This window comes from Dermacentor silvarum, unplaced genomic scaffold, assembly GCF_013339745.2.
Source record: "Dermacentor silvarum isolate Dsil-2018 unplaced genomic scaffold, BIME_Dsil_1.4 Seq368, whole genome shotgun sequence".
NCBI classification, from domain to species: Eukaryota; Metazoa; Arthropoda; class Arachnida; order Ixodida; family Ixodidae; genus Dermacentor; species Dermacentor silvarum.
The window spans coordinates 135,706-279,884 of NW_023606123.1; the positions used below are offsets into that span (position 1 = coordinate 135,706).

A 144,179-nucleotide genomic window follows, 5' to 3' on the forward strand; every position below is an offset into this window, starting at 1 on the left:
TTCAAGGTCATGCCGTTTGGTCTTTGCTCGGCACCTGCGACTTTCCAACGCGTCATGGATACAGTACTGGCAGGCTTGAAGTGGCAGACTTGCCTCGTGTATTTGGACGACGTCGTTGTGTTTGCCTCAAGCTTCGAAGAACACCTGCGGCGCCTTGAAACAGTTCTTCAAGCTATCAAGACCTCCGGACTCACGTTGAAGCCAGAAAAGTGCCGCTTCGCATACGAGGAGCTCTTGTTTTTGGGCCATGTCATCAACAAGTCTGGAGTGTGCCCTGACCCACAGAAAACGGCGGCCATCTCCAACTTTCCTCCGCCCGCTGACAAGAAGGCAGTGCGTAGATTTCTTGGCCTGTGCGCCTATTACAGGCGCTTCGTCAAGGATTTTTCACGGATCGCCAAGCCACTGACGTACCTCACGAAGGCCGACGTCGAGTTCAAGTGGGAGACGCCGCAAATCGAAGCATTTGAAGAACTGAAGCGACGCCTACAATCGCCGCCCATCCTTGCGCATTTCGACGAAAACGCCGATACCGAAGTCCACACCGACGCAAGCAGCGTAGGACTCGGCGCCGTGCTTGTGCAGAGGACTGACGGACTAGAAAGGGTTGTAAGTTACGCTAGCCGGTCGCTATCGAAGGCGGAATCAAATTATTCCACAACAGAAAAGGAGTGCCTCGCCATCATCTGGGCTACATCAAAGTTTCGCCCCTACCTCTATGGCAGGCCCTTCAAAGTTGTGAGCGACCACCACGCCTTGTGTTGGCTAGCTAACTTGAAGGATCCTTCAGGTCGCCTCGCACGATGGAGTCTGAGACTTCAAGCATTCGACATCACCGTCGTTTACAAGTCCGGGCGAAAGCACTCTGACGCCGACTGCTTGTCTCGCGCCCCCGTCGAACCGCCGCCACAGGATGACCAGGATGACGACACTTTCTTGGGACCCATCAGTGCCGACGAATTCGCCGAACAACAGCGAGCCGACCCGGAACTAAGGAACCTTGTAGACTACCTGGAAGGCAACACCGTCACTGTGCCGAAGGTGTTCAGGCGAGGATTGGCGTCGTTTTTCTTGCAAAACGACATTCTCCTAAAGAAGAACTTCTCGCCTCTCCGAGCGAACTACCTCCTCGTGGTACCCTCAGCATTGCGTCCAGAGGTTCTGCAAGCTCTCCATGACGACCCAACGGCTGGACACCTCGGTTTTTCCCGCACGCTCGCGAGGATACAAGAAAAATACTACTGGCCTCGCCTCTCTGCTGACGTCGCCCATTACGTAAGGACATGCCGAGACTGTCAGCGACGCAAAACACCGCCGACAAGGCCAGCTGGACTTCTACAGCCGATCGAGCCACCTCGCTGACCGTTCCAGCAGATTGGGATGGACTTACTGGGGCCTTTTCCGACGTCGACGTCCGGGAATAAATGGATCGTCGTAGCTACGGACTACCTCACCCGCTACGCCGAAACAAAAGCCTTGGCCAAAGGCAGTGCTGCCGAGGTAGCCCGATTCTTCGTTGAGAACATCCTCCTGCGTCACGGTGCCCCAGAAGTCCTCATCACCGACAGAGGTACTGCCTTTACGGCAGAACTAACTCAAGCCATCCTGCGATACAGCCACACAAGCCATCGCCGGACCACCGCCTACCACCCGCAGACGAATGGCCTCACCGAGCGCCTAAATAAGACCATCGCCGACATGCTGGCAATGTACGTCGACGTCGAACACAAGACGTGGGATGCCATCCTTCCGTACGTGACCTTCGCATACAACACGGCCGTGCAAGAAACGACGCACATGGCGCCGTTCAACCTGGTCTACGGAAGGAACCCGGCAACGACGCTTGACGCCATGCTACCGGACGTCACCGACGAAGAAAATCTCGACGTTGCCACCTATTTGCAGCGTGCCGAAGAAGGTCGACAGCTCGCCCGACTGCGCATCAAGAACCAGCAGAGGACCGACAGCCGACGCTACAACCTTCGACGACGCTACGTCGAGTACCAGCCCGGTGACCGTGTTTGGGTCTGGACTCCAATACGCCGACGAGGACTTAGCGAGAAGCTGTTACGTCGCTTTTTCGGACCATATAAGATCACCCGACGTATTGGCGCACTGGACTATGAGGTCGTGCCAGACGGCATTTCGCAATCACAGCGGCGCCGGGCACGACCTGAAGTCATCCACGAGGTGCGTCTTAAGCCTTTCTACGCCCGCTGACAAACTTAGGTACTTTGTTACTTTGTTATTGCTTTTTTTGTTATTTTGTTTATTACGCATGGTTTTGTTTTCACTTTCGTGTTTGTTTGTAGCATCGGGACGATGCTTTTTAAGGGGAGGGTATTGACACGTACACATGTTTATCTTTCACCGGTGGCCGCTTTCAACACCGGCTGACAAATGTTAAACGTTATCGCTCCGCGCAGGACGCGCCTGCATTGGAAGCTTCTCGGACGTTATCAATGCTTCTATCCGTCGTCTGTGGTCACCGACGCCCATGTAATCTGATTGTATGAGCAACGCGAATTGTCTAGAACTTTCTGGAAGACACGCGGGCATCAGGGATTAATCTGGAACCTTCGATGACTCAGGTATAAAAGCCGACGCGTTTCGCCGCTGATCAGATTTTCGACGATCGCCGACTGTGTTCGCCGCTATCGTTGTGCTTCAAGTGTAACTTGCTTTTGTGGGCACAGGTTCGCCCAATAAAGAATCAGTTTCGTCATTCACAGTTTTACGACTGTTTGCTTCATCGTCACTGCTACGTGACAATATGGTGTAGCGCTATAGGCGACTGCACGCGACTACAGTGGCGTGCGACGTGGCCTGCGTAGCCGCACGCAAAAGTACGCCACCGAGTCGCTGCGGCAGGTCCCATCCATGTGGGAGGACGCGCTGGACGTGGCGGCTGGTGAAGTGCTTGCACGGCAGGCTGTTGTCTGGGCATAGCGAGGACTTCGGCGTACGTGAGAGGTCCCCGTTGAGGGAGTTGTTGAGGCTGGGTGATCACAATGTAATCAATGAGAACCAGGCTGGCCAGCCTTCTTAGAAAAAAAAGAAAAGAGCCAATGACAATTCATTACTCACAAACAGCGAGCTGTTTTGCTGGTTAAACAGTACATGTGACAATCACGAAGATAGGCTATCAATTTGAAAAATGCCCATACATCTGTGAGAAATGTTCAATAATGAAAAAAATATGTATGTGGTGTATGTAAATGCAGAAAGTTGTCTAAAAAATCAAATGCACTCGCATATGTGGGAAAGGGCCCAATGCGTGCCTTGATTTGCGATGGTACAAGTGGAAGCACCCCGTTTTGTGTCTATTGCTGACATCAGCTCGAAAGTCCTTCTCTTTATGTACATTATCGCAAAACCTGACTGCGCGGGCCGATGTAATCACACAGTTCTGTCGGTAAGTGCTAGATATACCATTTCTATAAAGCGCACGCTGCGCTTACCGGGAAAGAAAAGGCCGCATAGTGTTATCACAAGATTTTTTCATGTGCTGCAGTATGACGTAACGACGTTCTGTAGCTTATTTCTGTGTGCCTCTAAGGCAAAATACAGCCGAGCACTTCCCTTTTGTCGGCTATGTAAGCGTCCGGCACAAACGACGCTACGCGCGGCGCACTTCTCGTCCAACATGCATTTGTGCAGTAAACTGCAGAGAAATGGAAACGAAATGCAAACGAACAGCCACACTTATCCAGCCATTTCCGCTTGCCTATCACCAGCTTCCTACGCGCCGATTGGCGTAATGCTTTCAGTCGCTACGACCTGATCGCGGTCAGTGGCCATTCCGCCGCCCTACTCCTCTGCCGTCACGACAGATATGCTACTGCTGCGCCGCTTCAGAGGGGTGTTTCTCCGTTTTGTAGACGACACCAAGAAAACTATTGACATGGCTACGCCACCTTGAACGCGATGAGGTTCCTATATCATGCTGCTCTGATGAACCTCGTTGTCATCGGTCTCCGCCTCCAAGCAATATTCTCTCGCACGACCACGCGCCTTGCCTCCTCGCCACTCCGTTTATCGACCCGCATCCGAGCACGAAAAAAATAAGTAATCAGTGCTGTTTTTAGAGGGAAAGCTGCAACTTCCCGACTTGTTACAATTCCTTCTCAACGCGGCCCATCATACACGTTACCGCTGTCTGTCAAAATTTCATGACTGCTGGATTTGTTGACACACGAGTTAATATTGTGATTATGCATGCTCACGTGCAGTCTCGCTGGAGAAACGCCTCACCTTCAGCAATCTTGTGCAGGTTTCGTCGTTCACCCATCCCCCCAGTACATGCGTTCATTGCGGTATTTGCCAGAACACCGATAGTTAGCGACTCCGTGCCTCAGAAACTCATTTTAAGCAAGGACGTCCTCTCGTCTGTGTTCTTGCGATGAATGTTGTGTTGCATGTCTGAAACTTATTCTGCTGTTGCCGGGTACTGCGTTTGATCACGGCTGCGGTTCCCAGCGAACAGCAGCAGTGATTGGTTTATCGCTCTTTACCAAATGGCTTTGCGAGGTTGTCTCTCTTTTTAGTTTCGCTTCGTTTGGAGAACCAGGATTTGCTATCAAATCGCTGCATAGATAGTTATTGTTACACCACGCTCCTCTCTGCACTACCTTCGAGCCCTGCAACACCCTCGGGGTTCGAGTTGGACAGCTCGTCCTCAGCTGTGGTGTGGCGTTGGTGGTCCGAGCCCCCACTCCCACACCACGTGGCGCATGGTGTTGAGGACGTCGCAGAACTTGCAGGTGTATGGGTGTTGCGTGGGCGAGATCCTGCGCTGTAATGTGTCGCTTACGTAGGAATTTGTTCGTATTCTTCTGAAAGTTACCGCTTCTTCCCTGTTGAGTCGGAGGTGTGCTGGGGGATAGGCTTTTCTGTTTAGTCCGTAGTGCTGCAGAATATCTGCGTATTTCTTGGGAAAGCCAGCCTTCCACTGTGGTCCTCTTGCAGGGATGTCCGGCTAGTATGATCTCGGGCTGTGCCGCCTGCCATCGGGAGCTAGGGATTCGTGCCCCGGGGTCCAAACGACGTATGTTTCTGCGACTATCTGAAATAAATAAACAAGTGGTTGCGCGCTCAATGGTTCAATATATGGTTCTGCATCAATGGTACCGATTCAGATTGGTTGTTTCTCCACACAGCAAGCAACAATGATGCCCTAAAATGGAATATCTTCTCGGTGATCATACTCATCATAAGTTGTGGTTATTAGGTTTGGAATTAAATTTTGTAGTAGACCACTTGTGGTGGCGTTATGAACCCCAGTCATGCAAAATTCTCCTATATTTAACGTTAGCTGATTCAAAACTCGTAAAATGAGTTACCTACCCTGTCTACCCTGTCTTGGATAGCATTTACCTAATGCTACCGTGTCTTGGGTAGCATTAAACAGGACATGCCATCATCAGATGAAAAGTACTTCTGGACGCAAAGTGCAAAGGCTGCAGCAAACAGGCTTTCGGATCCCACTGCTGACTTCTATAGCAGAACGGCTATTATCTGCTATGAGACGGCGCAACGGAGAAGAAAGAATAACAGAAATTATCAAACTATCCTCATTCCTGTACGGCAAGCATTATTGAATACATCCATGAGGTTCCACCCATGGTAAAGGAGATAGAAAAATAAATAGGAGGAAGGGGGTTGTTTAGTACACCTGATAAGCTTTCTGCTCGCTGTTGAAAAGCAAAAAAAAAAATGGTTAAAAGCTAAATAAAAACGTGAATCTGAGAAGAAACACATGCGAAGCTTTCTAAAATACACGTTCTCCGTTGTTTAAGAGATCCTGTTCCTGCGGGCGCTGTTACATCGGACAAACAGGCTGATGTATTAATGGTCAATGAAGCACGTTGCTAGGCAAGTTGGTGCATGATTTTTTATGAGAATTGGCAAAAGCAATGCACCTCTCCGCGTTTTGTTCCGTTGTCCTTGGTCTGGTGCTGCGCCAAAACTATGGTAATACTGATCGTGGTAATGACGTCCCAATTCGCGTTTCTCTCACTTAAGCCCGTCTAATGCCCATGTAGAACCCAACAATCGGCATGTCGTCAATCTGCCGGACAGAAGACCTTAGGCGTACCGCACCCGACACTGGACACCAGAGCGACACAAGGCACACACACATACATGGCACTAGTGCGGGTGCGCTACGCCGAAGGCCTTCCGCCGGGAGGTTTAGAATAGGGGTCTAGAGCTTGAGCTGCCTCAACAAGCGACTGCTTTGCGTTCGCGGTCGGCGCCGCCGGGAAGGTGTTTTATTATTTATTTATTAAAGACGATAGTCTTTCTTGGGGAACTTAAACGCTGAAAATTTGGTCTGTCTGTCTGTCTGTCTGTCTGTCTCTGTCTGTCTGTCTGTCAACCGATTCAGCCACCCGGCCAAAGTTGGACCACTTGCTTACCGCCCACACTACTTAAACTGGTACGGCTGTTCATACTTGTGAACGTTATCGATCAAAAAGTAATATTCGCATATCTGAGGCGCAACATCACTAGGTAAGTATTAGGAGATGTGTTCCTTTAATAGAAAATACATGATACGTAACTCTAAAGACCCTAGTTTTCTTAAGCTGCGCTGAAAATGCCATGCTATGCGCGCCGACGAACGACGTCTGCCACGAAGGGAGGGAACCCTCTGCACAAGCTCGTGTTTCCCCGACTGCGCGCCGACGAGCGCCCTCTGCCATGGAGGAAGGACACCCTCTGCACAAGCTCATGTTTCCCGATGTATTGCCAGATTGCGTCCATGTCTCACGCAGCGCCTCCTCAATTTTATCAATGCCACCATATGCGGCCGATTCCGCCTCCTCAATTTTATCAATGCCAGCCAGATGCGGCTTATTCAACATAAGGAAGCGCTGTCTGAGGGCAGGGCAAAACATAAATGGCCGCTTGATGAAATACAACCCACTCTACACGACATGCCCAGACAACGCAGGGAAAAGACCGACGACCAATTGCAGCGGAGAAGCGCCGGCGTGCCGACGCTCGTTCTCTCAAGCGTGCCCAGGAAACGTCTGAGCAACGAGCCGAGCGGCTAGCGCAAGATCGAGTCGAGGCGCACCCGGAGGCAACAGGACACAGACCAGGTGCGTGACGCGCGAATCGTCAGCGACCGAGAGCTAAGCGAGCGTACCGGGCGGCAGAATAGACGCCCGAAGCTCGTGCCGAACGGGTAATCAGGGCCGCCAGGCACAACGGAAACGCCGGGAAACAAAACTCCAGAAGATGACGCCCAAAGGCGTGGAAAAGACCGTGAAGCCACGAGCCCGCCGTGAGACAAAGGAAACGCCAACGCATGCCGCGAGAACCACCAAAGACCGCGAGCCCGCACGCGTACCGGCTACTCAAGAGACGCCAGAAGCGCATCCGCGAGAACCACCAAAGACCGCGAGGCCAAGCAAGCGTACCGGGCTACTCAAGAGACGCCAGAAGCGCATGCCGCGAGAACCACCAAAGACCGCGAGGCCAACGCAGACATTGCTGACATATCGTGGAGGTACGAACACATGGCATGCCAGCAGTGATAATGCGGTAAAATGAAATCTGTTCAAACAAACCTCCATTGCATTTATCATGCCAGGACGGAAATGGTACGAGAACAGCATCACGGTGGCCGCGATCAGACCAGCACTCATGTAGTACGGCCGCAGAAGACTATCGTCTTTCGACGACATTTGCAGCGAAGCACGCAGATACGCGGCCATTTTTTACTTACTTACTTGTTTATTACAATAGCCGCAGGACCAGTGGAGGTGTTAAAGAGGGAGAGGGTTAACAAATAATATAACACAGACATAATTGAAGTGTTTACAGGGTGGGAAAAGCCCGTGCACAAAAAACAATGGCAAGTTTGCACTCGGTCGTGCAAAGCTTAGGCACAGCGAAACTGTCGATCCTCGAGTCTTACTGGCTGCTACTGCTAGGTTTTAACTTGGTTTAACTTAACTACACATGTAGGGGAGGTATTCTCGAGCGATCATTTTCGCAGGTAGCTTCCCTTTCGCGATATTTCGCGCGACTAGCGCTGGACGCTTCTGCGCCTACAAGCGACAGCGTTCCTGGCATGCCACAAACGCACGCAGGCTAGCCAAGGTTGGCACAGTGCCAAGAATGCTGTTGCTTGCCGGCGCCATGGCTTTCATGGCTGTTGTTAAATGCGTCAAAAACGATGCGTCATGTCAGTTTCTACATTATTAGCAAATATGAATTGTAATAAAACTTCACTTCGTAGCTGCGCAACACAGACTCCATTTTGTTCTATATCACACTTCTTCTTTATTCTCGTCCCATACCCTGCCCCCTTGTCTTGTTTCAACTTATTCTATTTGCAGGCCGCCATAGGATTGCTGCATTCCCCCCAGCATGTTTGCATCCCTCCTGGGATGATACTTGAATATATTTCCAATAGCAGCGGATTCCATGGTGTCATTGGGGCCAATGTGCCATATGGTCTTTAAGTGTCCTTGTTCACTTGCCGTCTTCATCACACGAAATGGCCCGTTATAGGACGCGTTCAGGTTTGGCCCTCTTTTTACCAGCACGAAGCCACCGACGTCGAGTGTTGGCAACGTTGTATTTTGCCTCTGTCGAAGTTTCTCTTCATTCTTTCACGATACCTTGATGTACTATCTTCAGTTCTGGCTGCTTCTGTGAGCTTTATGTTCTTGTCAATCCCAAGGCTGAAATCCGCAGGCAGATAAGGTGGTTTCCCAGTTGCAGCGAATAGAGGAGTGCATCCCAGGCCGGTTGTATACGAGCGGTTGTGGTGAGCTACTGTCGCGTCCAGAAAGCATTTCCAACCACCAGGGAACTAAGGATACATGCTAATGTATTGTTTAATGTCTCTGATAGCCCTTTCAGCTAGCCCATTTGCTGCAGGACGATAGGGTGCAGTGAACCATAACTTAATGTTACGTTTTTCAGGCCATTCCTGTAGCCGACGGCTTCGGAAGGCAGGTCCATTGTCGGAGACAATTCCTTTTGTGTTGTCAAACAAAAAAAAAAGAAAGTACGCTGTTGGCATCTTCTTTACCAGGTCTTGCAGCAGTCATCCTGGTGCACTCATCGATACACAACAGGAAGGCTTGTGTCTTCTTAACTATTTCAGACTTTTTTCGTAGTTCAGCGAAGTCTAGATGAATAACCTCAAATGGTGTGGTAGAATACTGTGGTATAACCATTTTTTGCGTTGGTTGCCTAAATTTTACTTTGTTAATCTGGCATTTATGACATGATAGTACATATTCTTTTGTTTCTTGTTTCATACGGCGCCATGAGAACCTTTTGTCAATTTCATGTAGGTTCTCCAAAAGCCATCATGGCCTCCTGATTCGGGGCTATCATGATACAGTTCCAATATTTCTGGAACCAATGATGTAGGAACTGCAACTCGTCCATTTTTAGTGTGTTGCAATACCTCGGTTCCTGCCCATATTTTTGCAACATTTGCCTCTTCATGACTGTCGGGAAGCATAATGGCTAATCGCGACATTGCATCTGCATCCTTCATAGAAGTTCCCGGCGATGAGCCACTTCAAATCAAACTGCTGAAGTTCACCCACCCCAACGGGATGTCTTTCCCTTCAGTTCGGCCATCTTCAATATGTACGTTAGTACTTCGTGATCTGTGTATAGCTTGAACTTTGCGCCTTCCAAATATGAACGGAAGTAGCGGACGGCTTTAATACGGCGAGAGCTTCTTTTTCTGTTGTGGTATAGTTCAATTCAGTTTTGTTGAATGTGTAGCTGTAGTATCCAACTACACGGAGCTGTTGGTTTGGTGGTCGTGATGAGTCTCTCTGATATAAGACTGCTCCCGTTCCATAGTGCGATGCATCGGTGTTCAATTCGAAGGGCAGCGCAAAGTCAGGTAAGCACAAGATAGGATCAGAAGAAATGATTCGGACCAGTTCTCGGTAAGCGTCATCACATTCTTCGGTCCAATAAAAGGGGACATCCTTCTGCGTCAATCTTGTCAGGCAGCGACTTTTCAGAGCATAATCTTGAATGAACGCTCTGAAATGGCCTGGCAAGCCTAGAAACACACGAAGTGATTGCACATCGTACGGCTTTGCGAGTTTTCGATGCGAGCTACCGATTATTCTTTTGTTTCTTCGTTGTTCCGTCCAAAACTCTACCAAGAAATGTCACCTTAGTTTTGAAGAACTCGCTTTCTTGAAATTAACTTTCAGCTTAGCATCAGATAACGCTGCCAGAATATGAGCCAGGTGTTCTTCATGCACGTTTCACTTTTAGAGTTATATAATGTCATCTACGTAAACATTGCAGAAGAGTCCAATATAGGGATTCAAAACTGTGTTCATCATCTTTTGAAACCATTAGGTGAGTTTTTCCATCCAGAAGGAAGGCGATTGTATTCGTATAGCCCAAATGAATCGTAAATGCGGTGTATGGCTTGGTGTCTTCTTGTAGTGGCACCTGCCAGAAGCCCTTACACAGGTGTATGCGAGAAAGCAGGTACAGCCTCCGGTTTCATCGATGATGTCGTCTATCCTCGGCATTGGAAAAGGAATCAACAGGGTTTGGTTATTTACTCTGTAATCCGTACATAGCCGCCAGCTGCCGTCTTCTTTTGGAGTAATGGTGATGGGTGAAGCAAAGGAAACACCGATGGGCGAATTACATTGGCATCTAACATCTTTTGACGTTCTTCTTTTAGCCACGCCTTCTTTCTCTCGTCAAGTTGTATGGGTTTTTTTCTTACAACTGTTTCGTCGGACAGGTGAAATGTTTCACCGGACAGGTGAAAAGTTTTAGCAAGTGCCTCTGTTATGCAGTTCAGTTTTTGTTGTTCTTTTTTTTTCTCCTCTCCTGTGTCGGGCGCCATTGTACTCCCTCGGGCACCTGACATGGGAGTGGCTCTGAGCTTTGCTTTTCTTTATGACCAATATTGATTTTGCTTTTGTTTTGTTATTATGCCAACAAGTGTTGCCGCATATGCTACGTTGCTAATGTATGATTGATTTACTTTTCATTTTGTTTGTAACCCCTCCGAGTGCAACATGCCTACAATGGGGAGAAGGCCCTCGTCAGGCATTGTGCCTTTTGGCCTCCTTCTGGAGTTTATTCACTTCAAATAAAGAATATTACAATATTACAACTTCGAACTGGTTGTCGCCGGTGGATATCCTCCCAAGCAGACCAGTTCGGGGTAGAGTTGAGGTATTGCGCTTTCTTCAGCATCCGTAGGTTGTCTTCTTTTGTTCAGACTCTGTTTGGTCAGCCTCTTGATCAACAGACACCGTATCGTCCCAATATATATTCAGTCTCAACAACTTCATGTCTGGACTAGATAGGAGGAAGTCGTACTCCACAGAATCTAAAACTAATGCGACCACCTCTGCCTCTTTAGATTGGTACTTTAATTTCAGGCGTGCCCCTCACATACTCTCTCTTGCTTCCATCATACCCACGCACAAGAACCGACCTTCCTGGGAACACCTCTTGTGGGTTAGCCTTGCTTTTCTTAAAGATGGACACAGAAGCTCCGCTGTCTATAAGGGCTCTACGTTGTCCATTAACCTCAAGTTCGACGTGTAACAGACTCGTAAAAAACAAACAGTCTCGTTTTTGTCATAGGGTCAGACTGATAACCCTCATTTATTATTTTTTTTATGGCTGGGCAAAATGCGTTCCTCGGGCAATGATTCTTTTTCTACGGTATGCCACGACGTTTGATGACTTCCCTGTGCGAAGGCTTTGGTAATCGTTCAGGAAACTCTCTGTTCCTCCATGCTTCTGCCCCTTGAACTTCCCGATGCGGCTTTGTCGTCCTCTCCGTCCAATGGCAGGCAATCTTGAAGTGACTCCAACAAAGCCTCCATATTTCCTAGGTGAACTTGTCTGTGGCGCGAAATGCATTTTGTGAAAAGGGGACAGAAGAGAAGAGACGTGAAGCGCCAACTGTCGTTTGGCGCTTCACTGTCTCTTCTCTTCTGTCCCCTTTCACAAAATGCATTTCGCGCCACAGACAAGTTCACCTAGGAAATATCAGCACCAACTTGCCCAAGAAGAAGTTCTTTGAAAGCCTCCATAGTTTTTGGTGCTGCAGCTTGAAGTTGTCGTTGCAATTCGCGAGGTAGGCCATGTATTATCAGCGTTATAGCAGACTTCAGTGGAAGTTCCGGCTCTGCAAGTTGAAGTAGTAGACGTTTTTCGAAGAAATACTCAAGCACTGCTCCAGACCTGTAGCGATAAAATATCGCTTGATCCCATCGCTCAAGCGGGCTGCCACGAAATGACGAGATGAAGCTCTCCTTCCATGTGCTCCACGCACCACAATGATCTCCCGTGATACGCAGCTCGTACCATTTTCTTGCTACGCCATTTAGAAAAGGGAGCATATGCTTCACTCTTGTTTCATCTGTGTCCCAGCCGTTTGTTGACAGGCGTATTCAAAGAACGCAATCCAAGCTTCTGAATTTCTCGATAAACCATCGAACGGTTCATGTTGCACTACCTCTGTAGGAACGCTTTCCTTGAGACTGAGAGCTGTCTGAATCATTTCATTTGCTGGGAAACTTGCTTTTCTTGAAGCTGAATCGCCTGAAGCACAACGGATAGATCTGAATGGTAAGTTGCCTCCGATGCGGCTGGCTTCTCTACTTGCGATAGCACAAGGCGGTTGAAAAGGGAGACTTGAAGATTTATCTTCACGGACCCTTTTCTAAGAGTTCGTCCAGAGACATAGATGGCTTCTTCAGAACGACAGATACAACCTCACCTGTCGGCACGTCGACGGGAAGATCGACTGGCGGGTCTCCAGGGAGCGCGTACTTCGTGAAGACGAGGCTGTCTTTGTCTGGCTGAACGAAGAAGGTTACCCACATCATGGATCGTGTAAAGACGACTGCGCCAAAATATGTAATAAAAGTGCACTTCGTAGCTGCGCAACACAGACTCCTTTCTTCTGTATCACACTTTTCTTTATTCTCTTCCTACCCTGCCCCCTTGTCTTGTTTCAACTTTTATTGCGATACCAATATATGGATCTCCAAAGCAGATTTCTGCCGTCGGCGTCGCCGTCGTCGTCGCCGTCGCCGTGAGGTCCGTATGACGTCATTGGAGATGAAATCGTCGCCGCGCGCCGCCGAACGCTGTATGTGAAAGTGAAAGGGCGCGAGGGACGCGCGCTTTCACGGGGGAGTGAACCCACGGCGGAGAACAACGCGCGTTCTGCGCCGTGCTCCCTTAAGGGCTGCAGAAGTAGGCGTCTCTTTCCTTCTTTACAATCACCATATATGTAGAGCAAACGCGCCTTCTTCCGACGCGCGAAAGGCCGTGGGGGGGGGGGGAGGGAAGGGAGGCGACGTTAGCTGCGGCACCAAGTGCCTATTGATATCAGAGGCTCCGGCAACAGTCACCAACGCCGCACGCATTTTGTGCGAACGCGGAAAAAACGCCGATGGCGTCGACAACAGTAGACAGTTTTAGTTACACGTACGTGGAGACTTCACGTACGCAAACTTGAACAGTCTACGTACCTTACGTGCACACCATCTGAAACACTTTTAGCTACACGTACGCGACGCACCACGTAGCTACTTCTATCGGGAAATATGAACACTGCGGTAGCCAATTCAATTCAAGATGAGTATTTCAGCCAAGCCAGTGATGTGCATTGATGCGTGCCGGTCATCGTCTCCGCATTGCCCGGAAGTGTTATGCAAGCGTATCTGCTGTCATCGTTGACATGGAATGAAATAGATGACCAGTCATCCTGTCGCCGTGTTTCCATGCAAGCCATCTGCGCGTGCTCAGCACGCTATCGCTTGTTCGTGGATCTCGTGAACCCCCGCGCGAATCTGTCTACGTGCGCAAGAAACGCACGCAAAAAATCGAATCTCACGTACGTCCGTGAGACAGCGCGCGGCCGCTACGTTCTGCGCATGCGCACTGCTTACAGTAGAAGCTCTACGTACGCAAAGCTCTACGTGCGTGTAACTAAAGCTGTCTAGTTCTGTGTTGCGGTGCTGCTGCATGTCCAAGTTTATACAGCTGATAAAGCTATATCATACTCCGTATAGCTCTCTACAAATTTGCTATCGCAATTGATGCTTCGCCTTTCAGTGAAACTGCGGCAACTTTTTTCTATTTGCAGGCCGCCATAGGATTGCTTCATGAATTATCTGTAGGGACAGCGTTATTAGAGTAGACTGAAGATTCGAACTACCCGGTTTTGAGGGACTCAAGAATATTTTGAATTTCGTGACAATTTGCATGCCGTTATGATGTTCTCGTTACAGAATGCTTCCATATCGACGGAATTTCAATTTATGCACCAGTGGAACGAGCAGACGCGAAAAGAGAAGCAGCACTCAGCAGCGTCGAGAAGTGATTGGCGGCGCTGCGGGCGGCGCAGCAATCGATATGGGCCGCAATGGCCGCCGCCGCGCTGGCCGCCTGCCTGTGGCGGCTGGCGCGGGCCGAATGCCCGGCCGAGTGCCACGACGAGGTGAGCGTGGCGCTGCCCATCATCGGGTGCTGCTGGGATGCGCCCTGTCGCTGGGCTTCTGCCACCTGGCCATCCGGCTGTGGATGCGGCGCCGTGAGAGCGCCTTCCTGCGCGCCACCGCACCGCCCGTGGCCGCCCCGCTTCGGCCACAGCCTCCCCGGCTATGCGACGCGGACCCCGTGCTGTCGGGCGCCATGCCCGGCGCTCCGCCGCCGCCGCGCTACTGCGACGCCTGAACGGAGCACCGCGCTCGACCTGCCCGAGGACTGCGTCGTACAGTGTTCCAAGAGTACCGCAGTTGTGCGCGCACTCCGTGTATGTGAAAGACTATGACGATAATCAATTCCGCAATCCCGAGGTTGGTGTAGACATTCCTTGCATCGTGGACAGGTTTCCTCTTTCTCGGGTTATTGCTATTGGGACAACGTGGTCAGTGACTCATTAGCCAGTGGTTGCGCGTCTGCCATCGCCAATGGTGGCAATTATCGACAACCATGCACAAGGTGCGAGATCGAAAGCGCCTTCTTTCACAAATATCACGCAAGGCCATGAATTCGTGCGGCAAATGTTTTTATGCGCCTAGCCACCCACATGAAGGTGAAAGGCACTGTTTCCGGGGTATATGTTCGAGTCAAAACGCTTGTTTGAACAATGGCAGCTTATTAAATAGCGATATCTTATGCAAAACGTGCAGCTTCCACCGAAAGGGGTTTTACACCGTGGAATCCCGGAGTATTTACGGGGGTTTTACGTGCTTTCACTTCTTTAAAACCATGCCTCTCTAACTGCCCTTAAGGCGATTTTTTTTAACATGAATTCGGCAAGAAAACGCCATGACACATTTATGTGGCCTAAAGCTGAAATCTAGAACCAAACCCATGCGCCTACTGGAGTCCTGAATGATGCATCGTTATATTCACTGGAAGCGATGAAAATTATGGCATGTTTGCTTCACATTGACGTTCATTTGTGCACAGTTCGATGTTTGAAATATTGGAAAAGTTTTCGAAATGTACACCGGTCTGTATAGCGCTATTCGACATAATCAAATCGTACGATATTTGATTTTTGAAAGGTTTTAATTTTCGCGCACCCTTCTATCTACTTTACCCCTGATTGCACTATGGCAAATTTGCATGTAGTCTCGTTCGCGCTCTTTCCTGCTGCCGGCTTCCTTCCACATTCCATGCTTTCCGGCTCCTTGTCTCTTTATATTGCTTCCTAATATAACTGCTGGAAGCTGGCTGCGAAACAGGGGTGTGCTTTGCAGTAGGTGTACAGCTGGCGAATTTGATTTCGGCTGTGCCTAGCGTCCTTGGTTCGTTCTTCCCAAAAAATGCAATAAAGCAGAAGGTAGAAATGAGGCACTTATTCTCAATCGATGAGGGCAGTACGCCCTCAGCTGAATGCGTGGTGCTCGCCTTCATCCGTGCGCTTTCTTTTCTTTCGCTTCCTTCATTATTTGGCATTCCATACGAAAAAGAAATGCAGGGTACATATATACGAAACAGCTTCTCCTAGGATACTTTGACATAAATGAACTTTCAGAGGTTAAAGAGCGCAAGAAACAAATACGACACGGCACGTAAGAAAGGGTACACATGGGAAAAACGCTACTGTCAACTGTTTATTCACAACGTCGTCATGATATATGTGAAACGCGCATGTTCAGATGCGTTGATTGAAACAGAAAAAAACTGTTTTGGCAGTGTGATATGCACCTCGAGGAATCTCATTCTTCCGCGTGCAAAGAAACTGATGTCTCACTGACGCAGCCCATTGATGCTCATTGCAGCTATTTCGAAGAATATTTGCATCTCAAAACAATGTCTTACAAACGTTCAAGTGCTCCGCCAAATGCGTCCGTTCATTCATTCTTGTGCTCAAGGCGTGCTCTCGGATTCGTTCGTGTGCGGACTTCCGGTTTGACGAATTCAACTCTTCCCACGGCACATGATTTGTCGTATACCACTCTGTAATAGTCTGAGAAAGGTCGAATTTTTTTTCAACCTCCTTCTTCTCACCTGCTGTGGTATACGAGGCCAAAGACGGGTGAGCTCGTTGGCAGCAGAAAATACGTACCACGGCACTGTTGTGCTACTTGAATTTGTGCGAGATTTTGTGCATATACTCGTAAGTCCAGCCGGCGCTCCTTTCTCGTGAACTCGTGAGCGTTCTTGCTGTGACGACGTTGTGGAATAAACAGCTGACAGTAGCGCTTGTCTAGTGTCGACCCTTTTTTCCCTGCCGCATCTGCGTTTTCACTTTGCGCTCTTTAATTGCGTTACGTTTGACGTGGTCCGCGTACCTGGCAGTTATTAGCAGTGTGTAAAGAAGCTCACATTGATAACAAAAATTGTGAGACATAATACCCGTAAATAAAATGACGGTGACATTGTAATTAATGATCACAACAGAAGTTTCACAGAACACAATAATCACCATAGCGCACAATAATACAAATCGAAACGCATTGTTCAAAAATATTTATGGAAATGCGATTCGATATTTCATTCGGCAAAAGAAGGTTCATTTATAAAGTGTGAAGATGTTAATAACCAATACTTATTCCGTTTGCAATACCATTCCAACCATGATTTGTTCTAGACCGGGGCATAGCCAAGTGGTGGCTCGAACCCTGTTGGGCCGGCGCCTTCGTTCCTGAGCGCTGCAGAGGAGGACAGCACCTCTCAAAATTTCTATTGACCGGCATCGAGCAGACTTGCCTCCTGGAAAACACTGGCTGAACCACGCAGAGTGTGCAAGGCCTCTGAGGGGCTGGGATGCCTTATCTCGGACGGCATGACTGTGGATGCGTATCGCTCGCGTGTATGGGCCCTTGAAAAAACGCACAGATACACGCCGGGGATAGCGCGTCGCGTCGTCTGCTAGCGTACGGCGTGCACATCTCAAGAGGGTCGATTTCGGGGTTTAGCGCAGTCATAAATGCTGGTATGCATTTTTTGACGATGACTGAGGCATCGGCCTTGCATTGTAGTCTTTGCGCTGTCACAAGATGGTGACTGCTTTTGTAGAGAGCGTGATGGATCGTGCACCTTGCGGTAGTATTATTAATGAAAAATTACTTGTCACTGAGTTGAAGCATATCAGAAAATATAACGTGCGTCGTTCTAGCCAAATGAAGCCATCGCAACAAGCCGTGATTGCAACGCTTTAGCGACTTCACCTGAATGTGTCGGTAATTCCGCAATCTTTCCGATATCACGAAACAAGATGGGCGTGATGATCAGTGAGCCGTACAGCAAAAGTTGAAGCACTCGCCGATCGCAGGATTCACTTTATCTTAGGTTATAATTGGATGGCCTTCACTTAGGGGTTACATTACGAGCCTTATCTGTCCCTCAGGCGTTGTTCTCTGGTATATGAATCTCACCCGACTACGAAGAATAATGTTGCTTCGCAAGTGGATTGTGCCACTTGTGAAATTTGATTATTTGTTAGAAAAGCAAAGTGACTAGGCTAATGGTGTATTGTTGCGCTGCAAATATCGGACACATGAACAAAAACAAGAAACTAATGCTGAACTTGCGTGTCATTTCTCATTTTCGTGTCAACTTATGTTGTGCCACCTTTCCAGCACAGCAACAAACCATCTTTCATGCCTACCAACAAGCCCCCGACGACGCTCTTCGGAGCGAAAATAAAGATTTAAAATTAGGATTACGTGTACCATGACACTTGCTAGACGCAGGACGTTGTTAGCTTGACGGAAGGCAGAGGCTCACTTGCTTCAATAAAAAACGACTATTTTGGCATAAAAATATTTTTTAAAGTTTGCATCATTGTCGAGCCTAAAACCATATCAAAGAAGTTTGTGCCTAAATGCGATTTTTTGCTATTACTGCCAAGAAATAACAATGTGTGAAGCAATCTATGGTAATGTCTCACTGTGACATAGCTTGTTTACTAAACATCCCATTAGACCACAGACCTCCTATGAACGTTCGAAGGATATCCTACAACGGATACTTTGACGTCCACTGGATATATCCTATGGAAAATGTCGAGTGGATGTCCTAAGGACTATTTTTTCATTTGCAGGATCTCCCTGGACGTTTCGTAACAAACATTTTTCTAAACAAAATGCCCCCTAGATATTTTAAACAGTGTATTCGTAAGTGCAGGATGTCCACAGGGGCATTACTTCAAGCCCTTAGTGAATCTTTGTGCAAGCTACATTTGCAATTTATGAATATCCTTGACATAAGTACAGAGCCAAAATAATGCGAGTAGTTTGGCTTTATTACCATGTGCACAAACAACTGAAAAGCAAGAATGTTTGTCCTCAGCCTGTTGTTCCTAAACAGCAAGGCACGCCACCGGAACTGAAACCATGGCTCGGCAATGGACCAGATCTAGTGCACTGCAGTTGCGCTGTAACTTTTGCCAAAGGACACAAGGCAGTACAAAAGAAGTAAAGTTGGCATATCGGTGCCTATGTATTTTGGAAAAATTACTTCACAGAAATAACCCATTGAGGCAGCCGTGCAAAAAATCCCATATGTAGAATAAAATCAAGTACCTCACTAATCACAGCAAGTGGTTTGTTTGTGCCTTGGGCATGAACAAATCTCCATGCATTATCAACAAGATAGGTCTTGTTAAATTACTTTATTGCAACAAAAATCATAGTGTTTCATCAAAGTAGACTAACAGTAGTAATACACGTTTGCAAATATGCTACAAAAGCTATATAAAGTAACTAAAAATGCTGGTTTGAGCTGTCACACCTACAACCTGATGGGAAACATAAAAAGCTACAGTTCAAACATCAGAAGTAGCTTAGCCAACTCAATCTATTAAACACTGTCATTTCTTACATAAAACAGCATCAACGTGAAAACTGCACACGAAATTACCAACAAGAACAAAACTAGACAGCACCAAACAATTTGCAGGCTAACAAGAACTATACAGGCAAAAGCAACTGAAAGAATACTAAAATACCTGAGACAGCACATATCAATAGTGTTAGTGCTGAGCAAAATACAATTGAAAATGTCCAACAGCCCACAAAATGGCAATTTAAGCACAAAAAAACATTTGATCCTACAGACCAATTTTAAAAAATAAACACTCACCGCACGCCAATCCACATGTATGATTAAAGTGTGTGTTGAAAAACTGCTGAAGGAAGTACTAAACATCAATGACCGTAAAGACAAAGCGTACGAATCAACTAAGCTGAATGACCCAATGATTGAATCCATATTGTAACGGGAGCTCGGGGACTTGAACGCGTTGCAGGCGGCACACGACACATTCAATATCATAGCGTTCCTAAACCAACTATTCCCCTGACCCACTGCGCTCGTAGTGTTTGTGTATTCCTTCCGCTTGTCCTCGTTTTTTTTTTTTCACGCAGTTTAACCTTCCTTCAAGTATGAACCAACTAGCCAGCAAGAACGTTCCACTGCTACTCATCCTGCTGTTTGCCCTTCTCTTCTTCACTTGCGGCGTTCTTCGTTACCGTTACACTCGCCGCCCCCTCTCCCCTCGACTTCACACATGAGTAAGAAAGGAGTCCCAGACAGGAGTTCAGTAGCGGTTTCACGAGGGACGGAAAGCTTCATCTGGCTGGCATGTGCAGCGAAAGTGCGTTTGCGACGGTTGTCATCAAGTTCAGCAATCATGGATAAAAGAAGTCACAGGAGCCGGAGCTACCACAACTCGGAAGGGGCCAGAAAACCGGGGTAACAATGTTTCGCAGCGCCGAGATAAACGCAGTGCCCGTCGTACCATCACTAAATCGCCCGGTTGGAAAGAGTGAGTTGGACTTCGCTGAGAAGATGTATTGAGCTGCGCTTGGTGGTGAAAGTATTGCTAGCTGAGCTCGGAGGTGAGCCTGGCGTAGAAGTCCACTCTTGCGGGGTGTTCTTGCAGAGACATGTCGAAGCCAAGGTGTTCTTGCGGTAACCTTGGCGTCCTCCCTTAGAGCAGCTGAAACGGCGTGGCGCGAGTGACTTCCTGTGGGACGTGTTAAGAGCGAAAACCGCAGCAGCGACGTGGTCATCCCAGTCGTCGTGTGCGGAACAGACGTAGAAATAAATGACTTTTTTGGCGAGGTTGGTGCGCTCAACCTGTCCATTTGTTTGTGGATGTTGAGGGCACGCTACAGCCTGTCGTATTCCATGTTTAGACAAGAAAGTTTTGAAGGCACGCGACATAAATTCTGTGCCACGGTCGGAAATCATCAACTTCGGCGTGCATGCCAGAATATGAGGCACTCGTTAATAAAGGTCACGACATGAGGGGCTGCAGAATCAGGTACGGCTCGAACTCCTACCCACTTAGTCGGTAGTCCGTGGCCAGAATGAGAAATTTGTTTCCACGCTTGCTGCAAGGAAACGGGCCCGTGTGATCAATGCCCACGATATCGAACGGTTCGTTAGAAGGGCTGGTTGGGCGGTTAGAAGGGCACAGGTTGTGGATTCGTGACGACCTAACGAACTTGACAAATGGTGCAGGATGACACGTACAGGTAGACATTGGCGCGTATGCCAGACCACCAAAACCTTTCCTTGACGCGAGCCAGAGTTTTCCGCTGACCCAGGTGGCCAGCAGAAACCGCTGCCACGAAAATGTAACGGGAACCCGGCACCTTGAACGCGTTCCAAGCGGCCCACGACACATCGAAATCTTAGCCATCCCAAAACCAACTATTCCTCTGACCCACTGCCAATCTATCCTTCTCTTCCTCTTCGTTTACTTGCGGCGTTATTCGTTACCGTTACGATATGAAGAGAATGAATACGCTTCTTGAATAATAAGCAATGAGTGGACACATTGCATATAAAACGAGAAACACCCAAATGATACCTCCATTTACCTGGTACAGACTACTAGAGCTTTATTAGCATAACCGAAACAAACATGTGGTATGACTAGAATAGTATGACGGGCCTGGACTCACGCTTGTGACAACATTTATGCAATGTGTCCTTTCACCTCGTTCCTCCCATTATCATCCCCCATTGTGACCCTCTTTCTTCCCCTCTTCCCGTTTCCTTACGTAGAAATAATTTTATTTTGAATTTGGAAATAATAATTATTTTGACACAGTAGCAGGCCAAATGCTCCATTTTCCGGCCGACCTCTGTACATTTCAAATCAAAACTACTTCTTGTCACAGGTGAAAAACGAAGCTGAAAGCACCAAGAAATGATCATATTGTCAAAAACTTGAGTGTTTCCTGAATACTGACCCGCCGTGGTTGCTCAGTGGTTATGGTGTTGGGCTGCTGAGCACGAGGTCACGGGATCGAATCCCGGCCACGGCGGCCGCATTTCGATGGAAGCGAAATGCGAAAACACTCGTGTACTTAGATTTAGGTGCACGTTAAAGAACCCAGGTGGTACAAATTTCCGGAGTCTCCCACTACGGCGTGCCTCATAATCAGATTGTGGTTTTGGCACGTAAAACCCATAATTAATCGTGAATACTGACCACTGATTGGACCTATTGCATTGCTTAACACACAAAAAAGAAACAAAATTAGTATCTTAATTTGCCCACTCTAAAATGATAGAGCTTTGTAGCACGAAGAAGATCGCCTTTTGACTACACTGATGTGAACCTGCCATAAGTAAAAACTGAAGCTGAAAGTCCAAATGGATGGATGAATGTAAAACTTTAATGAACGTCCTGAGGTACGCGACTCAGCGCGCAGCGGGCCGTTCCCACGTTGGGACAGTCAGGCCATGCCCGACCGCCGCATCGTGGGCCCTCTGGACAGCCCATAGTTGCGCCCCGGCATCGGGGCTCTGATAGCGGAGAGCCACTTGTCCTCATTTATTTGTTCCGTGCCTCGTAACGAGGGGCAACGCCAGAGCATATGGTCAAAGCTAGCGAAGTCATTGCAGTGCCTGCAAGAACTACTGGCATAAGTGTCGGGATAAAGCTTGTGTAATAAAGCCGGGCTGGGATACGAGCCTGTTTGCAATAATCTCAGGGTCAATGCCTGCGCTCTATTTAACTTCTTGTGAGGAAGGGGAAAGTCTCTCCTGCCGAGATAAAAGTACTGCGTAATTTCATTGTATGTTGTCGGTTGATCTCTGTTCTCCACCACTCCTGGCTGGCCGGGGAGTTCTCCATGGTCGCGGAAAGCGAGACCTCGCGCCTTGGAGTGGGCCAGCTCGTTGAGGTTTGTGGGGCCTCCCATGATGGATCCCATGTGAGCGGGGAACCACGTGAGAGTGTGGGTGGCAATGCTTTTACCGTCGTGGATGCGACAGGCTCTTTACACACGGCGCCAACGCTGAAGGCGCGGATGGCTGCCTGGAGTCGCTGAAGATATTGGCATGTTTCTCGTCCAGGAGGGCAAAGACAATGGCCACTTGCTCGACCGCACATGACGACGTGCTTCGTACCGAAGCTGCGTTAATGGTCGAACCCTTGTGGTTGATGGACACTACTGCGAAATTTTTGCCGTTGCCATATTGGGGCCGCGTCAACGAAGCAGCTGCCGCCAGGGAGTTCTGTCGCCCGGCGTAGGAGCGCCACGGCCCTGGCCTTCCTTCTTTACACGTTGCGCTGGGGGTGCATATTGCGTGGGGTGGGGGATATGATGATGTGGTCTTTCTGCTCTTTCGGAAGGCCCTGGTAGGAGTCTGACTTTAGCCGGGGGGGACGCCCATCTCTGGGTCGTCTGCCCGCCGTGGTGCCGGAGAGTCTGAGAATCTGAAAGTCCAAAGAAATGAATCTTATCAAGGACATGAAAGTACCTGCTGGATAATAAACATTGATCAGACACATTGCTTAACACTATAAAAAGAGAACCATACAAATTCGTACCTCAGTATTTAACTTTGTAGAATAAACAAGATCTGTTATGACTGGCTAGAGCTTGTAACAGGAGAAAAAAGAAGCTAAAAGCTCCAAGAAATGAATTCAGTGTCAAAAACATGAATGTGTTTCCTGGATAATGAACAGTGACTGGACACATTGTTTAACATGTAGAAAAGCAAGCACGCAAATCAGTACCTAAACTTGTCTGCTACTGACCACTAGAGCTCTGAAGCAGCAAAAGGACAGTCATCTGTTGTGATCAGAACCACTAGTCACTCGCACATGAAAGGTCTGCACTAAAAGTAAGCTGCACAGTGATAGTAATGAAGTTGAGCTTCCTACGTAGGAATGATTGGCAGAATAAAAACACAAATAAAAGCACTGAATCGACTGCATGAACAGCACAAGTGAAGCAGTGCCGAGATCATTAGCGCCAATTCACGGGAATACACCAATCAAAGCCCAAGTTTCTCCCATTTCTTTTTATTAAAAATGAATATTACTAGGTTAAAAGAAAAGAAATGGAATGGAATACCGAAGTATTTTAGGTAAAATAAATTTTTGACATGGGGGGGCAGGCATTTAAATTTCATTGAATGGCGCAAACCCAGCCAAAATTTCAGTCTTTTGTGCATTGCTGTAAGATATGCTAATGTATTAAATGGACATTCTGCTTTCATTGAAGAGGCTTGCATAAAATAATTTCTTTCCCTCCTTTAATTCAAAGTTAAAAATGGCCAAATATATTTGTGAAGTTAACAAAGTATGGTACTCTAAAAAAACGTGAGACTACACATTTAAAGCTGCCTCTAAAGCATATGATCTGTTGAAAATTTATTTGCATTTCATATTGTACACTTGCTCTAACCCAAACTTGAAGTCATAAAAAAACATATTTTGAGACGTGAAACTTATGTGGCCTTACATTGCCAATATTTTCCCTTAAACGATTTTGATAGTTCATCTCTTATAGCTAGCAAAGGCGATTTTTTCATCAAAAGATCAAAAACGGTTGAGGTCTCATATGCGTTTGACGTAGAATAATGTTCCAGTAACAGCATCAGGTGAAAAAATTAGAAAAAGACAAGGAACTAAATGGAACTAAATTAAGAGAGCACAAGGGGGAACTCAACGCTGCTGTCAAAGCATTCAGATACTTGGTAGCCGCTGTGACCAGGCATACTACTGTCATTTTCACCAACTGGCGCAGGATTGGAGTGCAGCTGGCATGTAGGGTACACATTCGGCAACTGAAAGGAACAGAGGGAAAAAAAAGTTGTCGCAGTTTCCCTGAAAGGCGAAGCATCAATTGCGATAGCAAACTTGTAGAGAGCTATACGGAGTAATGATATTAGCTTTATCAGCTGTATAAACTTGGACATGCAGCAGCATCGGCAACACGCAGAACTGTTGTCGACGCCATCCGCGTTTTGCCCGCGTTCGCTCAAAATGCGTGCGGCGTTGGTGACTGTTGCCGGAGCCTCTGATATAAATAGGCACTGCGTGCCGCAGCTAAACGTCGCCTCCCTTCCCTCCCCCCCACGGCCTCTCGCTCGTCGGAAGAAGGCGCGTTTGCTCTACATACATGGTGATTGTGAAGGAGAACAGAGACGCCTACTTCTGCAGCCCTTAAGCGAGCACGGCGCAGAACGCGCGTTTGTTCTCCGCCGTGCGTTCCACCCCGTGAAAGACGCGCCCCTCGCGCCCTTTCACTCGCACATACAGCGTTCGGCGCGCGGCGACGATTTCTTCTCCAAATGACGTCATACGGAACCTCACGGCGACGGCGACGGCGACGGCGACGCCGACGGCAGAAATCTGCTTTTGAGTGTCCATATAATTGCTATCGCAATAAAACATTTTGCTTCTTGCCAGTTACAACATTCAATGAAGCAATTGCACTTATCACATGTTATTCTTTTGCTCTCGTTTTGTTGCATCTGATCCCATATGAAGCACCTAAAGCATCGACTGATTTTGGCCATTGATAACTCCAAAAGCTTCACAAGGCAATGAAAGCCTGCGAGGTGATACACACACGATTGCAACAACAAGTCCCGGCTTCAAGGTACGTCACTGTACACTGTATTGAAGGCGACGCTGCGAACCATAACGCTACTGCTCATACAAGGCCCCGCCCAATCTTCCCTCTATACCCTCGCCTTATTCTACTCCTTAAATTTCCTATAACAGTATCCGCGGCAGAACATACATGTTCTTATCCTCCCTGTGCGTCTGCTCACTACCTATCACCAAACCACGGTAAAGAAAGTTGTGCGTAGGAGGCTGCGGGCCGGTGCACCAGATATCACCGGTACTTAGAATTGCCCACACTTTCCACAGAATAAAAAAAGTTGTCGCAGTTTCACCTGAAAGGCGAAGCATCAATTGCGATAGCAAATTTGTAGAGAGCTATACGGAGTAATGATAGTAGCTTTATCAGCTGTATAAACTTGGACATGCAGCAGCACCGGCAACACGCAGAACTAGACAGTTTTAGTTACACGCACGTAGAGGCTTTGCGTACGTAGAGCTTCTACGTGTAAGCAGTGCGCATGCGCAGAACGTAGCGGCCGCGCGCTGGTCTCACGGACGTACGTGAGATTCGATTTTTTTGCGTGCGTTTCTTGCGCACGTAGACAGATTCGCGGGGGCTTCACGAGATCCACGAACAAGCGATAGCGTGCTGAGCACGCGCAGATGGCTTGCATGGAAACACGGCGACAGGATGACTGGTCATCTATTCATTCCATGTCAACGATGACAGCAGATAACGCTTGCATAACACACTTCCGGGCAATGCGGAGACGATGACCGGCACGCATCAATGCACATCATGGCTTGGCTGAAATACTCATCTTGAATTGAATTGGCTACCGCAGTGTTCATATTTCCGATAGAAGTAGCTACGTGGTGCGTCGCGTACGTGTAGCTAAAGCGTTTCAGATGGTGTGCACGTAAGGTACGTAGACTGTTCATGTTTGCGTACGTGAAGTCTCCACGTACGTGTAACTAAAACTGTACTGTTGTCGACGCCGTCGGCGTTTTTCCCGCGTTCGCACAAAATGCGTGCGGCGTTGGTGACTGTTGCCGGAGCCTCTGATATCAATAGGCACTTGGTGCCGCAGCTAAACGTCGCCTCCCTTCCCTCCCCCTCCCCCCCCACGGCATTTCGCGCGTCGGAAGAAGGCGCGTTTGCTCTACATATATGGTGATTGTAAAGAAGGAAAGAGACGCCTACTTCTGCAGCCCTTAAGGGAGCACGGCGCAGAACGCGCGTTTGTTCTCCGCCGTGGGTTCACTCCCCGTGAAAGCGCGCGTCCCTCGCGCCCTTTCACTTTCATACAGCGTTCGGCGGCGCGCGGCGACGATTTCATCTCCAATGACGTCATACGGAACCTCACGGCGACGGCGACGGCGACGACGACGGCGACGGCGACGGCAGAAATCTGCTTTGGAGTATCCATAAATTGCTATCGCAATAAAAAGACACAAATAATAAATTATTTGAATTTGAGGCACCAAAGGACTTAAGATTCGCAGAGTTGAAGGTTGCACCTCAGACTATGAGATCTTTTGAGAAGCAGATGAAGACTATTGCAAGAATAGTTCCATTCAAAAATGTACCTTCACTCATGTTCTCAACACACGTTGCAGGCTTCTTTTGTTTCAGGGGGCCTGATTCTCTTTTTGGTGTGTGTCTGAGCCATGACTTGATGGCATTTCAACATTCATTGTGTTTCATTGGGGAAACTGCGTTGCAGCAGGTGATATCAAACAACATATTGTTACGGCGCAACCAAGAGTGGCGCCAAAGGCAGAAGACGACGCTTGACTTGTCGAGGTGTAATCGGTCTCGACAGCCATCTTGTTGTATATCGTTGCCTTCCTTGCAAATAGTATAAATGGATCTTTATTTGTGACTTCCGCAACGTAACAAATTGGTGAGAGGTGCGGGGTACTCACGAGAGACAATGCTCCGGCTACCTTCGAAAGAGTGATGGACTCCTTCTATGCGGCTTAAATAATCTACTGTCTGTGCGTCACCGAGCCGCCACAAAGACAAGGCACTGCGTTCTCCTCTTCTTCCGTCCTTGCCGTAGCTTTAGCGTAACACTCCTTCCTTCACAGACGAAGCCGCTGGGCGAGTAACTGTCAGACCTCCACTCGGAGTCACGGTCACGGGGATGACAGCGTTTCAGGTGGGCGACGTGAACAAGCTGCGTCTTCTTAGACCGGTAGCATTAGAAACGAGACGAGCAATCGAAGAGGTCGCATCACTTAGGCGATTGATGACGAAATACCCGGTGTAACGAGCCAGAAACTTCTGGCACAGGCCGCGCTTGCGAAGTGGTGTCCAAATCCATACTACGTCCCCTTTGTCGTACGACCATCTTATGTCATGAATCGTAGCTGATCTTGGAGTGGTCCTGGGATACCAACGTACGGAGCTGAGCTATGCGGTGTGCTTCCTCAGCGCGGCAGAGAGTCTGGGCAATAGAAAAGTCCGCATGTGGAGTAAAAGGTAGAGTGGTGTCAAGGAAGCTGCGGGGTGGTCTAATATAAAGGAGATAGAAAGAGCTGTAGCTGGTAGTTTCATGCTTTGCAGTATTGTAGGCGTATATGTGTTAAAAGGCAAGATGTCATCCCAATTTTTGTACCTGGAGTTGACGTACCTCGAATCATGTTGGTCAAAGTTCTGTTAGTGCGCTCGACGAGACCATTTGTCGGCGGATGATACAGGGTCGCGTGGCGAAACTGGCAAGCACAGAGACGCAACAGCTCTTCGACTACGTCGGCCACGAACTGGTGACCACGATCACTCACAATAACACGAGGGGGTCCATGACGTAGTATAACGGAGGTCAGGAGGAAGCTCGAAACATCAAGAGCCGTGGCCCTTGGCATCGCTGCGGTTTCAGCATAACGCGTCAGATGGTCGACGCAGACTATAAAACAATGGTTGTCGTTTGTTGAGCACGGGAACGGGCCGAGAAGATCCACTCCAACCATTTCGAAAGGAGATGGTGGGGCGCCACAGGGGGGTCCGACCGGAGATTAGTGCGCTTGAATTGCTGGCACTTGTTACAACTGGCCACATACTTTTCTATATCCCGTCGCATACTAGTCCATAGAAACGGCCCTGAATGCGGTATGTTCTGGTGAAACAGAGGTGCCCAGAGGTCGAGTCGTCGTGCATAGCACGAAGCACGTGGGTTCTCAAATTCTTAGGGGCCACTAAGAGGAGGCGGGTACCATCAGCCGCAGAATTCTTCTTGTAGAGCAGGTCATTTTGGATGACAAAGCAACTGTTACCTGTCGGCTGGGCAGCTGAGGCGTAGAGGGCACCCAGGCTGTGGTCGTCACGCTGCTCTTCCCGGAAGGTCGGGAAAAAGAATGTCGCCGACGGCGGCCAGAAAGTGATCGAAATTGTCGGCGTCACGGGCACTTGTTGATATAGGGAGCCTCGAAGACAGTCGGCGTATGATGTCGGCCACTCTTGTAACCGGACTGCAAAGTGAAATTCCTGCAAACGTAGCGCCCATCGAGCAAGGCGGCCAGACGAGTCACGTAGACCAACCAACCAACATGGTGAATGGTGATCAGTAACGGTCGTGAAGCGGTGCCCCTAGAGATATGGGTAGAACTTCTGGACTGCAAAGACGACAGCGAGACACTCTTGGTCAGTGACGGTGTAATTCTGTTCGGCCTTGCTCAACGAACGGCTGGCGGCTTGCTCGGCGTCACCAAAGCGCTGGACAAGGACGGCACGGAGGTCGATTCTACTCGCGTCGGAGTGCAATTCTGTTTTGACAGAGGGGTCAAAATGACGAAGTATGGGTCCGGAAGACAGCAAGAACTTCAGTTGACGAAACAGGGAATCGCAATCTGCTGTCCAGGTGAAAGGTTATCATTGCGCAGCAATGAAGTCAGAGGGTAGGCATTATAGGCAAAGTTGGGCACAAAACGTCGGAAGTACGAGCAAAGACCTAAGAAGCTCCTCAGCTCACGTTGTGACTGCGGTTGTTTAAAGACGCTAACTGCAGCGACCTTCTGTGGGTCTGGTCGCACCCTCTGCTTGTCCACTAGATGTCCAAGTACTAGCGCCTCTCGTTGGCCGAAGTGACATTTCTTTGAGTTGAGGGTAACGGGAGCTTGTTCAAGGCACGTCAGAACAAAGTCCAGTCGATGATTGTGCTCTGCAAAAGTGCGGCCAAAAATGACGTCGTCGTCAAGATAACACAAAGAAATCTCCCATTTCAGGCCGCGCAGTACCGTGTCCATAAACCTTTCAAATGTTGCAGGCGCGTTGCACAAACCAAACGGCATGACGTTGAATTCAAACAAACCGTCTGGGATCACAAAAGCGGTTTTCTCTTTGTCAGCTGAATGCCTTCAGCTGCCAGTAGCCCGATCGGAGGTCGATAGATCAAAAGTAGGATGCGTAATGAAGGCAGTCGATAACGTCATCAATCCGGGGAAGTGGATACACATCCTTTTTCGTCACAGAATTGAATTGTCACAGAATTGAGTCGACACAAACCTCCAGGGCCCATCTTTCTTCACGAGGATGACCCGCGCAGCCAAAGGGCTAGAGGAATCTTGGATGACGCCCTTTGCTAGCATGTCGTCGACCTGGTGAGCGATGATCTTGCGCTCTGGCGCGGACACCGGTAAGGCCTCATGGGATGCGCGGACGATCCTTAGGTCGATCCGTGTCAATCCCGTGGCGAGCCCGCCTAGTTGGAACGCGAACTTTGTTAGCGTTCTGCGCGAACTCAAATAATGACGCATGCTTGCTAAAGACGCTGACCAGGGCTTGGCGCTTCACTGAAAACTGTGACTTGATGATCATGTTTAGAAAAGGCAATGAGTCTTCAGCGGCACCGGCGCCAGCCCCGTGCTCGGGATTAATGTGACGTATCACCATTAAAGCGCCTATGCTGAGACTGGTATCTACTTCAAAAGAGGCAAGTCGCATACCGCTGGGTAGCACAACAGACGGGGAGGCTAAATTTGACACCCACAGTGTAGTTGTTCCGCAGGTCACAGAGAGGACGCATCGAGGTGCGAGCACACTTTTCTTCACAACCATCGAAGGCACAGGCTCAACAATTGCATCAAATGTATCGGCGTCGACTCCGCAAGCAGCAACTCGAACTCTGGAAACGGAATGTGCCGGTAAGACAGCATCTTCAATGACACCGAGAGTGCGTGAGCAGGTAGCAGTTGGTCGGCAAGAGTAGAAGGAAAAGCAAGCCAGTACCGCAGTCAACAGTGGCACCGCACTGTTGTAGGAAATCGAGGCCAAGAATTACATTGTGAGTGGATTGAGGAAGCACTGCAAGTCTTTCACACACGTAGCACACATATCTAAATGGATTGTTTACGAAGTCCATCTCGAAGGTCCGAGTCACACTGGCGCTTTCGCTAAGTTTCACCGTATAGTCAGTCAATCGGCGAGCCTTGACGTCATCGACTGCGTCTTGATGTTGCTGTTGCTAAGCTGGTCGGGCACGTCGCTCAGCCTCCTGGCAACGCCGCTTTGCTAGACGTTCCTCCCTTTGATCCGGTGTCTCCGCAGCAGGTTTAGCCTTCTTCTGTTCATTCTTCCTACGCTTAACCGCTAATTGCCAGGCAACTACTTCGGGATCCGTTGAGTGAAGCTTCTCCGCTCTTGGAGGGCGCTGCGAGCGCGCGACGAGAGCGGACGCGTCTCACATCGGCTCCTAGGATTTTCGTCAGGACCTGCGGAACCCTGCACGGCATCCCACGAAAATTGACCCTATCATCTTCCTAACATCGTTCTGCACCAGAAGACACCACTCTCATCCAGGTAGGCCGATGTTTGGGCATTTTATGTCCTTTTCTTGATCTCACCTTGGGGAGCTACGCTCGCCCTAACGAGTGTTAGGCCTAACGCCGATTGCGCCAGGACTCTCCCGCGGACGCCGCCTTATATGGCGGTCACCGCGCTCCGTGGATATGATCCCACTACCTTAGCGCGGAAAAATGTTCCTGCCTCAACGCCCGAACACTCCGTTCCACCCACGGATATCGTGGACGAGGGACTATTCACAGTGATGACGCTTCGCAAGCGCCACCAGCAATCTAACGCTGCTATGCCCTCGGATACCGATAGGGCCACGTCAGCGAAGACCACACCAAGAAGAAGACATCGCGTGTACCGTGGCGGCCCGCCGCTATGCCCCGCACTGTTGCGGAAGACATCACCATCGTGCTCAAACCTCGAGTCACGGTGGATCTCAAAGCTGCCTTCCAGCCAGGTGAGCTAGGCGCCAAGCTCGCCTCATATGTGAACGCTACCAACAGTGATTGTATCAGTGTGTGGCCTATTTGGGCGCAAAATATCATCGTTGTCTAAACCAACGACATCAACACTGTGAACCTTCTCTCGCAAGAATTCTCGCTCAAGACATCAAAGGGTCCCCTACCGGTGATCGGCCACACCAAGATCGGCGGGGAAGTGTGCCGTGGCGTCATTACGGTGCACGAACAGGAGACCTCCGCCTCCCTGAAAGCCAAGATCCACTGGCGAGGTGGAAACATCGCTTTCATCAGAAAGCTGGGCAAGACTTCCGTGACCCTCCTCACTTTTGAGGGCCACCACGTGCCACGGTTCGTGCACTACAACAGTGTCGTGACCCCGATACGCGAATACAAGCGCACCATACCGGCCTGCTACTGCTGCGGGACGGTGGGCCACCGCCTAAAGCTGTGCCCCCACCCCAACGATCCACGCTGCGGCCATTGTTGTCAAGTTGTGGGTGCCTCTGAGGAGTGGATGACCCCACATGAATGCAAGCCATCGTGCCTGGTGTGCGGCGAGGAACATCTCACTGGATCCCCGGCCTGCAAGGCAAGATTTCGCCGCCTGCAGCAGACGGGTGGCCAAAATGGTGGCCGCGGCTCCCCGCAGCAGCGGCCAAAGCCCAAGACATCTGACGTGACGCCGAAGGCCGTCATCCGGGAGCAACCAACCAAAACCCCAAGACCACATCCACCCAAGACATCACAGGCGTCACGGAAGACGTCATCCAAGACCCCCGACCAGGGCGCCCCCGTGTTCCAAGTCGGGGAATTTCCACCCCTACCTGAGAGGATGTCTTCTTTGCCGGTGCCCCCAGGCAGCCAGCAAAGAATACATCCTCTCAGGTAGGCAGCTGGGCGGGGGCCGCCTCCTCCTCTCGCTCACCCTCCCCCACCTCCTCCCCCGAATTCATCGTGCTGAAACAAGAGCTCGCTGTGCTCCGGGCACAGAACGCGCAGCTTCTAGCCAAAATTGCCACTTTGGAGGCAGGTAGTACGCCCTCCACCCCCGCGTCACCGCCCCCTCCCCTCCCCAAAATTACCGTCGCCGTTCCGGAACCTACGCCCATGTGCGTCGCTCCGTCCGTCTCAGAGACCTCTAACACTGAACAGCGTTTTCAGGCTATTGAAAGCGCTATGACTGCTCTGGTGGCACAACTCACCACCATGAGCAAAAGCATCGAAAATCTCTCCAACACCGTCACCCATCAGGTGACGAGTACCATTAAGACTTGGCTCCAGGACACCAACCCTCGCAGCCGCAGGCCTAGTCCCCTTAAGGACGTTAACCGTCCCTCTAAATTTTCTTATACCATCGACCTCGCCGAACTCTCCGAGGACTCCGAATCCCTACTTGCAGAAGGCACCAACGTAGGGGCCGAGTCCATCCCAGCCACCCAAATTCTCAGTATGGCGGTAGCACCTAAACGCTCACCCCATCGCGAACCCGAAAACCTCAACCACTTTCTCTAATTCAGTGGAACTGTAGAGGCTTCAAGGATAGGGCCAAACGGGCCAATTTCAGCCTCTATCTCGAAACCTTCGAACATCTGTGCGCGGTCGTTGCCCTTCAAAAGCCCGGCAACACCGTGCGCCTCACAGGCTATAACACTTTTCAGCGGGACCCATTCACCTGCCTTCTTGTACATAAAACCTTAACTGCACAAGAAGTCGACCTCGACCTCTCAATACCCTACTCGTACACCATGGTCACAGTGTCCGTCCCCTGCGCAGAGCCGACCCACCGTGCACATCCTTAGCATTTACTGCCGACCTAAACTCAAAAAGATCACTTTCGCTGACACTTCACCAGGGCGCTGAAGATCGCAGGGCGTGATCCCCTCCTAATAGTGGGCGACTTCAACGCCCCTAGCAGGCTTTGGGGCCATCGCAAGGAAGAGATGCGTGGAAGGAAACTCGCGAAGCTAACTTTCACGCTGGGCATCACTTTTCACACCGACCCTGCGCAAAACTCGTCTAGGTAACTCTGTGACCTGGGACACCTGCCCCGACCTTACCTTCACCAAAAACATCAAACACGCAGACTGGGTCAATACCGAGGAAACCCTCGGCAGCGACCACTGCATTCTCAACACCACACTCTCCACACGACCCTACAACGCCCCATCACACAGGCTCACCTACCCAACTGGGACGCCTCCCGACAGTCCGTACTTGCCTCTCCATCCTTCAGAATGGTTATTCCCAGTGGGCCCAATCCATACTCCAAACACAAAGACAACACGAGACCGCAATACAACTCACGGACAGCCATCCGGACGTGGATAACCACCTCCTCCATCTTTGGGAAGCCCGTCGCAGCCTCACAAAGAGATGGCGCCGACAAAAACACAATCGCAAACTCCGCATGCGTATACTGGATCTCACCCAAGGCGGCCGAGTACGTTGCCCAGCTCGCCGATTCAAATTGGGTAGGCCGATAATACTGCCGGCACTCAAATGTCTGGCCGCAATACATGGAGACTCTTCCGTAGTCTCATCGACCCCGCGCAAACGCGAGGCGAGGCACAAAGACATCTACAACGAGCCTTTCACAATTTTCAGGGCTCCACAACACAACTAGCTCTCTCGCTCCAGGACCGCTATCTATGCACTGAGCAGGACCCGCGGGGTCTCGAGTATCACTACTCAGGCAGGGAGAACTCGGAACTGGACGCTACTTTCCAGTTACACGCCCTCCGTGCGGCTCTTGTCAAAATGAGGCGGGGCACGGCTCCCGGGCGAGACAAACTCACCGTCAAAGTCCTAGCAAACCTACCCGATACTGCACCAGTCGCTTCTCGAATACATCAATGTTATCTGGTCCGGAGAAACACCCCTCCCCCTAGATTGGAAAACGTCTCTAGTAACCTTCATACCAAAGGCAGGGAAACCCATCAACACTGATAAGCTTAGACCCATTTCTCTTACTTCCTATGCGGGGAAGCTAATGAAAACTATGGTCAGGGATCGTCTCTCCTCCTACTTGGAAGAGCGTAACACTTTCGCTGACTCCCTGTACGGCTTCAGACCCAACAAATCTGCGCAGGACATACTCCTACAACTACACCACGAAGTCCTCACTCCCATAGAACACCCCCACAATGACAAGATCATTGTAATCATTGTAGCGCTCGACCTTAAGGGAGCCTTCGATAACGTCAAGCACGAAGTCATCCTAGCTCACCTAAGTGCCACTAACTGTGGCGATCGCGCTTTCAAAATATTCGAAATTTTCTCACTGACAGAGCTGCGTACATTCGCATCCAAGATCAGGAATACGGCCCTTACCCACTGGGCACGCGAGGCACACCACAGGGCGCTGTGTTGTCGCCTCTCCTTTTCAACTTAGCTATGGTACAGCTCCGGGCCCGGCCGGATGCTGTCGATGGGGTAAAGCATGCGCTTTATGCCGACGACACCACCCTGTGGGCCACAGGGGCAACCTGGGCAACATGGAGGACAGCCTGCAAGCCGCAACGCATATAGTGGACGATATGCGGCATACTGCGGCCTCCAATGTTCCCCACAGAAGTCAGAATTCATGCACATTCGGCCCACGCCGAAGTGCACTTCGTCCATTAACCTTTCCCTACATAGTGGACCCATTAACGAGGCACAGGAGATCCGTATCCTTGGACTCCACATACACAAACACCACCGAGTAGAGACAACACTTTTCCGTAAGGTTGGAGAACAGGTGGGCTGCATGGTCTGCCGGGTCTCCAACAAGCGAGGGGTATCAAAAGCAAGGATGCGCTTTGTCTCGCACAAGCTTTTGTCACGAGTTTCATCTTGTATGCGACTCCGTACCTGCACTTACGGAAACACAATGAAGATTTCTTGGAGGTCACCCTCCGCAAAATCATCAAGCGAGCCCTAGATCTCCCCATCTCCACCTCCAATGGGAGACTTCTTGCCTTGGGGTGGTCAACACCTACCGGGTGCTTCGGGAGGCTCACTTGACGAATCAATACACCCGCTTGGCGCAGACCCCGTTAGGCAGACGACTCCTAGATCGCCTACACATCAGGCATGAATTCCACACACAGGAGCGGGTACCCACGAGTGCCCGAACACTGGAAATACGCAATCCATGTTCGACCCCTCCCCACCAATATGTCCCATGAGTCACACACTGGTCGCCGGAAGGCGCGGGCTCTTGACCTCCGGCGCCACTACGGCTCCAAACAAAGCGTATTTTACACGGACATCGCCGGCCCTTACCATGGGGGTTGGTACACGGCCGCTGTAGTCCACCAAGACAGGCAGGTGGATGGTCTCTCCTTCCGTGCACTCAATGCTACCCATGCTGAAGAGGTGGCCATAGCCCTAGCTATCTCACATGACACTTCCAAAACCATCATATCTGACTCCAGAGGAGCCTGTCGAAATTTCCAGCTGGGATTGATCTCAGCCCTAGCTGCTAATTCTTCGACCTTGTCCGCGGATAGGTTACCCTTCTCCCCACTCACTAATCTGGACCCCCGGCCATCAGGAACTCACAGGCAATGAGGCAGCCCACGCTGCCGCCCGCGCACTCATTCCCTGGGCAACTGCCTCCCACCGACGACCACTCTGATCCACATACAATCCTCCTCTTCACTTTTAAGACATCAGTACCCATTATCGGGACTCCCAGCGCCGCTTTCCTGCGCTCTGCTAGGGCTCAAGAAGGCGGACGAGAGAATTATTCTTCGCCTATTCACTAATACGCTACTGTGCCCGGCAGTGCTCAAACACTTTGACTCTTTCTTTTCCGGCCTCTGCCAGTACTGTGAGGAGGTGGCTGACACCTGCCACGTGGTATGGGCATGCCAACTCGATCCTCTAACCCCCAACCCCAACCCGACGAGGGACTGGGAGGCGGCCCTGCTCGGCTGCCTGGACCTTCGGGCGTGTCACGACAGCTGCCACGACCAATGGTGTCCCTGAATAGGGACTCCACCTAGTATTGTAGGGAGCTGGCCCACTAAGGGCTGGTTTTTCCGACACCCTCTATGTAAAGAACACCTCAATAAATGTTACACCACCACACCTCCGCTCTCTTCTGCGCCGCTGAGCAGCAATTTCGCTCTCCTTCTCCATGGCTATACCCACTGGCAAACGCCCAGCACGCCAGCTGTGCGCCGTGTGACGTCACTGCTCCTCGCGCATGCGTAGCACGGCCTCCAGGAGCCACGCGAAACTGCTCAACCTCGGCCAGTGTAGCTCATGCTACAATAAACTTTCTTGCCGAGGTGGGATGCGAGCCCGCGTACCCCCAGTCCCAAAGCCAGCGGCGTAACCACTAGGCTATACAGCCACGCCTGCAGAGCATGCATTTATGAGAACCATATGATTGCGTTCGAGCGTCGTCGTCTTCGTGCACAGCTGGCGCGTTCGTTCGCTCGTGATCTGCGAGGTGAAGAGGGTTGATGATGAGAAGTGGTTCTTGAGGGAAAGGGAAAGGTTGGCTCTATCTTCTGCAGCCCTTGAGGGAGCACGGCTCAGCGCCAAGGTGAAGAGGGTTTGCGCGCTATAAAAGCGAGAGAGAGCGAGAGAGACGCATTCACGGAGTGGGTCTGGAACACGGTGTCAGCATTGGAACGCGGTGTCGTGTCGCATGCTGCGCTATGCAACGCGCAGTGACGGCCGTAAGTCCGAGACGCCCGAAAAACAATTATCATTATCATGAGTAATAAGATGAAAAGTTCGCGCGCACTTCCGGAAAATGCTGGGCTACGATCGTCCACCTTCACTGCTTCAAGCGTTGCGCGGCCGAGTGCAAGGCTAAGCGTTTTTGTTGTTGTTGTTGTTGTTGTTGCTGTTTGTTTTCTCCTGCAACACCACAGTACTATAAATGCAGATTCTAGAACGACGATCTGGTGAACGCGAAAGGCATAGTTATTATCGGCTGATTAAATGGCCACTTTAACACTCAGATCTTGTCTCAACATTGCAGGCGACTAGTCAGAATGGCTCATCCTGGGCCATACACTCTAGTGACAAGGCCAGCGTATCAGTGGTGAAAGAGTACAGCAAAAAATCATTGGTTTGAATATTCAGTAGGCTGGCATTGCTAGTCACGATGCATTCAAAGGTATCCCTCGGAGGAGGCTACTCTGTAGGCTTCGAGGCAGTGGTCACGAGCGAGAACCTCCATTGCGAAACAAGATCCGCGCACCACTCGTGTCTTCTTGCTGAGCTTGTTCCAGAAGTGGACACCGTAGCTGGTGTTTGTCGCTCTGAGCACCACTGGTGCCTTCCTGGGATCGAACAAGTCCTTCCCTTTTGCCCCGGAACAACGAAAAACGCCGACTTACAGAACTTGAAATTATGGGGTTTTACATGCCAAAACCCGATGATTATGAGGCACGCCGTAGTGGGGGACTCCGGAAATTTTGACCGCCTGGGATTCTTTAACGTGCACCTCACACGGGTGTTTTCGCATTTTATTTTTTTTTTCATTAAAGAACTTGACGAGGCGAGAAAATTCAGCGTCTGAAGGCAACGCAACATCAAAAAAGGCCCACAAATGGTCCACAAACGAGGATTGTACGTGCGTGCCCACTCATCGATAAGCGCTCCGAGCATGGGGTGCTGCTCGTCGAATAACTTCGCCCTCATTCTCGGACTGGTAGAAGACGCTATTTTATTCATTTCAGTGATTTTATCACAATCACGTCCGTGTCCAAATATACACCACCGTGCCTCCAAAGTACGACGTAGCGCAAAAGTCACTGAGATGTTCGACTTTGTAAGGGCTTTCATATAACGCTCCTCCTATGGCATGTGACGGCTCCAGTGGAGTCCCCGCGAGTTCCAAGCTCACATTTAGACCAGCGGACCGAAAATTAGGAAATTTCGAAAGTATGCGATGGTAAGGACAGTCAGAGGAGCTGATGTTTCCGGTAGAAAGAAGATGCACCGTGTAGTCGCCGCTGTTCCGGCAGGCTGACTCAATGCTGCAGGCTTCTCTGGGGCCGAGTTTTTCTTTATAGGATGTTTCGAGGCCATGTTTCGAGGCCGTGGTCAACTTTCGAGGCCATGGTTCTAATGATCGCAGAACAATCCTCACCCTGGGAGGATAACGAACACCCTTCATTCTACGTTGTTTGCCCTAGAATACTGTTCCATTTGGGCAACCTTTTTGCTCAGAATATCGTTCTTACGCTCCAGATCCTTGTTGGCTGAACGAGGGCTGAATTTTCTGATTTGATTGCCTCTATCACCGAATTCAGCATGGTGACACTAGATATAAGGCTCTCAATTTCAGCTTTAAGAGTCACTACATCTGGTTCAAAAGAAACGAATCTTCTCTTGCAACTTTACAAGTAGCCTTTCTGCTACCTCGTCCAGCTTGCTTTCGGATAAAGCCTCGACTTTTTTAACCTTTTGGCCAAATCGGCACAACTAGGCATTGGTACCAATGTTTCAACCAAAAGCACAGAAAAACACAACACAGGGTACACTGACAGCAGCAGTTACAAAGTAGAAAGAAAGCAGAGTGTCAATGAGCAAAAAACTAACCTGCGGGTACAAAGAAGTGCGTATAAGTTCCTCTAACTGCAACCGCTGCGGCCAAATGAAAGCCGTGGCCAAGCTTGCGTTGGCCTTGATGCTGAAGTGGCCTGGGATAAGACAGTGCGCAGGCAGTCCACGCACGAAGATAATCCAAGTGTAATCCTCGCTGGTCGACAGGACGCTGATCGGCAGAAAGGTACGACGCTTGATCGATAGGGCGCAGGAGCAGATGCGTTGACCAGGCAGCGCGAGCTTGAAGTTCACAAAGGGGCCATTCACACTGCGGGTACAAAGAAGTGCGTATAAGTCAGCGTTCCTCTAACTGCAACCACTGCTGCCAAAATCTGCATATAGTGTCATATCATCTGCATATAGAGCATGGAATACCCCTGAGACGGTGTCTAAGAGGCGGGGAAGTTTGAGTAAGGCCACGCTGAAGAGGAGTGGCGACACTACCGAACCTTGCGGCGTACCCCTTTTAGCTAGGTGAAATGTCTTACTCCGGAGGTTGGCAATCCCCACCGTGGCCGTACGGTTGGTGAGGAAAGCGCGCATGTAGGCGTATGTTTTGGCACCACAGCCGAATCTTCTAGGTTACGGAGAATGGCTTCATGGCTCACGTTATCGAAGGCGCCCTTTACGTCTAGAGCTAGAATTGATGACTTGCTGTGTTTGCTCAAATGGTCAAGAATATCTTCCTTTAGCTGGAAGAGGACGTCCTGTGTGGAGAGCATCTGGCGGAAACCGAACATGGTGGGCGGATGGCGATCGTTTACCTCGAGATGTGTTGTGAACCGCTCGTTGACCATGTGTTCAAACAGTTTCCCGGCGCAGGAAGGGAGATGGGGCGGAGATTTGACAATGACAATGATGTTTATTTGCATCAGTACATGACGCGAGAGGCATGCAGAAAAAGTTGCCACATGGGCAGGCCCCCGCATTGGCGTTTGCGCGAAGTTAGCAAACACAAAGGCAGTACATCATTGTTACAAATGCCTTTTGCACAAAATTTAGCATCGCGAACCATGCGAAGCAAATGAAGAAAAAAATGTGTTCTAGCAACAAGGCATAGTAAAAAACATCTCCAACCAATAAGGTTGACAAATTAGCAATGGAAGGCCTAACGGTATCGCAACTGTTCTAAAAACACGAGGGCGAGAAAGATATAATCAAAAAACACAAGCCGTAATAATACCATTTCTTATACATACCAAACAAACGAAAGAACCAAGAATATAATCTATACAATGGGACTAGTTAGTTCCCATAAGGAAATAAAAAAAAAATTGCGAAAGCCAGGGAAAAACAATCTAGTGCAGGCAGAAATAACTATACAGAAATTTCAAAGAGGTATTTTCCAATCCATTGGTTTCGTTGTGTAATTTATTCAGTAGCCTTGGCAGGTTGTTACGAAGAGTTTGTTGTCCGTATGTCGTTCTAACAGTTTCCACTTTCCAAAACTCTCGGCCTTGTCGTATATACTGTAATGTTGATTTTTTAGATCCGCTATAGTGTTCTTAGAAAGCTGACTCCCTATTTTATTTCTTGTTTGTGTGCTCTACAGAGTCAATAATCGTACATACTGGCAATTGGCATTATATTTTATTAAAAAGCACGTGTATGAACATATTTTGGAACGTTTTCTACGACTCGTAAGAATTTTTTTTTGCAGTACATAAAGTTTTTTCCAAGTTTCCCTGGGTGGTAGTAGCCCAAACTAAGGGACAGTACTTTAGACTAGAAAGAAACAGTGTGTTGAAATCAGCATCATTATATTTGTTGGCAGTATATGACGATTACGGTAAACAAGCCCGATTGTTTGAGATAATCTTGTCGCCAAGGAATTTACATGCATGTCCAATGACAAGTTTTCTTGGAAATAACGCCTAAAGTTTTAAAGCATGAAACAACATCGATAGGCGTTAAATTTAGCAATATAGGCGTATTAATTATTACGTTTTTATTTTTTGCTCCGGAAAATATTGCTTTTGTTTTGTTTCTGTTGCTTTTAAGACTATTTTTTACGTGTCCATTCATGCAATCTTTCAAGGATTAAGTTTGCTTCCTCAACTAATTCATCCGCCGACTTTCTTATCAGGAATATGCTAGTATCATCGGCGTAAATTATATAGTTTGTCTTGATACTGATACTAATGATATTATAAGACCGAGACCGACTACGCTGTCAAGCGCTTTTATTCGAAAAAGGAAACGCCCCAGCTCATTCGCGAAGAAGTAGAAGAACAGGGAAGATGATGACGGCTATGTACAAATGAAAAACGACGAAGTACGTTAATAGTGCTTACACTAACTCCCCCCCCCCCGTCGTGGAAGTGGCCAGCCTGGCCGCAGATTAGAGATTATCTAAACGGGGAGTGAAGGGTTTCATCCGCGAGACGTGAACAATTTCGGCATTCCGGCGGCGCTGGTCAGTGACGGAGTGTACTGGGCGCACGAGATAGTTCACTGCAGATGTTTGCTGCACAATGGTGTATGGGCCAATGTAGCGTTGAAGGAATTTCTCACAGAGGCCTGGAGTTCGGAGTGGAGTCCAAAGCAGGACTTGCTCTCCAAGGTGAAAACGGAGGTCACGGCGTTTGTTGTCGCAGCGACGTTTGCGCTCAGCTTGGGTAGCTTCCGCGCTTTGCCGGGCGATTTGACGGCAATGTGCAACTCTGGCAGCAAAATCTTCTGGAAGGGACGCGTTAGGCGAAGAAGGTGCTAAAAATAATTCTCTGTCGAATATGGTAGAAGCAGATCTTCCATAACAAGGAAGAAAGGGTTGTAACCGGTAGTCCGTTGAATAGCAGTATTATATGCGAATGTCACAAAAAGGAAGAATTTTATCCCAGTCAGTGTGGTCAGGACGGATGTACATGGAAATCATGTCAGACAGCTTACGGTGGAAGCGCTCAGTGAGGCCATTGGTTTGGATAATATGTAGAAGTAGATTTGTGCATGGTATCAGCGGTCCGAAGAACTTCATCGAGAACTTGGGAAATAAACGCCTTGCCACGGTCACTCAGAAGAACGCGAGGAGCCCCGCGGCGGAAAACGATGGAGCGCAAGAAAAAGTCAGCGACCTCAGACGCGGTACCGGATCGCAGAGTGGCAGTCTCGGCATATCTTGTTAATATATTCGACCGAAGTGACAATCCAACGGTGACCGGAGGGTGTCAAAGGCAAGGGACCATATAAATCAATGCCAACAAATTCAAAAGGTGCGTCCGGGCAAGGGAGAGGTTGTAGTAAACCGGCAGGAGGGTGTCGAGCGTTTTCGGTGCTGACATGACGCACAAGAGGCAATGTATTTGGCCACCGTTGTGGTTAGCCCAGGCCAAAGCAGCGGGTCTTGATGTGGTCGTAGGTCTTGTGGAAGCCTAAGTGGCCAGCCGATGCGTCGTTGTGAAGTGCCTCTAATACTCGCAGGCGAAGGCAGCGAGGTAGAACTGGGACCCACCGGCGACCTGTTGGGTGATAAACGTAGCGGTGTAGCACGCCACCTTGCAGGCGGAATTGTCGAAGTTGGCGTCGCAAGCGGCTGTTGGGTGATTCAGCGAACCCACTAAGGCGATCCATGAGAGTTCGACAGTAGGAGTCGGCCTGCTGAAGCAAGACGAAATAAGAGCGTGATGAAAGCGTAACAAGGTCCAGGGGCGTTATCGAGAGCTGGTGAGGCTGGCGTAGGGTAGCATCGGAACGACGTGGTGGGGAAGACGACGGCGCGTTACCGGGAGAGAGCGAGAGTGGGCAGCGAGACAATGCGTCTGCATCATGATGACTTTTTCTAGACTTGTACGTTATTGCAAAGTCATATTCCTGTAGGCATAGTATCCAGCGTCCTAAGTGTCCTGACATGTTTTTCATTGATGACAGCCAACACAGAGCATGATGGTCGGTGACGATGGTAAAGTGGCGGCCGTAAAGGTATGGGCGAAATTTCTGAATCGACCAAACAATAGCCCGGCACTCTTGCTATGTAATGGTGTAGTTCCGCTCAGCTGGAGAAAGTGTTCGGCTGGCATATGCGATGACTTGCTCTTTAGAGGCTGCATTACGTTGCAGAAGTACTGCGCCAATACCTTGTGCGCTTGCGTCAGTATGGAGTAGGGTGGGGGCTCGATCATGGAAGTGGCCAAGCACTGGTCCGGAAGTAAGATGTCGCTTAAGAGCTTGAAAAGCCGACTCGCATGCGTTAGTCCATGTGAAAGAGGCATGGTAACCAGTAGCTTGTGTAGAGGAGCTGCTATTGCAGCAAAGTTGCATATAAATAGAGGAAAATATGACGCCAAGCCGAGAAAGCTACTTAGATCTTTCTGCTGCTGGCGGCGAGGAAAGTGGAGAACAGCACTAATCTTTTCCGGGGTCCGGTGGATGCCATCTTTTGAGACGACGTGGCCCAATAATTTGATTGTCTTGCTTGCAAATTTGCATTTTTTGTATTAATCTGGAGACCAGCATTTGCAAGGCACTTGAGAACTTCGTCTAATCGATGAAGATTTTGTCTGAAGTTGGACGAAAAGGTGAAAAATATCGTTCAGATAACAGAGGCAGGTTATCTGGACGATATTTTAGTCCACGAAGTACGCTATCTATCATGCGCTCAAATGTGGCGAGAGCGTTGCATAGACCAAAAGGCACCACGTTAAATTCATAAAGTCCGTCTGGTGTAGCGAATGCGGTGTTTTCTTTGTCAGTATCGTTCATCGGAATTTGCCAATAGCCTGATCGAAGATCAAGGCTGCAGAAATACTCCACCCCTTGCAGTGTGTCCATAGCGTCGTCAATTCGAGGTATTGGATATACGTCCTTGCGTGTGATCTTATTGAGCGCTCGATAGTCGACGCAAAAGCGAACGGAGCCATCCTTTTTCTTTACCAGAACCACGGGAGAAGCCCAGGGACTAGATGAAGGTCTAATTATCTTCCGCGCAAGCATGTCAGCAACCTGTTGTTCAATGACTCTCCGTTCGGACGGCGAGACACGATAGGGGCGTCGTCGTATGATAGCGGAACCATCGGTTTCGATGCGGTGTGTAGCCACAGAAGTTTGGCTCAACACAGGGGAACAGCTATCGAAACTGGCTTTGTGCTTCGCCAAGACCACCAGTAAGGCTTCGGACTGCGCGGGGGTTAGGTCAGAACCCAAGAACAGCTGGGGGAGGGAAAGAATCATCCAAACCTGAGGTTGGTGCTGGTGATGAAGGGGAAAGCGTGACTATAGAGATAGGTTGAGTGTCGGCGAGGGTTGTCACAGTCATCCCTTTGGGCAGCATCACAGGATCTGGGGTTGTGTTGCAGGCAGACAGAAGGGCGCGGCCAAGTGAAAACCGGACGAGACAAGCGGCAATGAGGATTCCGCGAGAAGTACAGCGGGAAGAAGGGACGACTAGAGCGTATCCGTCGGCGATCTGGCTGGATGTTGCGGCTACAACGTCTTCGTGACCAGGACGCAGGACGTAGTCTACAGCGATGGCCAAGTTCACGCATGAAGATGAAGAGTCCGTAACAGGTGCAAGCGCTCTATCCGTGATATGGACAACTTCCTCCCTACATGAAATGACGGCTGAAGCAGAATGTAGGAAGTCCCAACCCAGGATAAGTTCATGGATACACGTTGGAAGGACGAAAACTCAATGTGGCGGTGAATGTCGTCGATGAGAACACGAGTTGAGTCCGTCGGGTTGAACGAATGCATTATTAGCACCACGCAAAATAGGTCCAAGATAAGGCGTTTTTACTTTCCGGTGCCGTGAACACAGATCACTACGAAGAACAGAAACGGCGGCACCGGTATCGATGAGAGCTGACGCGGGAACACCTTCAACAGTTACATAAAGCATGTTGTCCGGGTGAACAGGACGAATTGTTGAAGACCCATAGAAAGCAGTTTCCCTCCAAAAACTGCAACAGTTAGTTTTCCGAGTGCTGGTCGGCAAGATGAGAAGTGGGGCGAAGCGGCGATGTAGAGCGCAGGTAAGGCGAAGGAGAACGACGTCTGGCCGAACGGGAACTATGAGGCAGATTAGGAGCAGCTGGAGGAGACGGAGAACACTGCTTAGGGAACGAGTACGATCCGGGAGAGTAGGCGTCTGGTCGGCGAGTGTGGTCTCTCTCGTGCTCAGCATAGCCTCGTCTTTCATCCTGCTGGCGACGGCGGAAGAAGCGACATATATGGCCGCGTATACCACAGTAAAAACAAACCGGATGAGGTGGACGCCACTGAGGGTAGGATGGCGCAGCAAATGCTCTGGTTCTCATAGAAGCCAAATGGTCATAGGTAACCTCAGTAGGCACGGGATTCGCGGTAGGGGTAGGTACCGAAGCAACATCCGCGTAGGTAGGTGAGGGGCGCGCTACCGGAGCAAGATGCGTCGTGGGTGTAGTCATCGCTGTCAACTGAGCATTAAGCGGAAATGTTCTTGGACCTTTGAGCTGGACTTGACTGCGAATGTCGGTACACTACCCTTGCGTTAACAAAGCTACAACTGCAGGAGGCGCAAGCTTCGGTTCTGCAGAATACAATAGGCGATGCTTCTCAAGACAGTACTCAAGTAGAGAGCCACATGTATATCTGAACCGTAGTGCATCATCCCATCTTTCTACTGCGTTGCCTTGGAAAGCCGCTAAAAAGTTGCTTTTCCACAGTTCCCAACATGTTGGTTCATGATCCATGAGTTGCACGTCATACCATTTTCTGGCGATAGCGCCCAAATAGCGGCGCATATTCAAAATCTTTGTGTCGTCAGAGCGCCACATGTTTTTGTCACAGGCGTACTCGAAAAACCACAGCCAATAGTGCGCACTTTGCGAGTCTCCTTCAAGACTTCCGGCTCTACAATATCGTGCTGACTTCTCTTGATTAAGCGACTGGACCAAAGTTCTTATTATTTCACTTTGTTGCATCATTGCCTTTGCAGTTCTATAACATTGAAGACCAGGCAGGTCTTCCCGGCAGGAGTTTCCTCTTTGAGGGTGCCATGGCGTGTGGGTTCAAGAACGAGTTCGATGAGTGGAGCTGTAGATTCACTGTCACCGATCCCGTTTGCACCAAGGCTTGGCGGCTGATTGCAGCTTCTTGCAGTACCACGTTGATCATGCGGCCCGGTAGAACTAACTTCGCGAGGAAGGTCCGTCGCTGGCTCACCGTGCACTTGATATCGGGTGAAAACAACAGACTCCGATGACGCCTGGTCGACGAAAAACGTCACCCACATGTCTGGTCTTCAAATGTCACCCACATGTCTGGCGCAGCTGTCGGCTGCGCCAAAATGTAGCGTTCCTAACTAGAACGGCTATATAAAAGAAATCTGAGTGAGACGGGTGTCGTCCGCCATTTAATCTCACTTCTTTCACTTTCCCCCAGCCCACCCTTCCTCTTCTTTCATGCATCCAGCGCAGACCGCTTCAATAATATATATATATAGTCAAAGTCATAGCCGTGCGCAGGGACTTTGAGCACTGCACGGGCCTGAATTTTCGGCCCGGGCCCGCTTTACGAAGCCCGAGCCCAGTCCGGGCCTGGGCCCGCCCTGGTCCCGGGCTTCCAAGCCCGAGCCCGCCCCGGTCCCGTGTTACTAAGCCCGGGCCCGGGCCCCGGCATTCATTACTAAACTTAGCCAGGCCCTCGTGTGCATGACCAAGTTGTGCCTGTAAGTAAAAAAAAAAAAAAATACTTTTTTTTACTTACAGATTGCACGTATGTGTCAGAGTCACCTTCTCGAGGTCTAATCAGCTGCTGTGTATACGCAATAAAAGACCGAAAGCTTTTTTTCTCCCATGCATGGGAATATCAGTGACCCGGCCCATAGCCTGTGCTGTTATTTTTCTGCTGGTGCGCATGCATTTACCTTGATCGTACGATCTGGTCCTGCAAGGTCATTTCGCACGCGATTATTTATTTATTTATTATTTATTTATTTATATTATTTATTTATTTATTTATTTATTTATTTCGTACTGCCAGCCTGTTTTTACAGGCCCTAGGCAGGAGTGGGATGTACATAAAAGGTTTAACAATCTAATAACATGTAAAACACAAAAAAGAATGTAAAAAAAAACAAGGTGGAAACAAGCAAAGTGTCATCTCGTTACAATGAAAACAAAAAAGAGAAACAACATTGAAAAAAGGGGAAAAAAGAAACCAAGGAAGATATCAAGGAATTCTGCAATACAGCACATGTTTACACAATGGCTTATACACACAAAAATAAGGGTGCCCTTAACGTGATTTGATCTATATCATAGTATATGGCATAGGACAGAGATCGTGGGAAACGTTTCGGGTCATAGGTTAACGAGAGCGTGCACAAAGGATGATAAGGTTGAGCTTTGACGAACGTTTTCAGGCAGGGCTTTCCAGTCATGAATGGATCGGGGGGAAAACGACTGCTTTAATAAAGTGGTATGGTGCGGATACTCGTCTAACCTGAATGGATGTGATGAACGTGTTCGGCGCCGGCTACAAGGTGTATTACAATTTTTTATCTAGTTTTACATGCGCCGATGAATTAAATATAACATTTTGAGCCTCTCTCGATATCGCCTTACCTCTAGAGTTTCCAGGTTCGCCTCCTGTAAAAGAGCGCTAACTGATGTATGACGGCGGTAGGAATTAAAAATACACCTGACTGATTTCCACTGTATCATTTCAATAATATTTATGCTTGCTTGGGTGTAAGGGTCCCAGACAGGAGTAGCATATTCTAACAATGGTCTGATGAAAGTCTTGTATGCTAGTAATTTTCTCTTACTTGTAGATTTAGCCAAGGGCCTCGGGTATCCAAACTTCCTCATGGCTTTTTATGTAGGCTACATGGCTATTCCACCTAAGGTCCGACGTAATTACTAAACCAAGATATTTATATACTGTAACAGAAGATAAGTTATGGTCATTAATTCTGTATACAAAAGGTAACGGCTTCTTTTACGTTGTAATGATCATAATACGTTTCTTAGGTTAATCCTCATTTGCCATTCTAAGCGCCATGTCGCTATTGGCTGATAAAGATGAATTCAGGATCGTTGATCTGCCTAGCTGTGAATTTCATGATAAGGCCACGGCGAGCGTTTCGATGGGGGCGAAATGCGAAAACACCCGTGTACTTAGATTTAGGTGCACGTTAAAGAACCCCAGGTGGTCCAAATTTCCGGAGTCCTCCACTACGGCGTGCCTCATAATCAGAACTGGTTTTGGCACGTAAAACCCCATAATTTAATTTTTAATTCATGATAAAGTACGCAGTCATCTGCAAACAGCCGAATTTGACCTGGTATATTTCACTATATCATTGATAAAAACTAAAAAGAACAGGGGGCCCAAGACTGATCCCTGTGGGATTCCAGATTGCACATCGGATAAGTCTGATTTGGCATTATCAACAACAACTGTCTGTCACCTGCCCGTAAGATACGCCTCAATCCAGTGAAGTAGTTGGCCGTTTTTGAGAATAGGTTTTAACTTTGATAACAACTTTTGGTGGGACACACGGTCGAATGCTTTCTCAAATCTAAGAATACCATGTCAATTTAAACTTGACCGTCTAGTGCTGCCGCGATTTCATGCACTGTTTCTAATAGTTGTGTTACGGTGGATTTACCACGACGGAAGCCGTGTCATCGCGCGTCGCAGAGGCCATTAATTTCAATGAAGACTGAAATGTACTTAAATATTATGTGTTCTATCAGTTTTGATGAAGTACAAAGTAGAGGATGGGACGGTAAGAGAGAACAGTGAACGGTCGTCTGATTTATGGATGGGAATTATTTTTGCATGTTTCCAATCACGTGGAATTTCTGCACAGGAAGTGATTTATTATAAATAATGCTGTAGTGGCCGCGAGAGGGCCACAACGTGCAGGCAAGGGCGAGCAGCGAGCGCAGCTCCGAAACCTTTCTAACCACCATACCGGTTGCACCCCGCGCCCCCGTGTCCTCCACTCTCCACCAATGGTGACGAGTGGAAAGGGGAGCAGCCCCAAGGGCGGCTGAAGCAAAAAAAATAAAACCAGTTGACAATTGGGCTTCACGCCGTCGAGACGTCTCTCTCTCCTCCCCGCGTACTCGCGTCCCAACAGTGGTGACCCGGACGAGGCTTAACGACAACCACATACGGACGCCATGGAGACTACAGCCGACGCACCAGCCATCTCCGTCGTCGACGTTAAGCTACCGCCATTTTGGACAGCCGACCCAGAACTCTGGTTCCTGCAAGTGGAATCGCAATTCGCCGCCCGACGCATTACTGCCGATCAGACAAAGTACCACCACGTGGTCGGCAGCCTTCCACCTACAACAGCGAGCGAAGTAAGAGATGTACTGGTCGCTCCACCTGCAGTGAACGCGTACACAACGCTCAAGCAACTGCTCATCAGCCGCCTCACACCATCAGAGCCTCAGCGACTGAAACAGCTGCTACACGGCGCTGAGCTCGGCTACCGGACCCTAGCCAATTGTTGCGCCACATGCAACAGCTGCTCGGCACGACGACCACCGACGTGGACAGCAGGCTGCTTCGGGAGCTCTTCCTGCAACGGCTCCCCACAAAAGTGCGGATGGTCCTCGCCTCGGCTGCCGACAAACAGCTTTCTCAGCTCGCCTACTTAGTAACGGCAGTGGCTTCGCCATCCATCGCGGCGGTGCAAACAGACATGGGAATCCGCACATCTACCAACGAGCTGCAGGACATAAGGGAGCAGATATCTCACCTCGCCGACATAGTAGCAGCCATACGGGACGGCAGCGCGCGCGCGGAGCACCAGCGTGCCGCAGCGCAACCCCAGCACTGCGACAGAGAATCTGTTGGTACCACAGGAAGCATGGCAACGCGGCCCGCAAATGTATTCCACCTTGCGATCACGCGGGAAACGACTGCAGCCGGCACAGAGGGCGACCAGTGTTCCGGATACCTCAGAGCGTCGTCCTTCAGTGTTCTTTCTCACCGACCATGACAGTGGCCTGCGATTCCTCGTGGACACCGGGGCTGAGGTAAGCGTGGTGCCGGCTTTGTCAACAGAGCGCCGTGTCCCCAGTGCGTCTCCCCTTCAGGCGGTCAACAATACCACCATAGCCACTTACGGATATCGCTCGCTGCCACTGCATTTAGGTTTGAAAAAAAAAAACATTCCGATGGATTTTCATTGTGGCAGAGGTGAAATTCGCTATCCTGGGTGCAGACTTCCTTCGGCACTTTGGTCTTCTCGTCGATGTGCGCAACAGACGACTCCACGATCCCGTGTCGCAAGCGACTGTGTAGGGCAACCCCTCAAAACACCCTCCGTTGAGTCCACGCTGCTCGGGCAAGCCGGCGCTGAACATTTTGCTCGCATCCTGCACGAATTTCTTGAACTGACGAGGCAGCCGCCAGCCGGCTCTCCTGCGAAGCACGCGGTATGCCACTACATCTCCACCAGCGGCCCGCCCATGCACGCGCGGCCTCGCCGCCTGTGCCCGGAGAAGTTGAAAGTCGCCCGGCAGGAATTCGACACATGCTGGAACTGGGGATCATCAGGCCCTCGTCGAGCCCATGGGCATCTCCACTTCACATGGTCCCAAAGTCGACACCGGCAGACTACCGGCGCTACCAGACCCGGTAGTCTCCACATGCCCGGTACCGCATATCCATGACATCACGACGAGCCTGCACGGTGCTACGATCTTCTCAAAGATAGACCTAGTGCGGACATACGATCAAATTCCCGTTGCTCCAGAGGATGTCCCGAAGACAGCCATCGCGACGCCCTTCGGACTATTCGAGTTCCTTCGGATGTCGTTCAGCCTCCGAAACGCGGGTCAGACCTTCCAGAGATTCATGGACGGTGCCTTACGCGGCCTCAACGGCTGCCACGCTTACACCCGAAGAGCATATAAAGCACCTGCGCATCGTTTTCCAGCGCTTAGTCGAGCACGGTGTAGTCGTAAACATGGCCAAATGCGAGTTTGGTGTACCTGAGCTGTCTTTCCTGGGACACGTAATTTCTAGCTCAGGAGTGCGGCCTCATCCAGCAAGGTTGAAGCGGTGCAAGGATTCCCGCAGCCAGATACAAAGCGCCAGCAGCGAGAATTTCTGGTTTAGTGAATTTCTACCACCGTTTCATCCCGCACTGCGCCCAAATCCTCCAACCTCTTCACAACCTGCTGGCCACTTCACGAAACTGCTCGGACACCCTTTCCTGGTATGAAGAGCCAAGCGAATCCTTCCGCAAGATCAAGGACGCCCTGGCAAACGCCCCACTCCTTGCATACCCTAGGCCCGCAGCAGCTCGTCGATGGAATCTGGCGCCCGACATCGTTTTCTCGAGGAAGCTAACCCCGCCTGAGCGCCGCTACAGTACCTTCGGGAGAGAACTGCTGGCCATGTACGCGGCCATCCGACAGGCGTAGAATTCTTCGTCCTTACTGACCACAAACCACTTACCTACGCCCTGCGGTTCGCTAAGCTCCGACGGTGGCGTGCTCACAGCGCGGGCATTGCGCCACATGTCATATATATATATATATATATAATATATATATATGAATTCACGACAGACATCCGCCACGTCAAGGGGGGCGACAACGAGGTGGCAGATGCCCTTTCCCGGAACCCTATAAATGCCATTGTATCCACACAGCAGGTGATCTCTCCACTTTGGCAGCAGCTCAACGTGAAGACGACGAGCTAAAGAGCCTGTCGACCGCAACCACTGCCCTGAAGCTGCAGTGGCTGCCAATTCCCGGATCCCAAGACAGAATTTGCTGTGAAATAAGTATCGGCAATGCTCGCCCGTTTATGCCTTCCAATCTCCGTCGCCACATGTTCCAATCGCTGCACAGGCTCTCTCATCCAGGGATTAGAGCCACACAGAGACTGGTGACGGCAAAGTTTGTCTGGCCATGCATTAATCGTGAGGTCCGGCGCTGGGCACGTGAATGTGTAGCCTGCCAGCGTTCCAAGCGCGTACTCGAGTCCCAACAATGCAAATATATTTGGCGCACCATTCGGCGTATCTCACCCAAAAAGAATTAGGTATTTCGCCGACCCCTGGCGACTTCTTTATATCAAGATCAAGAAGCAAGGACAATACACCTGCTTCGTTTACGTTTTTTTTTTTTTTCACCTTACTCGAACCGTGACTCCAGCACATTTTTTTTTTTTTTTTGCTGATTCACTCTCACTTGGACCCTCAAATCGCCCATATATTAACGCGATAGCGTTAAGGGCCCCGTGCAGCAGAAAATCCGGCGTCGGCTTGGATGCCGGCGTCCGTGACGCAGAGAATCATCCCCAACCACCCCGACCACGCAGGCCCTCCACGAGGCGCAAGGTGTTAGCGAAGGAGAAAAGCATCCCGAACCACCCCGACCGCGCACGCCCTCCAAGTGGTGCAAGGTTTTGGTGAACAAAAATGGAATTTCTCACAGTTAAATCCGTCAGAAAAACGTAAAGTACGACTTAACTACAACCTACAGACATGGTGGCGTCGGATTGTAATTTGAATGTACGAGAAAACATAATTCTGTTACGAGGAAACTCAAACGCAAACCTCTTTTCCCGCATTTCTACCATGCCAACATCGGCGCTCTCAGGTGGGATATTTGCGAAAATCACACCTGGATGGCGCTCGCATCCTCGGCAGGTCAAATTGGGACTTCGCCTGTCTAATGCGTTTTGGACAAGCACGCGTGTCGGGGCAATAGCAAACAATTAATAAAATAATAAAAAAGGTGCTAGGGCCTTCACATTTTAATTAAGACGACTTATATTGCCCCTGGAAAAACCTCCCAGCAATGCATTTCTGTTTAAAAGTGAAGCCGACTTTAAGGGGATCGGCGTATGCATGGGCCTTGTAAGCTGGCTTTCCACGTTCTCTGAAGCCCACTGAAAAAAACTGCGAATCGAACGGGGCCCGATAACGCTATCGCGTTCCACTCTTAAAGGCGAAGCTTAAACGTCCTCCATTTTTTTTGCAAGTCACTCCCCCACTCCTAACCCTTGATTTACTCTTGATTCACCCTATCCCTGCTTGGTTCACATTTCGGTTTACATCCATCACATTTGGTTTGCTCTATTACTACAAATTTCCAATTTTCATTGCTCTGATTCACCCTATCACCAAATAATTGATTCACCTTCATTCACTCTTAATTCACTCTCATTTACTCCTCATTATCTTAGCTCACTCTATCTCATCATTACCTTTCGTTTGACTCCTTCATCCAACCAAACCCCTTTAATTCACCATCAATTCACTCTTGACTCACCTCATTCAGCTCTGTATATCCATTTTTATCATTTTTATACCATCATTACCGTACTTACACCCATTACTATCTTTAATTCTCGGTTCTTGGTCACTTTTCGGGGTTTCCGTCCCGTTGTTTCCGCTTTTCATGCTAATTCATAACTAATTATTACTATCATGATAATGTATCGATATTTGTATTTACATGTAATTACCTATCGTTGATATATAATGTTATTGGGTGTGTAATTTACGTTAAGTTATCGATTTTTGTACATATTTTCCCGATTTCTGGAGCCACTTTTTCAGGTCCCTCAAAACGAGAGATATAAGGCTTTCCCCTTAAAATTCATGAGCGATGAAGGTGGATGACCAGCGAAGCTGTTTAGCGCATGACACAGAGGTGACACAGAATTCTGAACAAAGGTACGAGCATAAGTACTTCCTGATCGGTGGTATCGTGACGATACGTAACACACACATTCGCTTATCACCTCTGCTATAAATCTGTCCGTCACGTAAAGACGGACATACCCTCTTAACAATGGCTCAAAAGGCGGCCTCCCCATTACGACACAGAAGAGAAGTGAAATTCTACGCTGGAATGATGAGCGGCACGGAGCCAGCTGCGGAAGACGACGACGAACGCGGGAGCAGTGGCACGAGCGCGTTCGCGGTTGTGCCGAGGGCACGCCGAGGGGCGCCAACCCTTTCCCCTTGGTCGCCTTATATCAGGCGCACACTACGTCACGCACTACGTCATGCATTCACAGACACGTCGTTTTAGACACAGGTGGCTTGGCGCTGAGCCGTGCTCCCTCAAGGGCTGCAGAAGATAGCGCCAACCTTTCCCTTTCCCTCAAGAACCACTTATCATCATCACAGGTGGCTCTAACCCGAGCTCCGACGCGAGCGGCGATATACGTTTGATTTTGTTGTTGACTTTTTCGTCATCTAGTTGACGGGTGCAAATAAAGTCTCTTCTCTCTCTCTCTGGCTCTTTCACAGTCACTCTTAGAATTTTTCCGCGCGGACGCCATAAAATCCCGGATCCTAGCCATAGACAGCTTCGCTGTAAAAATACCAGGGTGTTACCGACGTTTCGGCCGGGAACCGGCCTCAATCGGAGTGAAAGCCGGTAGAACCGGCCGGGCGTTGGCCCATGGACGACAACTTCCCACATTACTGCCATTTCGGTATGAGCCGAGCCTCCACGCTTTTATTTAAATAAACAACTATGGCCCAGAACAAGCTTCACGAGAAAAGAAAAAAAAGAAAAGAAATAGCGTAGCTTGCACTATAGTGGCGCAAGGCTAAAGAAACAGCGGAGCTGATGGGCATGCACCCAGCACTAGTAAGTCACCCCCAGCATTTTCGGCATTTATTTATTATTGATCGATTATCGATTAGGTATTGATTGGCTATCGATTGGCTTTCGCAGATATTGGCCACGTATTTGGGCTAGGCTAAGCACTACCAAGTCATCCCCAGCATTTTCAGGAATTTATTATTTGTCGATTACCGATTAGCTATTCATTGGCTATCGACTGGCTATCGCAAGGCATTGACCACGTATTTGGGCTAGGCTTAAATACATTCGCTAGTTCACAGCGGTATGCGCCATAGCGCTTGGGCCCTTTCTGCACAACCGCCAGGATCGGCCTACATTTTCTGTTAGCTTCGCTGTTAAAAAAAGAAAAAAAGAAAAGCGTACGTCGTCTGGCTTTCACCTGCCTAGCAGACGACACGGGCGCGGATGAACACGCCACGGAAGGCTGCCGTGTGGTTGTGCGTTCGTCCTACTGATTGGCTGGAAAGCTTTGGCCGCAGAACTAAAGTTTGGCTAGTTTGGCCATGCTTTGGTGCTTTGGCGGTTGTACTGCACGAAGACGCAACGACGGATCTTGCAACATCTGCCGCGGCACCTGCGCGGACTGACAGGGGGAATTCTTGGCTGAAGTGCACTTTCTGGAAGCTCCGACCGTATGGGAACGGTAAGCTTTCCATACTCTAGTGAGGAAATAATGGCCACCGCCTACGGTGGAGGTGGAGAAGCCCGCCTACGGCAATAAATGCCGCCGGCCTTGATTGTTTCGCGTTAGGTGCAGTGCGAGCGGAACGCGCGCTCATCGAGGCACCCTATGACGATGGTTACAAGGCTGAAAGTTGGGAAAGAACGTTCGGTGTGAAAAGCAGCGCCATTTGAACACGGACGGACAGAAGAAACCTGACCTTCCGCGTTCAACTTGCGCTGCTCTTCACCATGATGATGTTAGCTTTTCGGAAAACGAGCGCAGTTGGCATTTGCAATGAGATTTTTATTTCCATTTGTGCTTTCAGCAGTAATTCAAATTGGGACGTTTCTCTTTGGCGCTTCTCTGCATGCCCCAACTCCGCAAACCAGAGTGGACGGGCCGCAGTCATGCGTAACCAGTCGAAACTCGAAACACCGCGCGTGCGCGTTTTCTCTCAAGCACGCGCTGTGTAAACGAGTGCCTATTAAAGGACGGTTATAAACATGACTGAGGCTGCGGTATTCAGGGTGTGTTTGTCGAAGTCACAGCTTTGCTCTTTATTGGTGCAAAATAGTACCAGTTTACGAAATGAGAATGAGTGAACATAAATCATCGTTGAGCACAATTTATATGTATATAGCAACTGCACTAAATTAAGAATATTCGTACCATTCTTCTACCATTAGCCCGTATTGAGAAGAAGTTCCTAATACATTTCAGCAATGATATGCAACATAAAATTTCATTTTGAGCCATTTCAATTAGAATAGCCTAATTTCACTCCATGTCCTTACTGTGTAGTTAATTAAGAAGTTGAGTGTGGGAACTTTGGGCAGTATTGCTAATGTGGGAGAAGTGTGGGCAGTTTGATGGATATGTCTAATTTGTTCCTCTTTGTCGCAGTTGTGTTGTTTCCTGGCTTGGTTGAGAGCAGCTGTAAATAATAATGATAGCATGGAATTCTATTCTTTGCCTTTGTATATTGCTGCAGACTGCCTGAACAAGTACTCGTAGTGGCCTTGGAGGAGTGCCTATTGACCCAATGCGCCTTGTTTGGACAGTTTAGCTTAATTCCTGCACTTTCCACATTCCAATGTTTGTCTTTCTAGTTTAATTGCCTGCATTTTGCCTTTTCTTTATTGTTCTTAATACCAATGCTGTGTGCCAATACGCTCGCTCTTGTCCACCCAGCTGCTATTTCATCAGACTACGGAAAGATTCAAGCAGATGTTAACAGATGACCACAGACTTTTGGTCCAAGTCTTACAAGTGCCATGCTCTGCTTGTGTCAAATCTCACACATTTCCAGCACGACAGTATTTAACCCTTCAAGGTTAGGGTATTCCCAGAAGGATCCACATTTGTCTTTTTGGTGCTACCATTGACCACCATCTGGATTTCCGACAGCACATTCATGAGGTCTTAAAAACACAGGGGCCTCAACAGAAGCTGGCGCCGATGTTGTAAAGTTACTCAGCATCAGTCCTGCTGGTCCTCCATCTCAATTCCGCAAAACTTGTCTCATTGTCCAACTTGTATGCCAGGCGATTATTGGGTGGCACCCTTGCCTTTCGGCCTGGTCCACGGTACCTCCAGGGTAGCAACCTCTGTGAGGCCTCCTCCTCGTCCCTTGCATCAACACTCCGACGTAACTGCCACTGCTTTCTCAAACCCAATTTCACTCCTTTAAATCCTGTGTTGGCTTTTGTGTCATCATCTCCAACTGATGCAACCTCTTTGCAGGCATTTTACCATGAAGTGACTGCACATATTTGAAGCCACGAGCCCTAACAACTGCTGCCCAATCTCAACCCTTTCGATTTTCCCCATCCCGCCCTTTCTGTTTTGGGGGTCCCCCATCATGGGCCCAACAGCTCTCCATAGGTGCTGTTCGAATCTCCTGAGCTGAATATACTACTAGAAATGCCCAAGAACCAAAAAAAAAAATTCTCGCAATGCAAGCAATCTCTCAAATGCTCGAGTGTGTGCCCACATGAGTCTGAAATACAAGGATTACTACTTTTTACTAATGTTTGTACATGTATATCCTATTGCAAAGAAGTAAAGGCCATTCATGTTCCTGCGATGGAAGACTGACACGAAGAAGCGCAAACTAGTTTTCTTGTCAGGTCAAATCTTGTATTTAATGGACACAACAATGAATTGTGACTGCATTAACACATGTACGTGCAGAAAATACTAACAAATACATAGGGTGCAAGAAATGTGAAGATGCGATCTGAGAGTATTTGTTGATTTCATTCCCCACTTGTATGCAGTTGCAATGCACCGATCATCATCATCAGCCTATATTTATGTCCACTGCAGGACGAGGGCCTCTCCCTGTGATCTCCAATTACCCCCGTCTTGCGCTAGCCGATTCCAACTTGCGCCTGCAAATTTCCCAACTTCATCACTCCACCTAGTTTTGTGCCGTCCCCGACTGCGCTTCCCTTCTCTTGGTATCCATTCTGTAACTCTAATGGTCCACCGGTTATCCATCTACGCACACCAATGTTTATGTGCACCAATGTGTCCACTTAAACATGTTATTTGGTTGAGCACAGATGAAAACAATGACAGCAGCTGTTTTTTTCTCACTCTGTTGCTTGAAATGTAGCTGCCATCCCTCTTTTGAAGGTGCTATTATTCTAGGCAGAAATGTATGCAATCTAATTGTGGAAGCTGAGTGGATTGCGAGGATTGGTGATGCGAGTGTTAGTACACCTGTGATTGGCCTTGTCCAATAAAGAGCTAGAATTTCTGTGAAATGAATTGAGAATAAACTTTAAATGCTAGCATGCATGTTCATTTGTTCTTTGTTGATTTACAAATGTTTACGCTTTTACACCTGTTCTGTGATGCGTGAAGCAGTTGGTACAAGTACGACGTGGCTCCTGGAAACAAAGATTCTTGTTGGAAGTTGGTGCCTTGTCCACGTGTCTTTGTTTTGTGTCCTAGTCTTGCCTGCTCTACACCAGCATTCCTTAAGGGCGCCCTGCTGCACCAAAAGTGTAGAATGTGTGTGGTATTATCTCGTGGACTTTTTCAAGTTACCAGCAATTAAATATCAGGGCAGCAGTATCGACTTTGACTTCATTTATCACAAATATACAATTTACGATGACAGGTAAAAGCTGTAGATCAAGCAGCTTGACTGGGCTTACCTTCCTGATGACTTGACAGCAATCAAAGAAACAGCTTAGTCAAACACGTATGCGCAAACACAAGTGACTTTCACCTTCCCCCCCCCCCCCCCCCCCCGTAAATTGGGTAACCAACCGAGTGAGAACTTGGTTTGCCTCCCAGCCTTTCGATATTATTTTTTTTTATTTTGGATATACTGCCGTCTGAGGACTAAGCAGGTGGGCGTGAGAACAAGGTACAAAGGGACATAGTGGAAAAGAAAATTCAAGGACCTTCTTTGTGACGAGATAGCTTAGCAGTTCTTTCGCGTTTGGCATGACACGTACAGCAGTACGCATGAACAGGCAGTTTCTTTTGCTGCTATTATGTTCATAGAGGAGGGCATCAACTGCCATTGTAACAGTGGGATCTTGTATAAAACGTTGGGCTGGCCGTGACGAAATGTTTGTTTGATCTCGCAACCTCATTGTGCATCCTTCAATTGAGATGGCCGGGCAATGTTGTGTCAAGTGCTCTGTGCTCACCAAGAGACTGCACAGTGAGGAGAGCTGGCCATCATGCACTTTCGCTCTGCCATGTGTGTCTGGTATGAATGTTGCTGGTGCCTGTTTTAAATAAAGGTGAGAGGGTTTGCAGATAAAAAGATCATGCACATTCCACACACTGTGGGAATCGGTGTGCTTTCAGTGCTGTTTGTCTCGATTGACGATAATTAGTGGTGATGTTGACGGTGAATGTTTGATTTCTTCAGCGTTTAGTGCAATACAACAGTGATAAGTTGATGTTAAACGTTACCTGGCATGCACCATTGCTGTTTGTCTTCATAGTACACACAACACAAAGCGAGACGTTTGCTTGAGGCATTGTTGTGCGCCGTTGTTCATAGCGTCCACGAAGGTTAGCATTGTCATTTCCTCACACGGCACATCACATCATGGCAAAAGTGTTAAACTTCAATTGAATTATGCCAAAACCACAATCAGATTATGAGGCATGCTGTAGAGGCGGACTTGGGTCTCCGGATTAATTTTGACCCCCTGTGGTTATTTTTAAGTGCACCTAAATCTTTGTACACGAGCGTTTTTGTATTTCGCCCCCATCGAAATGCGGCTACCGCAGCCGGGATCGAACTAGCAACCTCATGCGATGCCGTCGCCACAAAGCTACCGCGACGGGCACAGAAATGTTGATTTGACATGCGACCACTTCTGTAGTATCGCCTAGACGCTACGGTGCTTTAATGCAGCTTTGCATCTGCACACCGTACATCAGTCGTCTGCTTCACTAATGTGCATGGTGTTTACTTTTGAGTAATAGTACAATCACACCGTACTGTACCGTGAACTTAAGTTTATCCAGTTTGTCTCCAACCGCTGTTGTGTCTAGTTGGTGCGTTTCCTTGCCTTCGTATGTCACCTTTCCCTCTCCTGCCTTCCTCCCATGTACGGGAGCTGTGAGCAAAGAGTAGCAAGGCTGTTATTCACTCATTTTCTGACTGCGTCAGTTCTACCTATTCTCTGCCTCTTCTCCATACCTCCTCTCTACCATTCTATCTACCTACCCTCTGGACTGCGGCATGTTAGTACAAAGTAAGTGCTGCAGTTTCTGCAATGCTTTTGCAGGATCACAAGAGTGGCTTGTTGGGCTAGTTGGTGCATGGTTATACTAGAATTCCAGCAAACTTGAAAAGGGCAAAATCAAGAGGCAGACAAAGCGACGGAAGGTGGCTGTCACCTTCCTGTCGCTTTGTCTGCGTTGTGAGTGATATGTGCTTGGCCTAGTTGGTCTGGGCGGCTACAGATGGCGCAACGTGTCCTGCGCAGCACGTAACCTCGCCGACATCGTCGCCTACCTTGCCTGCTTCCGTTTCCGGCAGCCTCATCCTTTGTTCGTTTGGCCGTCATGGGCGAGTCAGTGAAGCCATTGCCGCTGTAGTGTTCAGTCGGCGTGATGTGTGTAACATTAAGCCAGCATTAAACCGTTCCCTACTATGTGAGTCTTCCTGTGTCCCGCCCAAGCCTCACAGCGTCTACCTCTCGATTTTGTCCTTTTTCAAGTTTGCTGGCATTCTCCTAGTATAACTTTGCGGGATGTGACAGATAATTACAGCCGTCAAGAAGGTGTTACTAGTGACCCAAAAGAAGGTCCAAACAAGTTTCTCACGTCGCCTTTCCTCTCTGCCATGCACATGCTTGCTCTGAACCACCTCCCGCGACACAGCAGCAGTAGCAGTGCAAAAATCGAAGGAAGCTTCGCTCTAAAATTGCTGCAGGTTTAGGTTCTTTCAGTGATGAAACCTACTGTGGCGCCACAGAAGAGGTCCTCAAATATCATTGGTTGTTCCCTCTAAATGCTCTTCTATTAAATGCAATAGGTGCTGAAATTTTCTATCAAAATGAAACCACAAAGCGAGGTTGCATTCGAAACATGCTGTGCTGTGTTCGAGCATACTTGTGTGGTTGCATTAGCAGTAGCATTGAAGTACTGTTACTGCATCAAATTTAAAACAAAGGCCACTCTTCATGCATAGCTACTTGTAGGGCAGTAGTAGACCTGTAGGGTAGTAGCACTTATCCCTGGAGAAATTTGTTGCATGCCACACCTGAAATGTTTACATGGTTGCACCTATAGTTTCAAAGGCAGTGAGTACAATTTGTTGGAAAAAGGGCAGTAGCATAATCGTATTGTGTTATTTGATGCTTCTGTTATCTTTCAACATGCCTAGCTGCAACAGTATTCCCTCACAGTGCACTGTGACGATTTCACTGTGTGCCTACTGTGGCCTTTGTGGATGGGGCATGTATGGGTATATCAGTCATTCTTATGGGCACTTAATGTGAACATACATATAATTAGTGCCTAGCATGTCTCTACCATATCGTCTTCTTCATGACGCAGTTGCTACTGCATGACAGTGGTTCTAATTGTTAAACTGATGCTGTTGCCCGTTTTTGTTAGTGCTTGTTCACAAAAAAATGATGGAACCCTGTCTGGTCATGATGGTAGTAAGAGGCAGAGCTGACTTAGGCAAAGTATGTTTAAGAAAAAAAAACAGATCCAACGCATGTGTTGGAATCTACGTGAAGTGCAGCAGGTCCTGCAAAACTAAATGCGATACACACACTTGTGTGTGTTTTTATCGGGTGCGACCTCATGCAATGTTAATGCACTGCGCAGGTCACTTCTTTAATCTCGTGCAATGGTGATGCACTAGGCTCATTGTGTGCCAAATGATGTGTTTTTTCGATTGCCTCAATTATAGCTGTAAAAATTCTCACACCTTTATTGCAGCGTGAAACCATATAACAGCTTATTTTTATTTAAAAAATTGTCTTCTTTCAGTGAAGCCCTGATGATATGGCTTATCTGTGTTTCAAATAATTAGGTATTTCAGCATAATTTACTGCATAAACGTGTGAAAATTACATAAAGAAGAGCTATCTTGGCATCCGTCCTAAATATTCACGAACTTCAAAATATTCACAATACAGTAGCATCACTGGCTTAGAGCAATCAAGCGGCCTACGCTGAAGTAGTGCCACGTCATGCCACGGTCTTTGTTCACTCCTTGTTCAACACCCACACTCAAGGCACCACCACCATGTGAATTTCCTCTTGTATAAGTCGCAGCTCCGCTATAGCACGATTACCTGGCCGCACAACAGCCCTGACCACACCTTCCCTGATGCAATTGTTTTTTTTTTTTTTTGGCCGCAAAAAATTTAGTGAATACCTAACAAATCACTTTGAATGATTTTAGTTCTGAGTTTTCATCGTTTAGATTTCATTTCAAATGACTCTCAATAGTCTGCCTATGTCAACTCTCCCCCTAGTGCATTTTGTTACTTATGTGTACCGCTTTGCTTCTTTACTTTCCAATTTTATGTTCACCTGTTCAAGTTGTACCAAATCAGCATTGTGTTTTTTGAGGTTGTGCACTTTCTTTCTGTGTTGTTTTTTCTTTTTCTTCTTCACAACCACTTTTACATGAAACCTTTGTTTGGGCTAGTTGTTTGCAAGAAACTGGTTCATTGCAGGCAGGAACCACGAAGGGACATATGAACAGGGTAGGCATACACTATCAAGTTGGAAAATGCCACTAGATAATTTATCTGAAAGAAGGCAAGTTTTTTGTGCTGCCTTGCCTATCTATACCTTTACATCTGTTTTTTACCCCTCTTGTGCAATGCCTTCGGGCCTTCAAGGTGATAATGAATAAAATGTGAAAATAACTGCATTCAAAATTTTTTTTACAAGTTAGCAGTAACACTATGGCAAAAAGAATTACCACATGCACCAGAATCCCTCTAAACGAGGTGCATTTAAAAAATAAATCTGGCCAAATATTCTCAGCCCTGCTTCCAAAAACGAGCTCTAGATACCATATTTTGTGCAAAATGTCTTTTTTTCTTTTTCATCCTAAAAAAGAGATCACCATAGCAATCGACCTAAAAATCCAAATGAACACTGGTGCATAGGTTTGTATTAAGGCTATAAGCGCAGGTGAATTTACGAATTTTTCAAATGCAAGAAATATTTTTTTAACCTTCCTCTAAACAATTCATCACCACATACATGCGTCTTAGCTGGGCATCCCATTGCACGGAGGATCAGTTGAACTTTCTTTTTAGCTGTATGGCATCACTTGTTTGCCTGCATTGTTTGAATAGCAGCAGAGTATGATCTTCGCATTTATTCATTCCCTCTGTAGCATCATGCTCAAACAGTAATTTTGTATAAAGGAGACTGCGGTGATGATGCATTAATGGAAGCGCCAGCTATACTAATTGGCTCGGCTTGTTTGCGCTCATATTTTGCAGTTAGTGTAGATGTAACCACACTTGCAGGCATTGCTTGCCAGTTTATCCACAATAAACCCGAAGTGGGTGTTGTCTGGTGCAACGCAATCGTGTTCACAACACAGTGTTCACCGTAGCTGTTACAGATGGTGCCACCATTCCACTGCAATGGAATGATGTTTTGAATCGGATTACCAGAGATTTAATTGTCTTGTGACAGATTTTACTGTGGCCACTGCTGTCTCATTTAGCTACTTGGGCTTGTTCCTGCATTGCTTCTATTGTTTTATGTTCTGCATAGCCACCCTTCCTTATAGTGGGCTGCTTGTAGACATAGCTCACATTGAAGATTGTGAAGTGTGCACCTTAAAGCATACAATTTGTGCATTCTACTAATCTCTAAGGTTGAAACTTGGAGGATAAGAGAAACTTGACAAGTGAGGATTGTTCAACGAGCAGTGGCACGGAAAATGATAGGCACAACATTAAAAGACAGAAAGATGACAGTGTGATTCAGAGAGAAAATGGTAGGCATTGATATTCGTGCTGAAATCAAATAAATAAGTTGTGTTGGACATGTAATGTGCAGAGTGTATAATCAGTGACCTGTTGCAGAATGGGTGGGAAGGGACCAAGAAGGCAGCCAAGGACTGCAGAGTGATGCAATTTGCATGCATAGTATGTAGTATGGCTTATGCCAGCTTGGGGTTGCTGGGGATCTCTGGAAGTGGTCTTGAAATTGGCTGAAGAAAAGGTGCTACCTTGGGTGCAGCTCGGGAATGACCAGTCTGTGCTGCACCTGTGCGCACTCCGAGGCGACTGGTCTGATATCCAGCTTGGGTTGCTGGAGCCAGGAGCGCTGGAGGTGCAGGATAAGCTGGGGCGGACTCCACTTTTCCTCTGTGTAATGCTGGGTGACAGCCAGGGGGCACAGCTGCTGCTTCGTGCTGGTGCCAGACCCGACCATGGCGACCATGCTGGGCAGACGCCCCTGCACTTGGCTGCACGCAAGGTAAGTTTCCAGCTTGCTTGTGGCAAATTTGCTTTTATTATGTAATGCCTGCACCCCCCCATCTTTGTAGTGTGACAATGTGGAAGGAAAATTCATGCAGAAAATCCTCTGGGAGTTATCTAAAACATTCGTAAGCATTTGCTACTGATCGCCTGCTTTTCGTTGTCGTATGCTTCTGTGTTTGGTATTAGTGCGAAAACACAATGAAAGTCCTATAGAGAAATGGAGAAACGCAGTTCCAATACCGTGTTGTTAATTAGATGGGGTGATATCCTAGGAGTTAGGAAATTTGCAGGCGAAAGCTGAAATCAGCTAGCGCAAGACAGGGGTAATTAGAGATCGCAGGGAGAGGCCTTCGTCCTGCAGTGGACATAAATATAGGCTGATATGATGATGAAGACAATGGTGTCACACTGCCCGTTGCAAATTGCTTTCGGGCAGCATGAACTTCTTTTTTTGGTTGTTGCTGCTGTTCCCCGCTCGTTCCAGTTGCCTCCTTGTTGTTTCTATCGTAACCTATACTGCCGCTGACCCTCTGCATGTTTGCTACAGTTGCGAAATCATGCCACCTGCGCTGCTGCGTTGCCACGGTTGTGAAACACGATAGACATGCGGTTTTGCATCGCTATGCGGGAACAGATGGGAAGCGCAGTGACTAAGATACCTGACTTTCAATCAAAAGTCAGATTCCAAACTCATTGTCGCTATATTCTTCTTTTTAATTTCTTTTTAATCCTATATTTTTATTTATTTATTGAAAAAATTATTTTATTAATACATTTTCTTTATGCAGTGAAAGCGTCACGCGTTATGCGTCAGCTACGGTCTTCCTCAGTGAGACTAACGCGGAAATGCTTATGGTAATGTGATCAGCATTCAAGCAATGTAGCAACACACCGTATTGCCGAAGTCACGTTTATTTGAAATCTGCAGTGGTAATTCTGAGACTTTCATTGCTTCGGCTGTGTGCGACACGTGCTGTCTCCTCTGTTGGTCCACTTTGGTGTGGCACTCGCTTGTCGAGGTTGCCCCTCATGAGCATGGCGGCATGACGATGACTGTATGACGATGATGCAGTGACCACGATGGAATGACCAAGAAGGAATGTCATTGATGAAACTACAGAGGCGGTATGATAACGGTGACATGACAACAGTGAGGTGGGAATTCTGAAATGATGGTATGACGACAGTATGACGACGTCGTAGCGACAACAATGGCATGACAACGGTATAAGGACAATAGGATAATGACGAGTGTATGGCGATGGTGGTGGGAAGGCTACTGTATCACGAAGACTGTATGACAACAATGGCACGACAAGAATTGGATGACAAAGCTGGAATGATGAATGTGCAACGATCACGATGGCAACCTGACCACGAGCACATACTTATTGGCCCAAGGCGGTAGACAACTTGGGTCACGGGGTTATCGTAAGAGGCTAGCTAGCTAGCTGGATAGATGGATGGACGGACACACCCTGGATTACACAAAAGAGTATTAATTTAAAAGAAAATCTAAAATGGGGCTGGAAAATCTGCTCTTAATCGTATTGTCATTAATGATATTAAAAACGCTCTCACACGTGGAATTCATGATTCTAGACTTATTTTCAAAACAGCATTACCCATCTTTGTGAAAAATTCACAAAAACTTTTTTATCACCTGACATCTTTTCCTTTGAGGCAGGTTAACAGTTACAAGTACCTAGGAGGGACAATAACTAATGACCTCTCTTGGAATCAGCTCATTGACAACATTTGCTCGCCGGCTTTCCGCAAACATTGTTACTTAAAACATAAGCTTCGAAGTTTTCCTCCCAATGTCAAACTTCTTAGCTATTTGCATTCACACGGCCTAAGCTTGAATACTGTTCTATTGTTGGGGATCCTTACACTAAACTTCACATCAACGAACTAGAAAGGATTCTGCAGAAAGCTATCAAATTCATGTATTCTAAATTTAGGCACACTGGTTCTCCTTCTGAACTCGTGAATACTAATAACATTGAACTACTTTAATCAAGAAGAAACAATTGTTTGAACTTTTTGAGCTTATTTTTTAACGCTAAAATGGCTATTGATCACACAGTTTGTTTCCCCATTGTCTACACGACCTACGCGGCATACATTTTCTAACCCCTTACTTTGAAAGAACAAATATTTATAAGTTTTACTTTTTTCCGCGCTCTGTATCCAACTGGAATAGCCTAACAGAGCCTTATGATGCACTGTATGAATAGATGATCATGGTTTCTGTGTTTTTTCCTCAGGTGCTATCGTGTTTTCTTTGTACATACAGATATTTTGTTAGTTGTATTGCCCGTTTGCTTGTACCAGATCAGTCTGCAGTATGTAATAAATAACCAAATAAAATAGATAGATCGATAGATAGGCTCAAAATGCCTGAAATAGGTAGAGAATGCAAATTGCATTATAATTCTTCACTACGCATCACGCATGTACCCGCATGCTGGTTAACGTGTTTTCTTTGTACATACAGATATTTTGTTAGTTGTATTGCCCGTTTTGCTTGTACCAGATCAGTCTGCAGTATGTAATAATCCAAAAAATAGATAGATCGATAGATAGGCTCAAAATGCCTGAAATAGGTAGAGAATGCAATTGCATTATAATTCTTCACTACGCATCATGCATGTACCCCATGCTGGTTAACTTCCGCAAGCTGCTACTAGAAAGCACAAGGTTCTGTATTACAGAATTAAATCGAATTGACTGTTCTGCGGTTCATGGTAAGCTAGTTTTCACGTGAAGTCATAGAAGCATTATCTCACCGTACTAGCACCCGAACATGGTGGTCACGAAGACGTCAGTGTGCATCGTTATGCTTTTTCACAGGGACTGTTTTAAACTGGTATATCACTGTTATTGATTTGTTGCTGGCCTCGTGCTGTCATGTTGTCCCATTTTTGTTTATGCAGCTTCTCGACTTGCTAGTACCCAAGATGGCGCCCACAATGACGTCACTCCAAACTATCTTCAGTTGCATTGGGCTTTTGGGTGCTTGAAGAGGGCATGGGTGTTGAACATGTGGTGTGTGGTTTTTTTGAGAATGTCATCAATAGTTTCAATTTGACAGAAACATCAAACAATAGATGGCATGGAGGACGACCAGCTTTGGAAGGCTGCTGATGAGGCAAGCTCGTCAAACGACGACAGAACAAGTCATGAGGAAGATTGTTTAAAAGTTTTTATAGTTGGCTGCCAGGGGTTGTGTTATTCTGCACAGCAGTTGGAGTGCAGTTGAAGCCTTCGGTGAGTAGCCATAAGCCTGCCCCATGCCAAATGCCAACAACAGTTGACCGAGAGCATAAGCTTCATGTTTCAAGCCATTTTTTTTAGTGAGCAAGGATTACGTGTAGAAGCCAGAATGTCTTTTACAGCATTTTTTCCCCTTTGTTAGGGACACACATGCCCAGCCATAACAGAGCCCTCTTGTCCAAGCCAATCTTCTGATTTGTATTTGAAATTGTCCGGCGAGAACATTTGTTAAGAAAGTCGGCACGGCACGCTACAGAAGGTGAACATAAAATAGCTAGAAGCGCTTTTTGGCAAAAAAGAAGGCACAGGCTAACAATAATCATCGTCATTAGCCAATTTTATGTCCACTGCAGGACGGAGTCCTCTCCCAGCGATCTCCAAATACCCCTGCCTTTACTAACTGATTCCAACTTGCACCTGCAACTTTCCTAATTTCGTCACCCCACCAAATTTTTTGCTGTCCTCGACTGCGCTTCCCTTCTCTTGGCACCCATTCTGTAACTCCATTCTGGTCCACCGGTTATCTGCCCTATGCATTACATGGCCTGCCCAGCTCCATTTGTTTCTCTTAATGTCAACTGTCTTAATGTCAACTGGAATATCGGCTGTCCCAATTTGCTCTCTGATCGACACTGCTCTCCTTCTGTCTCCTAACATTACAACGTTGCGCCTTACATTTTTCGTTCCAACGCTCTTTGTGCAGTCCTTAATTTGTTCTTGAGGCTTCTTTGTTAGCCTCCAGTTTCTGACCCATATGTTAGCACCAGTAGAGTGCAATGATTGTACACTTTTCAACGACAGTGGTAAGCTCCTAGTCAGGATTTGGTAATGCCTGCCCTATTCACTCCAACCCATTTTTTATGCGTAAGCGTAACTGGCCAGCTAGTGCAATCAGCGAACGTCTGTTTGAAGCCGCGAAGGAAGTGAAGGAGGAAGGTGCCTGGAGGTGAAGAGAATCGCGAGCTGGGGGAAAGTATGAAGGAGCGCGCTGAGTGCGTGGCAAAGCAATGCCACTTCGAGGAAAGTCTAGGTGACGTTGAGTGAAGGGGGGAAGGAGAAATGAGGTGAAGCGTCGCGGAGGAGAAAGGTAAGCGGAGGCATGCGGGGTTGGCCTCCTCTGTCACTTGCTGCAGGTTTTGTTTGCGATATGGACGTACTGAGTTTGTCTCGAGATAACATTGTCCTCGTGCGCCGTACACTGTGTGTGCGGGTGAAAGCATGCGACGATGAACCGACAATGGCGGCATATGGCGTGGGGGGGGCATATGGCGTGGCCGCGCAAGCCCATTCTTGAATACGATCTGCAATGCGGACAGTGTAGGCATCTAGGAGCACCGAGGACCGATAGCTTTTTGTGCGCTATAGCACCCGTTCGCTTACGTGTCACCGATGTTTACAATGTGACAAGTCACTAATGTTTTTTCTAAATTTCCTTCTTATGATCATGTTTCCCTGTCAGTTATCGGCCTAGGTAAACATACTCCTGCACAGACTAGAGGCTGACCGGCAATCATGAATTCTCGTTACTTTGCCAGGCAATTGAACATTATCTTTGTATTCTGCATATTAATCTTCAACTCCACTCTTACACTTTCTCGTGTAAGGTTCTCAATCATTCGTTGTAATTCGGCCCCAGTGTTGCTAAACAGGCCAATGTCATCTGCAAACTGAAGGTTGCTGAAATATTCGCCTTTGATCCTCACTCCTAAGCCTTCCCAGTCTAAGAGCTTTAATACTTCTAAGCATGCAGTGAATAGCATTGGAGAGATTGTGTCTCCTTGCCTGACCCCTTTCTTGATAGGCAACTTTCTACTTTTCTTGTGGAGAAACAAGCTAGCTGTGAAATCTTTGTAGATATTTGCCAAGATATTCACGTATGCCTCCTGAACTCCTTGATTTCTCAATGTCTCCTTGACTGCTGGTATCTCTACTGAATCAAATGTTTTTCATAATCTATGAAAGCCATATAGAGAGGCTGGTTGTACTCAGCCGAATTCTCGATTACCTGATTGATGAACATGGATTTGATCCATCCTTGAATATCCCTTCCTAAAGCGAGCCTGTTTTCTTGGTTGATTGAAGTGAGGGTCCCGCTGCAGTCGTATGACTTTGGGACCCTCGCCTGTATACTACTAACAACCAACTATATATACTGAATGAATAATAAACTGAAACTGAAACTGAAGTGATGGCCTGATTCTATTGGAAATTATCTTGGTGAATATTTCTACAATACTGAAGGCCAGCCATTGGGCCTATAATTCTTCAATTCTTTAACGTCTGTCTTATGGATTTGTTTAATTTTGGCATTCTTCCAGTTCTCTGGTACCCTTGAAGTCGTGAGGCTGTGTATATATGGGGCCGCAAGCTTTTCATGCATAATATCTCCATAATGATTAAATTCACTTATTTCATCTTCTTCTGCTGCTTTTCCCCAGAACATGTCTTGCAAGGCCTTTTAACTTCATTGCTAGTTTAGAAGGGGTCTTGTATCCTGTTCATCACTACTTCCAATAAAGGTTGAGTGGCTGCTCTGGGTACTGTACAGGTCAGTCTAGAATTTTTCCGCTGCTTTTACTATGTCATCGAAATTGCTGATAAAATTACGCTGCTTATCTTTCAGTGCGTACATCTTGCCTTGTCTTATGCCAAGTTTTCTTCTCGCTGATTCATGCTGTGTCCATATTTTACTGCTTCCTCAACCTTTCCACGTTATAATTTCGAATATCCCTTACTTTCTTCTTGTTGATCAGTTTTGACAGTTCAGTGCATTCTATCTGATCTCTCGAATTGGACACTTTCGTGCTTTGTCATTTCTTTATGAGGTCCTTTGTTACTTGGGAGAGCTTAACTACTGGTTGCCTTGGTGCCTTACCTCCCAGTTCAATTGCTGTTTCTGAGATCAGCCTAGTTACGGTTTCATTCATACCTCTATGTTGTCTTCATCTTCCTGTTCTAAAGCTGCACATTTGTTCACGAGCACCAGCTCTGAATTGGTCTGCTTTTACCCTTACTGTGTCTAGGTTGGCCTATTTCTTCTGGATTAATTTTGCTCTTTCTCTCTTCATTTGAGAGAAATCCTAGGCCTCACTAAACTATGATCATTGCTGCTTACCCTACGTAATGCTTCAATATGCTGCACTGCGCTGAGATCGGCAGAGAAAATGAAATCTATTTAATTTCTTGTTTCTCTATTAGGGCTTTCCAGGTCCACTTTCATTTACTGTGCTTCCTGAAGAAGGTATTCATTATTCGGAGTCTATTCCTTTCTGTGAATTCTACCATCTCTCCTCTACTATTTCTAGAATCGATGCCGTAGTTGCTAATTGCTTGTTCCCCAGCCTGCTTTTTCCCGACTAAGAATTAACACGGGCAAGCACACACTTGCAACTGATTTAATTTCCCAACGCTTCGCTACATATAACCTCAGACATGCACACAAGAGTACAGCGAAGGACTTAACAGATTGATATCAGTATTACAATATCCTGTCACCAAGGATATCACAATTCTATGATTCATGATAGGATATCATATCTTATCACCAAGGATATGTGAACGCTGATAGTTGTCTCCTACTCGGGCTGGCACACCAAGAAACACATACGAAGTGACCCAAAGTTGGCATCGAAGAGCTGCACTGCACATATCTGGTGCATTCATGATGCAGCTCGATAAAGTGTTGGCGTGAAAGACGCTCATCAAAAAGCAGCACGTGCCCAGTGGAAATTGCATAGTTTCCGAAGTTGGGTTACAAAGACAGTCATTGAAAAGTGGCACACACCTACTGGCACATACCCACCAACCCAAGTTGGCATCGAGAGGTTTGTAGAGACGAGGCTCCTAGAACACGGCCCTTGTCAGGGTAAAAGCCAGTCTGCTTTATTGCTGCTCGAGAGACCTCGTCTTCCTCTCTCCAAGGCCACTACAGGGCCCCTGCCTTTAGAAATGGGGTTGTGCCAGTGTACAGTGCAACGAGAAGTTGAGTGATTGCATGAAGTACTTGAAGGTGAACTTGTCACACGGGAGGCGAAAGAAGAGGGGGTGAAGGATGATGCAAGTAGAGGGCTTTCGGCAAAAGCAGGCTTGAGGCAGTCAGTGAACACAACAGTGTCGTGGCCATTGATGGAGGTTGTGAATGTCTTCTCATTGCAATCTAAGACGAGGTGGGGTTCTCCGGGTACAGCGGCTGAAGAGAAAGTCAAGAGGAGTCCAACTGGAGAAGCACATAGGCCGAGTCTCGAAGATCGTAGAATATAAAGGGTGTTCTATATCCATGAGCTCTGGGGGGGGGGGTATTCTGTAAGAATCCTCCTAGTGGACTGTCCACTTTGGCTGTTGCCATTGACTCCAGCAGCATGCGCGAGAAGTTGCCAGCCAGTCTCCTTCTCACGCGTGCCGCTGGAGCCAATCGAAACGGCCGAAGTGGACAGTCGACTAGGTGAACTCTTACAGAATATCCCCCCTGGTCGGTGTTTCACGAATGCTGGAGAAACGATTAGTCAAGTACTGGGCTGATGTACTGCTGATCGTCAGACGTGGTCGTGGGTTTAGGGCAGAGAAATTCAGCAGCTAGACGCAGAGACGTGTTGCACAGGAGATGGGCAGGAGAGATCTTCTTTGATAGCTGTGTGGTGCTCCAGAAGGACTATGGGTAGAGAAGTGACCCACAGATCAGGAAGGAAGATCATGATCACAGATCATGAGCTATGAAGGCAGCCTTCAGTGACCGGTGAAATCTCTCTACGATGGTCAGAATATAGGTGAACCCTTTAGATGGCGGCAAGGGTCCTACTATATCGACATGGATGGAGGCAAAGTGCACATCAGGAATAGAGAACTTTGCCAACAGGGTGCAAGTGTGCCTTGACACTTTGCACGGTTGGCAAGCCAGACAGGAGCGTGCCCATTTGCGAATGTTGCTGTTCATTCTTGGCCAGACGAAACGGTTTGCCATGAGGTGTTATGATGCACAAACACTGGGATGTGAAAGCGAGTGAAGTCGGTCGAAAACAGTTGGTGAAGTGGTGGAGGCATGTAAGCACATTGACGGCTGCAACCAACATTTATGTCGCAGACAATGTGTATGCCAGGGTCTGGAAAGTACACTTTCTTCAGGTGGAGAGACAAGAAATTCGACAACAGGAGAGCTTGTAGGTCTTCGTCTTATTCTTGTAAATCCGCAAGCTGCTGGAGCGTGAAGTTAGCATTGCAGAGCTTGCTCATACGACTGAGGGTGTCAGCAGGAATGTGCCTGCACCTTTTATGTGCTGAATATTTCTTGTGAACTCAGACAGGAAGTAGTACGGGTAGGTGTGAAGGCTGTAGTTAGAGGCTTGTGATCAGTGAAGGGAAATACCGAAAGTTGCTTCGCTGTCAGGTAGACGGCAAGGAGTTCACGTTCAAATTCACTGTATCGTTGCTCCGTTGGCGTAGTTTCAGGAAAAAATAAACCGTGCAGTCGCCAGTAGCCGCTGAGGAACTGCTGAAGAACACCATCAATAGTGCATTGCCCATGCATATACCTTGATGCTTCTGGGTGTGTCTTGCTCTGGGTGCACCAGAAGAGGTGCTGACAAGAGGCCCTCCTTGATACCAGTGAAGATGTCATTGGCGGCACCGGACCAAGCAAGGGAGATGAAGTTGACTTGGTTATCTGAAGTAGTGTCTCGAGGGGTTGGACGATGGCAGCACATCGAGGTATGAAACGCGGTAATAATTCACAAGTCCCAGAAAGCGGCATGGTTGGTTCAGTGATTCTGATCGTAGTAATAGTGATGGCTGTGACCTTGGAGGGAAGGGGATGGATGCCGCTGTCATCAACAAAGTGACCACAAAACACCAAGGATAGAGCGCCGAATTCGCATTTGACCACGTTGAGGATCAGGCCATGCTCAATAAGACACTCGAAGAGGAGGTGCAGTTGTCAAAGGTGTTTGGAAGGCAAGGCATTGGTGACCAAGATGTCGTCCACATAGGCGAACACAAACGGCAGGCCTCAAAAGATGACGCCAATGAAGCGTTGAAAACTTTGCATGGCATTTCTAAGGCTGAAGGGAATGTGGTTGTCGCGGGTGGATTGGACAGGACGTAGTACATTTCCAGTGGAACGTCACCAGGGAGGGAAGACTGGCTGTGGGCAAAGCGAGAATGTTGAGAGGTGATATGGTGTAGGCGGAACAGTCCTTCAGCTTGTACGAGCCAGACTTCGGGATGTTGCATCCAGAAAGGCAAAAAAGCGAACAAGGGTCGCTTGAAAAGCCAGTGGAGATGATGTGGCGGACGCGGTTTCTTCGTTGTAAGCATTGTTTTCGGCTATTCCAGGTCACCAATGTAGAGACGAGGCTCATAGAACATGAACCCATGTCAGGGTAAAAGTCAGTCTGCTTTATTGCTGCTGCTGCTCAAGAGACCTCGTCTTTCTCTCTCCAAGGGCGCTCATTGAAGAACGGCACAGACCGAGATGCACTAAACAGTGCTCAAGTCTGCTTGAAAGAGATTCATTAAAGTACATACCCATTCCACATACCCAGTCCCACATCCTCACTGACCCATGTTAGCGTCGAAGAGGTTCTTTGAAGAGTGGCACATAGGGACACAGTGCCCAATGCTAGTGAGGCAAGTTGACCTGATGATTGCTTTTGAACTCTTTTCCTGCATCACAGCAGCCTGACGTGCTACCAATTCTAGCATAAGCTGCCCAGAGACCCAGGTTCGCGAGAAAACAGGTAGACACTGGCAGACAGACCGACCCTGGCAAGTGCATGAAGGACCCTAAGAATGCTGATTGCATTAAAATTGCAGCTTGTCAATACTAGGAAGCTCTTAAGTAAAACTGAGCCCTTGTCAAAGTACTCTAAAAGTGTCTAAACAGCCAGTAATACAATCAGTGTAGGATTTGCCGTATTGCTTCCCCAACACAACTAGAAAATTATCTACATACCTGAACACTCGCAAAATTGTCCTTAAATAAGGCAGTTTTTAGGATATGGACAGTGTTCGCATGGAATATACTGGGAATGCACTTCTATATCTCAGAATATACTCGGAATAAACTGTATTAATACGAGATCGCTCATATCAAAATGAGCCCTTGTCCAAATACTTCAAGAGGATTAAACGCTGGTAACACACTGTTGTAGGCTTTGCCCTGTTTCTTCACCAGTCCAACTAAAAAATCATCTACATACCTGAACATCCGCAAAACATGTCCTTAGACAGAGTGGTTGCTAAATAGTGGTCCATGTTAGCAAGGAATATACTCGGAATACACTATATCTCGAATATGATGAAGCTCTTAAGTGAAACAGCCCTTGCCCAAGTCTTCTGGAGTACTTCAATCATCAAGTACAGTGCAAATAAGCTGTGCCAGCATATGCATCTCCGAAAATGTCTGAAGTCATTCAGGGGCAGCAGCGGAGCGCACTGGATGCAATGGTCTTACCTCGCTCTTCTATTTTCTCAGACCGGAATCGGCCAGTTCACTTCAGACCGGAGCCTTTAAATCGAGTGCCGCCGGTTATCTGTGAACGAGTGTGCTGCCACAATGGGGAAAAGCTGCGGCATATCGTTCGGCGGTGGTGTGTCTCTACATTTGGTGGCAGCGGCGGAGCGCACTGGACACAACGGTCTTACCTCGCTCTTCTATTTTCTCAGGTTGGTGACTGTCTGTCCGCCGTTGCCTTCTGCCACTGCCACCAAGGGGTACAATATTGTGCTACAGTTGAACGGTGCGTTTTGCACGAAGTGTCCGTGTATAGGCGATGTCTCGTTGTTATTCTTGCTGTAAAGTATTGCATGACGTTGACTGTGTTCTGACTTTCTGTCAATGCGAATTCTCTTGTCATTGCGGTGAATGCTCAGGAGTAAGCGAAAACATGATAAAGGGTAAACGGGAGCTGTACAGGAAGAGTTGGAAATGTGAGGCGTGCAGGGCTGGCGGAGGTAAAAGTGACACCGGCACGCAGGCGCCAAGGACATACTGAGAGATTCTTATAAAACTTCCGACCTTTCACCAGGTCACCAATCTTCCGACCAGGTCACTCAGGTGAAACTCAACTCTTTGAATTCACTACTGAGCTCCATTTAAACCTTGATTCTCTCTTCCAAACAGACGTAATTTACCTAGACTTTTACAAAACCTTTGACCGTGTACCTCACGAACGACTAATGATCAAAGTAAACAGCTTATGTCTCCATCCTCTTATCACGTCCTGGACCCGGTGCTTCCTAATTGGCCGATCACAGTTCACAGTGATTGGGCACCGTCACTCTACAGTCACCGAAGTGTTATCTGGAGTACCGCAAGGTTCAATCCTCGGACCCCTTTTGTTTTTAATTTTCATTAATGACCTCCCTTCTGGTATTTCGTCATCCATCCGGCGCTTTGCCCATGACTGCGTGCTGTACCACCGTATAAACTCGTATAATGATCGTTGCTTTCACAGCGTGACCTCACTACAACTGAAAAATCGTGCACTGAGTGCCTAATGCAGCTAAGCATGAAAAAATTAAGTTCATGCGTGTATCGCGGAAACACTCTCATGTCATACTCTTACCCTTTGCATTCCCTTCCTATTGAGCTGGTTCAATCATACAGGTATCTTGGTGTCACCATGCAAGCTTACATGGTCAGAACATATCTAAAATCTGGTTGCTGCCACTAATCGATCCCTGGAATTCATAAGACGATAACTCATCATCACCCCTTGTGATCTCTCAACTTGCATACGAGACATTTATCCGTACTAAACTGAAATTTGTGTCGGCAATATGGAACCCCCATCAAGCAGACCTTGTTGAGCTACTTGAAGCCATCCAAAACCACGCAGCCCAGTTTATTACATCCTAGTACAACTATCGGCCAAGTGTAGAAACATCAAATCAACATCCACATCCAATCATTAGCACATTCCCAAAAAACCTCACGCTTATGCCTCTTTCAAAAGCTCTATTACAATTTCCGACATTTACGTGACAAGCTTCTTTTGCCACCCAACTGTACTTCACGTCGCCTCTCAAACAACCTCAGTCTTCAACGTCTCCACGGCTCTAGTAAATCCTTCAATAACTCTTTCTTTCCGATAGCTATTGCAGAATGGAATTTACCTGACCACATAGCAATCGAGCGTAACCCTACCAAGTTTTGAAACATACTAACAAACTTTTGAGTATTGATGCTTAACGTATTTGACTTATTTTTGTTGTCTCGCATTTTTTTTTTTAGTGCATTGGTTATTACTTTGTGTGTTTGACTGTCATTGCATTACATCTTCTTTACCATTCTGAATGTTATTGTTTTTACTTCAGTCATGATTGTTTCAGGTTTCTTATGTATGCTCCCTCTTATGTAATGACCCAACAGGGGCCTTTAAGGGTCAATAAATGATGATGATGATGATGAGAAATAGACTGTAAGCTCAGTTCACTCCTTGTGATACCAAACAAAATGACAAAAATCAAGAATTCAATGCAAATGCTGTCCGACCAATTTGACAAAATTCAAGATCGTCACGATGTACAAGAGAAGGAAATCAAGGAAGTGAAACGTAAGGTAGAAAATATTGAGAGTAGTGGCGCTCCAAAACAGCTGTGTCGACTTGAGTCTGACCTTGAAGCACTTGAGTGGTGCATAGAAGACTAAACATTGAAATACATGGGATTGTGGAAACCGAGGAGGAGAATCTACTCGAGAAGGTCAATAACCTAGGTCAGTGGTTCTCATATGGGGGTCCGCGGACCCCAAGAAGTTCGCAACGCCATTTTTGGGGGTCCGTGAAACCCACGCCTGCGAAATAGGGGTGTTAGAATATTATAGAATATTACATTTTATATTTGAATTCGATTCGAAGCACAGATATTAGAAAGTGCTCGAATGTTCGAATCAAATAAAATATATTGCTGGTTGTATGGGAGCAAACACGGTTCTTAGCATTTGTTTCTATCTAATCTAAGAATATTGGGGCGATATTGTGCTGAATTTGGGATAATTTCGTGCTGCTGGCGAAATTTCGCCTGTAAACCACACTAAGCCACAAAACATCTAAACTGTGTGGGAAAGCCAGCCTCTCAGTAGCAAGGTCCATAGGTTTGTGGACAGCGAGTTCACTTTTTGCAGCGCCACCCCCAATTCTGAGCTTATTGCATGAAAGCAAGTGCAATGAGTGACAACTGGCACAGGGTCAAAGGCCTCCGAGTTTACGGGCATTTGATGCGGTATAATAAAGGCACAGGCTGGCTAGGACAGCTAGTGGGAATTACTAAATTTTCCAAGTTGACGTGAGCCAAATACTCAATGCTTTAGCATAACAATTGCAACGTAACAAATTAACCCAACTTGTGACTAAATGCATGTGCATATCATTATTCGATATTCAGTTCAAAATTCGAAGTTTAAGTATTCGTAGTCAAAAATTTTGATATTTGAATACCCCTAAAAAAAAAAGAAAAAATATTGCGCATATTTTTTAGCCTTGACTCATTCCCAGTTCCGGGACCTGTTCTCGGAACTGTGGCAGCACTCCGCACAAGATAATAAAGGAATAAAAAATGTCACAATGTTCGTTTCCAAAAATGTCAAATCACTGCTCCACAAGAAAACACAACTCCCCAAGTTAAATATCTTGTTTGTACACCGAGCATTCATTTTGCTTTTAATTAATATGGCTGCCAAGTTTTGCAGTGGTACGTCAGAGGTCTTATCAATAATCTAGATGAGTCCAAGAACTCATCAGTCAATTCCAGCCAAAGATGCTCTGTGTACAAGAAACGCATCTGAATTCATCACATAATAATTTTCTTAAGCAGTTTGTAATTTTAGAATAGATCGTGATGGTGCTCTCACGTCATCAGGAGGCATTGCGATAATTGCTGATAAGTTTATCGCCTGTCAAGAGGTGACATTACAGACTCCTCTGAGGCTGTGGCAATCCACGCCATATTGCATGATAGGCTCTTAAACACTCTGTCGTTCTCTACTCCCCAGATTAGATATGAATATCGGATGGTTTTTGAAAACTTGATATCCCAGCTGCCCAGCTCCAGAGTGCTTGGCGATTTTAATGCCCACAATACATTATGGGGCGACTCGCGGTGTGATGCGAGAGGTCGCCTCATTGAAAATTTGCTGCTGTCTACAGGTACCTGCCTCTTCAATAAGAAGGAGCCTACCTTCTACAGTACTAGACACAACACGTGCTCTGCCATAGACTTAACAATTGGCTCTCCTTCACTACTACCACATTTCGAATGGTCAGTGATCAAAAATCCGTATGGTAGTGATCACTATCCTATCATTCTACATACGGCAGAACAATTGGGACATAATCCCTATCCGCCTTGCTGGAAGCAGAGAGTGCAGATTGGCAACGATATCGGGAACTTAGCTACGTATCTCGAAATTTATTAATAACCTAAGTATAGATGGTGCGGTCTCATATATCACTGCTGCCATAATTGACGCGGCGACAAACTGTATACATCAGACACATGGTTCTGCAACCAAGAAACAAATCCCTTGGTGGAATGACGCATGTAGAAAGGTGCGGAAAGATGAAAATAAGGCTTGGGGCCTTTTGCGTCGTTCACCAACAGAAAACCTTATAAATTTTAGACAGATGAAATCAAGAGGCCGGCGCACACGATGTCAAGCACGCAGAGAAAGTTGGGAAAGGTTCTTTTCCGTAATCAATTCTTACACGGATGAGGTTAAGGTGTGGAAGAGATTGAGAAAATTTTATGGTCAACAATCGCATCCACTTTGGTGAATGATCAAGGGGAAAGCTTGGCAGACCAGGCTAACGCCATTGGTAACCACTTTGAAAGTATATCTAGTTCGGCACACTACTCCGAGTCCTTCCTCAAACGTAAAGCTATAGCCGAAAGAAAGCCATTCAATTGTAAAGGTGGAGATGATGAACACACAACCGTCCTTTTACTCTTGCCGAATTTAAGACTGCACTGAGCAGCTGTAGCAACTCCTCACCTGGAGGTGACAGAGTTGTATATGACATGATAAGATACCTGAACGATGAAAGTCAAATGGCATTACTTTCCCCTTTTAATAGAATCTGGGCTGTGGGATACATACCTTCCACATGGAAGGAAGCTATAGTAATTCCTATTCTAAACACAGGCAAAGACCCACCTTCAGTATCCAACTATAGGCCAATAGCGCTCACAAGTTGTATCTGTAAGCTTTTCGAGAAAATTGTTCACCGACGATTGCTGTATTATCTGGAAAATAACAATGTGCTAGATGCATACCAGTGCGGCTTTAGAGAAAACAGATCAACTGTTGACCACCTTGTTCGAATTATAATAAGAGATGCATTTATAAGAGATGCATTTGTCCACAACCAATATTTTTTGTCAGTCTTTTTTGATATGGAGAAAGCCTATGATGCGACATGGCGCTATGGAATACTACAAGACTATCGTCTGTGGGGTAAGAGGCAAGATGTTGAATCTCTAGAAATTTATCTCTCGAACTGGACTTTCCGTGTTAGACTTGGGAACACATTGTCAAGACTTCATTCAGGAAACTGGTGTACCTCATGGAGGTGTTCCTAGTTGCACATTGTTCATCGCTAAAATGAATTCGCTTCGTTCTACCATGCCACCAACAATTTCTTACTCTGTTTATGTCGATGACGTTCAGATAGGTTTTCAGTCTTGCAATCTGGCCTTCTGTGTAAGACAAGTCCAGCTTGCTGTTAGCAAAATGTCGAAATGGGCAGATGAGAATGGCTTCAGGTTTAACACACAGAAAAGCACTTGCGTGCTTTTCTCTTGAAAGAGGGGTTTAGCTGCATACCCTGCCATTGAGCTGCATGGAGTACATCCGCCTGTATGTAGCGAGCACAAATTTCTGGGAGTATACTTTGACTCAAAGTTAACTTTTACCCCCCACATAAATACCTCAAGTTTAAGTGCCTAAAAACAGCCATTATATTAAAGATACTGTCACACACTGCTTGGGGCAGTGACAGGAGATGCCTAATGAATCTTTAAGAGTATCATACGTTCTCGCCTGCATTATGGATCAGTCAAAACAAATATATCAATCTGCAAGGCCAAGCGCACTAAAGATGCTTGATCCTGTCCATCACTTAGGGCTCCGCTTAGCGACGGGCTTTTAGAACAAGCCCCATTCCCAGCCTCTATGTTGAGTCAAACGAGTGGTCACTCAACCTTCAAAGGCCTTATGTACTTTCTGAAAATAAATTCAAACTGCCAACATCCTTGCTACTCTGTCGTAAATGACACTACGTGTGCCACACTTTTCCATAACCGACCTACAACAACGCAAACCTTCTCACTGCGGGCGAGGAAACTCGGCGAAGAAAGCGGTGTTCCACTGCTTGAGCATCATGTAATGCCTCCAGCAACGCCGTTAGTGCCGTGGCAATGGCAACTTATAGATTGTGACATATCTTTTGTTGAGGTCTCGAAGCATGTTCCAGAAGTACATATCCGAATGCACTTTCGTGAACTTCAATCAAAATACTCTTGCCGGAATTCTTTACTGATGCATCAAAGTCACATGTTGGTCTGTCCTATGCGGCAATCGGTCCTTCCTTTTCTGAATCCGGTGAAATGCATCCAGAAACAAGCATATTTACGGCTGAGGCTCATGCCCTATTGTGTGCAGGGAAGCATATATTGAAAACAAAGCTTCAAAAATCTGTTATATTCACTGACTCTTTAAGCGTAGTAAAGACAATGTATCCTCGTAAACACACAAACCCTGTGCTCGGTGAGCTCTATTCAGGATGTGCACAGCATATACATCTAACCAACTTGTCACACTATGCTGGGTACCAGGCCACAGAGGTATTGAGGGTAACATGCTTGCAGATAAAACCACCGTTTCCCTTGTAAGAAAGGGAACACCTCCTCTACAGCTGTTCCCGCAGTAGATTTGAAGCATTTCTTGCGCAAAAGCCTTGGGAGCTATTGGCAGCAATCATGGGGCAGAAACGAGAAATAAGCTTCACGCCATCAAACCACAGTTAGGGAATTGGCCACCCAGTACGAAATCACGGCCAACCGAAGTAATTTTTCGCCGCCTTAGAATTGGCCACACGCACTCTCACCTGCTGACTGGAAATGAACTTCCTTCCCGTAGCAAATGTGGCGAGACGCTGACTGTGATCCATGTTTTAATAGAGTGCAAGGGAGCTCAAAGAAAGAAATACTTCCCCTTAGCATCCAAACAACGCGTTCCTCTACACCCAGCAATGTTTCTGGGTACAGAACCTTTTTTGGTCACAGGTTAGTTTTAACGTTCCTTGAAGATGCCGGTACATTGCGAGTCATGACTCTCCTACATTCGTAGCACATCCTCTCTTCAGAGGCTGCTGCTGCGACAGCATTATTGTAGAGCACGTGCCTCTCAGCCCTTGCGTTCAAGGGCTCTGTTGAGGCACCGGTGCTACTTTCACATACACGTTTTATGACATTATCACTTCAGAACAAGCTATCCATGATCATTGCTCACATCTCTGGTCATTGTCATCATTTTAATAGTTATATATTTTATGCAAGTTACAGCGACTGATTTTAGGCCTATTTACAGCCATTTAACATCTGCCATCCACAGTACATTCCTTTATTTCATAAATAATTGATTGGAAACCCATCACCATGTGTATGGTGCTCTTTGGCCATATCTGGCCTTTGCGCCAAAAAAACCCATACATCATAACCAGCGGAGACAAGCTCTACGCGTCACTTCTTACCTCTGTGAAAGAAGTGGACGGCGTGGATGTTCACACGAAGTGCCGTTCGCAGCAGCAGGGAAAGCAACTATATGAAATCTCTTTCATGTGAGTAAAGCCTACTGTTACACTAAAATTGAAGTCACTAAACTGGCACCCTGAACACATTGTAGTTGACTGATTTTTAATCGACGTCTCACTGTTGGCAATGCATGCCTCATTTCGCTTCGGTGCGTTGTATGCCGCGGCCTATCATTGATGCCCCTGGCACACTGTTACTTTAGATGTCATACAGCTCGATCTGGATGTGTGCAGCTACGCGTCACTCGTAGGCTGTCGTCAGCACAGTCGTGTCGAGTGAGCTAAACTAACTCTATTCAGATTGTTGGACGAATCGAAGAAAAATCAGAAGAAAAATCGCACCATGTAAACCGCGCCTCTCAAAGCAGCAGCCGAAACGAGGATCATCTATGAATTAGCGCTCGCCAGCACAAAATAGGCTTCCTTGGCATAAAATATGGCTCATCGCACATGCCAGTGTAATGCTGATCATACCAAATACTAAGGCGACGGCAAGCAGTCGTCAAGTCAGCACAGTCGTGACAAATTTCTTTTAAAGGTTCAGCAGCTGGCCATGTCCGCTGGCGTCGCACAAAAAGCTTGAAACGCGCATGTGTAGCACGATTTACAAAACAAACCCTTCAAACAAATATGAAAGAAGCTGACTACTTTACTCTCCTCACAGCTGTTTATCCATTTCTTTCGCCGTTCGATTTCGAAAGACTTGCCAGGAAACCTGTACAACTTTATCCTGGCTGGCCTTCGTGGTTGTGACAGTCCTTTACGCCGCAGTGTCACTGGTTCCAGTTGCCTTTTTTTTCACCTCCGTCAATTTCGACGCTTGCCGATGAAGCGCACGCCATTGCACCACCGCAAGATTTATCCAAAAAGATAAGGGAGACTGGTGAACAAAGCAAAATGGCTTCAACCGTGGCTGAGATGAAGTGTAGCGCGTGGGAAAGAATACGCATCGAGCCAGCCGAGCTGTGGAACCACCTTCCCAATACTGTCGCGTCGCTGTGGCAGATGGCGCTAGAGCAGCCACAAACTCGACTGTATGGAGCCTATATATCTGTATTGCATTGCGCACATCACGCAATACGTTCCTGGCCATCACCATGGGTAGGCCGGGGGTGCAGCTCACGGCAGAAGAGGCTGCTGTACGCGAACGAAAGCATGAGCGTGATCGTGCCCGTATAGCTGATCCCTGTGTCGGCAACGGCAGAGCCTCTGACCATCTACCACAGCGATCACTAGGCAATACTGTGTAAGTGCAGAGCCGTTTGTGAAAGTGTGAGTGTGCATTTAGTCAACGGCTACATGATCTAAAATAAAGGCTATACAACTTAACGAAATGTGTCTTCATTCAACTTCAATGTTAAACAAGCAATCAAATCACATATGCATCGCATGGGGTTGCTCAGCATTTCTTGGGTTCGCTGCATGGTCGTTGGCTTGGGACTTTGATTCAGTTTGCATGGGAAAAAGCTTTGTGTTCAACCACCTTTCTTTAATAAAGGGGCTTTGAATTTTTAATGAAAACCTAACCTCGCGAACCAGGAAGCTTCTTGCTTCCACTAAAGAATGGGTGAAGGAGGCATACTGTCACTTTGTTTGGCATGCAAATGGAAAGGTACTGGTGGCAAATTGGTGGTGAACCAGCGGCGGTAGTGAAAGATGTGAATGAACTCCGTGCCATTAGCACCTGAGTCTTCCTTTCTTGTCTTACTGCTCTTATCATGATGGAACGGCTTGGTCGTATCGATAAATGGTTTTCTTCTTTTGCCGCAGTTAAAGGCATGAGCTGTTTACATATGAATGTAGAATCTGCTTGTAACAAACTTGGTGAACTAGAAACCTTTTTCGACGACATAATAATCTCTGTGGTGTTGTTATGTTACGTGAAACCTGGTACTCAAATGACGTCAATATTCAACTACCGAAAAATAAGTGTTTTGCTTAAACAGAACAATTTAGCGTGACGGCGGTGTCTGCTGGTGAAAAATTCCATACCCTGTGACATATAAAAAGACTTTACAATAATAATGCATAATCAAGTCATTGTGGTTCAGGCCGATGGTATTATTTGCCGCGTGCTATCGTTCACCAGACAGTATCGTGCAGGAGTTTCTCACTTTTGTACATCATCTGTTAGTGCATGCATGCGAAAACAAACAAAAAGTGATCCTTGGTGGTGCTTTAATATTGACATAAGTGCATGTAGTGCTAGACAGCATGGCTTACTATCGTAAAAACCTGCGTATAATACGGACCCACATATAATACGAGGTGTTATTTGGGGGATAGCAATAACGAAAAAAAAAGTTTTCACCCACATATAATGCGAGCGAGGAAAACCCACAGAAAGCATTGAGAATCTAATCTCGTTAACTCGAACATGCTTAATTCGAACTGACGCTGTGGTCGCCGGGACAAAGTTATGTGTATTGCTATGGGCAAAAATGCCCGGTAATTCGAACACGAAAGCATTTGCGACATACGGTGCATCGACAATGCCCTCAGCAGCGCTCCAAATCACACGGCGGCGCCTCCGACCGGCATTGCTCCGACACCGCCATAGAGCAAAAGCTTAGGATAGACCCCTCAATGCCACGCGGAGAAAAGAAAACGAAAAAAAAAAAAAAAGCGCGGCGGCAATTTCACTCTCAAATAGCAAGGTCGCCGTTTCACCGTCGCGCCGGAACACGCTTGTACGAGCCAACGTCTCGGCCAACTTCCCGACAACGGCAGAAAACGAAACTTCAGGGAAAGGGCTAAGTTGGCGCCGCGCTGGCGGGAGCGGCGGCGGGCGGCTGCACAGAGCCAGTCGAAGGTGGGGGAAGCTACGAGGGAGTTGAGAGGGATGGCGAGGGGAGCTACTGCCGCTGAAGCGACGGCGTTGCCAAGGCCAAATGTGCTTATCTGCCGCCATTGCAACTTTGCAACTGGGATGTCATCCCAGCCGTGAACGCTGCCCCGGTGACGCCGAAGTGCCGCCCTGCGGCGCCATTTCCAATGGCCTCGGCAGCTAAAATAACTTTCCTTTTAAAGGCAGCTGGGTACTACTTCGCGGTCCCGACATCGTGCGAGATAGACTAGCGAACGTGCCAATTCTTAGTGTGGTCAAAATGGCGCCCGTTGAAACAGCAGCAGCCTACCGACGCCACCGCAAGATGACACATACTCCGCCACGAGTCTTGATGATGATAGCAGTGAGCAAAAACGAACCCGAAACTGCAAATTTTACGTTGAAAACTTTGGGATCCGCATATAATACGAGGCAGAAATTTACATGGTAAAATTGAGAAAAAAACCTCGTATTATACGGGTTTTTACGGTAAATATAATCTTGTCGAACAGTTGCATAAGTGCTATAGAATCCAGCACTGGAATCACAATGTTCTTCTGAAACTACGTTAGATCTATTTCTTACAAATTATGATCCTTCATATGTAAAAAGCGCTGTTTTAAGATACCCAGTTCTTGATCGTAATTCAATAGCATTGTTACGAGCGCCGATTAAAAAGTCAAACAAAAATAACTAGGGGATTTCAGAACATCAATGAATGTACAATGGCAGCGTTTCAAATAGAGTTACAATGATTAAGTTGGGAGGACATACTTCAGGAAGATAATGCCGAAAGAACTTACAATATTTTCAATGAAAAATTATTGTGTAAGAAACATTTCATCGTCAAACAAAATGAACTGAAGTCGTATCGAAAACCATGGAAAACCATCAAGAAATGAGGAAAGTTCTACGCCAGGTTCATTAAAACTCGTCAAATTGCTGACCTTAAAGAATTTAAAGTTCATAGGCACAGTCTAAACAAGGAAATAATAAAAATCAGAGATAACTATTATCTACAATTTTATCCTGTGAAGGAAACTCGGAAAAACTGTGGAGCAACTTTAATGATATATAATGGAGCAGACAAACGTGCAGAACCTATTGAAAAAATTGGGCTAGAAGGACGTCTTGTCTGAAACAGATATGGTGAATGTGTTTAACGAATAGTACTTTCTGAACAGGAAATACAAATGCATATGAGCCCGAAAACTGCTCTCACCCTGCTCGAAACTCAAACACAAATTTTTCCATCCAACTAATGTCGATGAGGTCTGCTCTGTATTTGTGGCAATGAAAAACTAAAAGCTGTGATTCAGACGACATGCAGATAAGACCATCAAGTATGTCATACGGGATATACCCCCATTCTTGTCCATATCTATAATACCTCTTTTGCTGAAGGCATCTTTCCATCAAAAATGAAGATTGCTAAAGTCACGCCAATATACAAGAAGGCAGACAGGCGCAATATTCGAAATTATTGAACCTATATCAATTTGCCACAGTTTAAGGGACTTGAAAAATATATAATTCAATTATCATCCTTCTGTGAAAAATATTGCATAATCACGAAAGCTCACTACAGTGAGACCGCTTATAATGTAAGTCGCTGGAGTCGCTAATATCCGCACTATAATTGGTACCTCACTATAACCAAAACTATTTTATTGCGATAATTGACACTCCAGGCGCATTTCTGCCGTCACTGTCGCCTGCTAGGTTCCGTATTCGCTTACTAAATAAATTAACAAGCATGGTATCACGCGCGCACAAGCAAACATGAACACATCTCGCTCGTTGACCGAGGATACGAACAGTCAAAATGCTAAAAGTGACGAAGCACGGCGAGCGAATTGACTTCGTGCTATCAGCCTCTCGCTCGTGAACCTAAGCGGTGAAAAAACGGCGCACGGCGCACTTCCCCGTCACAGATTGCTTCAAGATGGGGCCAAGGCGATTTATCATTTATTTATTTAAAATACCCTCAGGGCCATATGGTTTAAGAGGGGAGTGGTTCCAGAGTAGTGAAGAAAAACAAATCAAACGAACCAGTGCAGTGAGTTCTGGTAATACATAATTCTCCTGATTATAGAATGTTAGCTAATCTTTCGCGAAAAAGTTTGTTATCGGTGATGGCTACGATACTTGAGGGAAGGTGATTCCATTCCTGAGATATACGGGGGATGAAAGACTGAACGACTTCATGTGACATGAATCAATTCCCAGCTTACTGCGATGATCGACACAGTTTGAAATTTACTGAGGCTGCATTATCAAGTCATCGTGAAGCGTGGTGTGATGGAAAGTTTTATGAAATAGTGAAAGGTGGGCGACTTTGCGGCGGTTAGCTAGTGGAATAAGTGCTAGGTTAGTTTTCATTGAGGTTATACTCGCGGTACGGTTATAATTAGAAAGAATGAAATGGGTACAGGTATTTTGTACTAGTTCAAGTGAAGTAATGAGATTAACGTGACTGGGATCCCATATTGCAGATGCATATTCAAGTTTTGAGCGTATTAGAGTTTTGTAAAGCTGTAGTTTTTAAAGTAGGCATTGTTTTCGAAAAATGCGCCGTAAGTACCGAGCATACGGTTAGCATTGTTAATGACGTACTCTATATGATGGTCCAATGTAAGTTATTCGTAATGCGTACACCCAGATATTTAAATGACATGACAAAATCTAAGGTAACAGGTTAAGATGATAGGCGTTAGGAGTAGAATTAGATCTGGACGCGCATTATTTTACGTCATTAGATTTAATTTCATTAACCACTTCCCGCACCAGTCAACTACATTATCCTCATCAGATGGAGTGTTAAAGTATCATCAGAGCTTTTAATTTCCTTGAAGATAACACAATCGTCTGCGAACAGATGTATGTTAGAGGATATTGTAACAGTTAGGTCATTAATATAGATGAGAAATAATAGTGGTCCCAGCACAGAGCCTTGCGGTACACCTCATTGTACTTCAGTAAGTGTAGAGTTATGACCGTTAGCAGTGACGAATTGGAAACGGTTTGTAAGGAAATGCTCTATCCATTTTCGAAGGTTAGGGTCGATAGTTAGTAAGCTTAGTTTAAAAAGTAGTAGATTATGGCGTACTTATCAAATGCTTTACTAAAATCCAAGAAGACACAGTCAGCGCAGGATGAGCGATACAGAATATGATGCAGCTGATGGGTGAAGGATACTAGTCGAGTTTCGCAGGAATATGATTTTCGAAAGCCATGCTGTGCTGTAGTGAAATATGAGTCTGACTCTAGAAAGTTCGCCAGATTGGTGAAAACTACATGCTCAACAGTTTACAACTACTGCTTGTATGGGATATGGGTCGATAATTAAGAGGTGAGTTTCTGGGGCCGGATTTAAAGATTGGAACCACCTTCCCAATTTTCCATTCCTTTGGAAGCTCACATGAGTTCAGGGATTGTTGTAAAAATTTTGCCAGTATCATGGAGCTAAAGAGGCTAGTGCTTTTAAGGAATTTACTGTTAATGCAATCGAAACCAGGTGATGTATGATACGGTAAGCTATCTAGTATTAACTTGTTAATTCCAGGTACTTCAACAATTACAGGATGCATTGTTAAGTATTTGTACTGGTATGCATTAGGAAGTTCAACATTGCCAATTTTCGAAAATTGACTTGTAAATGAATTGTTTAGTGTGGTCGCACATATGTTCTCGGAAACAGCATTTCCAGATGAATCTTCTAATGAAACAGCATTATTAGTTGTTGGGTTATTATTTGCCAGAACTTATTAAGATTTGTTTTTAGTATTTCGGGTAGTGTACTAGACAAGTAGTTGTCTTTAGCAGTTTTTAGAGCTGCTATATAGATATCAGAAGGAGATTTATAAGCTGCCCAGCGCAATCGGAGGGGTATGATTTGGCTAAGTGATAGAAGCGCTTTTGCCGGTTAGATAAGTGCTTTAGATTACTGGAATACCATGGCGCTTGTGCATTTGAATTGATTGTGCGGTTAGGGATGTATTTCTCAGTTAATCTGTGAACTGTACGTGCAAACAAATCCCAGTTAAATTGGACTGAACGATCATCTAAATGTTTAACGAAATAGTGATAGAAATGAGACAGTTCATTTTATTGCTACAAAGTTAGCTTTCCGATAATTGCGTATAGTTTTCGGGTTTGGACTTATTAGGGATAGGAGCATTAATTATAAAGTTGAGCAAGAATTCCTGGTAAGTATGTGATATGAGAAGCGAGGTGAGCATGTGTTGTAAGTACCAAGTTGAGGGTGTTAGCTACATTATTTGAAACCCTGGTGGCCTGAGTGACTAACTGTGCGAGAGGAAAAACGGAGCATAAATTAAGAAAGTCATCAGCCTGTTGCGAGAATGGCGAAAGACGTAATGGTAGGGTGTTCCACATTATGTTTGGATAGTTAAAATCCCCTAGCAAAAACAAAGGTTCAGAAGAAAAACGAGAAGATACTATGTTGATAGTGTTACGCAGTTCGTTTAAATGTGGGGGTGAAGAAGGTGGCCGATAACAAGTGCCAAGAATCAGTTTAGAGTTATGTAGGGTTAATATAACCCATGTATTTCTAGAGCGCTGTTAATTTGGATACGTGATGAAGGTATGTCTTTTGGAACTGCAAGCAGCACACCTCCTCCTCTACGTCGGTGCGGTCACAGCGATAAATTGTAAATTGGCGCGCATCATGAAATATCTCCAAGTCAAGCACATGCGCTGGCAACCAGGTTTCAGTTAAGGCGATTATTTTCGCACCGCATGTATCTATCATGGAAGAGAGAGTGTTACGTTTATTAAGAATACTTTTGGCGTTAGTGAAGAGTACCGATACTTCAGATGATTGCGACTGCGATGATATGCCACTGCCCCTCTGCCTTTCCCAAGGTGAAACACGCGGCACAGTAGTGTATCGGTGACTGGCCCCAAAGCACGCATATCCATCTCTTGAATGCGGTCCAAGTCAAGGCTGTAGCTAAAGCATTTGTTGTGCATGAACAATCTATTATGGCGCAATCTGAACTGAGGGGAATCCGGTTGACTTTAGCAAAATTGATTAGTTTTTTTTCGAGAGATACGGGTGCTGGGGAAAAGTCCTCGCTCACTGAAATGCTCTGTTGTTTCAGCTGGTTGCGAAGTGAAATAATTTTTTGTTTGGCCTTGAAGCTCGTAAATTTGGCTATAATGGAATGGCATTTGGTAGGTGAAAACGGATAAACGGTGCGCTGCGCGCGATCAATCAAGTCATTGCTGAAAGATTCAAACACTCCTTTTATTGCGGTTGACAATTTATTTTCTGTTTCGCTCCAGGTTTCTTTAGTGTCAGTGAGACCATGGAAGATTAAGTTGTCACGCCTCGATCTATCTTCAAATTCATCAAGGCGTGTTTGGAAGGAATTACTGCGGTCTGTTAAGTGCCAAATACGTTGTGGATTTCTTTTCATTTGTTTCCAAGTTGATCAAAATTCTGTGATTTCTCTTCAAGTTCGAACAGTCTTTTTTGTATTCCGGTGATTTTTGTTTCTATGTTCTTTTGCCAATTTCTAATAGCCTTCACATCAGCAGCCAGTTCAGTTTGTGCTTTGGAACTTTAGAGGGAGCGACCATATACATCTTTTAGTAATTGAAACAGTACTTTCATCTGTTCCGCGGGATTTTCCGGTAAGGATTCTATTTCAGTTCAAGTCTCTGAACGCATGCTAGGTCCGGGTTAGTTGCAAAATCACCACATTTTAAAAGCAATAGAAATACGGAACAACAGTCACATGCTATTTCGCACAACACTTGCGGGGATGGAAACAGCATTAAGTATGGGTCATCAGACCTTTTAGTGTGAAGAGTAGATTTAATAATACACCTGCATGGCGAAAAGATGGTGATTAGAAGCTGTGCGAAGTGCACTGTTTCCGTGCCCACTGAAAGGCAGGTCAACCGGCCACTTGCTTAAATGGACGACGGGCACTGTTGGTGAAGTTGATGCGAATGGAAGCCCGAAGACGAGCCTTGTAGTCGCAGCCACACTGTAGAAATATTCTTGGTCATGTCCGTAGTCTGGGATTTGCATTGGCGGCAACGTCATGGGAACACGTGATGCATAACCGTGCACAGCTGATGAACAGCCGATCAGGAGCGTTAGCAATATCTGCATGGCGAAAAGATGGTGATTAGAAGCTATGCGAAGTGCACTCTTTCCGTGCCCACTCAATTGTATTGCCGAAGTGGATCGTGCAGATTACGTCCAGCTTCAGTCCACTGAAACCGTTCCTCATTCCTTTGCTGTCGAAAATCCTCTCCTGTTTGCGCCAGTCCCGAACGCAAGTTTCAGATTCTCTGAACGCCCGTGATGCAGCCCAATTTCTGTCTGTCTCCGCACACATGATCACTTTCCTTTTAAATGCTGCATCATGCTGAACTCAGTACTTCATGCTGAAAGAGCATACGCAAAGAACGTGAAGACAGACGGTAGACTATTGCCTAAGCATGTGTACTGCAGCACATGGAGGAATCTACGGTATCTAGGCTCGAGCGTAGCTAGTCTCGACGCGTGTGCGAGGCGGCCCTTTTGAAATGCCGACGGCTATATGATAGCGCAGATTTAGTGTCGTACTCGATTCTAATGGGCACACAATTTTGGACCTGTTTTATCGGAAAAAAGTGCACGTTAGATTCGAATAAATACGGTATTTGTGGCTTGAGGGAGTGTTTTCCATCTAGGTTGACTGCCGAACTTCCAGGCAGCCGCACTGTAACCGTATTTCGTGTCCCGCAACTGTACTATAAGCGATACGGGTATACATAGAGTGCTATGGGAAAATCAACAGAACTCTGAAAAGACCGTATTATTTCCGGTCCTGCACTATAAGCGGTTACGTTATATGTGGTCTCTACTGTATGTGGCTTTCAAAAACAAAAAACAAATCAACACAGTCAGCACTTATAGACCAGAAAGACCATATACTGCAAAATTTTAACTAGCTACTCACAATAGGTGTATTTATAGACTTTACTCGAGCCTTCGATCATATTAACCATAATTTATTATTAACAAAGCTTGAGACGAATGGTATCAGGAGCCTCCACTACGGTTAATTAAGTCATATTTAGAAAAAAAGACGGCAATATATGTGCACATAAATAACTTTAAGTCGTTTCCTGGAGAAATAAAAATAGGTGTCCCACAAGGAAGTATTTTTGGTACGCTGCTTTTTAATTTATATATAAACTATCTTGGTCAGATCTATGAGAAGGCAAAATTCATCATACATAATGCAATGCAGATGATACTATTTAGTTTATTTTATCGGCATGTCATACTAGCTTAATAAATAGCACACACGAGTTTCTCCAGAACTTGTTCACATGGTCTACAGAAAATTATCTAAAATAAATTCAAATAAGACAAAACGCGTAATGTTTTATGCGAAAGGCACAAAAATTCCACAACATAACACTTTAGATGTGAACAAGGAGCATAGAAATAGTCAGTGAAATTAAAGTATTAGGCACATACTTCTCTAGTACACTACAGTGTGATCAACATGTAGACTCTGTAGTACAAAAGCTTAGCCATATCACAGGAATGCTAAACAGGAACAGACATCGTCTGCCAACATCTGTAAAAATATTAATTTACCACTCATTATTTGCATTGCACATCAATTGTACACACATTGTGTGGGGCACAACTACTGAATTTAACCTCAGGAATACGAGGTGTTCAAAAAAACCGAACTTTTGAAATAGTGCGCCAACCAGCAGAGGGCATGCTGCGGCTACTGAGCACTTGTAGCGGCAGGTTTAGACAACAAACTGCCATTTGCCGTGTTTCGCTCTCACCGTTAGTTGGCGAGCTACAGCCGCTGAAATGAGCACATGAACAAGCTGTTCTTCGGATTGCCAAAGTGACAATGAAGGAATTGGAAGAACAGCGTGTGTGTGTGTGTGTGATAGATGTTCTGCTACAAACTTGGGAAAACTTTCACAGAGACATTTCAGTTGCTTAGCCAAGCATACGGGGAGGACTGTATGAGTGGCACGCAGTGCTATGATTGGTTCAAGTGTTTGAAGATGGAATAATGTCGATCGGTGACGATCCCAAGCCTGGACGACCTTCCACACATCCACAGATGACCACGTCGAGAGAGTTCGAACTGTGATTCGTGGAAATCGTCGTTTGATTGTTCGAGAAGTCACTGATACCCAATCAGCGTAGGATCATGTCATGAAATTTTGAGTGACGAACTTGGGATGCATCGTGTCAGTGCAAAATTCGTGCCGCGTTTGTTGACTGACGAACAGAAGTAGACCCGTGTTGAAATCAGCCAGAAACTGCTTGCCGCTGCCAATGACGACGAAAACTTTCTTAAGAACATCATGATAGGCAATGAGACATGGGTTCATGGCTATGATGTTGAAACAAAAGTGCAGTCATGGCAGTGGGGGACCAAGGTGCTCCTCGTCCAAAAAAAAGCACGCATGAGTCGGTCAAAATGAAAGTGATGGTTGTGTTTTTTTACTGCAAAGACATTGTCTATCAGAAATTTGTGCCACATGGCCAGATGGTAAACAAAGTTTACCAGGGAATCCTAGCATCTTTCAGAGATTCTGTGCGCAGTAAGAGGCCTGAATTGTGGAAATCAGGCTTGGATGTTGCATCATGACAATGCCTCGGCTCACTCGTCGCTCCTTGATTTTGTCCTCAGCTACTTAGCAAAACACCACACTATTCTCCGACCCCAGCAGACTTCTTTCTATTCCCCAAGCTGAAAACCGCCTTGAAAGGACGTCGTTTCCAAACAGTAGAGGAGATCCAGGACAATGCGAGAAGACCTGCACGCCATTCCAGAAAGTGCTTTCCAGGAGGCTTTCCAAAAATGGAAGAAAAGATGGGAAGGAGTGCATTGCCAGTAGAGGGGACTACTTTGACGGGGACAGCACTTAAAATGTTGTACTATAAGCAGGAAAGGTGTTATAGCAAAAGTTCAGTTTCTTTTTTGAACACACCTCGTATACACACTACTACAAAAAGAAAATAGGCATTGTAGCAAATGTACCATATCACAATCGCAGTGAGCAGCTCTTTAAACACTACAACACCCACAATTTACTCCTCTACACTGCTCTCTCCTTCATATATGGCACTCAAACTCTGAAAACAACCTATTTAATAAAATGCTGTGTGCAAAAAAAAAAATACAGCTACCTACTACATGTTATGGCGAATTTTGGACTTCAAGAACCACTATGGCGTGCAAATGACCAAAAAACCCAGACTGCTTAATTTATTTCAAGACGCCGGCATTTATATCATCAACATAACACGATCAGAACTGTTTTCACTTATCCAAACCTTTTCCTACTTAATGAATCAAGCATAATTGCTTTTTCACCTGTATTCACATATGTATACGTATTAAGTGTTTGTAATGAAATTTTTGCTCATTCTATTCTTTCTCCTAATCATTTCAATATTAATCTCGGACTATTTCTTTTCACCTTTAATTATGCATTGTCAAGTGTAAGTAATTTTCACTTTTATTTGCGTATTGCCAGGCGTATGTGATGTGATGTACTGTCTCCATTGTTTTTACCTACCATTGTTACATTTCGTTGTTGCATTATTGAAAACTCGCTTGCATTGAAGAATTATTGTACCGTAACATTTATATGTAATCATAGACTATGAGGATGGAAAGTGTAAGACTATGAGGATTTCTCGTACTAACGTGATCTGCCCCACCTACACGCTAAATAACATCCCACTAGAACATGTAACATGATACCGATACTTGGGGGTTCACATTGCCAGCATTCTATCCTGGAAAACTCGTATTGACCACATAACCTCTAAGGCCACTCGTACACTGGGATACTTTCGTCGGAAATTTTCTCTAGCACCATCATTGCTAAAACTCTCATTGTACACAACTTACATTTGTCCACAGCTCGAGTACATATCATCAATATGGGACCCTGGTCATGACACCCTCATACATTCTCTAGAGGCAATACAGAATTGCTCAGCCCGTTTCATTCTCACCAACTACCAAAGAACTGCGAGTGTCACTAACATGAAAGCTCTCCTACACCTCCCGCTGTTATCAACCCGCAGAAAACTATCTCGCCTATGTCTTTTCCATAAAATCTACTACCACAACGCATATTTATGTTCTATCTTTGTTCAACCGCCACCATACATTTCATCTTGCATTGACCACCACCAAAAGGCAAACATTCCGCGCTGCAACACCGTGGGCTTTTCATATTCATTTCTTCCCCAAACGAGCAAAGATTGGAATAACTTACCCGCGTCACTTACAAGCATAACTGACACCAATAACTTCAAAACTACACGAAGTATGTTGTCCATCATGCGCTCGAAAGTTGCAGGCGCATTACAGAGCCCGAATGGCATGACGGTAAATTCATAAAGCCCATCAGGGGTGACAAACGCTGTCTTCGGTCGGTCGCATTCGGCCATGGGAACCTGCCAGTAGCCAGATCGTAGGTCCAATGACGAGAAGTACTCAGCGCCTTGTAAACAATCGAGTGCATCGTCAATGCGGGGTAAAGGGTAGACGTCCTTCCGTGTGACTTTGTTTAGGCGGCGGTAATCGACACAGAAACGAATAGAACCATCTTTTTTCGCACTAGCACAACTGGAGAAGACCACGGACTCTGGGATGGTTGAACAACGCCACGTTCGAGCATGTCATTCACTTGGTCGCTGATTATACGACGCTCTGCCGCTGAAACGCGATAGGGGCGTTGTCTGAGGGAGAGTGGGTCCCGGTGTCGATGTGGTGGGAAACACTGTTCGTACGACCCAAGGCGTGTTCCGTACAGTCGAACGAAGAACGGAAAGTATCTAGGAGAGACAGGAGTTGCTCGCGGTGCTCGAGGGAAAGGTTGGCGTCAACGCATGAATCAAAGACTTCGGTAGCCAATCGGGAGCTTTTCGGAAATGGTGTCATGGCGTCGAGCGAAAGGCCAGCAGAGGAGCCAGGCACGTCCAAACACTCCGACATGTCAATAGGTTCGACACAGCCGAGGCACTCGTCGCGAAGCAGAGTTAGCGGGTATTGGAACGGGTTGTCCACTAGCATAATTGTTGTACCAGCGGCTACGTCAAGAACGGCGAATGGAAGTGGTAGAGATTTGCGGTGAAGAAAAACAGATGAAGGGTGAACAGTACCGAGGCGTCGGGCGCCGATGGACACAACAAAGCGACTGGTGTTGAAGTGCTTGGTGGCAGATCAGTATCGGCGGCGACAATAATCTTTAAGGGGGCGGGAGAGGTGGCAGCAGAGTGGTGTTAACGACAGACAGAGCAACTTCGTCACGGGCACAGTCAATGACGGCACGGTGGCGCGACAGAAAGTCCCATCCCAGGATGACATCATGGGAGCAGGAAGGCAGAACAAGGAACTCAATTGTGTAAACTACGTCCTGAATAACGCACCAAAGAACTGCGAGTGTCACTAACATGAAAGCTCTCCTACACCTCCCGCTGTTATCAACCTGCAGAAAACTATCTCGCCTATGTCTTTTCCATAAAATCTACTACCACAACGCATATTTACGTTCTATCTTTGTTCAACCGCCACCATACATTTCATCTTGCATGACCACCACCAAAAGGCAAACATTCCGCGCTGCAACACGTGGGCTTTTCATATTCATTTCTTCCCCAAACGAGCAAAGATTGGAATAACTTACCCGCGTCACTTACAAGCATAACTGACACCAATAACTTCAAAACCACACTTCAAAGTTTCATTTTATAAATTAATGTTGCGATTGCTTGTTCTGCATAATATCTGTTCTTATGCCATAATTTTAAGTCATGGCTTTTCTTTTTTCCTTTTATTTTCTTTTTGTTATGCCATGTATTTGTGCTACGCTTTCCAAGTTTCTATTTACCATTCTTATCATTTTGTATACTACCATGTTTTGCGTTCTGCCATGTTTTTTCCCATGTATTGCATCAAGTAATTATCTAACATTTCCAGGACAATTCTATTATTCTTTTTTTTTGTCTTCCTACCTTACTTTGCTTGTTCTCTGTATTAATTATTGATATCCACGCATTTAGCTTTGATGTTTTCTTGGAAAGTTTTTGCTTATTTGTACTTGTAATTTTTTTCTATAATCAACGATTGTGTGATTTGCCTCTGTATTTACCTTGCCCTCCCCTCTGCAATGTACAACTGTACCTTGAGGGTATAATAAAAATAAATAAAAAATAAAAAACGGTGGACCTTGCAGACAATTTCTCTGTGGCCAGTAAATGCCTTGGCATTTTTATGCGCAAGTTCAACAAGGATCACAGCCTATTGGAAAGGTACAACAAAACCATTCGTGTATATTTGGAAGAAGGATCAGCTGAAAGAGTTTCCTATTCAAGTTCCACGAGCAAATTGTGACTTTACTACATGCCGCATTGAGCGGTGATCAAGGAAGATCGGACTACAACAAAGATTCGCACGTTTTTGACGCATCCTTGCATGAATGTGGAATGAAGTCATTGAACGAAAATTTGGAGCCGAGCCGAAATTTGGAGCTGAGCCTAAAACCAGACGTAGCCGCAATACTTTTGCGTTTCCGGCGATACAAAGTTGCTATGACAACAGATGTCAGAAAGGCCTTCCTTCAAATCGGCGTGCTTGAGGAGGGCAGCGATTCATTACGATTCATCTGGTTTACAGCGCCTTCTCGGACAAACCAACCGTTACCAGAACAGGAAATCTGGAGGATGACCAGAGTGCCATTTGGAGCCACTTCAAGCCCTCTTTTTTTTTGATGGCCACGTTGAAACATAATTTTCGGTGCGCCGAGGATAGCTCCAAAATGACAGCTCTACTGCTTCAGAAATGCATGTACATGGATGACCTTCTGGTCGGAACTGACACAAGAGAAGATGTCAATAATAAGGAAATGGAAAAGCAATAACCTTGCGGTAACCGCTAATTTGAAAGGTTCATGCACGTCACAGGAACAAGCACTTCATGCATCTCGGGAACACTCAGAGTTCTTGGATTGTCCTGGAATACTGGCAATGACAGTTTCTTTTTCCATCGTGTGAACATCTTGCACTTTATTTCACAGCATAAAGTGACCAAGCGTTTCGCTCTGCAAGTTGTGGCAAGGACTTTACGACTCCTTAGGTCTCGTCTTATTTTCTTGTGAGAGCAAAGATATTTTTACAAGACCTTTGGAGAGTGAATCTCGAATGAGATGAACACTTACCAGCCCATCTAGCAGAAGCATGGGTAAAATGGAGTCAAGAAGTAGTTCAACTTCAAGACTTTCAACATCCCCAGATTTTGGCCACTGAAATGGAAACTCCGATCTTCGAAACGAATCTGCAGGTCTTTTCTGAAGCAAGCAGATCAGCATATGGAGCAGTTACGCATGCTTGTTTGATTCTATGGGCAACACTTGTAGTACAATGCTATTCCCAAAGACAAGGGTTGCGCCAATCAAAACTATGACAGTGGCTCGACTTGAGCGAATGTCTGCTTTGCTAGCAGCACGCATGTACGTTTCAAGGAACTGTGAACTAGACTTCAAGAAAGTAACAATTTGGTCCGACTCACAAATTCCGCTCTGCTGGATTCAAAAAGAACTGACGACATGGAAGGCCTTGGTCAGAAACCGGGTGGCCGAAATCCACGTGCTAACGGATTCTTCCTTTTGGCATTTCTGCTAAGCAAAGAAAATCCAGCAGACTTACTGACGAGAGGGCTCTCAGCTGACAGATTACGGCAGGCAGAGGTGCGGTGGCATGAACCGGAATGGATGAGCGATCCTTTAAGGTGGCCAGATGACTTTTGTCAAGACATGCAAATAGAAATACCGGAACGTGTCAGCATAACATGTACTCATGCTGTCAGCACCAAGCCACCCTTGGAGAGCATAATTGACACGGAGCGGTTCAGTTCTCATATTAAGCTGCTAGGAGTCACAGCTTGGGTGTTAAGATACACGAAGAAGCTGAAAAGGAAGCGGAAGTCATTGCAGGAGCTTTCCAATGCAGAACATAAGGAGCCTGAAAGCTACCTAATATGTGTGGAGCAAAGGACACGCTTCAGCACAAACTGACGTGCCTTTCGGAAAATAAGCCTATACCCTTTGATGAGCCAGATTAACCCTTTCACTGCTGCTTTTTTTTCTGACTGCTCCTCACCCTCTGCCGGGTATTTTTTTCATGTTGGTTCAGTCGAAATTTCAGGCTAGTATTGCACCATGATACTCTACAGGACATGTGAAGGTATTCACCAGCAGTTCTTGAATTTCTTCGTCCGTCAAAGCGCGGACGCACGTGGCGTGCTGACTCGTCATAGCTGCTGCGCTCTGCCGAGACGAAGCGACGTGGGTATAAACACGTGTGCCATCTGTTGTCTAAAATTTAATTTACAAGTTCTATGTGTTTAGGTGACCTCTCCATAGATGGCGGGACGTGAACGCAATTTTATTTTGCACGAGTTGTTTCGGGAGTGGCAGGGAGTGAGTTTAAAAAGCAACACGAGTATACTCGGGAGTAGCACGGGGTGTGCGTGGGTGGTTTCACGAGTTATCTTGGTAGTGGCAGTTAAAGGGTTAAACATCTACGACTTTTATTCGACAAGGACAGATTATATCGTGTACAAACTCGTGCTCATAGCAAGAAGGAGAACTATAAAGTCAGAGTGATTCTTTCGCCGAGAGACTCTCACTATACAACGCTAACTATCTGACAAGCCCATATTGCCACGTGCGTTTATTTCGGCTTGCAGCGACGCGCGAGCGGCGTCGCTTGACGCGTTTCGATCTTGGACGCGAAAGGTATAAATACGGGACCACCGCTTGCGCTGGCTCAGTCCGACGAACGCTCCAGGGCCCCACTGGCGCCGCAATAGCCAGTGGGGCCCTGGAAGAGGGGCTCCACCCGCTGTAACCAAGCACGATCTTTATTTAATAAAGTTGTTTCTCTCTCTGACTAACGCCGTAGGCGTACTTGCTGCTTTCACCGTTACCAAGTTGTTCGCTTGCTTTAGGGCACAAGTTCACCCAATAAACTCTTTAAGTTTACCGCCGACGCAGTGTCTCTTTCTGTCTGCCTGCATGCCAGGCAGCTCACCATCTACCTACGTGACAATATGAAGGTTCTCCATGGCAGCGTCTGAGATACCCTGTCTCACATTCGTGAACGATTTTGGATTCTGCAGGCCTTGCAACTAGTCAAGAAAACCATACGTCGATGCCTGGTATGTCAGCGGCTGCAAGCAAGGCCATTACAGCAAGAAGCACCTCCTTTACCAGAAGACAGGTTTACAAAAGCAGAACCTTTCTTGGTCACAGGAGTTGACTTTGTGGACCATTATGCGTCAAAGAAAGTGGTTATCAACGTGCTTATATTGTACTATTTACTTGCGCTGTCACTCGGGCCATACATTTGGAATTGGTTGAAGACATGACTGCCAAAAAGTTCCTTTTTGCATTCAGGAAATTTATTTCATGAAGGGGAATATGCAAATCACGTACAGCGACAATGCCCATACTTTTGTGAAGACGTCCAAAATACTGGGCAAGTTGTGGAAATCTATTAGAAATCCAGACGTATACTCATTTTTCGCAAAACCATCAGTGGAAGTTTCTGTGCCCAAGTGCCCCTTGGTGGGGAGGTTTCTACGAGAGACTAGTACGCTCTGTGAAGAACTGCTTGCGAAAGATTTACGGAAGAAGACTCGTGGGTTATACTGAGCTCAACACACTTTTAACAGAAGTAGGCTGTGCTGAATTCACGTCCTTTAACCTTCGTCTATAATGATGTCGATGAGCCCTACCCACTTTGCCCAGCAAGTTTTCTAGTAGGTTGAAGAATTACATCTCTACCACCTTACGGAATATTGGTGGATGCTAACAGTGAAGTCCAGCTGAACAGGCTGTGTAGAAACAAGAAGACCTCAAAACCTTTTGGGATCGCTGGCAGATAGAGTACCTCAGTGAATTGAGAAACTTTGCCATTAACTAAGCGAAACACACTGACTTGCTGAAGGAAGAAAATTTAGTTCTCATCGGTGACAAAAAACGTCCTCGGCAAGTTTGGGTGATGGCAAGGATAAGAGAATTACATAAAGCACGTGATGGAAAGGTCCGCTCCTGTTCACTCTGTTTGCCGGGCGGATCCGAAGTCGGATGCCCTGTTCAGTGCTTTACCCATTGGAAATTGGATAACACCACCTGGGGCTGGGCGCAGGAAGATGTTGGAACTTTGTCTTTCCCGTCTTACGTCTAGCTGACGATCGTTCATCATCATCGTTGTGCTCCTCTTGAGCTCCACTTGCTCGAGGGCATCAAGCTATTTTTTTTATTTGCTCCATTAAAAAGAGTGTGCATTTGAGACGTGCCGTCTTTTTAATCAAGACAGCTTGGTCTTGATTATCTAAAGTATCTGCCCAGCAGTTAATTTAGGCACTTCTGGCCTCCTTGAAGCTCTTGGGTTCAGCGAGAGCAGGGTGAAAGTAAATATGTCCACAATAGAGATTAGTAAGAGGCAATTGGAAGATTGGTGGAGGAAAAGTAGGGCAATGACAAACAATGGAGGCGCACAAAAACAAAGTTCCCAATAGGGGTTCAGAAAGTTAGTGAGAGGAATTCTGTTTTTTTTTAATTAAAAATTTTTTTTTGTTGAAGATAGGAGATTAGGCAATATAATAAACAAGAGCTTCATGGCACAACCCACCGCCCCATTGCAAAGGGGATGCTCCTAGCATCATCCAGTGCAGTCTCGGCCAAGCCTGATGGCACGCCATGAGCGAATGTGTAACTATTGCTTTGATAGCTATGTACAATTGTGAATTTTGTTTTTTAGAATCCTTGTATGATTTTTCCTTGATCTGTCAGTCATGATGGCACATGCTCCTTATGTTTTGGTTGTTTTATATACGTAGGGGTGTGACATAATAAAGATGTCAGTAGCACATTGTCCTGTTCTTTCTTCTTGGTTTTGTCCTATTTGCACTAAAAGTTATGAATGTGGACTAGCTGGCCATCAAGCAAGTACTTCATTGAGCACCAAGAAAACACAAAGGCACAATGCTTGAGCATGTTGGAATGGTGGCCTCGAGGGTCGAGGAAATCTGTATGTAATGTCTTGATTTCTAGCCATTTCTTCGTGCTTCAAAAGGCAGAAATGGCTTGTAAAATTAATAATATATTGGTTTCTGGGCCTTTGTTTATTTCTTTTACAGGGCATCTTTGCTCCCTGCAATTAAGGCTGCACTGGTAGAACCTTCCTTCGAATATGAAAACTTTGGTGGGATTTCAATAGCTCTTCTGTGGCGCATTCTGCATGCATTGGTTCACTCTGCGGGACCTGTGGAAAAGGCGGAAAGAAGAAATCCACGAATCTGGGGCACATTGTATTCTTCCAAGATTATGCTGTACACCGGAATGGAAGACATTCCACTTCCACCAGGACACCTTCGAGCATCATTCAAGCAAAAGTTACCAGGTTGACAGCTTCAAGTTTTGCTGATAAGGTCTGAGATGGTTGGTAACCCGAGAAATTTCTCTCGCCATCAACACTAAACCATCAGGCAGTGGCAATAGAAATGGCTAGAAATCAAGACATTACATACAGATTGGCCGGCCATACAGTTATGCTGGTGACCTGCAGACAGAGATCAAACACGAGAGACGTTCAGTTGTCAAGCGCACATGTATTGTGCTGCAAGGTTGTTCCCCACAGTGGCCACCTGAAAAACAGTTCATTGATGACAAGGTCACCAGGAATGTGTCGCTCTGCAGGGCACCCGCAGTAGTGCTACATTTGGCATCAGAGAGTCGTCACTTGAATTGCTGACAAAAGGGCTGCAAACGTCATAGTGTGTATGCATGGCTTAGTGGGCATTGGTTATGCTGCAGGCACTGATCATTTCCTGTGAGCCCACAAGCAAGCTAATAAGTTAACACCAATATTTGAGTTCTATTTACTGACTCGCATAAATGCTAGTTGCAAATTTCCAACCAACCTCCAAATGTAGTTAAGCTACAGTGCACACTACTCGTCTGTGTAGTTGTCCATTCCTGCAAACTCACTGTTTTGTGAGTGTAGAAATTACTGACAAGGCTGACACAACAAATGTGTCAAGAGCTTTTAACAGTTGCATTAAAACTTTGTTGTGGGCTAGTTGGTTCAGACAGGACACTGCAAAATAAAAACACAGATCGAACAAGGGACACATACAGGGCAGTGGCAGATTTCAAGCTATATTTCAGAAATCCAAAGCAGGCGCAATATGAACAAATCTATCCGACATGTGCCACCGCAGTGTTGATAAAGGCAGAGGGAGAACGTGATCACCAGCTTTGGATGTAAACCAAATTTTAAACCCTGCCACCAGTACTTATTGTCACGCCAAGTACAAAGGCCGATAACGCAACTTATGCAAATGGCCATGCGCAAGAGCTAATGACTGAAACCATAGAAAGGTCATCTACCTACCCGTTAGTTGCACCTGTGCTAAGTGTTATTTTCATCTCATCTATAGATCATTGCCTTAATCTTTCTTGGGTGAGACCGCCCAAGCATCTTGCTTTCAGAACGTTTGCTTGCGCTCTCATGATTGGCTGGCGCCTCGCTTTCTTCAGCGGTCATCAGCACGCCAAGGTGGGAGTGCAAATAAAACACCGCCTACTTAGTGACGTAGTAGACAAAGCGAATGCTCAGAAAGTGATTGTTGCACGCACGCGTGAGTGAGAAGAACGATGACCGGTGAACGTGCTTGCAGTCCCGGGTTGAAAGAGAAGAGGACGACGCTGAGTTGATCAACCAGCTGACCGCTCTTGCGCTCACCTTCGCGACCTACAATAAACGGCCCCCCTTCATCCGTTAGGGTGATAAACGGTCTCCTTCGCGCGTAACAGAGTGGTGGAGGTGCTGGGTAAGCGTTCACAATAACGGAACCGTCACTGCTGCAGCTTCGTCGAAGCCGTCGACTTGCCGGCCTCCCGCCATTTGCCGTGACCGTCTTCGACATGCCTGAAGAAGGAGCCGCTCCGAGGGCAGTGCCTAGCAGTCCACTGCAATACTACCGAGTTCCACCCACATTCGGAGGAAAAGCGGGAGAAGATGCCGACGAGTGGCTCGTCCATTACAAACGGGTGAGCAAGTCCAACGGGGGGATTCAACCGCTCAGCTCACCAATGTGGTGTTCTCCCTGACCGACACCGCACTCGTGTGGTATGAGAACCACGAGGACATGCTTACGACGTGGGAACTTTTTGTTGAAGAGCTCTGTTTTGGGGACTCAGTCGCCAAAAAGAAGCGTGCTGAGCAGACACTGTCGCAATGGGCACAACTACCAGGTGAGACATGCACCACGTACATTGAAGAAGTTTTAAAGCTGTGCAAGGTGGTCAGTGCTCGCATGTCCGAAGAAGATAAAGTAGGACATTTGCTGAAGGGAGTGGCTGAGGACGTGTACAATTTTCTCATTGGTAAAGAAAGTCTAAGTTCCATGTCCGACGTCATTCGGCATTGCAGAACCTTTGAAATGTTGAAGATGCGTCGGATTACGCCAAAGTTTGGTCGGTTGGCAAACGTTACGACGGTTGCCAGTGTGGACACGAGCCCTTGCCTCGACCTTCCTTCGACCATCCGACAGATTGTCCGCGAGGAACTTTCCCGCCGCAAAGAGATGTCGCGTCCAACAGCTAACCACCATGGCATGTACACGTCGCGTGAGGCTATGACTGTGCCACATTCGGCCCCTTGGCAACCAATGGTTAGCGCAGCGGCCGTAGAGTACAGCGCGGCCCCACAGTCTCGGATGACAACACGCTCTCCGACTCCGCGCTATGACCGCGCTCAGCACAAGCCCTTTCGACGCCCGATGTATCGTCATGACACACGCCATGAACCAGCCCACTACACAAGGGAAAATGACAATGTTCGGTTCATCGACGAACAACCAAGGTTTCGACCTCCCCCGGTATGTTACTCTTGCGGTGTCCCTGGTCATATATCTCGGTTTTGCAACCAGCGTATGACCACGTGGTATGGCCAGCCCTCAGTTTTCACGGCCTCCGAATGGCCCCATGGTGTCCCGTGGCCAGCACACACATCGTCTGGCGACGAGTATTGGCCGCGCAGCTCCCGGAATCGCTCCCCGGCATCTGACAGGAGTTTGACGCCCCCACCGCGTCCTCGTGCTTCCCGTTCTCCCTCACCACTGCGTCGCACCATGTCCCCTTCGTCACCGGAAAACTAGCTAGCGCGGCCGATGGAGGTGAGGTCGCTGGAGATGTGCTACTGACAGAAATACCTCCTGTGTTGATGCTGAAAAACGCGTTTTGTGCCTGTGATGGCTCTGGTGGACACAGGCGCAACAATTCTGTTATGAGTGTCTGTATGAGTTATGAGTGTTATGGGTGTCGCGTAACAATATGTTTGTGTGATCTCGCCCTTGGTCTTGAGGTTTTGCGTGTACTTAGTGTTTGTGCATGTCTGAAAAGACCTGGTTTCAAGTATAATTGACCAGTTTTCCTTCCTTTCGGCTGGCCTCAGGTTTACTTTTGATATGCCCAATAGCAACTGCCTTGAGTTCCTCATTGTACAACAATTTTTAAAGTGTGATCATTTTTGCTGAATGTACTGCCCCAAAAGAACCAAAGCTTTGCTACCGCACAATAGCACCCATTCTAAGATAACCAAAAGGGCAGTTGTGACGTTATGTTGTTGCTCAACTCACCTAAATACGTTTGATAAAATTGAAGAAAGTTTTGGGTGTCAAGCCGAGCACTTGAGAAAAGCTGGTTACCCACGATAATTAATTCCGAGTGCTTGTGAACGCATTCTACAGCATCTGAGGGCATTTGGGCAACGCAAGCAATCAATTGCTTTAAGAGGGCCACATCATGTATAATGCTTTGCTCCCACTGTGATGTGAAGAAAGGGGCCAACTGGTATGAGATAAGAACATTCTTTTTCATGTAAAGTGGCTAAAGTGCAATGATAATACACAAAGAGAGTGAGAGGGGGGCTTCTTCACAGATCCCCCTGTCTTGTGGCACAGGGCAGACAGGTCGTTAATTTAATGAAAGAGCATGGGAACATAGTTTAGCAGCATGCAGTAAAACTGGAGGGCACCTGGATTTTCATTGTAGGAATTGTGAGTGCAGGCCAAACTTGGGGAACACAGCCTCCTTGTCAAAAGCAGCGGGTAAACTACCAAGAAACGTGATCGTGGTATATTTCATTGCCAGGAGTTCTGACGTGTGAAAGTATGCCATCGATATTTTTACCACTGGAATTGGACCTTTTGAATGGTTTGTTTGATCATGCTCAGTACTTTCTGAGAAGGGTTCTTGATTATTCTTCTCCAATTTAATACTCTAAGTATCTTGCTGAAATGTTTGTTGTCTGGTTTTACCTTTTCTGGCACTTTTTCAGCTAATGAATAATTGTTGTTAATTTTGGGTTATCATGATACAATTGATTTGCTTTGAAAATTTATATGCATAGGTTTGATGGCAATTTATTCATGCCCCGCTGGTTCATCATTCAGCAGTTTTTTTCTTCTAAAGGTGCTTATTCCACCGCCTTTGTTCCAGTGTCTTGCGGTTGTTGTGTTGGTAAGATTTACAAGTTCACTCACATGCATCGGGCTTTGTGTGGCATGTTCTTAGAGCTGTTATGCACTTTTTTTAATCTGCCTATGGTTGCAGTCCTTTCAGTCGTTTACACGCTGCCCCAGCACATATTTTAGCTGTTGTGCATGAGTTGGTTGTTCGGCCTTTGTACTAGGCGTGACAATAAGCACTAGTGACAGGGTTTAAGATGTGTATATCTGTAGCTGTGATTACGTTTCTCCTCTGCCTTTATTGACATTCCGTTGGCACATGTCAGGTGGATGGTTTTTATATCACGCCTGCTTTGGATTTCTGAAATAATTTGAAGTCTGCAATCACCCTGCTTACGAGTCGATTTTTTGTGCTGCCCTGTCTATGCTGTCAATAGGGACTGCAGAGGTAACTTCAGCTGACTGAAGTGTGTAGGCATTCCCACCAAAAATGTCGGAGTATGAGACCGCTGCCACACTTGCCTGATGGCAGGAGAGCTTTAAGCTTTTCCCCCTAAGTCGTTAACGTGGCCGAGTCCATGATGTGCCAGTACTCTGATTGTAAAAACAAGTTTTGTAATAGTGATAGTCTGGCTACCTCTGCCAAGGCCAAGCTTAACCAACATGTTCATTATGTGGCATAATGAGCTACCAGGAGCTCTGTTCAAGGAAGCCAGAGACATCTCAGAATTAAGCATGTTGGCCATGTCGTTGTGCACTGTTATATCCTCAGTTTCAGTTTCAGATTGTTTTGACGGCTAGCGCCACGCCGCGCCCAAACTTGTCAGAGTACTGTGCCGTGCTCCCCTCCCCTTTCTATCTGTTGAAATAAATGTCAGTCTACGTTTGGTCCCTGTCCAAGGAAGTCCTCTCTTTTAGTGCGCTCCGTGCCCTCGGCCGTTGGCCTTCTTCGTAGGCCCCGTGCTCCAGCCGCCCGTCGAGGCAACTACAACTCACGAAAACGCTACAGTCCACCTTCTTCCTTGTGGAGTCTCTTTTGTGCCCAACATGCTCAATGCTGAATATCACCAACCAGCCCAATGCCACGTCATTTTGGCTTTACTTCTCTCGCAGTGTGTGGGTCGTTCAGTGAATTCTGTAAGCCTGTGCTGGCGTGCCACTTGCTATGTTAATATTTTTCGATTCGTGTTATATGTGCTCTAGACTAAGCCACCTTGAGCTAGGGACATTGTTTGCAGTCTCATTGTACCTGCTGACCTAATGCGTGCAGGGCCACCGGAGTCTGGTGCGCCTTCTGCTGGCTGCGGGTGCGCCTTGGGCGAGAGGGGACGTGCACGGATGCACTCCTCTGCACTGTGTTGCAGCAGCAGCAGCCAGCTGGCCCGCACAGCTGGCGCGAAGTGTCCTGGGCATGCTGCTCGAGTGCACGAATGTCAGCCAAGTGGACCTGCAGGACAGGCTGAAGGTAAGGCAGGCCAACTCATTCCCATCAATTCAGTCTAGAAAAGGAAGCAGAAGAGCAGTGGCTCTGCGTACATAAAATGCTTACCGCAGTAGTATTGTGTTCCTGCCAATTTCTATGCTCGCCCACCCCTCATGTAAAAACCCTCCAGCTAGGGGTATTTGAGGTATCATGAATAAATAAATAAAAAGGGACCAAATCCATTTGAATCCTGCTCCAATTAGCAAGTCTTGCCTTGTATTTGTAAAGTGTACCTCGAAGCTGCCAGTAACTCAAATTTATTTGCTGTAACCTTGACCGGGGAGTAAAGGTGTTCACTGACGCCCCATCATGTCCGTCTAGCAGGTCACTTGTTTGTCATAACCATGCCCCACGAATGCAGAAATTGAAAAAAAGCTTGTATGGATTTATTGTTAGGAAAAGCCCAAAGGGACAGAGACGACATACACGGGAGAAGAGTGCTTACTATCAACTGAAAAAGTTGAATCATTTAAAATTACAAGTGCTTCATAGTACATTAAAGTTCAATGCCATTTCTACGGTGCTTCGCGGATGTATGTAATGGCATTAAAATGTAATGGCACTTGTGGTGTAGTAGCGCATTTTCGCAATTCATTCGGTCGTTCACAACATGCCCTTGCTCCCAATATTAACTTCAGCTGCACACGAAAAACTAATTTCTGAAGTACTCAACTGAAAGAATTCTAGCCTACATAAAAGGTGTCTATTGCTTTAGTGTTTTCTTGAACACTTTCCTGCTGAATAACTTTGCTGATAATTTATGATTGGCAGACAGTTAGTGCAGCCGCATTGCTACATAAATGCTACATCATTATCGGTAGGGATCCATGTGTTGTCTTCTCGTCTAGTCTCTGTTCGGACTGCAAGAATATGAGCTACATTGCGACGTTTAATGTTAATTAAGAACACACACGTGGTACCCTTGGAAAAATGTTCAAATTGCTTAGAAATGAATGAATTGCTTAGAAATTGCTGGTCCATTATCAGTAGCAATGGACTCTGGAAAGCCCTCTCTGCTAAAAATGGAAACCTGAAAGTCATTAACATCCTGTGAAGTAGCGGAAGACATGAAATAGACCTCTGGCCATTTCGAATGATCACCTGTCAGTATTTTGACATAGGCTGGACTTGGTAAGGCGCTACTATCTCCATTCCCAATTTTGCCACGAGCACTGTGGCCATGACAGAGGCCGAAGTGGAGTGAAAAATAGCTTAGCCGATTAATCAGGTGATTGACAAACATTGCATTGCTTTATGCATTTTTCGACACATTTGTCAATTTGAGGCCACTGATACCATGGCCACTATGGAGAAGCTGCTTTGTGAAAAGTACGAGGGGGTATAAAAAAGTTTTGATCACCAAAAATTAAATAATAAAAAGCTTTATTTTACTTTGTAGTTTAAAAGATTCTCTCTGGAGTCACAATTCAAATTTACCCATTCAACTCAGATATTTTTAATTCTTCGTAGGCCTTGACTGTAGAAGTTTGTGGACTTCATGAAAAACCACTGTTCGACGTATATTGAATGACTTCTCACATCTGTGGATCATCAGATCACTGCCATCACAATGGATTTATTCTTGAAACAACCTTGTGTGTGAACGAGAGAATAAAGTGGATGACCTTGCAATATTTACTATAGCCACATTGTATCGCTTCCACAGCAGCACCTTGAGATGAGTAAGCAGGTCCATTGCTAGCGCGAGAACGGATGCCTTTGAAGAGCATACCATGACATTTTGCTTCAGAGCATGCTGTAATTTGTTCAGTGGTGAGCAGTAATATGTGTGCTGATGATGGTCAGACCCTTATTAAGGTAATCTGTCAGGATGACTCCATGACAATCCCAGAATACTGACAAAATGAGCTTCCCCGCAGGCCTTGACCTTTTTTTAGGCAGAGCGGAATCGGAGTGCTTTAACTCTTTGCTCATCTCCAAAGGATCATAGAGGCAGATCGAACATTTGCGTATGGATATAAAACGATTAAAAAAGTCCTCTTCGTCTTGCTCCGAAAGTGCCTTGGCATCGTGTTCGCCTCTGGAGAGGAGCTAGCAGTCGAAGTACTCAATGTGCAGACACGTTAGACCTATGCTGTTTGTCGTGGATTATGTTTCACACGCTACCATAGCCTGTTTCATCAAGCGTGATCATTTGAATGGTAACTTGTCACTCTTGCAGAATGAACTCTTCCACAGCAGGGAACGATGATGGGCGAGTTGGTGCGTATAGCTAATATAGCTAATGTGGCACAATGTAAAATAACATGCGAAAGAAAAAAAAGGAGAGGACAGAATGGAGCTTGTAGTTCTCTTTGTGCTGTCTCCTTTTTCTGCCGTATGGTATTTTGCATTGCGCCACGCTACCTTTATTAGAAATCTTCCACTTTCTATACTGTGGCCGCATAATCAGTGAAAGAGGTTTGGCCAACCCTAGGCTTGTCAGTTAGAGACATGTGACCAGTTTGGGAGCTTCTTTTCCACCTCACAACAATGGCACATGATGAGCAGCCACAGACGGCTTCATTTCATCATGAACTTGCTGTGCTCTATTGCCCTTCAGGTGTGGAAACTTTATTCTGCAAGCCTCATTATTTTCCCTCTTCCGGGCCACTAACATGCAACACAAGCAAAAAAAACATTAGCACGGTAATTGCACTGTGTGTACAGGAACCCGGTTGTATCAAACTCGCGAGAAAACACCTACCAGTTCGATATAGGGCATAATTTAATGTAAAAGATCTAAACAATTAGACAACATGAAAGCACATACCATTTCTGACAGCACTTTATTGACGAAATGGACTTACTTTCGGTTTACTGTGTCGCGAAATAGTTCCGAATCTTCTGCTTAAGTGTCTTTGTTGCCTGAAAGAGCATGCATTTTCAATGTTGTCTAAGGACTTGGAGCAGCTGAGGCCACAGCCTTCCACGTTCATGCAGAAGTGCCAGTATAGGGCGCGAACGCACGCATCACTTTGAAGCAAGTGGGCGTAGGATCCGAGTTTTCCTCACTGTTGCCTTGACTCATGTCCTGAATCACAGCGTCGGCAACGAAGTCTTCGTTCTCAAGCCCTCCAGTGCTCGTGGCACCTTCGTTCGCGGACACACACTTGTTGACTAGTGACCTGTCACCGGCTTCTGGAAATGCTGACAACTCACTCCAAACTTCGCGGAAACTGGTGACGGCTCGTTGCACTTGTCAGGACACTTATCACTGTTGTCACTGGGGCCACGGAAATCGACATGACGGAAGCAATTTGGATCGTTTCTTTCTTAATGTCAGAACAGAGAACGTGTTCTTGGACGACCACTTTTGGCGATACTATCGCTGTTGCGTGACGTAGTGCTCAACTAACCAATCAGCTCAACTGGTTTTGCTCAACCAGCCAATAAGCGAGCACTGAAAGTTATATGCCCAAAAGTTACTTTCCGAGAATACGTCCTCAGATGCTGCGGCGAGATCAGACTTCTTTTCTGTCCTTGCTTGACTTCATAATTTCCAGCTTCACTGGGAATGGCAGATTTTGCCACTTCGGGCTAGCCATCACGCAGAAACAAAGGAAACACGTTGGAAAACAACACAACAAAACGATGGCGCAAATATCTACAAGCCTCAAACATGCAGAAAAGGAAGCTACAAGACGAGAAACTCTGGCTGTGTGAATGAGTGTTGCAGATACTTCAGCAAACAGCTCAAAAGCGGGACACAGAAAAGGAGCACACGACACAGGCATGGGCTTGACACTCAACGCTTGTGTTGTGTGCTCCTTTTCTGGGTCTCGTTGTTGCACTGTTTGCTGAAGTACAGTTAAACCTGGATATAACGAAATTGACAAATTCCCGAAAAACTTCGTTATAAAGAGGATTTCGTTATATGCAGGTTCGGCACGAAAATTCGAAAAATAAACGTTAACCGTATTTACTCGATTTTAACGCGCCCTCAATTGTAACGCGCACCCGTTTTCCGTTTTCGTTGAAGCACTCATCCTCGGATTGTCACACCAGGTACCGGATGCGTGGACGTGTGTCGTTTCGCACAAGCGCGAGGCATCGGAAACGAAGAGCGAGCGTCAGGATGGCGTCGTAGCGTCGTATAGTGTTACAGTAGAACCTCGCTGTTACGTTCCCGGGGGCTGCGTTTTCCCGGCTGTTACGTCGTTTTCGACCGGTCCCGGACAGCTCCCATAGAACTCAATGCGTCATGCAGCGAGCGGCAAATTGCCGCGCGTCAGCGCCTTGCCACGAGGCCACCGTGGCACGCGCGTCTCGCCGCGTGGCAGCGCGATAAGATCTCCCGCGCTCTCCAAACGGGCGCGCAACACCACGAGCGCTCGTTGTTTCATGCGAGAGACGACGATCGTCGATTGAAAACCCGGCGGCGTTCCGGTTGTGATGGCTCCGTGACGTCACCCTCGTCGCTCTTGATTGGTTCTTCATCTCGCGACACGGGGCATTTGCCGCAGAACCCATTTCGCGCGGCACGCCGCAAGACCCCCGATTCCTGCCGCTTTTTCCGCGCGTTTCTGACGCGCGTTTTTGCTGCGTGTTTTTGCCGCTAGCATAGCTGTACCCTAAGTCCAAGGGCGATAACGCAGTCGGCGCGCGCCGTATGCTGTATGTGCGAGTGAAAACGTGGGAGGGGAGCCGACGACCGCGTCTAAATCTCGCGCGCGCAAGAAAAGCAGGGAAGAAGCGCGCCTTCTTCCGTTGCGCTCGAGGCAGCGGCGAGGGAGCGAGGGGGAGGGATAGCGGGCGGCGGGCGCGCGGTCGCGCAGGCCGTATCTTGAAAGCGATCTGCGTTGGGGCAGAGTCTAGCAGTGTAGGTGCGTCGGCGGCTCGTAGCTTTGTGCGTGCTGTGTGTTTCGGCGCTCAGTTGCGTTGAAGCGATAGACAACAGCACGAAGGTCACTTCGGTCGCTTCTCCAGCGGCGCTTGATGCCTTCCCACGCCGCCAGCGTTTGACAGGGCGTGTCCGCGCTCATCGAGTCTGATGTGCCACAGCGTGTACCAGCGCGTCGGCAACATCAGCTGGAAAAGGAGAGAGTGCCGGCTTGGTGGGCTAGGCCAGCTGCAGCAAGCGGCAGGATCAGATTTGCATGAAGGGAGGGGGAAAGGTCATGCCCGCGGCGGCAAGATCGCCGGGTCGAGGGATGCAGGGCCGCCTCGCACACGCACGCACGCACGCACACGTGCGCTCGCTTCGCATTCCATCGCGGCGGAGAAGGTGCTTCGGGTTGCTGCTCGCGCAAAAATGACAAAATTTGGGGCGAAATCTCTAGGTGGTCGGAGGGGAAAATTCGTTATATCGAGGGGTCTCCCGCTGCCACTTCGTTACGTAGAGGTCTCAAATACATGTGCTTCTATGGAGTAACGGCAGGGAATCGAAAAACTTCGTTATATCCAGGAATTCGTTATATGGACGTTCGTTATAAGCAGGTTTAACTGTATGTGTTCGTGCCAACAAGCCCGGCTAGCCACCATTTTGTAGTGTTGCAGGGTAGGCCAGGATAATTTTTTGTGCTTCCGGTGCTGCTCGCGCAAAAATGACAAATGTGGGGCGAAATCTCTAGGTGGTCGGAGGGGAAAATTCGTTATATCGAGGGGGTCTCCCGCTGCCACTTCGTTACGTAGAGGTCTCAATCCATGTGCTTCTATGGAGTAACGGCAGGGAATCGAAAAACTTCGTTATATCCAGGAATTCGTTATATGGAGGTTCGTTATAAGCAGGTTTAACTGTATGTGTTCGTGCCAACAAGCCCGGCTAGCCACCATTTTGTAGTGTTGCAGGGTAGGCCAGGATAATTTTTTGTGCTTCCGGTTGCTGCTCGCACAAAAATGACAAAATTTGGGGCGAAATCTCTAGGTGGTCGGAGGGGAAAATTCGTTATATCGAGGGGGTCTCCCGCTGCCACTTCGTTACGTAGAGGTCTCAATACATGTGCTTCTATGGAGTAACGGCGGGGAATCGAAAAACTTCGTTATATCCAGGAATTCGTTATATGGAGGTTCGTTTAAAGCAGGTTTAACTGTATGTGTTCGTGCCAACAAGCCCGGCTAGCCACCATTTTGTAGTGTTGCAGGGTAGGCCAGGATAATTTTTTGTGCTTCCGGTTGCTGCTCGCACAAAAATGACAAAATTTGGGGTGAAATCTCTAGGTGGTCGGAGGGGAAAATTCGTTATATCGAGGGGGTCTCCCGCTGCCACTTCGTTACGTAAGGTCTCAAATACATGTGCTTCTATGGAGTAACGGCGGGGAATCGAAAAACTTCGTTATATCCAGGAATTCGTTATATGGAGGTTCGTTATAAGCAGGTTTAACTGTATGTGTTCGTGCCAACAAGCCCGGCTAGCCACCATTTTGTAGTGTTGCAGGGTAGGCCAGGATAATTTTTTGTAGGGAGGTGTCCACCTGCGGCGTGGTTGCATGGTAGAGCAACGACGATACAAAAACACCCGTTACTTAGATTTAGGTGCACGTTAAAGAACCCCCAGGTGGTCCAAATCTCCGGAGCCCCCACTACGGCGTGCCTCATAATCAGATCGTGATTTTGGCACGTAAAACCCCATAATTTTTCAAGCAACGAAGATGCAGCCAGGCTAAACCACTCTGAATTTGATCAGCATTCTTTACCTAGTTCAGGTGTTTTGAGCCTATCCGTCTGTCCGTCCTGTCCCATCCATCCATCCGTCCATCCATGTGATACTGTAGCCATCACGCCAGCATCGTCATACATTCGTCATGCCATTGTCCTAATACCGTTGTTAAGCTATTATCCTAAATCATGACATGCCATCGTCGTCATTCAGTCATCATACTGCATTCGTTGTGATGTCATTCTAACTTCGTCATCCCACTCTCAGCTACTTGTCATCACGCCATTGCGTCGCACAGTCGTCATACCATTGTTGTCATGACGCTGGCGTTTACTATTGTGATCACTTCAGTAACGTCATACCATAGTCGTCATGCCATCGTCGTCATACTGCTTTCGTCGTTCCTCCGGCGTCATTCTTTTCTCCGTAATTCTAGCGTAATCATGCTTTCATCATTCAGTCGAAATTATGCTTCTATTGTCATGCCTTGTCGTCATACAGTCATCGAGCATACATTGTCGTACTGTCGTCGTGATGCTGTTGTGGTCATCAACTCGGAGCTCGCCGGCTGTGCAGGGCTGTCTCTTCATTCTCAGTGTTGGAGTCGTCTGAATCCACCATCACTTGACGGATGAGTTGTCGTTAACTCCGCACAGAATTCGAGATCTTTGTTGTCTTCGGCAAATTCTTCAGAAGTTATCCCGGTTGGAATTGAAACGCCAGCGGCGTGCAGGTCGAAGAACACAAGTCCACGAAAGGAGATTTATCACACACGCTCTCGTTGTCTCCAGGCGAGACAGCCGTCCCGGTGCCGAGTGTCAAACCCCGTGGCGAAAGCAGTTGTGAGGCGTCACTTCTAACCGTCTTCCATGAGTCTGCAAGCATGCCAACAGCAGACCCAAGGTGAACGGTGTAATTTTTGCAGATGTCTGAGCACAGCACTATGTGGCTGAGCACGTGTGACTTGTACAGAAGCTTGAAGTTGCAGATCACGCCTTGGTCCATCGGCTGCAGGATTGTTGTGGTGTTCGGTGGCAGAAATTCCATCTGTATAGCATTTAGGTTTTTGATGTGGCCCTGCGCAGCACAGATATCCACAAACACAGAACTTTTCGATATTGTTTTCGAATCTTCTGTCCAACTTGCGAATGTACACTTTAAATAACTGCTCTGTTATCCAGACCTTCTCGTTGGCCTTGTACTGAAGATTAAGAATTGCCCCCTTAAATACCTTGAATTTTTAGATTTCCCTATGATGAGCATCAGAAGCTTCTTGCTACCCGACATGTTGCTGTTGACGAGGACGGTCAACCGCTCTTTGCTGTGTTTGCTGCCATGGCAGGGGTCACCGGCAAATGCAAACATTTTGTCTGTGAAAATTTTGTAGAACAATCCAGTTTCGTCGCAGCTGAAAATGTTCTCAGACGTGAACTGGTGCAACAAATGCTTTAGCTTTCCATTCCGATACTGCGCAACGGCTGAATCGTTGACAGTGCCGCTTTCCCTGCACATATTCTTGAACTTGAGGTCATCGTGATTCCTGAAATTTCTGGGCCACCCATTGCTTAACTTAAAGGCCTCAGTGTTTATGGGAAATGTGGAAGGCTGTGCCTTTTTCATCAAGAGGTAACCCGGGACTGAGATCCCCTTTGCGATCGTGGTATTTAGCCACACGAGCAGTGCTTCCTCAAGCTTCGGGTAACAACCTGGCTAGCATTATTTTTTTAGCCCCAATTGACCTTCCCATCACTTCCAAAATCTTCAACTTGTTTTTGATGAAATCCGAAACTGGTTGCTTCGAAATTCCGAACTCCTTGTCCACGTTGGCTTGTGACCAGCCGCTTTCAACTTGCTTGATGATGCCTACGATGTTTCGGGGCTTTGTGTGCTTCGAAGCCAAGGGGTGAAGATAACGAATGTGTAGTTGGTGCCATCACTGTCAGCAGCGAATGTGCCTGATGAAAAGCACAGCAACAAACAGCAGGGAGCTTCTTAGCGAACGTCGAAGAGAGTACACAGCAGCACAACACGATCACATGACCCATCACAAAGCTAACCAAACAACATGTAGATAAACATAAAAGGCTATGGCCATAGCTGCAGCTGGCTACGGCTGCAACGAATTGGCATGCAGAGCGCTGGTTTGAGGTTTCGATACGATATGGTGGCTGTTGTGCTACAGCTGGCTACGACTAGCGGTTTGGCATGCGAGAGGGGGGTGCGAGGTTGCGAGATAATCAAAATGGTGGTGATGGAGGCCGCTTTGGACCTGCAGTTAATGTGGCGTCGGATCACGCAGCCGTGATCCGACGCCACGACTTAACCGCAACGCCAGACGACGTCTACCGACTTAGACGTGCTAATCGATGGTCATAACGTCGCCGCTCTCGTCGACACTGGAGCCGACTATTCCGTCTTCAGTGGCCCGTTCGCGGCCAAGTTGAAGAAGGTGAAAACAGCCTGGCAAGGACCCGATATCCGGACAGCGGGAGGCCACCTAATAACGCCGACTGGAATCTGCACAGCGCGAGTCCGGTAAACAACCGCACTTACCCGGCGAGCTTCGTAATCCTGCAGCACTGCTCCAGGAATGTCATCCTAGGCATGGACTTTATAAATCAACACGGTGCAGTCATCGACTTAAGGTCCAAGTCGATAACGCTTTCAACGCACAACGCGATACCACCGGATACAAGCATAAGGTACCATGCCCTGAATGTGCTTGAAGAACAAGTCACCATTCCGCCTCGCTCCAGCGTAATGATTTCCGTCGGTACCGAAGTGCCTGCAGACATGGAGGGCGTCATCGAGGGCGATCATCACTTACTGCTCGACCGTGAAATTTGCGTCGCTAAAGGCATAGCTGAGCTACGCGAAGGGAAAGCAAGGGTGATGCTCACGAACTTCAGCCCCGAATACAAGCACATTAACAAACGCACCACACGGTCGCCTACATCGACGAATTAGTACAAGCCCAGCAGTGCTTTCGCCTTCACGGATTCCAGTGCACCTACAACGACGACTATAGTACCTGAACCAACTTTCGACATCAATCAGAACCTTCCCAGGCATAAGAAAGAACAACTAAAGGCTCTGCTCCTGCAATACGAGGACTGCTTCTCGTCGTCGTCAAAAGTTCGACAAACCCCTGTCGCCAAGCACCGCATCATAACCGACGAAAATGTCTGGCCACTCCGTCAGCCCGTACCGAGTTTCGGCGCGCGAACGCGAGGCCATAAGGCAACAAGTCGACGAAATGCTACGCGACAACATCATCCAGCCGTCCAAGAGTCCGTGGGCGTCCCCCGTGGTGTTAGTGAAGAAGGATGGAACCCTACGTTTCTGCGTCGATTATCGTCGCCTCAACAAAATCACGAAGAAGGACGTATACCCCCTCCTACGGATTGACGACGCCTTGGATCGACTCTACAACGCAAAGTATTTTTCGTCGATGGACCTCAAAACCGGCTACTGGCAAATCGAAGTCGACGAGAGGACCGGGAGAAGACTGCCTTTATAATACCAGACGGACTGTTCGAGTTCAAGGTCATGCCGTTTGGTCTTTGCTCGGCACCTGCGACTTTCCAACGCGTCATGGATACAGTACTGGCAGGCTTGATTGGGCAAGCAGCAGTTGCGGCTGGTCGACGTACTTCTAAATACTACGCATTTTTTGTGCAGATTTTCTGGAAATTTCCGTCGCAGCCTTGACGTGGCCTGTTGCTTCCGACTCAGCGTGGTCCCACAGGATCCAGCGCGTCTGCGCAGTCCACTCATCAAGGCGACGATTATTTCGTTGGCTTTATCGACGTGACGTAGTCTGACGCGGTGGATCAGCGTTCTCTCACGGGACCTGGCATTACCGAGCAGTCTGCGCCTGGTGCCACCCATACAAGCATATATAAGGACGCCACAAGTACCTCGTCTACATTGGGCAAGCAGCAGTTGCGGCTGGTCGACGTACTTCTAAATACTACGCATTTTTTGTGCAGATTTTCTGGAAATTTCCGTCGCAGCCTTGACGTGGCCTGTTGCTTCCGACTCAGCGTGGTCCCACAGGATCCAGCGCGTCTGCGCAGTCCACTCATCAAGGCGACGATTATTTCGTTGGCTTTATCGACGTGACGTAGTCTGACGCGGTGGATCAGCGTTCTCTCACGGGACCTGGCATTACCGAGCAGTCTGCGCCTGGTGCCACCCATACAAGCATATATAAGGACGCCACAAGTACCTCGTCTACATTGGGCAAGCAGCAGTTGCGGCTGGTCGACGTACTTCTAAATACTACGCATTTTTTGTGCAGGTTTGTGGCGTTCCGTTTGCTTTTATATTACTGCTTGACTTTATAGCCGCAGCTGCTGCCCCTGCGTTGTTCTCGTAATTAACATGGCGGACACTTGCATTTCTTGTCATGAATCTGTGGGGGACACGACATATTTGTCATGCTCAGAGTGCAAACACAGGTATCATCTAGGGGCGTGTTCAGGGTCACAGAAGCAGCATATAAAAAGAAATCTGCAGCAGCGAAGAACTCGTGGAACTGTGCAACGTGTAAACGTCAAAAGCTAGATGCGGTCAGAACACCGAACTTGAAAATGTGGAACCCGGAATGAACCTTGCGAAAGAAATAGGCGAAATTCAGAGAAAATTGTCTTACTACTTACAATGAAATCACAAGTTGATGCTCTGGAAGGCGTTGCCGCCACTGTGTGCGACATTGAAAGATCAGTACAGGAAATGTCACAAGTATGATGAAGTGCTTGCCGAAATGCAACAGAATGCTGATAGCAGTCTAAGAAAGCGGATGGAAAAACTCGAAGCGCAGACAAATGAACAAGAGGTAGAAATGCTTAAGCAAGAAGTTAATAACCTCGATCAATATAGCAGACGTGTTCATCTAGAAATCCATGGACTTGCCGAACAAACTAACGAGAAGTGATAGAAAAGCTGAATCTTTTGGCTGATGACCTGGAGCTTCCAAGGCTATCTGAGAAGATATTGAAGCCGCACACCGGCTTCGCCCAAGAGCAGGCGCACTCGGGACCGATAAGCCATCGCCTATCATAGTGCGCTTTTCATCCCGCTGTACTCGTGACGCTTGGCTTGCAAAAAGGTGAACTAAGAAAAAGCAGTCAAAGGTTTTTATCACGAAAACTTGACTGCTCCGAATAAACGCTTGTTCTGGCAGATGAAAAAAGGCAAGAGAAATGGAATACCAGTTCGCCTGGGTCAAGGATGGCAAATTCTTTGTCCGACGCAGTCAACGCGATAGAGTACTGAGGATTAAGACAACAAGTGACCTAGACCAAATAAGATAGCACCAGGATTTTCAGTAATTTTCTACCGCCATATGAGCATATGGCTGCGCATGATAAAACATGTAGTTACCATGATGCTGCTTCATTTAGGCGTCTTAATGCCTTACGTGGCACCAAGCAATTTTCTTGCTGCACCTTAACGCACGAAGCTTAAGAAACAAGCATGATTCTGTTAACCTTTTTTTAGACAACTTAGGTCATCAATTCGACGTCCTGACATTCACCGAAACCTGGTTTTCCAGTGATTGCTCTGTTGTAAACTTTTTAGGGTATAACTGCATTTCAGTGTCGCGATCTAACAAAAGAGGAGGGGGCGTTGCCATATATCAAAAGTAGCTTCAATTATGAAGTGATCTCAGAATACTCATTAGCAGATGTTGACTACGAATGCCTGCTTGTGAAGTGCCTCAACACGATGTTGGTAGTTCTTTATAGACCCCCAAATGGTGCTATAACCCCATTTATTGAATTTTTGGAGCGTATTTTAGAATACGTTTATGCATTGGTCTGCCGATCATAGTTAGTGGTGATTTTAATATTAACCTGCTTTCGGTGGAGCCATCTGTTCAAAAGCTACTTGATGTTTTTGTTTCTTTCGGCTGTCGAAGTATTATTGACATACCAACAAGAATAACAAGTATGTCTGCAACATTAATAGACCTATGTTTTTCAAACTATGAAATTGAGCAAACTGATGTCGGAGTGCTCATATCAGACATAAGTGATCACATGCGTTCTTTCTCTTTTTACACCCTACATGACCCAACGCAAACAGCGTGCAGAACACGAACCTATTCTGCTTAGAAGGATATCTGCAGAAAAGATTGATTTTTTTAGGCAGTTGGTTGAAGAAACTAGCTGGGACACTTTAATGCAGATACACGATCCTACCGTTTGCTACGACTTATTTCTTAAAACATTTAAAGACTATATGATACTGCATTTCCCATAGAACAGCTGAAGAAACATAAAAAATCCAGAAAACCATGGATTGATACCACTTTACTAAAGAGAATAAAAACACGTGATAAACTATTTGCAACATTTATACAAACAAAGAACCTTAACCAACTAGCTGAGTACAAAAAAATGAGAAATAAATTAACATCCGATATTAAACGCGCACGTAACTTGTATTACGAGAATAAGTTTAATAGTATTTCTAATGATTCTAGGAAAGTATGGAATTGCGTAAATGAACTACGGAACAAGAAAGAGAGAGAATCAATATCAGAAATATAATTGAGGGCATACCATACTCAGGCGTTTCCCTGGCAAACAAATTCAATGAATATTTCCTAAAGGCAGGTCTCTGTACCCCTTTGCCGACCAATGGTATTAGCTGCACATCTTACATTAACAGTTCAGACGCATCTATTTTTATGTCACCTACTACAACACAAGAGATATGTGGCCTATTAAAAAACTAAAAATAATAGTGCTTGTGGTGTAGACGAAATCAAGGCAGCGCCTCTTAAAGCAGTCGCCCATGTTATCTGTACACCTCTGTCACACATATGCAATCTTATATTGAGCTCCGGAATTTTCCCTAACCAACTTAAGATCGCGAGAGTAACAGTCATTTCAAAGGAGGAGATAAAAACGATCTTGGTAATTGCAGACCAATTTCTGTTTTACCTATGTTTTCTAAGGTTATAGAAGAAACAATAAACTCACGACTTACTCATTTCTTGCAGCAAAAGAACACTATCGTAAAAAATCAATACGGTTTCAAAAGAAAAATCCACAGAAATGGCGTTACTCGATATTAAAGATAAATAATTGACAATATGGAAAAAAGCTACTTACTGTAGGGTTGTTCCTTGACCTTAAAAAAGCCTTCGATTCTGTCAAACACGAAATTTTACTGCTCAAACTATACAGATACGGTATTAGAGGAGTAGCTTTAAACATCTTGAAAAGTTACTTCGAAAACCGTCTACAATACACCAAAATTGGAAGTGCGAAATCTCACTTCGGTGAAATTATATGCGGAGTGCCGCAAGGTTCATCCTTGGTCCTCTATATTTATCATATACATTAACGACTTAGTAAACATACCGCTAACACCCGACATTATTTTGTACGCTGACGACACCAATGTATTTTTCTCTGGGCCAGATATGATGTCCTTAAGTCACAGGCCAATCTGTGGTTAGAAAGTCTGTCTGCCTGGCTAAGGGCAAATAGGCTAAATTTAAACGCTAAAAAAACTAAGTACATTATATTTAGACCCCGTAATAAAACATATACAAGCGAAAAGATTATTAGCTTTCAGGGACAGCCTATTGACCGCGTTACGTCGCACAAATTCCTCGGTGTATTCTTTCACGAAAACTTAGACTGGTCTATTCATATCAACTACCTACGAAAAAGCATCGCCCGAGCAGTTGGCATACTATGCACGTTACGTCACTTATTACCAGTATGGCTAAAAAGACAAATTTACTACACAACAATACATTCGCACCTTCACTACTGCCTTCTATCTGGGGACAACGACAAAACGAACCTCAGCTATTTATATTTATTGCAAAAAAGAGCTCTACGTTTAATTGAACTGCTTCCCTTTCGTTAACATACAGCTCTACTCTTCAAAAAGCCTGAACTCCTAATAATTAATAACATCCGATATAAAAATTAGCGACGGTTGTGTACCACGAAGTTAAATCCAACCCAACTGGATTTTTTAAGACATTTCTCGAAAAAGATCACAGTCACAATTTAAGACACATCATCTACAAGAAAGATACGCTTCGTACCAACTACGGTGCACAAAAATTAACATACCAAATTCCTGACTTCCTTAACGACCACCCCACCGCAATGCACTAATTGATGAAAGCTCTTCCATTCATGTCTTTAAAAAGAAGATGCATGCCTACCTTCTAAAATCCAAAGATAACTTCACACCACTTTCAATTTCTTCTTATATTATGTAACTTGCATATGCTACGCTTGTTTGATTTCTCTTTTTAAGCTCTGTATAAGATACTCATTTTTCTTCCGGGTTAATCACCTCAATATGTATATCTTGTATCTAATGGCATGACTTAGTTAAAAATCGCGACGTGTTTTGTTTTCCAGCCCATGTTCACCTACTATGTATGACTGATTATTCATGTGTGTAAGCGGGTGATCGGCGCTCTGTCAGGCTTTCTGAGCCTTTACGCCGATCCCCTAGGCAACTATGTAGACTGGTTGTCTGAAATAAACATTTCAATTTCAATTTCAAGTGGCAGACTTGCCTCGTCTATTGGACGACGTCGTTGTGTTTGCCTCAAGCTTCGAGGAACACCTCCGGCGCCTTGAAACAGTTCTTCAAGCAATCAAAACCTCCGGACTCACGTTAAAGCCAGAAAAGTGCCGCTTCGCATATGAGGAGCTCTTGTTTTTGGGCCATGTCATCAACAAGTCTGGAGTGCGCCCCGACCCTGAGAAAACTGCGGCCATCTCCAACTTTCCTCCGCCCGCCGACGAAGGCACTGCGTAGATTTCTTGGACTGTGCGCCTATTACAGGCGCTTCGTCAACAATTTTTCACGGATCGCTGAGCCACTGACGTATCTCACGAAGGCCGACGTCGAGTTCAATTGGGGGACGCCGCAAGTCGAAGCATTTCAAGAACTGAAGCGACGCCTGCAATCGCCGCCAATACTTGCGCATTTCGACGAAAACGCCGATACCGAAGTCACACCGACGCAAGCAGCGTAGGACTCGACGCCGTGCTTGTGCAGAGGACTGACGGACTAGAAAGGGTTGTAAGTTACGCTAGCCGGTCGCTGTCGAAGGCCGAATCAAATTATTCCACAACAGAAAAGGAGTGCCTCGTCATCATCTGGGCCACATCAAAGTTTCGCCCTACCTCTATGGCAGGCCCTTTAAAGTTGTTAGCGACCACACGCCTTGTGTTGGCTAGCTAACTTGAAGGATCCTTCAGGTCGCCTCGCACGATCGAGTCTGAGACTTCAAGCATTCGACATCACCGTCGTTTACAGTCCGGGCGAAAGCACTCTGACGCCGACTGCTTGTCTCGCGCCCCCGTCGAACCGCCGCCACAGGACGACCAGGATGACGACACTTTCTTGGGACCTATCAGTGCCGACGAATTCGCCGAACAACAGCGAGCCGACCCGGAACTAAGGAGCCTTGTAGACTACCTGGAAGGCAAGACCGTCATTGTGCCCAAGGTGTTCAGGCGAGGATTGGCGTCGTTTTTCTTGCAAAACGACATTCTCCTAAAGAAGAACTTCTCGCCTCTCCGAGCCAACTACCTGCTCGTGGTACCCTCAGCATTGCGTCCAGAGGTTCTGCAAGCTCTCCATGACGACCCAACGGCTGGACACCTCGGTTTTTCCAGCACGCTCGCGAGGATACAAGAAAAATACTACTGGCCTCGCCTCTCTGCCGACGTCGCCCATACTAAGGACATGCCGAGACTGTCAGCGACGCAAACACACCCGACAAGCCAGCCGGACTTCTACAGCCGATCGAGCCACCTCGCCGACCGGTCCAGCGATCGGGATGGACTACTGGGGCCTTTTCCGATGTCGACGTCCGGGAATAAATGGATCGTCGTAGCTACGGACTACCTCACCCGCTACGCCGAAACAAAAGCCGTGCCCAAAGGCAGTGCTGCCGAGGTAGCCCGATTCTTCGTTGAGAACATCCTCCTGCGTCACGGTGCCCAGAAGTCCTCATCACCGACAGAGGTACGGCCTTCACGGCTGAACTAACTCAAGCCATCCTGCGCTACAGCCAGACAAGCCATCGCCGGACCACCGCCTACCACCCGCCGACGAATGGCCTCACCGAGCGCCTAAATAAGACCATCGCCGACATGCTGGCAATGTACGTCGACGTCGAACACAAGACTTGGGATGTCATCCTTCGTACGTGACCTTCGCATACAACACGGCCATGCAAGAAACGACGCACATGGCGCCGTTCAACCTGGTCTACGGAAGGAAACCGGCAACGACGCTTGACGCATGTTACCGGATGTCTCCAACGAAGAAAATCTCGACGTTGCCACCTATTGCAGCGCGCCGAAGAAAGTCGACAGCTCGCCCGCCTGCGCATCAAGAACCAGCAGAGAACCGACAGCCGACACTACAATCTTCGACGACGCTACGTCGAGCACCAGCCCGGGAGACCGTGTTTGGGTCTGGACTCCGATACGCCGACGATTAGCGAGAAACTCTTACGTCGCTATTTCGGACCATATAAGATCATCCGTCGTATTGGCGCACTGGACTATGAGGTCGTGCCAGACGGTATTTCGCAACCACAGCGGCGCCGCGCACGACCTGAAGTCATCCACGTGGTGCTCTTAAGCCTTTCTACGCCCGCTGACGAAGTTTAGGTCCTTTGTTGCTTTGTTATTTTTTGTCCCTTTCTGTACGCGTGGTTTTGTTTTCGCTTTCGTGTTTGTAGCATCGGGACGATGCTTTTTAAGGGGAGGGTATTGACACGTATACATGTTTATCTTTCACCGGTGGCCGCTTTCCACCGGCTAACAAATGTTAAACGTTATCGATCGGCGCAGGACGCGCCTGTATCGGAAGTTTCTAGAACGTTATCGAGCTCTTCATTCCGTTGCCTGTTTTCACCGACGCTTATGTTATCTGATTGTATGACCGACGCGAATTGCCTAGAACTTTCTGGAAGATCCGCGGGCATTGGGGATTAATCTGGAACCTTCGATGACTCAGGTATAAAAGCCGACACGTTTCACCACGGATCAGATTTCGACGACCGCCGACTGTGTTCGCCGCTTTCGTTGTGCTTCGAGTGTAGCTTGCTTTTGTGGGCACAGGTTCGCCCAATAAAGAATTAGTTTCGTCATACACAGTTTTACGACTGTTGACTTCAGCGTCACTACTACGTGACAATATCTCCTCAATCTTTGATTAAATCGACTTTTATTCCGTCTTCTCCAGCAGCCGTATGACCATGTCTTTCAAGGCCCTTCTAACTTCATCGCTAGTTAGGGAAGGAGCCTCTGTATCCTGTTCCTCACTACTTCGAATGAAAGTAGCTTGGCTGCCCTGGGCACTGTACAGGTCAGTATAGAATTCTTCCGCTGCTTTTACTATGTCATCGATATTGCTGATGATATTGTCGCGATACACAACGCTCAGGGCTTTATTATAGAAGCAGCTGCACCGCGCCGTACTCGGGACAAGATATCAGAGAGGCGCCAACATCAAGGATTTCTTGATTCCTTCCGGAATCTCGAGCAGCCCGGTCGTCATCTTTGTCGGCGTCAGGGCGCACTTGTGCACGAATACCGACCCGGCATTACCCTCCTCCAGAGCGAGCATCGTACCGATGCTGATCAAATCGTCGTGGATAGACTCGTAGTCGATAGCTTCGGTGTCCACTTCACTCGGAATGATATGGCTGTCATAATATATTCCACGCGGGAGTGGCAAACACAAACATATGAAGAAAGTGTGCCATGCGGTGGCGAAGAGGACGACTCTTGGCCAATACCCATGAGTGGGTATGTACTTTAAGGTCGTCATCATCATCATCGACACCGATTGGTGAACGTCGACAGTGGCGCCTCAAAAAAAAATCACAGCATATCCACGGGGTGAATGATGAGTGGGCGAAGCTCCGGAGGGAATCATCGGATCTCCCGCTTAAGGGGACGCTAGCACAAACGCGTTAGAAACGTGCAGTACTCTCTAGTAAGGGGGAGCGGCCACAGCGTCTTACGCAGCCATTACACATGCCGGAACGTGCACCGCGTTTGCCGACGCCATCACATGACTGCTGAGAAGTATACCCCCCGTATTCATAAACGCTCCTCGACTTGAACTTGACTTGCCACCGCCTTGGGCAGCGCGTTCGAAACGCGTTGAAGGTAAGGCGGAGAGGCCACAGCGTCTTACACCAGCTTCTTACACGGGCCGTAACGCGCTAGCACAAACGCGTTAGAAACGCGCTAGAAACGCGGCCTTTCGTTAATGTTGGGTATTTATTGCCATCGTGGTGCGTGTGTCTATGTGCGCTTAAATGCTTATACAATACGATATCTGATACAACCTCAATGTGACGATGTGCCTTTTGATATGCTCCTGCTTATGGCGTTGCAGTTTATGGAAAACTCGCATGCTAGATCGGAATGCAGAACCAATTGTATCTTCGAGATCACATTTCATTCCGATGATTTCACAGCTGAAAGACTTTATGATCAAGAGACTCCCAACCAGACTGGTATCCGTTGTTGTTGAAGTGTATCCTTTTGCCTCACTTTAGAGAACTCTTACCGTAATAATTGTACTGTGAAGTGTTTGTTTTGTGCCTGTAGACGCGGCTGACTGTTTTGGCCGCTATGGAAATATCTTACGTATTCGTAATAAATACCATGAAAAAAAAAGCGCTTCGTGGCGTAGTGGTTAGCGCCGCGCGTTCGGAAGCCAGGGGTCCCTGGTTCGATTCCGCGCTACGGACACAACTTTCGGAATTTTTTTTCATAAAACACCGGAAGCGTTCTCCGGAAGCTGGCTTCCGGAACCGGAACCGGAAGTGGAACCGGAAGCGGAAGTCAGCTTCAGGTTAGACTATACGTATACATATATGTATATATGGGTATACATACATATACGGACACAAACGCCATCTATTGAGCAATTCATAAAACTAGACGTGGCTACCTACTACGACGGGGACGAACGGGTGCCGCTATAAGGAGCTTCGCCCTAAAAGCGTGGCTCGAGGGCGTGGCCGTGGCCTGAGCAGTGCGCGAGGTTCGGCGTTCGATGGTGGAGCATCCTCGCTGGGCGTCCGGCCCATAGGAGCTATCGCCCCCGCGTCACTTCGTTGCACCCCAATCAAAGCTAGCACCAGCTGAGAGGCACCTCGTCCCGTTCTTCCGCTGGGCAACTGGTCCATTAGGGCTGGCGCTCCTGAGCCTGGCTGATCTAGCGTTCGGGTGAGCGGTCACAGAGCTACCTCGTCCAGTTCTTCCGCTGGGCAACTGGTCCAGGAGGGCTGGCGGTCCTGAGCTTGGCTGATCGAGCGTTCGGGTGAGCGGCCACAGGACTACCTCGCCAGCTGTGGACGCGATCCGGTGGGCTGCTGCAGTGTGCTCCGGGGCACAAAACCCCGCCATCGGGTAAACGGGCACGCGGAGGCTCGGTACATCGGCTGTGGCGCAGGGCCACCTGAGTTCCACGAGGCGATCCAACCCTTTGTCCGACACTGCTGTTTGACACCGGCTCCCTGACGTCTCCGACATGGCGACAACGGCTTCCACATGAACTGTAGGCAGTCTACATTGACTGACCTATAATAGCTGCCTGTCTTCTAGAACGTATTTGGGGAAACTGTTGCGGTGTGCCGTTTCAATGTATTACGTGTGTCCAATACAAGTCTGATGTGTGTTTGTGCTTTTGCGTGCTGCTTCTATCTCTTTCTGGAGTGATCCTGCACCCAATAACCTCACAATGGCTTCATGCGCACACGTGCACTACCTCAGGCACCTGTTGACGGCGTTTCGAGCAGCATGAACCGTCCCAACAACCTCGTAGGTCACGTCGCTAATACGGCGTAGAACCTTGTATGGTCCGAAGTACCGGCGTAGAACTTTCTCCGACAGCCCTCGGCGTCGGACGGGAGACCAAATACAGACTCTTTCCCCGGGTGTAAAGCGGCAAATTGGTAGCGGAGATTGTAGCGTCGTCCGTCGCGTTCTTGCTGACTAGTTATCCTGACGCGGGCGAACTGTCGTGCTTCCTCGGCGCGCTCAGTGAAATCTGCGGCATCTGCATCTAAACCATTGCAGTCATGAGGCAGCATAGCGTCAAGCATTGTAGTGACTTCTCGACCATGTACTAGAGCGATCGGCGTCATTTTCGTTGTTTCTTGGCGTGCCATATTGTATGCGAATGTGACGTATGGTAAGATTGTGTCCCAGTTCTTGTGCTCCACATCGACATACACGCAAAACATGTCTGCGATAGTCTTGTTGAGGCGCTCGGTAAGCCCATTTGTTTGTGGATGATAGGCCGTCGTCTTCCTATGTGTTGTGCCACTCAGCGTGAGCACAATGCGCAGAAGCTCAGCTGTGAATGCGGCTCATTTGTCGGTTATGATGATCGCTGGAGCACCGTGTCTGATGACAATGTTCTGGATAAAGAATCGTGCTGCTTCAGCTGCCGTGCCGCTGGGAATTGCCTTGGTTTCCACATATCGGGTGAGATAGTCAGACGCGACTATGACCCATCTGTTGCCGCTGTCAGATATTGGAAGGGGGCCCAGGAGGCATATTCCAATTTGAGCAAACGGCGTTTCCGGTACCTGAAGGGTGTTCGCGTTTAACCAAGATGGCCCGAGGTGGCTTCGTGGCAGGCTCGCAAGATTTCGTGGTAGAGAACTTCGAGAACTACTAGCAGATGGCTCTTCCCTGTTGGAGAGAAGTTCTTCCTATAGAGAACTCCATCGCACAAACAGAATGAAGGTAGACTCCGTGAAAATAATCTCGACACCTTCGTAGCTCGCCCTTCCAAGAACTCGATCAATGTGTTGAGCTCTCGGTCGGCTTGCTGTTGCCGAGAGATGGCGGCCGCATCAACAATCCCTAAAAAGCCTGCGCATTCATCCGCATCTGCGCTCGGTGATTCAATAGGTGATCTGGAGAGGCAGTCGGCATCTAGCTGCTGTCTTCCCGATTGGTACACCACTGTCATATTGTACTCATGAAGCCGTAAGCTTCAGCGTGCCAACATCCGTACGGGTCTTTCATATTGGTCAACCAGCAAAGCGAATGATGGTCGCTTACTACTTGAAAGACGCAACCGTATAAATACGGGCGAAACTTCGCGATTGCCCATACGACGGCCAGACATTCCTTCTCTGTGGTTGAGTAGTTGGACTCGGCACGTGACAATGTTCGACTTGCATAAGCAACTACTCTCTCGGCACCGTCCTGCTACTGAACGAGGACAGCTCCAAGGCCCACGTTGCTGGCATCGGTGTGGATCGCTGTTGACGCATCCTCGTCAAAGTGAGCGAGTACTGACGGAGTTTATAGACGCTGCCGTAACTCGTTGAACGCCGCTTCTTGCTCCCTCCCCATACAAACACAACGTCGTCTCGTGTGAGGCTGGTGAGTGGAAAGGCGAGATGCGCAAAATTGGCAATAAATCGTCGGTAATAAGCGCAGAGACCCATGAAGCGCCTGACCGCTTTCTTATCCGTGGGCCGAGGGAACTTTGCGACTGCTGCAGTTTTATCGGGGTTAGGCTTAACTCCTTCTTGACTAACTACATGACCTAGAAACTGAAGTTCTTCAAACCCGAAGTGACATTTTTCAGATTTCAATGTGAGTCCCGCGGACCGTATGGCTTGAAGAACTGACAGCAGCCGCTTTAGATGTTTCGAAAGTGGCGGAAAAAACAATCACATCGTCGAGGTTCACCAGGCATGTCTTCCACTTCAGACCGGATAAGACAGTATCCACGAGCCTTTGTAAGGTGGCTGGGGCCGAGCATAAGCCGAAAGGCCGAACCTTGAATTCATAAAGCCCATCAGGCGTCACGAATGCAGTCTTCTCTCGATCACGTTCACCTACCTCTATTTGCCAGTATCCACTCTTAAGGCAAGAGAAGTAGCGCGCATGCCGTAGCCTGTCTAAAGAATCGTCAATACGCGGCAGCGGATACACATCTTTCTTTGTAACATGATTCAGCTTGCGATAATCAATGCAGAACCGCAAGCTACCATCTTTCTTTTTGACAAGGACCGCAGGTGATGCCCATGACCTGTTCGACGGCTGGATGACATCATACTGTAACATCTTTTTAACCAGCTGCTGTATTGTCTCGCGTTCTTTCTGAGCTACACGCTATGGGTTGTATCGGATGGGTCTTGCTGTCTCCTCCGTGATGATGCGATGCTTTGTCAGCGGCGTTTGATCAACTCGCGACGTAGACGAGAAGCAGTCCTTAAACTGTTCAAGCAGTTCTATAAGCCGGTAACAAGACGGCAAGTTGGGCCAGTTGGTTGGGATTCATCGTAAGGATCGTAACAGCGCAAACAAGACACGGACAAAAGGAAGAAAAAACGAGTCAGCGCCGTGTTGTCGTTTTTCCTTCCTAAAATGAGTGATTTGCAGCACTCCGGCAGAATCATGAATGTGGCGACAAAAGCTGCGTTCCCGATCGTGAGCCTCGCAGTACATTTGCCCGTAGGAGTCTCAATCTGGCCGCCAGCGTTGCGAATATAAGGGCCCATCCATTTTGTCCTGACTTTCCTGAGTTTGTCTCCCAGCAGCTCGCTCATAATTGAAAAGTCCGCGCCAGTGTCTACTAAGGCCGTCACTTCGTGCCATTCGTAACAGCGAGGTCGGCAGTCACAGTTTTGTCGGCATTATTTACGTTTTAGTCGGAGTCTTCCTTTCTTCGCAACAAGGGGGGATTTTCGGCAATTTGAGGACTTGCAACCTCTCCCTTGAGGTCGCTGGTTTCAGTTTCCCCGCCGTGGGCTGGGAGAACGGCCTCTCACGACGTCAGCAAAAGTGCGGCTGTTCGGCGAGGCGAAACGTGCTGGAGACGGTGAGCGCGACCGGAGATTAGAAGAGCTCACTTGCCGGCCAGTGCGGCTATCGTCGAAGGGGATACGGTTTTCATCAGCCAGGCGACGCGTAGTGGCACATGGGCCGCCCTGGTAGCCAGCTGGGCGATGAGGGCAGAAACAAAGATGTGTCCGGGTTCTCCACAATTATAGCACAATGGTCGCCGATCTTCAGTGCGCCATATATCGGTTCTACGGAGCTGGGGCTGTCTGACAGGTTCCTATTGGGCCCAGGCTGCGACAGGAGGCCGTTGACGGTATTGTGGCGCCGGCAGGGAAGACAAGGGGCGGTATACAGCGTCTGTATGGCTGTATGTGTTCGGCTGGTACGGCGGCTCAGACGGTGACGGAGGGCGGATCTTGTCTGCGTAGCTGTATGCAATCGGCTGGTATGACAGCTCTGTACGGATCTCGGAAGGGGCAAGCATCTGTCGAGTTCCTGTTGTACCACTTCAGCTACGGAGGCAATCGGGAACTCGTGCAGCGGTGGTGCCTGCGGTAAGGGTGCGAGCCTGGCGTTCTCGTTCGCAATTTCCTAGCGCACAATCTGGCGTATCAACTGGCGTAAACAGGTTTTATTGTCCGTAACCAGTGCTGCGGCTCCTCTCGGTGCCCCGGCAATCAGACGATCGTAGTGTTGGTACCGCTGCTACAGCGCCCGCTCGATGGCTGTGGCCTCTTAATGAACTCTTCCACTGTTGTCGGTGGATTGCGCACAAGGCCAGCGAACCTTGACACCACGCATGATATGGCTGAGCTTTTTAGCCTCCGGCATGTTGGGATCTGCGCGGCGAAACAAACGCGCCATGTCTTCGGCAAACATAGCGACACCTTTATTTGGCTTTTGGATGCGCGTATCGAGAAGGTGGAGTGCGTTTTCACGTCGATTTGTGTCCCCGAATGTGTCGAGAAACCGACACGAAAAGTCCTCCCACGTTGTCAGACTTCCCTCGCGGTTTTCAAACCACGTCTTTGCACTGTCTTCGAGGACGAAATAGACGTTGAAAATCTTCTGGTCGTGGCGCCAGTGATTCGATCTCGCTACCCATTCATACTTCTCCAGCCAGTCCACCGCATCTTCATGCGCGTCACCGTGAAATGGTTCGGGAATCCGAAGGATTTGAACTGTTACCTGAGTTGGGCTGCTTGGAAGTGCCATTGCTGGAGCTTGGGTGGCGGCCGTTGATGAAGACGATGTTGCAAAACACCAAATTCGGGGCTCAAACCTTGCAGGCGGCGGCTCGTGCGGTGAACAGGCCTCTCGATGCGTGGGTGTCTTGTGGGGCTAGATGCAGGGCTGCTCGTAGGAGTGCCGATCATGAGGCGATGGTACCCAGCACCTCCACCAGTGTCGCGATACACAAAGCTCAGCGGCTTTATTATAGAAGCAGCTGCACCGCGCCGTACTCGGAGAAGATACCAGAGAGGCGCCAACAACAAGAATGTCTTTTCATTCTCTTGATGCCTTCCGGAATCTCGAGCCGCCCGGTCGTCATCTTTGTCGGCGCCAGGGCGCACTTGTGCACGAATACCGACGCGGCAATATTACCCTGCTTATCTTTCAGTGCATGTATTTTGCCTTGTCCTACGCCAACTTTTCTTCTCACTGATTTCATGCTGCGTCCATATTTTACTGCTTCCTCGATCTTTTCCACGTTATAATTTTCGATATCCCTTACTTTCTACTTGTTGATCGGTTTCGACAGTTCAGCCAATTCTATCTGATTTCTCGAGTTTGACACTTTCATGTTTCGCCGTTTCTTTATTAGGTCCTTTGTTACTTGAGAGAGCTTACCTACTGGTTGCCTTGGTGCCTTACTTCCCACTTCAACTGCTGCTTCTGAGATCAGCCTAGTTACGGTTTCATCCATTACCTCTATGTTGTCTTCATTTTTGATCTAAAGCTGCATATTTGTTTGCGAGCACCAGCCTGAATTGGTCTGCTTTTACCCTTACTACCTCTAGGTTGGCCTGTTTCTTCTTGACTAATTTATTCTTTCTCTCATCAAATTGAGAGAAATCCTAGACCGCAGTAACCTATGGTCACTGCACTTAACCTTATCTAACACTTCTACATACTGCACTATGCTTGGATCGGCAGAGAGTATGAAATCTGTTTCATTCCTTGTTTCTCCATTAGGGCTTTTCCAGGTCCACTTCATGTTGCTGCGCTTCCTGAAGAAGGTATTCATTATTCGGAGCCTATTCCTTTGTGCGAATTCTACCAACATCGCTCCTCTAGTGTTCCTAGAACCGATGCCGTAGTTGCCAATTGTTTGCTTACCAGGCTGCCTTTTCCCCACTTTTGCATTGAAGTCTCCCATGACTACAGCATACTGCGTTTGCACCTTCCTCATTGCTAATTCAATATCTTCATAAAACTGTTCTATTTCTTCATTATCGTGACTGGAGCTTGGGGCGTGGGCTTGTACTACCTTCATTCTTGACCTCCTATTCAGCTTTATTACGACGACTGCTACCCTCTCAATAATGCTGTAGAATTCATCAATGTTGCCTGCTATGTCCTTATGGACTAGAAATCCTACTCCGAATTTTTTCTTATCTGGAAGACCTCTGTAGCAGAGGACGTGGCCGTTAGTCAGCACTGTATAATCCTTACCAGTTCTTCTAACCTCACTAGGTCAATAATATCCCAGGCAATACCCGATAATTCTTCAAATAGCCCTGCTAAGCTAGCCTTACTGGAGAGGGTGCGCGCTAAACGTAAGCCAAACGCGGTTGTCCTCAGAGAGCCGCAGTGCGCTTAGGCAGTGGACTCGTGGCGGTACCCCGCGGTGGCCGAGGTGTAACCGACCGCAGCGACGAATAGCAGCCGCGTATTGAAATGTGCTTTATTGCGCAATAAAGCACACAGAAGAGAGTGGGATCATGGCTTTGTTGAAACGAGGGCGTTTGAAAGAAAAGTGACTTCTTGCTCCGCTTGCGAGCTCCATGCACCACGTACGACAGCAAAACTTGGCTGAAATGTTCACAGCAGCGTATGCTACCCGCGGAATATGTTATTTCACCAAGCCCGAGGGGTGGTTCAAGGCCCCTTTAAAAATCGATCATAAAGATGTTTATTCTACCTCTCGCGCGACAGCGCCTCCCGCACAGTTTTCTCGCAATTAGCGCGCTCTTTCCGGCGCTACCGGCAAGTGGCCGGCGACCGCGCGACCTTTCCCGGCTGTTGTCGCTGCTGTCGGAACGGCCAGGGCGGCTGTATTTTAATTTAAAGTGTACTAGAATATGGTTGAGTGGCCTAGCGGCGCGGCGCTCCCTAGCTGTAGCGCAAAACAACAAAAAGTAGGCTGCGGGCACTGCGAGCGAAGTAGATATTAGGGAGGTGCGGGTTCAGCGGGCGGCGTCTCTGTCCTCAGAGCCGGTATAACGTAAAACTGTACCAATTTGTTTTATTGCGGTATCAATTATATGAATACTCCAAACGCGTTTATACCGTCGCCGTGATGTTCCGTATAAAGTCCACACGATACATCGTTTGCCGCGCGCCGTACGCTTTGTGTGCGAGTGAAAGCTTGCGAGGGTCAGCCGACGATCGCGGCTCAATCTCGCGCGCGCGAGGGAGAAATGCGTGGGCGGAAACGCACCATCTTCTGTCGCGCGCGAGGCACGGGGGGGGGGGGTGGGGGGGTGGGAGGAAAAGGGGAGGGCGCCGTTCTAACACCCGCGGCTGCTGCTTACCAGAGCAGCCGCGCGGGCGCCGTGTCTTGACAACGATCTGCGGCATAGGCAAAGTGCGCGCCCGCGCGGACTTCAATCTTCAAAGCGATCTGCGATGTGGTCAAAGTATGCCCAGTGCCAGTAGCTTCGTATGCACAGTGCTTTCCACTTTAAGTTCACGTTGAAGAATTCGCTCGCTGCTGCTGCTGCGCTTCCCTACTCCAGCGTTCTGACAGCGAGTTCCCGCGGTCATTTAGCGAGATGTGTTCATGTTTACCTGTGCGCGCGTGGCAACGTGCTTGTTAAACTAGTTAGTAAGCGAATGTTTGCAAGTTATCTACGGCCGATATAATTAATATATTTACTTCCTATAGCTGTCTACTGAATTGCTATTGCAATCGATGCTTCGCCTTTCGAGTGAAACTGCGACTTCTTTATGCACATATGGGCGAGGCCTGAGCCATTGTTACCTATCACGAAGAGCTAATGGCGGCTTTAGAATAAAAAGAGTCGCAGTTTCGCCTCTGGCGAAACATTGATTGCGATAGCAATTAGTAGACAGTTATATGATGGATAGTAGTTTTGTCGGCCTTATAAACTTGTAAACATTGCTTACTAACTAAATTAACAAGCACGATATCACACGATCAACCAGTCCTGAAAGAGCGGTGTTGTAACTGCAGAAATGAAGACGGCCTGCATGGTGGTCATTCCCAAGCCCGGCAAGGCCCCGAACATCGAGAACCTCAGGCCGATTTTCTCTAAACGTCCTGCGTCGGCAAGGTCATGGAGCGCGTCGTCCTCAAGAGCTCAACGGGTACATCGAAGGCAACGAGGTTTACAGGTACAACATGATCGGCTTCTGCGCCGGACTCTCGATGCAGGATGCCATGAAACGCAGGATGCCAAAAACCAGATCGTGGATGGCCGTTCCAGAGACGTAAAGGCTCTGCTTGGTCTGGACCTCGAGAAGGCTTTCGACAACGTGATCGACACCTTCATCGTCAAGACCATTTTGGACCTGGGTCTCGGTTCCAGATTGCGCAGCTACGTCAGCTCTTTCCTAACGGACAGGAAGGCCAAGCTTCGCATTGGAGACTTCCGCTCCGAAGATGTGCCCCTTGGAGGACGGGGAACTCCTCAGGGCGCCGTAATCTCTCCCACACTGTTTAACATATGTGTATGATTTGGTCTTTCCGAGAGGTTGTCATGCGTCGAGGACGCGAACCACACCATCTGCGCCGACGACATTACCATCTGGTGTGCCGTGGATGCCAGGGTAGAGTCGAAGAAGCCACGCTGGAGGCGATCGACTTGATCGAGGAGTGTCTCCGCACCACCGGACTTCGGTGCTCCCCCGCCAAGTCGCAGCTTCTGCTTTACAGAAAACAGAAGGGAGGAAGACCCAAAGATTGGAAGGCAGTCTCCGAAAGCAGCATCAGTCCTCACACTTGTGACGGAGGGGTGATACCCAGGGTCGACGTAATTCGGGTCCTGGGAATGTTTGTCGAATTCAACGGTGGGAACGGAACGGCTCTCCCCAAGATCATCGCAAAGATGGACAACGCTTTCCGCCTCGTTTGCAGAATCGCAAACAGACACCGAGCATGAAGGAATTACCCGCCGTGGTTGCGCAGTGGCTATAATGGTAGGCTGCTGAGCACGAGGTTGCAGGATCGAATCCCGGCCGCGGCGGCCGCATTTCGATGGAGGTGAAATGCAAAAAACGCCCGTGTGCTTGCGTTGTAGTGCACGTTCGATAACCCCAGGTGGTCAAAATTAATCCGGAGCCCTGCACTACGGCGTGCCTCATAATCAGAACTGGTTTTGGCACGTAAAAAGCCCAGAAAGAAGAAAAAGAAGGCATGAAGGAAGCCAGTCTCCTCAGCCTGATCAACGCCTTCGTATTATGCTGCTTCACGTACACGATTTCTGTGCACAACTAGCTCAGAGCGGAGCGAGACAAGCTCAACGCTCTCATCCGCAAAGTAGTCAAAAGGGCTCTCGGGCTACCCATTAGAACCCATACCGAAGATCTCCTCAAGCTGAGGGTACACAACACCGCCGAGGAGATTGCCGAAGCCCAAGAACGCGCTCGCCTGACCACCACAGCGGCAGGTAAACGCACCATCGAAGAACTGGGTTACCCTCCTGCGGTATCTTCGAGGGTCAGTACCCCGATCCCTAGGTGCATTCGAGACAAGTTCGAAGTGGCCCCCGTGCCTCGAAACGTCCATCCCGTCCACAACGAGGGCAGACGCAAGGCGAGAGCAGGAGCAATTCTCAAACAGATCAAGCAACAAGGCATCAAGGCACGCTTCGTCGACGCCGCGGAGTACAGCGATGGAAAGACATTTGCCGTCGTCGTGGTCGACTCCAGCGGCAAGGTTTCCAATAGCGCTTCAATTCGCACCTCAGACCCCGAAGTCGCCGAGCAAGCCGCCATCGCCCTCGCCCTGCTAGACGGTCGTGGGTCTGAGATCTATAGCGATTCCAAAACGGCAGTTAGGGCTTTTCGGAAGGGTCGCATCGCCGAGCAAGCTGCTCGTCTTCTTAGCGTCTCCAATCCGGATGCTCTCACGCATCATTCGATTCACTGGTTTCCCGCTCACGTAGGGTCGGTCGAGGGTGTCTCCCCCGAACCTCAATGAGTCTGCTTACGAGGCTGCGCTCGAACCTCACCGACCGCGCTTCCTCTGTAAGGAGAGCCAACACCCCTCCCCCCCAGTGGCGCACCGACGGGGGGGAGTATTGGCAAACTGTGGCCACCTCCCCCCCCCCCCCCTGGCAGAGATCTTGGGTGCGCTACTGCTCCCCCCTACGACCACAGGGATGCTCCCGCTACTCACAACGAGGTTACGAAATTCTTCTACACGTCTAGAAGGGTCTTTCCACCCCTTCACACCCAAATTGAATAGGTTGCAAGCTGTTTCGCTTAGTCTTTTACAGGACCGTCACATATCCGTGTCTGGCCGTTCTGGACGAAGTTTAACCTGACGTATATCGCGACAGACGCCCTGCCCGTCCTGCGGTTATACCTCCACTCTAGCACACATGCTCTGGGAGTGCGGGTCGAGATACCCCAAGTTCAGCAGGAATGACTGGGACTCGCTTCTGCGTAGCCCCGCTCTAGACAAGCAAATCCTGGTTGTCCGGCGTGCCCGCGACCGGGCCGGTGGGCTAGACCTGCCGGTCCCGACGTGGGACTAGCTGGGTGCGCGACGAGTTCGCGTCCTCGCCGGATCTCCAAGAAAAGTTATTTCACTCACTCACTCGCACGAGCTCAAGCAAACATGACCATATCTCACTCGATGCCCGCGGAAAATCGCTGTCAAAATCCTGGAGTGAGCAAGTGCGGCAGCAGCAGCGAGTGAATTGACCGTCTGGCTGCCTCTCCCTTCAACGCGAACTAAGCAGCGAAAACACAGCGCCCGCGAACCTATCAGTACTCCCACTCTGTTCCCATCGCAGATCGCTCTGATAGGGCTCGCGCGGCCGCGGCATACGCAGCAGCCGCCGCAGTAAAACTCCCTCCCTCCCCTCCCCCCGGAGCCTTGCGCGCGACGGAATGCTGCAGGCTTTCTCCCATTGAAGAGATGCCATTCCTAAACAGGGTGGCAATTCTTAGCGACTCTAGGGCCGCTCTCCACCAGCTTCTCCTCGACGAGCGCGCCCCACTCCTGGCGCAACGAGTAGACTGCAGACTCCACGCACTGCAGCAACAGGGGTGCGACCTCTGTCTCCAGTGGATACCTTCCCATGTCGGTATTGCCGGAAACGAGTCCGCAGACGACCTCGCGAAGCGCGCCCACGAGCCCGCCGTGCCTCTCTCGCTGCGCGTCAACTCGTTTGACACCGCGCGGCGAAATATCAGACGCGAACTTGCCCTGCGACACCCCGACAGCCGCGTCGCACGAGAGCGCCCGCCACGCCTTCTTCCGGAATCCGGTTTCACGAGAAGAGAGCGCGCCTTCCTCCTCGCCCTCCGGACCGGTTCCGTCTGGCCTGCCGAGCGCAAACATCGCCTCCGCGGGGCCCCCCTCGCCTCTCTGCCAAGACTGCGGCGCTTCCGAAACGCTGCAGCATCTCCTCTGCGAGTGCCCTGCATTCTCCACGGCGCGCGCCACCCTCGCCCGCATTTACCGTGCGCACGGCCTCCCATGTTCCACAACAGACGAAATTCTGCACCCCTCGGGCTGCTCTTCAAGTCACCTGAAGCTCTACTGTGCCCTCCTGAGCTTCGCTGACGACACCGGCCTCACTGACCGTGTCTAAACCTTGACCTCCCTTTTCCCTCGCCTCCGGCGCCTCGGATGCTGCTGCTGCCTCTGCGATCTTTCTCTCCTCTAACTGTCAATCCCACTTCCCATCTGTGCAACGCGGTTGAGGTGTCCTCTATTGAGAGACAGTTATCGCGTTGCACTAAACCCAACTTTTCACCCCTTTCCACAACAATCTCCAATGCAGGCTTTCTCCTCGCTTTCCTCCTTTGCGCGCGTGAGATTGAGCCGCCATCCTCGGCTCACCCTCGCACGCTTTCACTCGCACGCACAGCATACGGCGCGGGGCGACGATGGTATCGCCCTGAACTTTATACGGAACTTCACGGCGACGCCGACGGCAGAAATGTGCTTGGAGTGTCCATATAATTGCTATCGCAATAAAAAGAGATTGCAAGAGTTTTACGTTATACCAGCCTAGGGTTAATTGCTGCGCTCTGGCTGTGCGGTGACATGCTGACCCAGAAATTGTTACCGCGTTGACTAGACTGCATAATTTCAGAACATTTTTCGCTTTCATCATGAGCGTCGGCGCGGGAAAATACAGGGTGCCCCAGCTATCTTTAGCCAGGGTTTAAAAATACTCCGATGCGCCCTAAGACGATGCAACCAAATGCATTTTCTTACCATCGTAAGGAGTGAGTCAGAGTATTTTTTGTGTTCCGATTAATTGGTTAATTAGTCAAGGTTAATTAACTTCCGAAGCAACAAAGTTAGGCAAGTAATTCATATAGAAAAATGTCCAGTTTCGCCCTAAGGGTGAAGCGATGAATGCGATAGCAACACAGCAATGTCATACGAAGTAAGGTGAGCGGCTTTGGTAGCAATATGAATTGTAGTAAACGTGAGCTGATTAAGTAAGCAGGTGTGCTGCGGCGCAAGTAGACCGACATGAAGAGAGACTCGATGACCACGAGAAGGCGCGTGTGAAACGGTGGTGTTGATGAGAAGCGCTTCCCGTGGGCAGCGCGTGCGAAGGGACACACCTGTAGCGCTGCACTGCCGACCCGGGCAGCATTGCATGTGTAGCGTGCGTTGGAAAATGTGGCCCGACTATTACTAACTGAATGAACAAGCGTGGTGTGAGCGCGCACAAACAAACATGAATAGATCACGCTGAATGACTACAGACAACGACTGTCAAAACGCTGGCAGCAAGCGCATATATACGCCGCAGCAGCGGGCGAAGGTACGTGCGGTCTATCGCTTCAACGGAAACTGAGCGGCGAATGGACGGCGCATAAAGGTCAGAGCCGTGTGGAGATAAGAGACGGTGCGGTCGAACAACGACGAGCGCGGTTGTTGGCAGCGTAGAAGTGCGCCCCCCCCCCCCCCCCCCCCCGCTGCTTCCGGCGCTGGCTTCCCGCTTCCTTGCTTGCGCGTGGGAGAGATAAGAGACTGTGCGGACGAGCGACGAGCGTGGTTGTTGGCAGAGAAGTGCCCCCCCCCCCCCCCCCCCCTGCTCCCTCCGGCGCTGGCTTTCCGCTTCCTTGCTTGCGCGTGGGAGATTGAGTGCGTTCGCTCTCCGTGATAGCGCGCGTCCCCGCACGCTGCCTCTGGGGCATGCGGCGCGCGGCGAAGATTTTATCTATACGGAACCTCACGGCGACGACGCCGACGGCAGAAATGCGGTTGAAGTGTCCATATAATTGCTATCGCAATAAAAGTAGACTGGTCTGTCGAACGCCCAATGAAAAAGTTTCTAACTTTCTATCTATTCATAATTGGTGTTTTCCAGATTACTGCAGATGCCCGCGAAATACACACACACACACACACAAAAAGACGTGACATAAGCGCTTGCGCGCCGCGATTGCAGTGATATCAAACTTCGCGCGTACGAACGAACATCGCATTTAGCCGGGTGTACCGCCGCTTAAAAGCGAAAGGGCTGTGAAGCAGGAGGTGGTCGTGCGATCTAAATCATCAACCGTTATCGCTCGCGCTGCATAAAGCGATTGACAGACGCGGCAGTTCCGGAAAGCGACAGACTCGTGTGTCGGTGGTTGAAGCGAAGTTCTTTCGACTGCGATGCCTTATTCACGCGAAGAAAAAGCAGACATGGTTCTTGCCCTAGGCGCTGCAGGAGGACAGAGACGGCAGGCTGCAAGAATATTTCGCAGCTGGCACCCTGGCACGCGACCTAGCCCGATGACCTTAGTGAATAATTATGAGCCATTGAAGCAAAACGGCTGCTTTGTAAGGAAGCAGCAAAGAGCTTCACGAATAAGTGACGAGCTGCGCTCCAATGTGTTGGCGTATATGGCGACGAATCCACACGCTAGCACACGTAGCGTGAGCGCGGAGACTGGAGTGTCCAAATCAATTGTCGGGAGGGTTTTGCAAGCAGCTGGACTGCACCCCTATCATCTGCAGTTGCATCAATGCCTGGAGCCCAGGGATCTTCAAAACAGACGACTTCGCGAATTGGATTTTGATTCAAGTGGAACAGGATAGTGGCTTTCTAGGCAAGGTACTCTGGACTGACGAGGCCACCTTTTCCCGAAATTCTCAAGTAAATGTCCACAATGCACACTACTGGAGTGACCGTAATCCATACTGGCTCGGAGAATCCTGCCACCAATATCAATGGTCTTTTAGTGTTTGGTGTGGCGTACATGACAGCAAAGTCATTGGCCCACTATTTTTCAACAACACACTGACCGGCCGGCGGTACGTAAGTGAGATTCTTAAAGGGCCTGTTGAAGATTTCCGCTGCGACATGCCGCTGGCTCGGCTTGGCGCGATGTGGTATCAGCATGACGGGGCGTTAGCCCACAGCTCTAGCGAAGCACGCGCATGGCTTGATCTGAACTTCTCAGGGCAGTGGACTGCGAGAAACGGGCCCGTTTGGTGGCCGGCAAGGTCGCCCGACCTTAACCATCTTGACTTTTTTTTGTGGGGCTAATTAAGGATCGCGTATACAACACGGAAACGACGACCCCAGAAGACTTACAGGAGAAGATAACTGAAGTATGCCACGACATTTCACCGATCGTACTCAAGGCAGCGACAGGAAACTTGCTCAAAAGGTCCCAATGTTGGATCGCAACGCAAGGTGACCTCTTCGAGTACGTGTTGTGAAAGCGCATGTTGCCAAATAAACATAACATCAATCAAAAAACAGTCTATGGCCATTAAAGTGTCCGTTATTCCGCCATTGTCAGCGTTTGAAAAAGTTTTTTTTTCGGGCATATTTATTGTCCTTACAGCTATCGCGAAATGACGCAACCGTTCTTTACGGCAGCGCAAACGATACTCGCTGCGTCTGCAGTGCTTATCGCAATCATGAACCGCCGCGAGGGAAGCGATATCGCTGGCATAAATCACACAACCAACGTCTTCGCCTTCGACCTGTCGTCTATTAAGCGGCGGTACACCCGGCTAAATGCGATGTTCGTTCGTACGCGCGACGTTTGAGAGCACTGCAATCGTGGCGCGCAAGTGCGTATGTCATGTGTTTTTTTTTTTTTTTTTGTATTTCGCGGGCATCTGCAGTAATCTGGAAAACACCAATTATGAATAGATAGAAAGTTAGAAACTTTTTAATTGGGCGTTTGACAGACCAGTCTACTTCCTTTCTATAGGAATTACTTGCCTAACTTTGTTGCTTCGGAAGTTAATTAATTAATCTTGACTAATCAACCAATTAATCGGAACACAAAAAAATAGTCTGACTCACTCCATACGATGGTAAGAAAAATGCATTTTTTCGCATCGTCTTAGGGCGCATCGGAGTATTTTTAAACCCTGGCTAAAGATACCTGGGGCACCCTGTACCGTTTGATCGTAGTGCCACCGATGTTTTCGGCATTACAGGAAAGCATACGCCGTGCCGCCGCTTGACCCAACCCACTCTTCTATATTCTAATTCGCTATAGCTACAAAGCGCGCTTCTATTACGCGCTTCGTGTTGGTTTATTCTGCGTTTCGTCGTGGTTTCGAAGTGCGCTGCCATATTATTCCACCAAAATTCAGATTGGCCTGCTCCTAACTGCTTCAAAGTGAAATTTTTATCTGCTCCAAAATGAAATTTGGTCAGCTCGAAGGTCTGCTCGGAAATTTGGTCTGCTCCAAATTGCTCCAAAACGCAATTTTACTTGCTCCAAAAATTTCTCCAAAATTACTTTGGGCAGTCCCACCCCTGACGAGGTTTTGCGCGCTATGAGAGTGAGAGAGAAACAGAGAGACGCATTTACGGAGCGGGTCTGCTGGAACGCGTTGTCGGCATTGGACTCGTCCTGACTCGTCCTTCGCTCCTCGAACAGACCGGACGTGTTTCGAGCGAGCTCCTCAACACCGACCCACCACCAAGGCCAGGAGCAGGGAAAGCAGCGTCCGTCTCGGCTCCCTTTTTTCCTCGACCTGGCAGCCGGCCAATGACTCCCAGTTCGTCGCCGTTTTTACGAGACGTTCACCC

The 144,179-nt window shown here is 47.6% G+C and overlaps 1 protein-coding gene across 1 annotated transcript; it reads left to right on the forward strand.

Moving 5' to 3' along the window:
• Window positions 1–55,240: 55,240 nt before the first annotated feature.
• Window positions 55,241–110,509, forward strand: LOC119434999 (inversin). The gene is made up of 4 exons (XM_049659658.1): window positions 55,241–55,354; window positions 64,094–64,333; window positions 108,085–108,279; window positions 110,480–110,509. The coding sequence occupies exons 1-4, from the start codon at window positions 55,346–55,348 to the stop codon at window positions 110,507–110,509; spliced, it is 474 nt and encodes a 157-aa protein (XP_049515615.1). The 5' UTR covers window positions 55,241–55,345.
• The last annotated feature ends 33,670 nt before the right edge of the window (window positions 110,510–144,179 follow it).

Coding starts and splice junctions, on each gene's coding strand:
- LOC119434999 (XM_049659658.1), top strand. Junction 64,334..108,084: donor TGCACTTGGCTGCACGCAAG/GTAAGTTTCCAG, acceptor TAATGCGTGCAG/GGCCACCGGAGTCTGGTGCG. Junction 108,280..110,479: donor ACCTGCAGGACAGGCTGAAG/GTAAGGCAGGCC, acceptor TCACTCTTGCAG/AATGAACTCTTCCACAGCAG.